We start from the raw sequence: 144179 nt of genomic DNA on the forward strand, positions 1-144179 counted from the left end.
TCTATGACTCTAAGAAAAAGGACAGTGATTAGGAATTTGTTCCTTGTACATCAGAAGCAAATAGGGATTGAACTATTTGCTAGTAGGAATGGAGCCCGAGCTCTAATTTTTAGTTTAAGGGGAAATTGCAGAATTATTTTCTGACAATGTTAATTAATGAAAAGAGATATACCTGAATTGTGGAATGAAATTTTGATCTAGATGCCTCCTAACATCTAACTGGAACTAATTATATCAACCAATGTGCAGATACCTCAATAGGTGTGGGACTTGCTAGATTGGTCTTTAAGACATTTGTTAATTGCTTTAAACATATTGAAAAACAATCAAAAATTACACTGCGATCAAATCCTTTACTCCTCTGATCAGGATCTGATTGCATTTTTTTCCCATCTTCAACTCTGTGCAATTTTCTCATTCATTTTGGAATGAATGGTGAATATTGAAATAGTAACATAATTGAACGGTGCCTCAAACCTGTCTTAGAAAACACTGAACTTTATGATGGAAAATATTAAAGTTATGCTGGATTAGAGAGAAAAAATACAAACTACTGGAGGAATTCAGTGGGTCAAGCAACATCTAGAATCAGAATCAGATTTATTATTACTGACTTATATGTCGTGAAATTTCCACACCCAAAATGCTGGAGGAACTCAGCAAGTCAGATGCTTCCTGACCTGCTGAGTTCCTCCAGCATTTTGTGTGTGTTGCTCCAGAGTCCAGCATCTGCAGAATCTCTTGTTTCTCCATGTCGTGAAATTTGTTGTTTTTGCGGCAGCAGAACAACACCTATTGAAGCAAAGGGACAGTCAATGTTTTGGATCGAAACCCTGCACCAGGACTTCAACAGATTTGGACGTGAACATGTTAAAAAAAAACACAATATGTTTTATTTATAAAGCATCCCACAGGCTGTCAGGCTCCTGAATACCCTGGAGACAGTTTCAGACAAATGCCACGTCAAAAGCCGTGATTTGCACAACGGCGTAAAAGAACTTTGGCTGCTGCTGAACGTGCTTATACATTTAGTGCAACACAACGAGTTCCATATTTTCTTCGTCTAACTCGGTTTTGCACTAACCCTGCACTAATTTTGTATTCTGTATATACCGTTTTTTGCACTATCAGTACTTGCACAATTTTTTTGCCTGCGTTTATTGTATGTCCTCTGTTCTATGTATGTCCTCTGTTGTGTGTGTCTGGGGGAAACTACATTTCTTTCCTCCATATGTTTTTATAGCATATGGATGAATGACAATAAAGTATAACTTGAACGTGAACTTCACATCATTTCCAGGAATGGTTTCACTGACAATGAAGTGCTTCAGAAATGGGGGCTGTAAAAGGCTTTCGGATGTCCTAAGGTGGGGAGAGGCGCCTCAGCAATGCAGGTCTCCCCAAGTCATGAATGGGTTGAGCTCCACCATGGGAATGCAGCTACAGCTCCTCCCTCTGGCCACTGCTCACATTGCGCCTGACGTACGCCACGTCGCCGTGCGTGGGGCGAGCACAGCGTGCCGCATCACGTGATGCCCGGCTGCGACGAAGCGGTGGCGGCTGCTCGGACGGAGCGGGTGGTTCGACTGCAGTCTTCCTGGCAACGACGCCAGCGGGGTCTGCGCTGAGGCGAGCAGTGCCTGCTGCATGATGCCGTAGCTCGCCCTCTGCACTCAGAGCCACCCTCACCGCCTTCGTCGACCCAGGCTCGGCACCGTTGGCAGCCCACAGGTAGGGTCAGGCTGTGAGGGTGTTGAGGGGCCCAGTGAGGGAGCACAGAGCGCATGCGCAGGACCGGGCCCGTCTGCAGGTGGGGTCATTCTGCGCAGGTGCGGACTGGGGCTACCTGCAGGGCTCTTGTCTGGTGATGCTGAGATTTTATCAGTAGGTTCCTTTGTTTATTTAAAGATGATGTCAAGTGCAAACCATTGCTTTAATGTTTGTGGCATGATCATGGTTATTAGGAAGTATAAGACAAAAAAAACCCAAAAAATGCTGGAAATACTCCCAAATCACAGCTCACCCTTCAACTTCCTTTCATGTGAAACACAAAATGTTGGAGTGACTCACTTGGTCAGATAGCATTTGTGGAGAGAGGAACAGATTTAAGATCTCAGGTCAAGAACCTTCCACGAGAACTGGAAAAAAAAGTGAGAAAAGCATGCTTGTTTTTATCACTTTTTTCCAGTTCTAATGAAATTGAATGTTATTGAAAACAAATGTAGATCCCCTGCAGGCAGAAACAGGAGAAATTATATTTGGGAACAAATAAATGGCAGAAAATTAAACTCACTTTGGTTCTGTCCTCACAAATAATTTTCCAGATGTGCGAGAGGGAGTAACTGAAGGAAATGTATTAGTAAAGAAATAGTGCTAGGGAAATAAATGGAGATAAAGACTGACAAATCCCCAATGTTTGATCTACTTCCAGAGGACTGAAGGAATTTAATTTGATAAATGATTTGAATGAAGGACCTAAATGAAACATCTTGTTTTCACACAACACAAAACTGCAGGAGTAAGGGGCTTTGAGGAGGATGCAAAAAACCTCCAGTAGACAAGTTGGGTGAATGGGCAAATGTGATTTTAATGTGGATAAATATGAATTTATCCATTTTGGTTTCGAAAACAGAAATACAGCTTGTTATCTGAATGGTAATAGATTCGGAAAAGGGAAGGTGCAGTGAGACCTGGGTGTTCCTGTACATGAGTTGCTGAAAGGTGCAGCAAGTAATAGGAAGGCAAATGGTATGTTGGTTTTTATTGCAAGAGGATTTGAGTACAAGAACAAGGATGTCTTGCTGCAATGTGCACGGCCTTGGTGAGACCATATCAGGAGTTTTGGATGCAGTTTTGATCTCCTTATCTGAGGGAAGATGTTCTGGTCTTGAGGGTGCGGAGCAAGATAGGAGATAAGTGATTCCTGGGAAGACAGGATTGATGTATGAGGAGAGACTGGGTCGGTTAGGTCTGTATTCACTGGAGTGTTGGAGAATGAGGGGAGCTCATAACAATCTCTAAAATTCTATCAGGGTTAGACAGACTTGATACGGAGAGTATGTTCCCAATGTCTGTACAGTCTAGAACTGGGATCACAGTGAAACTGGTGAACCTATGGAATTCTCCACCACAGATGCAAGTGGAGGCAAAGTCATTAAATATGTTCAAGAGGAAGGTGGATACATTTCTTAATGCCAAAGAGTCAAAGGATATGAGGAGAAGGCTGGAACAGTGGAACAGGACACTGAATTGGACGATCAGTCATGATCGTGTGGAAGGTCCAGTCGGCTCCTATTTCCTGTTTTTTTTCCATAGATACCATCTGATGTATATATTTTTTGTCAGCTTTTATTTTGTCATCTTAGTTAAGTTTGACTGAGATGTTGATTTGAGGTTGGTCTGGATTCCTGCACTTCAGCTTCTTCTGACAATATGCCTGACACTCATGGGCAGAGCAGTCTGATCTTGCCTGTCCCAGGATTTTGGGTGCAGTGGATAAAAGATGGAAGGAGTTGGACTTGGCAGGTTAATGGATGCTTTATCTGTGCGATCTTACGTTGGTTTTTAAAACAGATGTATTCCACCAGAAGAGAAACAGTTATTTCAGTGTGCCTTTTAATATTACTGTGAAAGGATATGGAATAGGTGTAGGCTACTTGGACCCTTGAGCCTGCTCTGCCATTTAATAAGATCATGCGTGCTCTGGCTGTCACTGCAATTCTGCATTCTTGCCTAACTTCAGTAACCTTTCAAAACCAGCTTTTCATATCTATCCACCTCTGCCTTAAAAAACCCTTTTTTTGCCTCTCTTAGAGTGTTCGAATGAGCCTGAGAGAAAAAAAATTCACCTGATCTGTCTGAAATGAGCAACCAGTTATTTTGAAATGGTGACCTCTTGTTGTAGGTTTCCTCACAAGAGGAAAATATCCTCTTCACATCCATCCTATCAAGACCCCTCGGGATTCTTAAATGTTTCAGTGAAGTCCCTTCTCACTGCTAAACTCCACCTTATACAGGGCTAACCCATTCAACCTTTCTGCATAAGATAACCTTCCCATTCCAGGTATTAGTTCAGCAAACTTACTCTGAGCTACCAAATCATTAATATTCCTAAATTAGGAGACCAACACTGTCCACCGTATTCCAGATGAGGAGTCAGCAATACCCAATGTAACTAAAACATAATCTGCTTGCTTTTGTAGTCAATTCCTCTCACAATAAACAGCAACATTCTTTTGGTTGTTCTAATTACTTCCTCTCCCTGTATGTGAGCCTAGCGCCAGTGTCCAATAATCTGGTGGGAAAGATCATCTTCTTTTAAAAATATATTGTAAGTTTTGGATTGAAAGCAGTTATTTTTGGAAAATTGCTGATACTAGTTTTGTTCTTACTTACCTCATATTGTGCTGATAATTTACATAAGATATTAATAAGTTCACACCTGTGTGAATGTGATAAGCCAACTGTTTCAAGACATTTTACATTGGATGCTTGTTTACACAGGATAAAGATATGTTTATTAAGTGATTTTCATCACACAAGCAAATTCTAAGGAAATTGTCAGACGTGACTGGAAGAATTTTAAGCCATAAGAGCAGAACTCATGTGATTTCAGTGACTTGAGTGATTGGTGCGTTGATGACAGGGTGGGACTTTGCATTTAAGTCATTTTGTGTAGACATCTCCCACTGGAGCTCCCATTCCAGTGATAAGGAAGTGCTGCACTGTCAGAGGTGCCATTTCTGCCTGTCCTGTCCAGTGACACTATTTGAGGAATACAGGAGATTTTTCATGCCTAATTCTTGTCTAGTAACCAACTTTAGCAGCATATTTTGTCTGATTATTTATGGCAATACTTGATGGAACTTTGCCATGTACAAATTAGCTACTGTGTTTTCCTGCATTACAGCAATGACAATAATTCAGAATTATTGGAATGCTTAGAATATGCTAAGAACATGGAAAGTGCTAATAAGAGATAAAGCAAGTTGTTGTTGTCCCTGCATCTGGAAATTAAAATGGAAGGAAATACAGATATGTCCTATAAAAGCAAAGGAAGTCTATAAATAACTGGACATGTAGTATTTGCAGAATTAAGCAACAGCTGATGGTGTGTGATGTGAGGCTTGGTTTGCAATTGGATATCAAGTCTGCATTCTAATTCTGTGTTTTGCAGGGCAGAAAACATTATTCACATCAATGCAGCCAGTTTTAGCAGCAGTTATTTTAGATAAGCTGATCAGCTGTGGCATTTTTCACTGACCATCACAGTCATAGGATATGATGTTAAGCTAATAATGTTGAGATCAACTTTAATCTGAGCCTTGACTTTCAATCTGCTGCTTATACTCCCTTATGCAGGACGTGATGCAATCTGTGAAATGCAGGTAACTTGAAGTGCAGGTAACTTGAAGTAAAATGAGAGAGGTTAGGAAAGGGAAGAAAAGAAGAGGCATGGTTGGGGGGTGTTGTGGGGAAGGGGGAATGGGGATTACTTAAAGTGAGAGAATTCAAATTTCATGCCATTAGGCTACAAGGTTCCAAGATGGAAAATGAGGTGCTGTTCCTCCAGTTTGCGTTTGGAATTCTCCCTGCAGTGGAGGAGGCCAAGGACTGACATATCAGTGATAGCATGGGCGGGGAGTTGAAGTGACTGGCAACGGGGAGATGCAGAGTGCTTGTGCATAATTTGGGAGCGCAGAAATGTAGTTTCTGGCTGCAGACTTGAATATTCTGTCATTTTTCATTTGGTTTTATAGCATCATTTATAGAACCTGAGATAGATGCAAGACTTTGTATGAACATGCCCAGTTTTTTTTACTTTGGAGATTTCTTTTAATTGACCTTTGCATGAATTCAGTATTTCCTCAATTCCAACAGAATTGCCAAGCATTTGCAGTACAGACTAATAAAGACAATTTACAGTGCAGACAATTTAGCCCATGCTGGTATTAATGCTCCACATTAGTATCCTCACATCCCTCTTTATCTACCCCTGTCAGCATACCCTTCTTTCCCTTTCTCTTTCATGCACTATAGTGTGCCTTCAAGCTACGGAAAGGTTACATTCCTAGAAAACCATCCATATCGTGATTTTCTCTATCACAAACGCTTGATAAAAATTGACAAAGACATGTTCATTAAAAGTTGGGTTCATCACAGTGAAATTATACTATACATTCAGTGACTAAAAGTCAGCTGAATATTTGAACCTGCTTACAAAACAATTTTGTGGCGTCATGGTCCACAGATCCACTTTAGCAGAAATATTTTGTGTATTGCATTACATAATAATTTGTGTCCATTATTACACATTTATGATATCAAACATTGTTGAGCATCTTTCAGCCCTTAATCCTGATCTGCTCATTGGCCGTAAAGAATTTAGATATTTGATCGCCTAGCTCTTTGGAACTACCTGAATTATATAAATCCAGCTGCTGCCCCTAATTAGAATAGATACTAATTGCCATTTTTGGCACAGATTTACAGAATCTTAGGGATCCATTTGGCCCATTGTGTGTGTGATGGCCAAAAAAGAGTTGTTCTATCTGTTCCCACACCCACCTCATGGTTTGTGGGTGGTTGGTGGTCAGCATGGACCTTGTGGGCTGAAGGGCCTCTTTCTGTGCTTCATGACTATATGACTGCAGCCTTTTTCATTTTTTCATTAGAGGAGAATTTCTGTTGCGACTGTGCTTTTGGGCAATGAGATCCAGATCTCACCACGAGCAAGGTTTTAAAAAAAACTTCTAAGCTCCCTTTTCATCTTTCAACCATTTACTTGAAGTCTGAGTGCCCTGGTTATTTATTACATCTTCCTTCAGCCGAATCTATACCAGGGAAAAGCAATCCCATCCTAATGAATAGTTGTAATTCTCCAAACCTGACAACATCCTCTGCACCTTGTCCAGTGTGATCCTATCTTTCATTTAATGGGATGACTTTCACGCACAACTGATCAGTGCTTTTGATATCCTCTTGCAGTCTGCAGCTTTCTCCTCTCTGTCAATTGACATCCATTTTTTATGTCATCTGCAAACTTCTTAATCATGATCTCGACTCTAAGCCTAAATCATTCATATAAACCACAAAAATGAGCTCCTGTCTTAGCCTTGTGAAACCCAATGCAAACAACTCTTCATTCACTTAAATGCTTGTTGACCATTGCTCTTCATGCCACTGATCCATTTTGCATTTGGTGTCACTTTCAATTGGACTCCAGTGGCTACTCGAATCATTTTGTTCTGGTTCTGTTTTATTCTGTTCTATTTAATTATTATTTTGTTTGATTTGCAGCCACATTAAAGTAGAACCATGTGGAAATGGTATTCTACAGATGAACCGCCCCCTGCATTGCCAGGGGTAAGTAATTTTGTCATTTTCTGTAGCAACATCTGTATTAACAAAAGGATAATTCATGATGTATTTTGAAATTTTGTTTTTCCTTGTACAAAATTGATCCGTGGACTATAATTGTATGCTTATGATTTCAACTTTGGAAAATATTTAAATGAAAATGGTTTCCATTTGTTTAACTTAAACATGTCTGTTATTTTTTTTCTCTGGTAAGTTTCAACCATTTCAAATTAAATTTCTCATGTTTTGTTATTTGTAATTGACTACTAATTTATAGCTAAACTAAACTGGAAAAGTTGTGCATGCAAGGGCCTAACAGTGTTTATTGTGCAATATGATCTTATCTCTTCTTAAAAATGCATTCTTAGAGAAAAAAACTGGGACCTTATGATATTGATTGCAAATTCCATGATGTGCTTTCTGTCCTGTGCAGTGATGATCAATGGTGGGCCACTAATGCAAAAGCAGTCCTGGAAAGGATGTGAGACCTGTTTGTCCAAGATGAAAGGGATCAGGACCCAGCCCTTGGTGCTGGGAACAAGCTGCTACTAGATCCTCATCAGCATAAAACCTTACCCTGTGGACCAATTATAAACTCCCGTACTCCACCTCACCCACAAACAACAGGTCACCATTGACCCTCCATGATGCCCTGATTGAGTCTTTGATTTATCTCCCTCTCCTCTCCCAGTATAACTAGCAAATCGGACCCACGTACTATTTTTTACCCCCTCTGTATGCTCCATAGTGGCGGAGCACACAAGGAAAGGCATTTAAGTATTTTACAATACTTGAGGCCAATTACATTGGGTTTCTTGAATGACTGAATTTTGTTGCAGTTGGCTCTTAATAAAGAAAATTACATTGGCTCCCACACATTCCATTTTAATACACTTTCCCAGTCACTGAATGTTTCCTATACTGATATCTCTAATGCAGGATTCAAACGCTAATCATTACTATGCAGCTATTAATAGTGGCCAATTATTCTGCAGGCACTAAGCTCCCCTAAGAATGCAGGTGATCATTCAGTGGCAGATTTAACTGAGCAGCTGGCCCAGAATGAACAACTCGTATTGCAGCTTAAAGACCTAATTCGGGAGAAAGATAACCAGCTTCATGTGAAAGATCAACAGTTTAAGGTAATGTTCTGAGAATACAAGTTGAATATGTTTTTAGCCTCACTAAGTGAAATATTACGGTGCTCTACATACTTCATGCATGCACTTCTGTTTGGCTTTCATTTTAAAGATGGCAAACTCGATCCAAAATTTATTACTTATGTAACAGTTTAATTTTAAGTGTTAACAATTAACAATGCTTTTTATTCATTTGCTAAAACAAAGATTACTGCTAGTCTGCTTAACATTGTCAGGTCTTTTAAATGAAATTCAAAGGATGTAGGTTCAAAATGTGCTGCAGAAATGTTATTGGATTGAATTTTCACTAATTATTTGAGCAGATAATTGAGGCTGACATTTCAGTGCTAACCACACAACAAGAACTAATTGGTTGTAAACAAATTTGACACATCCTGAGGATGTCATTCTCTTCTGTTTATATCCAGAAATGAAGCCTAAACAGCCCAGGACCCCTACCTCTAGGGAGTTTGCTTTGCTGCTGAATCATTTTAGATCTCAATTCCAGATTTAGACTGCAAGATTTGCTAAATTTGCAAAACAAGTGCACCCTTGTTTAATGACTGCATTTATCTTATGAAGTTGGCATCTTTGAAAGTCCAGGTCCGGATGTAATGTTTGCCAGTGAGTTAAAAGTAGCAAGGAAATTGCAGAGGCTCTGACTAAAACGTCTCAGTCTTAGTTTGCCAAAGGAATGGTGCCAGATGATTATAGGATACTTAACAAAATGGGAATTGTTGAAAATACTTCACATGTCAGACAACATCTCTGGAGGGATGTGTTTTCAGCAGAATATTGATCTGAAACATTTTCTGTCTCTACTGATGCCGCCTGACCTGCTGAATATTTCCATCATTTTTTGCTTTTATTTCTGGTTTCTAGCATCTGCAGTTTTGTTTTTGATTTTCAATGATGGACACAAATGTTGCACCATTGCCTTAAAAAGTGGAGGAAAGGATAAACCAGGTAATCACAGGTTAGTTAGTTTAACTTTGGAGGTGGACAAATTATTGGAATCAATTCTGAAGAGATAAAAAGGCATAGATTAATCAAGGACAGTTGGCATGGATTTATAAAGGGACAGTTGTACGTGACTAACCTGAGTTAATTTTTTCAAGGGGTATCAAGGTTTTGATGTAGTCAGCATGGATTTTAGCAAGGCTATCGATGAGGCTTCATGTGGGAGGCTCGTCATAAAATATAACAGCTCATGAGATCCAAGGGTGGGTGGCAAATTGGATGAAAATTGGCTAAGCAGCAGAATGCAAAGAGTAATTGTTGACGTGTGTTTTTGTGACTAAATGGCTCTTGCAGTGGTTTACACAAGGCTCAGTACTTGGTTTCTTGCTTTTTGTAATGTAAACAATTTAGTCCCAACATGCCCTCCACATTTAAAGAAGTTTGGAGTTGATAGAAAAAATAAAGACATACAGGTAGGTTAACATGGGTTTAAGTGGGTGGCACGGACTCATTGGGCCGGAAGGGCCTGTTACCATGCTGTATACATAAAATTAAAAAAAAATGTGGTTGGCCATGAGGTGGGCTTTAAACTGTGAGAGGATGATTCTGATCTGGTTAGTTGGGCAGAAAAGTGGCATATAGAATTCAGTCTGGGGGAGTGTGCGAGAAAGCAACAAGTTAAAGGAATACTGAACGAATGGGAGGATATTCGGTGATGTGGAGGAACAAAGGGACCTTAACGTGTGGGTCCTTAGATCCTTAAATGTAGTAGGACAGATTAATAAAGTGTTCAAAAGGGCATTTGGGATGTTTTGCTTTACTGTATGTTACTGTGAATACAAGAACAGGGAGGTTATGCTAGAATTTATGGAAGATTAGCTAGATTCTCAGTTGAGTACTGATGCTGTTCTGGTTATACACAATAGCAAAGATGCAGTTGCACTGGAGAAGATGCAGATGTGATTTACAAGGATGTTGCCAGGACGGGAAAACTGTCACTTTGAGGAAATGTTGGATAAACTAGGGTTGTTTCCTTTGGATCATGAAAGGTTGAGAGGAAACAATTGAGGCATATAAAATTGAGGGCTCTTGAGAAAACAAATATCAAGGACCTATCAGAGCTTTGAAAAATGAGAGGCCATAGATTTAGAGTAATTGGTAGAAGGATAAGGGGGAAGATGAATCTAAACTTTTTCATGCAACATATGATAGTGGACTGGACCTCATGGCCTGAAAGGATGATATAGACACAATCATTTAACCCCTCAAATCTGTTCTGACAGACATGGTAGTGTAACGGTTAGCGTAACGCTTTACAGCGCCAGCGAACGGGGTTCAATTCTGGCCACTGTCTGTAAGGAGTTTGTACGTTCTCCCCATGTCTGTGTGAGTTTCTTCTGGGTGCTCCAGCTTCCTCCCACATTCCAAAGACGTACGGGTTAGGAAGTTGTGGGCATGCTATGTTGGCGCCGGAAGCGTGGCGACACTTGCACGCTGCCCCCAGAACACGCTACGCAAAAGATGTATTTCACTGTGTGTTTCGATGTATTTGTGGCTAATAAAGATATCTTATTTTATTTGTCTAATTAGCATCTTAATTTCATTCATAGTTCCTTTCTCAGTTCTGTGACTTAATAATCTCACTTGTCAGACATCAACCACAATCCTGAGAAAGCATTCATCCAAATTGTTTCTCAGTAACATTGGACTTCGAAACAAAATGGAAAGTTTGTGTATTCACATTGCAACACAATTATTTTACTGCAGGAGAACAAAGAAGCCTTTGAAGCAAAGATTTCCAAAATGAAGCTGCAGACGAAGGCAAAGATTACATCACTTTCAGCTCAGCTAGAAGATGTGAAGAAACAGCTTGGTCCTTCAGGTTCAAAGGAGCAGACTGCTGGAAAACACAAGGTGTGACATTTTCCTAATGCTACCTGTATCTGATTTCAAGCGGTATATTTAGGAAAAACACAATAGGCAACTGGCCTAGCAAAACTCTGTGTTGAATGTTATTGCTTGAAACTTAGCAACATGTTCTCTAAGTTTTGCCTGAGTTACACTGTACATAGAAGTTGTATATTGACATTTTTGGTATGTGGCCAATGTAAATGGCAAGTTTTCAAGGGTATGATAACAAAAGGTGGTATGAGAATTTGTTTTCTTGTGTGTTGGTCTGAAAGACTAGTAGGATCAGATTGAATCGTAACAGGGAAATCAAAATGTGTTTGAAAAGGAAATATTTGTGGAGCTATGAGGAAAGAACAGAATTGGACTTCTCTAAAAGACTTGCCAGTAAAGTGCTGAATGGTCACCTGGTGTGCTATAAGAATTTAAGATTCCATGAAATTCCACCGAGAGCTTGTGTTATCAGTTTTGGGGGACATGGCCCTAGAATTGAAGTTCTCCGTAAACAAGCATTTGATAGAGAAACTCTTTCCACAGCAGAGGGGACACAGAATTAAAATGGCTGACGAATAAATTGGAAATGCAAGGAATTTCTCTTTAATACAATGCATTGCTAGATTTGAGAATGCACTGAATCAAAAGACGCTGGAAGCAGATCCAGCTGAAGCTTTCAAAAGGTATTTAGATAAATGCTCAAAGAAAACATATGGGGCTTTGGGGGAAGAGCAATTGTGTAGGGCCAGTGGAATAACTCTTAATAAAAGAGCAGTGCAGTGTGACTGGTGTTGTGACAATGAGTTGTATGGGTGTTTCTACTTCACTTTATGATTCTTGATTTACTTCTTGTGTGAAATAATATAAAATACATTTTGTGCTTTAGTATTTCATAGAAATTCACAGTAAATTATCAAGAATAAATATGGTTATTTTATTGAGAACTGATTGCTTGACCATTTGTATGACTTAAATGCAGCAATCCACTGATGGCGAACAGGAAAATGCAGCTGCTAGTCGAGGTAAAGTATTGATGTTGAGGAAGAAGATTGAGGAGTTGGAGTCGCAGCTTGCCAAAAAAGATTCGGAGTTAAAGAATAAGGTAAGATTTTCATTTAACTTATTTTGGTTGGCTTGTGTTGGATATGTTCAAATCACAAAGCATGATACTTCAGAAAGCCATTGATCATTTCCCACATAAGCAGTTAGTGCACACAACTGAAGCACATACGATTTGAAATCAAAGCATTGAAACACTCCCTTCAGCCCAGCTAGTGCCCATCCAAGCGACCCATTTGCATGTGCTTGGCCCATATCTTTCTAAACCTTTGCTATCCATGTACCTGTACAACTGTCTTTTAAAAGTTGTTGTTGTTGTACCTACCTCAACTGCTTCTTCTAGCAGCTCATTCCATATACTTAAAAAAACGTATATGGAACACATATCCCTCTGTGTATTTTTAAAAAAAGGAGTTACCCCTTAAGTTCCTATTAAATCTCTCCCCTCTCACCATAAACCTATGACCTCGAGTTCTTGATTCCCTAACCGTGGGAAGAAGACTGAGTGCATTTACCCTATCTATGCCCCTTATGATTTTATATACCTCTATAAGATCACCTCTCAGTCTCCTATGCTCCAAAGAAAAAAGTCCCAGCTTGTCCAACCTCTCCCTATAACTCCATCCCTTGAGTCCTGGCAACATCCTTGTAAATCTTTTCTGCACTCTTTCCAGTTTAATAACATCCTTCCTATAGCAGTGATTTGGGGTAATATACTGGCATGGATTGAAAATTGATTATCAGACAGGAAACAGTAGAAATGAATGAATAATTTTTGGGGTAGCAGGCAGTGACAGTGAGTTGTGGGGTACCACAGGGCCCCATCTATTTATCATGTATATCAACGATTTGGTTGAGGGAGTCCGATGCGATATTTCTAAGTTTCTCAACAGCATGAGACCGACTGGGATAAGTGAGTTGTGAGGAAGATGCAAACAGGCTTCAAAGCAATTTAAGCAACTTGAGTGAATGGGCAAATGCAGTATAACATGGGTAAATGTGAAGTTTTCCATTTTGGTAGGCAAAACAGCAAGGCAGGATATTATTTAAATGGTGTGTGGTATTATCGATGCACAAAGGGATCTGGTTGTCCTTGTACGTCAGTCGCTGAAAGCAATCATGCAGGTGCAGCAAGCAGTTAAGAAGGCAAGTAGTATGTTAGCCTTCATTGCAAGAGATTTTGAATACAGGAGCAAGGATGATTTACTGCAATTACGCAGGGCTTTCATGAGACCACATCTGGAGTACTGTGTGCAGGTTTGGTCTCTTTGCCTATGAAAATATATACTTGCCATTGAGAGAGTGCAGTGAAGACTCACCAGACTGATTCCTGAGATGGCAACGCTGTTGTATGAGGAGAGATTGGATTGACTGGGCCTTTAATCACTCCAGTTTAGAAGCATGAGAGGAAATGAAGCATATAAATTCTGACAGGCCTTACCAAGCTTGATGCAGGGAGGATGTTTCCCCTGACTGGGAGGACAAAAATCAGGAGTCACTGTCTCAGGATATGGGGTAAGGCATTTCGAACTGAGGTGACAAAAAATTTCTTCACTTCGAGAGTGGGGAACTTTAATTCATCTTCATCATATAAAGGGTCCATTCAAGAGTCTTACAACAGCAGGACAGAAGCTGTCCTTGAGTGTGGTGGTATGTGTTTTCAAGCTTCTGTATCTTCTGACTCCAGTGAAAGCCAAGTTGCTAAGATATATAGATTTCTGTACACAAAGGACATCAGTGGTTTTGGAATCACAGAATTATATTGGGAATAAGGCTTTAAGATAGGCGTCAGCCATGACCAATTTGAATTGCACAGCAGGCTCAGATCTGAATGGCCTACTCCTGCTATTTTTCTATATTTATGTCTCCATAATTTTTGATGTGTAGCTTGCAGAGCTGGAAGCCCAATTGAAGCGCGGTGCTGAAATGGACATGATGCTTGCTGAGAAGGATACAAAACTGGCAGAGAAAGAAGCTTACATTGTTGAACTGCAGTTAGCTGCTGTTTCAGGTCATGCATCTCAACAAATAATTCAGCCTGGTGAAGAAGCAAAGGTGAGCCAACAGAAATTTGCTATGGCGGTTATATTTAAATATGACTTTTTTAGGTGGCATTCAAGTAAATTTGCTTTCTGTTTGTAACCAGCCTAATAGCTAAGTGTCTGCAATTAACACATTATTAACAGGCTTTGTAGTATTTAGGATTTCGGTTTATTTTTTGTACACACTTGAGTAAAATTCAGTTCTGTATTCGAAGACGGTCAATATAGATTCACGCCACGTGCACAATAACCTTGACAGAAAATGTCCAATCTATATTAAAGATTTTCAGTATGTTAAAGATTAAAGAAAAAGTATGTGCATGAGTTTTCAAGATTTTGCCAAATGCTAAAAATAATGTGGGACTAAGGGAAAATAAATTAGCACTTTTATGTGGAATAATGAATTTGAGGGGAAAAGGAAACAAAGAATAAGAGAGAATGGGGTTGAGGAAAGATAAAAGGAAATGAATGGTCCTATTTAATATGCCTTATAGTGAAGGCACATTGTCCTTTTGTAGTATCAATCCAAGGGAAACTTGTGAACCATGTTAAAGTATGCAATCAACCTCTATTGTCAGATTAGCTTGTGAAATATGTAATTCTTGACCTGGAATATTGAGAGGTTTACATTTTTTTGCATGTCAGCTACTTTGTCTATAATTATCTGTAACTACATTTGTACAAACCCTTCCTTTCAAACTTGCCTTTCCTTCTATTATGATTTGAGGAGTCTGCTATCATTGAATCTGGCATGCACAGGCATTAACAGTGATGTATTTTAGAGCAAATGTGATTGTTACTGTAGATATAACCAGATTTAATCTATGTGATCTGTATTGTAAACACTACTTAGATGCAACAGGATCAGGTTGCAACACAGGAAACCTCTGTCAGTGACTTGCAGTCAATGGTTCACAGTTTGACCAGAAAGGTGGAAGAGAGTGAAGAAAAGTTCAGCCTTCTCCAAGAACAAGCAACCAATCTGAAGGACCAGCTGAACAAAGAGAGAATTCAGTATGAAGAAAAGGAAGCAATGTACATGAAAAATGTGAGTGCAAATAACCATTAATCAAAATATTCATTGTGATCTTCTGATATTGCAGCACATGGATATCTCTGTCATTTACTTGTTTTTGCAGCCTGAATGATGCATTTGAAATCTGTCTCTGTTTTTGAGGGTGCTATTTAAATTTAACACTAGACCATTTTATGAAGTTACAATGACAGAGAAGCCAACAGTGTTTGATCATGAAATTGGCAACAACTTAGATATTTTCCACATAACCTTCCCCCACAGATTTTGATGTTTTGAAACCACCTTTACTGGAATTCGGGGAAATTGATTGAATGGATGAAAATTTAAGGTATTAGCAAACCAGTCTTGCTATAAAAATCCTGAACAAGTTATAAAATAGCTTTTTTAAATGATGTACAAAGTCACAATTTCTATTCAGCAACATCTCTTTTAAAAAAAAACATTTTATCTCCCCAAATTATAATTCCCACACAAATATTTGAAAATATAGCAGGTTTTTAAAATAATTTGGCATTTCAGCTTTGGCCTTAATCTTATGTGTATGTTCCACTCTGTATTTAGCATTGTATGATATTTTTAAAAAGTTAATTAAGTTTTTTTTTCCCCTGGTTTGTGTGAGAATTCTTCAGTATAATTGGCTGCTCAGCAAGCTGGGGTTCTGTTGAATTGATGCCCAACAGCAACTGACATAAGAAAAGAGGAGGTCTGGAAAATCTTTATGGAGTAACATACAAAACCCTGGAGGAACTCAGCAGGTCAGGCAGCATCTATGGAGGGAAATGGACAGTGGATGTTTTGGGTTGAGGCCCTTCAGGACTGTCCATTTCCCTCCATAGATGCTGCCTGACCTGCTGAGTCCCTCCAGCTTTATTATGGGCAGTTTTCTTTGAGATTTTGTTTCTTGAAGAGCTTTTGCTTCACTATTGACTGAGTATAATAATTATATAGCAATGTGGATATATCAAGGTTTTATGGGTGACTGATGAAGTTTGTTTTAATTGGAAATAATGATGCATGACTGTTGAAAGTAGCAGTCAAGAGCTTGTCAAGTTCCTTTAAATGTTTGTACTTGGTCTCTAATACTTTTAAAATGAATATGCATCTTCAGCTAAGGCACTTGGGACCTGAGGGAACAAGGCCTGCACTGGTTGGCTTAACCAGTGAAATTTAAGGATCAAGGAAGTAGAATCAATGGAAGGATTCAGAAGACAATCAAATTAGAGGAGGTGAATTCCATGTCAGATTGATGGCAAAGAGAGAAATAGAGGGGAGAAAACAAGTAGGTTAAGAGGGAAAGAAAAGTAAAGTAAGGGGGGAGGGGAAATTAATACTCCAATTTTAAAAGAAACAAGATGTGAAAGTTTGCAATGGGAATGAATGTGATTCCATGTTACTTTTTGGTCATGGCTGATTGGATGTCATTCACACTTTGCACTTAATTAACAAGGTTTGCTTACACTTATAATTAATAGCCCTAAATATCTGCACTGAGTTTACTTAATACCTGGTGCACAAGTAAAAGATTGAGTCGACAGTGTTGAGAGTAAGAGAAAGGTTCTGCTTTTGCACAGTCAGTGCTGAGTTGCTTAACACAAACAGCTCACTTGACCATGTATACTGGTCATTGTACTATTTACATATAAACAGAGCTCTGTTATCTTTGGTTTTGCTTTTAACAGCAGCATTTATCTGATTTACTGTTCCTTATAATGGAATTTTTTTGCTTCAGATTTGTGTGTTTCAGGAAATGATTCAAGCAAAGGAGAATCAGCTTGCTGAGCAGATACAGAAGCACGAACAGGAGCTCTTCCTTGTGGCTGCCAAATCAGATGCCAGTGCTGATTTTGACCAGGTAAATAAGCTTTCAGAATTGAAAAGGAAACAGGTCAATGCATTAAATGACTTGATTAAAAAATATAAGCTTCAGAGGGATCTTGGCAGGTTGGAATAGGAGAAGACGTTTCTTCCTGTGGGAGAATGTGGAACTGGGGCCACTTTTTAAAAATAAGGGGTCACTCATTTAAGATAGTGATGAGACAAATGTATTTTCTCTCACAAGATCTGTGAGTCTTTGGAACTATGTTCCTCAAAGGGTAGAAAAAGCAGTCTTTGAATATTTTCAAGGCAGAAGGAGATAGATTCTTATTAATCGAGGGGATGAAAGTTTACATGAGGTAGGTAGGGAGACATTGAGGTCTGTGAAAATCTTAATGGCAAGGCAGGCTCGATGCTTTGAATATTTATTCCTGCACCTAATTTGTATGTTTGTAAAGATTTTGAAGATGAAGCCATTTGTATCAGTATTCACACTTGGAGGTATAAAGCAAATTCTATAAGAAAGATTTGGTTTTAAACTTCGACTGAAGCAAATTATTTCTGTGATTCTGAATTGTGATGAGAGCAATAGACAAGTGATTGGCAGGAATTGTACTTGCAGAAATGACATGTTAGTTGAAAGATCTGAATGTTATATATGAAGTGATTGGTAAGGACACTATCAATGCACACAAGGGAAGTGAGCATTTGGAGGTTATTTGAAATTACCCAAAGATGCTTCCCAATGACATGATTTCCATGCAATTGAAAAATTGTCATTAATGTATTTTGTAGTAACAGAGGCACAGAATGGTTATAGTGCAGAGGGGAGATTTCAATTTTATTTTGCATCTAATTCTCTGAAATTAATTTAATGTAAGTACTCGGTGCTTAAAATGAGGAGATAACAGAATTGGCTGATGTTGGCATTATTAACTGTAATTTTTTTAACATATTAAAAATATTGAAAGGAACAAGGAATATTTCAGGTTTGGAAAACTCATTTCCCCAATAATAGTTGAGGGGGGTGGGGTTGAGAATTCTTTTCTTTGGTCGGCTAAAGTTTAAACTAGCTCCCTGGTTGTGTGTAAAATCGCTATTATTTTCTTCCTATATTCGATGCTTTGTTTTACTGATAACCCCATCTGTACCCACCTGCCTCACTGAAACCCTTTCCTGTCCACGTTTCCTCCCTCACTGATGGACTCCCTCCCTTCCCCCATGCCTCAGTCACTTTATATTTACCAAAGAACTGTTGAATGGGGAAGTTGACCGCCTGTTTTTGCCAGTTTGATTCAAGTGACTGTTCTGGGTTGCTGTTTTTATTTGGTTAGGCAGTTAATTAACTAGAAAGAAAACAACTTCCAGCATCACAGCATAGTTGCTTGTGAAACTTGAACTGTGTCAGACTGGAGTAATAAAAATGCCTTCATTTAATCAGTACATTAATACCTGGTCCCTTCCTTATTTTTTGCTCTAATCTGTTTTCATTGCCTTACCACATAGGAGAGATTAATTTCAAGTTTTGCAGATACAAAGCTGATACGTACAAACAATTCTCTTGAGAAGTAGTGAGCTAAACCACATATCTGTTGCTAAGAAGAGTAACCCAGAATACATACTGTGTCTAATTTTACTTTTGTTATTGCGTATTATGGAGTTGTATCAACATCTTCTTTCTGCAAGCAGTGTGTTCTGCATGTGGGTTTTACTGTGGTGTATGAATTAATTACAGTTACAGTTTTTCTAAGTTATTTTGTAATTTTAACAGATTGGTCAATTTCATCACGTTTCTGACCATGTCAACGTGTCTTTTTGTGGGAAAAAAAATACTGGCAAAGCAGAAGCCAACTTGTATGAAATCTCTCTCTTTTTTAAATCCAGGTTGTAATTTCTTTCTTTGGCTGATCAGCTTGTGTACCTGTTGATATATTATGTACTTGGCAAAACTACCAAATCAGCTCCCTTATTCATCTAGATTGCAATGAGTTGTTCAATTCAGTGCTCGGGCATTTAAACCATAGTTCCAGTTACATCTTCTTTGGATGTGTCTTAAGAGTTACTGCTATGTTAATCCCCAAATATGCAACGGCCTTTGCCCTTCTCTAACCTTTCTTCCTAATCGCTTTATCCTGTGTCTGTTACTATCATTCAAATCTGTTACAAATTGTTATCTCTGGTTTTAGTTCCCTCTTCCACTTAATCACCTTCTCCCTTCTTTCCTGATTGATACTGCTCCCTGGTAGAGTCACACATTTGAGAGCATTAGTAATCTTAGGGAATATCCCTGAACTACAACATTTTTTTCAGTGTACTCTTACACATGGATTTTAACAGCTGCAGTTCATACATTTTTGGTTGTTGAACATTAAAAGCACCTTTATGCCAGAGATTACCATTGATGAAACAAATGGTCAAACTCTGTCCTTTTTTGACATTTCAATATATGCAATTTTATCAAGACAGAGCAGTTTCAAGTAAATAGGTGAGTAAAGACTGAGGAATGTAAGCTAAAGATTTTATCCCCTGACTTGATTAATTATTTTTAATGCCTTTAATACCAAGGTGGGAAGAAAGACACAATTGTTGGCACATTAGAATTATAAATGTTGCTTGTGTGAGATTCCCTTTCTGTGTTGCAGTTTTTGTTACTATTAGGAGTTATTGATCACTTCATTAACTTTTTCAGTTGTTGAAAGCCCTCAAACAAAAGCTACATGAAAAGGAAGAGGTACTGTTGGGAAGGACACAAGTTGTAGATGTGCTGCAGAAAGAGCTTGATGGGAGGGATCAGCAGATAAAGGTAAGGAAATCGTAGTTTGCAGTGGTGTGAATCAATATTAAAGGGAAAGATCTCTGCACTTCACCCGCTAAGGGATTCTATTGCAACCTGCAGTGAAATGGTTTAAAGTAGCAAGGAGGCTCTGGGAACAAATCTATAATTAGAAAATGATAAAAATCTTTCCTTTGTATAAATCACCCCATCAACTCTCTAATGATTATGTAAATAATGAAAGTGACATTTCAATCAGTTATATATAGAATCTCAGTCTGAGCCTTGTGGCACTGTAATTTCTGGTTATGGCAGCTAGCTGGCACTATAGATCTGTACCACCAAATTATTTCAGTTGTAACCACGATCAGGAGAGATTTGCTCTCAGATGTCAACAAAATATGAACTCTTGATTATAGTACAGCAGCATCAGTACCAATCATATTGTTCTTCAGTTTCCCACCAACTGTCTTGGTCTTGAAAGATATTTACTATTTTCATTTTGACAGGTTCAACTTTTCTTGCTTATCTACTTGACATTCATTTCATACATTTTATGTTACTTTGGAAAACCTGCATTATTTTAAACTTAAGATTCATAAAATTCCTTTGAGTTTAACTTTGCTATTCTGAATTTTTCAGGAGATGATTGAAAAGATGAAGCTGCTTCAGTTGGAAAAGGACAATCTTGAGGCTAAACTTGATGCTGAAAAGCATGTTATGAAAGCCCAGGTCAGAGATCTGATGGAACGACATGAGGCAGAGTTGAAAAATATCAAAGGAAAACATAGCACTGAGTTGCATGATATCAGGGAGAAACATGAAGAAGAAATATCTCAGAAGGAACAATGTCATTTCCAACCACAGAAACAGTTGGGAAATTTACACAATTGTGGTGAGGTTCCTCTAACACTTGAGGCAACTGGTACTATAGATGATGCCATTAAACGGAAGATTGAAGAATTGGAAGGTAATTACTCAAAGTTAACATGTTGATGTTTTTGGTAGGCCATAGATGTTCCACGTTGTCCAATTTTTCTTCATGTGGCAGTAAGTAGGTTTGCCTTAAAATATTCTAGCATTAGAACAATGTAGTGGATTTTATGACAGAACTTATTACTTAGATTTTTTTTTGCCTAGTAATTATCTGGTCACTTAGTAATTATCTGGTCACTATCACTTTGTGGGATGCTGCTGTATGCAAATTGACTGCTGTTATTCCCATGTTGTATCAATGAACATGCTTGAAAATTACTTCATTGGCCAGTAAGTAATTTGGTATACTCGGGTATCAGGGAAAGTCGCATGTAAGCGCAAGTCTTTCTTTTGTTCAGATGTCCTGGTCAGATTCCTTGATAATAAGGTATAAATGTACCAAAAAGACAACCTGACCTACATTCTTACTTGGGTCAGGTTGTCCTATTGGTGCATCCTTACCTCATGAGGAGGTGCCATTGTTCTTCAAAATACAACATGAAATCTGGAATTGATTGCAGTGGAGAAAACTGCCAGCTGGAGGTGTGGACGTTCTTTATTTGGCCACAAAATTCAGATTGTTTTGTTTATGTTCATTCTCTTCTTAAAGAACAAGTGAAGCTTAAAACAGAAGAGGCTGCTAAATCAGAGGCCAAATTCTTGAAAATGAAAGCTTGGTCCAAATCGAAAATCAGGCAGGCTGAAGAGGATCTGAAAAATGCACAGGTAATGCAAATAAAAAAAACCCTAGTACCCGATGACTGTGAACTGAGATCAATCTTTTTGCAGTTTGCCTAGACTGAAATGATTGCCTGAACCAAATTTTATAACAAAAGAAAGGTAGCTTGATGGTAGTTTATTCCATGAATGGTTGAAGCATTGTGAGGACAGCCATATTTTTCTACTTTTAAGTTCTGTACATAGTGGATTTTTTTTAATCTGGGCTCAACAGTATGAAGGAATACTTTCCTGAAATCTAAATTCATTGTACTGCTCATCACTCTCAATGTAGAATGTCAACACAGCAACTGTCCATTTAGTTGAACTGAAGTGTTCAGTTGTTTATGCTTTAACATGAAGTTCCCTTCACTCCCTTTCATCTGATTCTGTTGGCATACCTACTATTCTGTTCTCCCTCAGTTTCAAATAATTTCCTCTTAAATGTATCAGATCTTCCACTTCTTTGGTCTAACAGAGTTGTGGCGACTGCCTGGCTTGTAACTATTTTCTAACGGGTAAGTGACATGGGATTGATATGAGCAAGCAGGAAAAGTGAATTACAAAATAGTTATGGTAGCATGGGGCAGACAGTGGTCCAAATATTAAGCATGTTAAAATGATTTGCAAAATATTTAATCTCTTTTAATCTGAATTGTGGCTATCATATTGACCAACGGAAATTCCTTTGCTTTGATTGAAACTATCTTTATTTCTCCCCAGACTGGAGCTTCTCATCAAGAGCAATTGGCCCTCAAAAACCGAGTGGCTGAATTGGAAGAGGAGAAGGGAGAACTACAACAGGAAGTGAATTGTCTGCAACATTTCAAGGCACAAAATGGTACGTTGGCTGATAATGACTTTTATTGTGTTCCTTTGTTCTCGATATTTATATGGTAATATGTTTTATTTTCTTATAGAGGAGCTTCTAGCAAAACTGGAACTGTATGAAGAGCAACAACAGAAAATGCAAGCAGATCTAGAACAAGTTACCAAGCGAGCAACTTCCCAGGTTGGCAGATTTCTTTATGTTGCATTTAATTTATCCATTTTCAGTCGTTTATTCCAAGTGTGCGCATTCTGCATAGATTCAGCAGCTTCAAACTGCCAATAATTTATTTTAAACTGATATATTTATTGCTTATTCTGAAGTTTTAAAAATAGGTCATTTAAGTAAGTTTTCCTTTTACCCTTTTTTGTTATTATCTTCACTTTTTGGCTTGATGCCTACATCTGAGGGGTAGGTTAGTTTCTGCTCAAGATGCTTTCTTATATGCATTACCATACATCTTGGACCTAAAAAAGCCAACTGAATTAACTCATGTGGTAAGCTGCAGATCATTTCCAGACTTTTTCATCTAGTTTGGATATTTTGAAGAGTTTTTTGACTATTATTTGCAAAATAAACATAATATTATGAAGAACTCTGAAGATTTCTTTGACCTAATACTAATGACCTAAAACAACATATTTTGAAGTTGTATATAAAAAGAACAAATACGTGTACTGCAGGAGGCTTTTCCCCAGGGCTGAAATGGTGGCCGCAAGAGGACATAGGTTTAAGGTGCTGGGGAGTAGGTATAGAGGAGATGTCAGGGGTAAGTTTTTTATTCAGAGAGTGGTGAGTGTGTGGAATGGGCTGCCAGCAACGGTGGTGGAGGCGGATACGATAGGGTCTTTTATGAGACTGTTGGATTGGTACATGGAGATGAGAAAAATAGAGGGCTATGGGTAAGCCTAGTAATTTCTAGGGTGGGGACATGTTCGGCACAGCTTTGTGGGCCGAAGGGCCTGAATTGTGCTGTAGACTTTTCTATGTTTCTATGTTCTATATTTCTGTTTGTTGGCAAGACTGATTTCTGAGGTGAGGGGATGGTACTTTGTATGAACCCATATTCTCTGGGGCTTGGAAGACTGAGAGGTGATTTCATTGAAAGCTAAAAGTGGGTGAAGGGGGAGGGTTGCTTGATTGCATGGAGGTTGTGAGGAGAGTCCTGAACTAGAGAGCATAGTCTCAGAATAAGGATTGTCTTCAAGACTTGGATGAGGAGGGACTTCTTTGAGGATTGAGAATCTTGTGAATTCTTTACCCTGCAGAGCTGTGTATGCTGAATCTTCAAGGGTAGGGTAGCTAGAATTTTGCACTGTAGGAGAATTGAGTGTTAAGGGGATTGGGTAAACATTGAGACCAAAGATTAGATCGGCCATGATCTTGTGGAACAGCACATAAGCCTCAAGGGCTTATGTGGCCTATTCCTGCTCCAGTTTATGCTTTGTTATGTTAGCAAATAGTGTAGCTGACATTAATCAACCCAATCTGCCATGAAATACTTAAAAATTTGGAGATGAATCCTGATCCTGATGATTTTGATTTTCTGGTCCTGTTTTGGATGACAGGTCAACTTTAAATTGTGAGAACTTGACATGAAAAAGTTCTGCAGAACAACAATATTATGAATAATAAATTTCCAGCTATCCAATACCATAATTAACAATACTAATGACCTAAAACAACACATTTTGAATTTGTATATAAAAAGAACAAATAAGTGTATTGCAATATCCATAGGTTTATTCATTTTAAAAACAAGTGGAACATCTTTAGTCATATCTAAAAATCAAATTATCACATCATTTCCAGTAGGAAACGATAAAGGGAAACTTTTCTTAATTATATTTTTCGAATTTATTCTTATATGTGACAAAACAGAAGGAAACAGCTCATCACACCACTGGATGTGTTGCTCTAAACCTCGACTCAACTTGTGATATTATTAATCAAATTTGTCCTTGAGGCAAACATACAGAATCATTACTATTTTATCTAATGGCCATGTGCTTCTGTTTCTAACTGCATCAACGAGGATCTAATTATCCAATTAGATGAGTGGATGATAGTGCATTGTGCGTAATGTCTCTGTAGACAAGTGAATCCGGAAGTGCAGAGGAACTGCAGAGCCGCCTGATTGAGTGGCAAGAAATGGTTTCTGAGTCAGCACGGAGCCATGCCAAAGATGAGAGGGCTGTCATGGAATTAAGGATGACTCAAATTGAGGAAGAAAGAGAAGGTAAATTATGGAGTTCTTTGGTTCTCCTTTTGAACAAGTCGCATGATTTACTTTTTCTGATTTCAAATATTTTAACAGATGAATGACTTGATTTAAAAATCTAATGCACTTCTATTTGGTGATTTATTATGCATATTCCACTTGTGAGACAGGCTGCTTGGTAGGATTTTGAGCTAGAATTTAAACTGATCTTTGCACTTTCAGTATCAAAATCCATGCTGACCACCATTAGCCTCTCCCCCTACATCATTTGTGAACTGTTCCAAGGCAAAATGTTGAGAATCCTTTACTCCCAGTTTGGTTGGTAACTGTGTCAACATTTATGCCCACCTGTAGTCACCCTATTTCTGCCATTGGTCTCCCAACATGTCAATCCTCTTGGAGTAATGACTTTACCACCAGTTGGAAAGAAGACAGGCTCTACTTTTCCAAACTGATGATTCTTTTTGATCAGTCAGACTTTTTTTTTCCATTTTGAATTATGGATGAATGTTCACACAATTTCTTTTCTGATGTGCTTAAATTCATCTTTATTTGGAATCACTAGGGGCAATCCTGGACTAATGGCAACTCTATTCCAGCAGCAGATTCTCAGTACTTGTTGATAATGCATTCCCATTAAAATTAAAAAAAAATAAACAGTGTTAATTGGTTATAAGAAAATCTCTTCAATCAGTGGTTGGATGTCCTTTTGAAGGTGTTGACCACACTTTCTGACCATACATCATCCCTATGGATGTGTAGAACTGAGCCCATTTCTTTTTTTGTACAGGGCATCCCTGGCTTCTGAATGCCCGACTTATGGACACCCTCTACGTACAAATGAGCTCCCATAATATTAGATTCAAAAGTCCAACATAAATACATCTGTTTGTTCCTTTGAACGGCAGATCTAGTTTCCTCTCCATTAAAAGTCATTATTCTTATCAGTCTTGTGTGCTTTAGATGCCATACATTACAATACTGTGGAAGTATGGTTACCATTTTGCATGAGTTTTGTGTATTTTCCAACTTAGAGTCAAAATAGACTTATAGACATTTGCAAAACAGAACCGGTCCATTACCTGGGGACAGCCTGTGTTGTTTGCCCTTTGCTAAAGACTACAGGTGTGCCCCATCATGTTATGCTCTACCTTTCTGAAAAAAAGAAATCAGCTGACTAAACAAAATATAATAATGATAAACCTCTTGAAAATGTGTATTTGGAGATGATCATAAATTGTTAGTAACAGAATGAAACCCCATGGCAACAAAAGTTTTGAAATTCTGTGTGATTTATGTTCTACCATTAGCCATTTTCAGAGAATGGCATTCTGCCAATCATACAATTGTGGCTGCATTTACATCAGTTGGTGTTGAGGCATGAATACAGATTCCACAGCATGGATGAACTCTGCAGCTGAGGGAGCCTCACTTTCTTCAGATTTGATGTAACTGTGTTTGATTTCAGTTTTTTTTGGCAAGTTAGGTTTGCATTACAACTGATTAGTTGGGCCCTGTGAATCATATTTAGACATTTTAATTCAAAAGATGTGTTTATCTAAATAAACTTCCTTATTCATCATTTGCAGTTTGTATTTTAAATCCTAATTCAGAATCAGAATTAGATTTAATATCACTGATATATGACGTGAAATTTATTGTTTTGCGGTGGCAGTGCAGTACAAACAAGTTTATTTTGTGGCAAGCAGTACAGTATTTGCTAGTCCATCTCTTTGAAAACTATGTCCCTCATGATTGCGGATGGCTAACATCATATGAGATGGGGTGCTTGGTGTAGTGACAAAGCAGTGCTGTAATGTCTTGGCTGCAAAATAATTATGCTGAGAATGCATTTGACCCAGTATTTTAGTGATATATTTTTAATCATAAAATCACAATCTATTTCTAAAATTATTGTCTGTGCAATGGCTTCCAGTTGTAAATTTTGAAAAGTATCTGTACATAATGAGTTTTTAGTTACATAATTTAGAAAGACTCATTACATTTTAATGTCAGTACAACTGTAAAACAGTTACTTTTGCTATCTCTTCATATATGCCCAGCTAGTAATTGGTTGGGAAGGTTCCATTGTGTTAAATAAGAAAATTGCAATCAGTAAACCCCATCTAAAGGCTGTGTCTTGTTGAGGGCATGTGGATGAAGTTTGTTATTTATTTTGGTATTAGCTATACTTTGAGATCTTTTCAATCTTGTATACTATTCATGCATTGAGATGTACTTTACAATAGTGAGTTCATCTTTAGCCCTTGGGGTTGGACAATTGGGTTGATAATGGATGCCATATTTTTTAAAGCCATAGAAAAGATACCATGAGAGTCACCCATTTATCGTTAATGCTGATGATTAGAAAGTCAAGTTGGTGCAGTATTAAAGCTGTGAAGATTATGTAGATGTACAATCTTTGAATTTGCTCAAGAACTTGAATCGAAGCAAAGTTATCATTTACAATTTGCTTACTGCTTTTGACTGAAAAATTATAGACAATTTGCTGGAAAGTTAGCTTGTTTGCTTTGCTAGTTACCTTTAATTTCTGATTTTCTTTCTTGTTTGTGATTGAATTGCATATGTTATTTCAAATATTGTGACTTTAGCAGCATTTCTGAAAAAGAAATGAATGAATTTTTGTTGCAAGATGTGGAGATCTAATGTGTAGTTCCCTTTTAAGTTGAGCATGACTTTATTAATATTTCTTTTCCTCTACCATATCCTTGATGAGCACTCAACGATTCCATCCACTTCCCCCTCCACTGCTTTTGCAACTGTGATTTGGCCAGCCATTAGGAGCACAGTTTCCCATCAGTTTTGTGCATGCAGGTTTCTGTCACCATATTCTATGCAGTGCACTGCAGGTTATTTCTAGGCTTTGGAATTAGTGCCTGGAAATAATCAGCAGTGCACTTCATTAGCTAAATTGTGCTGTGACATAATTGTCTTTAACTGAACATGTGCCGATAAGCATTTCCCATGGAAGACGGTTTGCCATTGATCCTGCCTACCTTCCGATACAGCCTTTACCTTCACACAGTAATGAATGTTTGGCCTAATTTGCATGAGGCCATCTTAAGTTAAATTATTGTCTTCAAGTGTTCTTTGTTGCTTTGCATGTTGAGATAAGTTTGTTTCATCTGAATAGAACATCTTTTGCAGTGCTCACTCCAAATCACAAAACAGATGGGAAAATTATTTTTGCCAGAATCATTTCATTTTTAATATTTGCTAATGAGTTAGTTGGCAAATACATTAGCATATAGTTTACATCCCACCCTCACCATGACTGATATTAAGTTTATTCTTACTTTTTAAGTATTCCTGTCCATCCTGAAGTCAGAAATCCTTTTGTTATTGACAAGCTAATGATTACTGTGTGTCTTGCCTGTTATGTCTATATACCAGTGACATTTATTCTAAATGGGCTCCCCAATGTAGAACTATTATATTGTTGAAATAGAAAACTTATGATGGTAGTTGTACCATTATTAACATCTTAGATGATTAAATGTCTGTGGTCATTATGTTATGAAACTAAGAACAACTTTGCATTGTGTAGTTTACTTTGGAAATCACAAAATTGTCTCATGTGAATGAACACAAACTGTGCTGCTTTTGCAGCCTCCTCCACAGCAATCCAGGGAAATCAGTTGAACTGGATGGAATTTCTAGTATTTGCAAACTAGATGCATCTGCTATCCATAATCTGATGGCTCTTTTTAAAAACAAAATTACGAAGTTCTCTCCATAAGTATTTCAGAATATAATCCACTTTCAAATTATTTTGATTTAAACACTTCTACATTTCATTGGACACTTCAATCTTGATTGGACCAATCCTTATTTAGTTCTGAAAATATTTAAAATGTTGGCTAAGAATTTGCACGTTGATGGGCTAATTCCTAGGATGAGACGGTTATCCTACTATGAGCAGCAAAGAAGTTCAAGATGTATTCTTTGGAGTTTAGATGAATGAGAGGCGACCTTATTCAAACTTTTAAAGATCCTGAGGAAGTAGGATAGGATAGATGTTGTGATGTTCCCATGTGGGAGAGTTTTAAACAAGAGAACATAGTTATAAGATAAGGCTGCACTGTGTGTAGGAATTACTTGTTGCAGAGGGTGGTAAATCTCTGGAATTCTCCACCTCGAAAGATTGTGGAGGCTAGATCATTGGAGGCATTTAAAAAGAAGTTAGATACATTTTGAAAGTTTAGGGAATTGAGGGATACGGGGATCTGGAACAGAGAAGGAGTTGAGGTGTGGGGTGGATGAGCCACGAGTCAGGGAAAGGTTTGAGGGACTAGGTGGTCTATTCCTGCTATTTACCTGTGTTCTCCTTTGTCCCTGGTTGCTGTCTTTTTTGTGACGAGTGTGAGTTATTTAATATGATTGGCTGGTCACATTTGATGGGCACCTAACATGCTATTAAACTGGTACCTGACAGCAGTCCATTTCTGAAAAGGGAAAGTCCTCACCAAAGGGATTGGTAGATCATTTTGGGCAGTTTTCATTCAGGTCAGTGGCATCATGTTGGTCCACTTAATGACGGAAGTCGGGAATATAATTGGAAAAATGGCCAGAGGAAGGCAACAATTTTTTATTGAGCAATTCCACTCAACTAGATGAAGTCTGAGAAAGCAATTGTTCTGAACAAATGGGTGGGATGTGTTAGCTGCTGCATGATTTCTTTCAGTCATGAATCATTTACTCCTTGGTTGAAGGTGCCTTAGATTCTTTTACACCATTAAGCCTTCCATGACTGGTTTTAATCACTGAAGGTGATCCTGAATTGGTTTAAGATGACAGTATATGGTTCAAAGTATTTCATGTTGTATAGTGGTCCAGTTAGAGTCATAAGAGTTGTACCGCACAGAAATGTATCCTTTGGCCCACCATGTCCACGATGACCACCTTTGCCCATCTACACTAATCCCATTTGCCTGCAGTAGGACTGTATCCTTCTGTACCTTGCTGTAAGTGTCTGTCTAAATGCTCTTCAACAAGGTAATTGTATCTGATTCCAACACCTTCTCTGGCAGTGTGATTCAGATATCAACTACTCTCTGTGTAAAAAAAAAACTTTCCCTCAGATCCCCTTTAAAGCTTCTTCCTCTATCTTTAAACCAATGCCGCCCTGTTTTTTATACCCTACTGTGGGAAAAAGATTTTTCTACCCTACCTATGCCTTTCATAATTTTATATACTTCCATTGGGCCACTCCTCGGCCCCCTTTGCTCCAGGGAAAACCAGCCCAGCCTGTCCAATTTCTTCCCATAACCAAAGTTCTCCGATCCAAGCAACATCCTGGTGAATCACTCTGTACTCTCTCCAGCACAATCACATTCTTCCTATGGTGTGGTGACTGGATCTTCACACAATACTCCAAATGCAGTCGAACCACTGTTTTGTAAAGTTGCAACATAACATCCCAGCTTTTATATTTTATGTCCTGACCTATGAAGGCAAGCATGCCATATGCCTTCTTCACCAGCCTATCAACCTGTCTTGCCACTTTCATGGAACTATGGGCTTGGACCCCTAGGTCTCTCTGTTCAACATTCCTTGGTGTCCTACCATTTACTCTCTATGTTCTATCCCTGTTTGACTTCCTAAAATGCATCACCTTGCAGTTGTCAGAATTCAATTCCATCTGCCAATGCTCTGCCCAACTCTACATTTGATCTATATCCGTTTAAAAAAAAATATATATATCACTGAACAGCAAAGGTCCTAGCATTGATCCCTGTGGCACGCCATTCATCACAGATTTCCAACCAGAAAAACAGACATCTATCACTACCCTGTGTCTCCTATCATAAGGCCAATTTTGGATCCAATTAGCCCACTCGCCTTTGATCCCATGTGCCTTAACCTTCTGCACTAGACTACTGTGCGGGACCTTATGAAATGCCTTGATAAGGTACCAAAAATAATTAGTGGAATCCATTTTAAGCTGCTGCTAAGTTTAAATAATTTCAAAATGATTTAAAAATTAGATGAAGAACACTATGATGCTGGAGGAGCTCAGAGGCCAGGCGGTATCCTTGGAGAAAAGCAGGTGGTCATGTTTTGGGTCAGGATCCTGCAAAATATTCCAAAAGTGATATAAGCTTCATAACTAAAATGTGCTTTCATTGAATTCTTTATTTTGCTATTCTTAACTAAAGACTTTAATAATTTTTTTAACATGTGGCTCTGCATTAAACATTCAGTTAAGCTTCCAGTTCCATTTTTAAGTGTTTTTGTTAATACAGAAGTTTTATTCAGAAGTTTGGAGATTTAACTAATGCAGGCAAGTGGAATTAGTATAGGTAGGCATGATGGTCGGCATAGACATAGTGGGCCTATTTTTATTATTTACAACTCCATGACTCTGTCTGCCTGTGAAATGTAAAGCTGTTTTAATCCATAGGTTTATTCCATCCATTGCCTGATACAAATTAAATGAGCCATTTAATTCACCAAAGTCTGTTCCAACTTTTCAATAGGAAGGGAAGTAATGATGTTTTTTTTTCCTTTATTTGCATTGGTAGAACACTGTCTTTTGTTCCTGCTTCACTCAATCTTGTGTAGGTTTGCAGGTTAAATTAACAAATCTAACTCTGCTGCTACAAAATTGAAAATAGTATCAAAACTTAAATCCAATTATAGTATTAGTTGTCTTTGAAACATCGGCGATGTAAATTTAGCTTTGTTATTACTAAAGACTTGTGAAATTAAAATATCAGCCAGCTGTGTAGCATTTAAGCAGCACCCAATAAAAAGCAAATGCCTTTGGGGAAGTCACAAAGTAGTGAAAGTCACTGGGGTCCAATTGTTCTCGACTGTGTTTGTGTCTGTGTTCATGCTGTCTTTCTGAATGACGTGTCTTCCTGTGGCACAAAACTGATTGAGGATGACTGGTTCTTTCCTGGCTGCTCTGATCCAGCTTTGGTCTCAGGACAGCAGGAGCTGGAGGAGGAACTGGGGGAACTTCGAAGACTAGGACAGCATCAAGAAAGGAGGAAACAGACCACCGATGGCCAAAAGCTCGAGGTATTAATGATTTAAACTTTAATCATTAATGGAGATGTTGGAGATTTAAAGTTTGACTTTATACATCTGTATGCTTGAGTTAGCTTGACATTTTATGGCGTTATTAATTTTAAGCTTTGCAAAAATTGAATGAAGAATTTTTGTTATGAAGCCTTTGGTAATTTTGAGATAGTAATTGCAAACTGAGACTTGCCAAAATGAAAAAGCCTTTAATTTTAAGTGCCATTATAAGTTAACCTAAGATGTCTGGCATTGTATTAAGCATGTTCAATTTTAAATATAAACTGTAAAATAAGAAAACACAAGTATACTCTTAGAAATCACTGTCACATCTGGAAAGTACATCAATGTTTGGTGGTAGTAATTTTGCTAAACTTGCCCCTTTATATTATAAATATTTGAATAACACTACCAAAGAACCATTATGAACATGATGGGCCAAATGACAGCCCTCTGGGGCTGTGACAATCTCATCAATTTTCACTCATAGTTATCCTGTTTGGTGTGAATAGTCATTGGATTCCTTCCAGTGTGCACCGTATTTGTGTCTCTGTAAATACTGATGATGTGCAGATAAATTCAAGAGTAGTAGTTAAAATGGATCGAACAAAATTGGTACATCTGCAGAGAAGTAAATGTGTTTTTTTTTATTATTGTGTAGGATGATTACGAATATGAAGAGAAGCAGCATATTGAAGAGTCCAACATTAATGTGGATCGCAATGGTGCAAATGAAGGGGAGAATTTGGGAGGTTTGTGGCCAGAGTACAGTTCCCATCATACAGGTGTGATACCCACTAGACGGTTATTGAAAGCATGCACAACGTGAATTTTGTGATGCTTTTTTAAAAATCTTTGCATTTGTTTAAATAACCCACTTTGTTTATTGGCACATTCTAACCTAAGTCAGCATTGTTTGGATTTTTATTTCCTCCCCCTCTCTAAATTGTCCTATTGAATAATTTGCAATTATCACATAAGCATGTGCGTGCTGGAAGAACTGGCTGGTTATTATTCCAAGGTATCATCTGCGCCTTTGTTTATTTTTCATATTAGGGCCCAAACTGGCTTTGAAACTACAAGGCAGGGGAGTTGAGAATGAATCCAAAACTGACTATTCCTTTTATGCTCAGTTGGTACAAAATTAGAAGTTGAAAATAGATTGGTGAATAAATGGTTTGTGTCGCTGTTGTAAAAAGATATGCTAGAGAAAGTTTATGGATGTATAGCCAGATGGTTAAGTTGTAGGCTAAACATTATTAGGAGTAACCTGCTCCTGAGGTGTTATCACCTCATTATAAAGCAGTTGTTTGAATATATGTCTTAATGTCGCCAAAGTATAGATAAATGTGCAAATTCTGTCACAGGCATTGTGTAAATCTGCACACATCAGTGGAATTTGGTGAGGCATCACATGTTTTCCCTGATTTTTCTCTTTCCATTAAAGTTATGGACATAGAAAATTGACAAGCAAATTATCAAATGTACTTTTTAAGGAGGGGATTTCTTATTCTCTCTGATTGGATATCCACATGCCTCTGGCTGTTTATCTATTTTCCTCTGCGTCTCAGTATCGTACTCTACATTTCTGAGCCCATCATATTTGCCGTTTGTCTTTTCTCTATATATGAATGATCCATGTCTCAGACCCCTATCTCCGTATTACACTGGATGGATTTACCTGCTCCCTTGCTTTTCCCTTTAATGTCCTTGTTCCTTTCAAGCTCCTTGCTGTCCCCCTTGCCTACAGGTGCCACCACCACCTCCTTAATTATAATTTGTTTCCAAGAGAGCTGCAGATTGGAGTGCACTTATTATTCACCTCAGTCATAGTCATAGAGTTGTACAGTACAGAAACAGGCCCTGTGGCCCACTACGTCCATGCCAAACTTGTTGCCCATCTACATAATCATTTGTCTGCATTGGGACCATATCCTTCAAATGTCTTGCCTATTTAAGTATCTGTCTAAATGCCCCTTAAACATAGTAATTGTATCTGATTCCACCACCTCTGGCAGCATATTCCAAATATCAACCACTCTCCATGTAGGAAATAACTAGTACTTAAATCACCTTTAAAACTCTTCCCTCTAACCTTAAGTTTATACCCACTTGTTTTTAATACTTCTACATGGAATAATACATGGGTTATCCCATGTGAAGTAATACAACACATTCCCCCCGATCCAGATTATCCCACTATAATGTGAAGGTAAAGCACAATCCAAGGCTCCACTTTTCAGTGGGGAAACCATTTCTGCTTCCTGGTTCCAATACTCTCTATCTTCACACAAGATAAACGTTGGAAGCAGTTCAGAGAAAGGTTGTTAGACAAACACCTGGAATGGGTGGTTTGTCTTTTAAGGAATGGTTGGACAGGGTAGGCTTGTATCTGCTGGAGTTAGAAAGAGTGAGAGGCAACTTGATTTAAACATTCAAGATCCTGAGGGGTGGACGTGGAGACGATATTTCATCCCATGGGAGAATCTAGAATTTGGGGTCATTGTTTTAAAATGAAGGATCTCCCATTTAAGATGTAGATGAGATCAATTATTTTCTCGTGTTTGTGAATCTTTAGAACTCTTTTCCTCAAAGGGAAGTTGATGCAGTCTTTGAACATTTTTAAGTTGGGTAGGGTGATTCTGGATAAGCAAGGGGGTGAAAGGTTAATGGGTGTAGGTAGGAATGCCGAGTTGAGGTCGAAATTAGATCAGCCATGATCTAGATGAATGGCTAAGCAGGCATGAGAACCCAAGTGGCCTACTCTTCCTGACTGTATGTTTGATCTCAAAAGATCTAAATTAAATGCTTGGCTGCCTCGAGCACCTTCGTTGTCTGTAAGTCCTGAGTAATCGTTGTCTCAGGTACTCTGTACCTCTTTCCACCATTTCTTAGCCCCTCTAGCTCTTCTCAACAGAAAACTACCACTCCTTTGCCCAATGTCTTCAAAGCCAATTCATGTCTGTTCATCTCTCCCTTCCCTTTCCCATCAAATAATGCCATCATCACTCGTGTCAGTAAAAAAAACCTTATTTCAGTCCTCCCATGTACCATCTTCCACTTTCTTTCTTCTCCTTGAATGGGTTATTGATATCCAAATCCATGCCCTCCCAGAGGGAGAAATGGTGTGACAGTTTGTAAGGATCGATGATCTTTTATCAGAACTGGAACTTTCCCAATAACAGGTTAATGACCTGAAACATTAACTTTTGTTTTATTCTTTCTCCATATATACTATACTGATCTCGTGAGTTTTATAACATTTCTGTTTTTACTTCAGAGTTCTGGCATCTCAAGTATTTTGATTTTATTTCATGCCCTCTTTTCCCCATCACTCTTGTCTCCACCACCAATTTCTGTCCCTTTAGCTGCTTATTGTTGGTACTGATTTTTGTTTCTATTAACTTGCTACTTTCCTGCACCGGATTCTTTTCTGGTTTCTTTGTTTCACTCTGTACCCTTCTCGCTTCCATTCAACTTTTTCCTCTCACTCAACTTCAAGTGGGAAGAGAAGGCTCTGTCTGGAACCTAGAATTTGGAAAGAATCTACGCCAGGTGCTCAGCATGAAGCATCACTTAACACACAGTCACGTAGGCACTAGGCTTATAAAAACTGCATTAAAATTTGCAATTATTTTAGGCTTGCTTGTCTGTGTTCAAGCCATGTGCAAAGCTAAGTTTAGGGTTTTAAAAATCTAACCTAAAATCACTTAGCTCGTGGACTTGCTTAAGAGCAGATTTTGCTTTCAGCATTGAACAAATGGTGCCAGTCATTCATTATGCTTAAAATTACCCTCAAGCTTTCTTTGGGGATTTGCATTGGAATTTGCTGAAGTTTGGAACCAAAACTCTGCCCTCTGCAGATGTCTCTGGGATTTCCATGATTTGGCAAAGTAGCTGTTGAATACAACCAATCCGACTGAAGAATTCTAAATATTGAGTCTTTAAATTATCAAATATGGTACAAAAATTGAAATTAAGGGGGGAAAAAAAGGGATTCAGAAAGAAATATAACAAGGAGAAAAAGTAAGAAGGCCTTTTTTAAAAATCTAACTTCCAATCTCTACCAAAAATCTAAAGGAATGAGATCGATACTAATTTGAATTTGATCTTTGTTAATTTTTTTGTTCACTGGAATGGGAAACTCCCAGCTCTATCTGTTGAGTTTAGATTTTTTATCTTCCATGTATATATTGTAATTTTGCACCTCTATACATTTGAATACAGGGCATGTAGGGAGTCACTGATCAAGTAAACCTGAAGTAGCAGAGCAGCTCGGGTGACAGCTTCCTGATTTCTTTGTTTAAGTCTGTGATTCAGTTTATATCTGAATACAATAAATACTAATAGTGTCCACCATTAATTCTGCAGCAAAATCTGGAGCAAGGACTTTGAATAAATACAGTAAAATTAGCGTATTGTAGTTAATAGCCTTCAAGAGTTTTACTAACTGAAAGCACACTAAGATTGCATTCAATTTAGTTTTCATTTCAACAGCATTGCAATAATACATTTATAATTATGCAGGACTGAGGGCAGTTGTTGAAGAGTTAGAAGTGGAGCGGAACAGGCTACAAGAGCAAATACTAGTCTTGGAAGAACGCTGTGAAGACTTGGAGGACAGAGCACAGCTCCGTGCCAGAGTAGAATTCCACCAGGTAAGCGTGAACATTCAGAGTGGTTTAGTGTAAGAATTATTATGACATTAACAGTTGTGTTTACAGTAGAAAAAAATTGAATTGGAAATAGTTTAATAGCAACTGATCTACTGATATGTTTAAAATAATGGTTCATTGTGTTTGACAGGCAAATGGGTAGTAATTTCAGATTATTCATTATAATGAAACCACGTGTTTTCATTTAAATTGCAAGTTCTGCCACTTATTTAAATTGCTAACTAAAATTGGCTAAACAGATATTTACTCAATTCTTAAAAATTCTTTCTGTTATTGAGAAATTTGGGTCCCATGACTTGTCGGACAGTTGACTAATCTGTCATTTATCCATGGTAAAGATAAGGATGTAAGAAAAGGGAGCCAGGAGGATGCCAAACTAGCTCCTCCACTTATCAGGATCATGTCTGATCTTCTACCTGAATGCCATTTTCCTGTACTATCCTCATATCCTTTGATTCACAATATCCAAAAATCCATCATTCTCTGAATTGAATCAGCTCGGTGAATGACCCTTTCCAGCCCTCGAGGTGGAGAAATTCCAATGATTCACCACCCTCTGTGTGAAGAAATTCTCCTCATCATAATTATAAATTGTAAATTTTAAGTCTGATGCTTCCATTTTATGTGGTCTTCTAAAAGTTGCTCATTGCAATATAGTTCTCAGATCAAAACTTTTAGGTTAATCCACCAAGTTTGAATTTTTGAATTATGTTAAAACTTTTGAATGCAAAATAAAACTAAAATTCAAGGATCTTGTAACAAAGCCTTTTAATACAGGTGGCCTTTGGTGTCTATGAAGAAGGGCAGCTACTGAGGCTTCCCCAGGTGTGTGTTTGCCCATATTCACTTTTGAGGTGAAAAGCAACTGCTGCAATGTGTTGTTAGTTGTGTATTGTTGGGTTTGATTTCCATCTGTTTGTGTGTGTAGATATTTTTATCCTAAGATTTGCTTTAGTGTAACTGGGTTGTCTTAAGCATTAGCCAAGAAAAATAACACTTGGGAATTACAGCTTTCAGTGGTGGGAAATACAGAAGGTAGTAAAGATGACATAATGCACACCTGAGACTACAAATACATTTACAGCAAGAATCTCAGTAAAATTTTCACGATTTTGAGTGCACTCCTACACGAATCAAAAGTGACCTATTTTCAAAACTGATTTCTGTTCTTTCTTAGCAAACAAGTCAACGTAGTTAGTTATATGTATCAGCCAGGAATAAAACGAATTTTTGAATATTGGTCGGCTTATAATGTTCCTAGAAACATCATTAAGTTTTTGTAAAGCACTTAGAATAAACGTCTGATAATTTCATTGTTCTTACAAAGTCACCTTTAAGGAATCTAGTAAAGATTTTCTTCCTAAAAGTGTTGAATTTATATATGCATATGTATTATAGAAGAATTGTTTGATTTATACTGATTGGATCAGTGTGAGGCATGAGACTTTTTTGGCTGAGTGTGTTTTTTCTGACTGAAACAAATGTAGCTTGAGACAATAGTAAATAGTGCTCTGCACTACTGTGCAATACCCTGCCTCTTTTGCGGTCAGGTACGCATGATGTAGACCTGATAGAATGCATCAGGAAGGGGATAGATCACCTAACATCCTGCAAGCGCAATAGTCCTGATTCTTTATTTGTTTTCACGGAAGTAACCATTAATTTCTCATCCAGTTGTATGAATGTAACGTCAAGGTGCTTCCTCTTGTACTGTACACTGTGTTCCTAGAGCCCCTTAAAAAATCGAGATGCTCAAAGCTGCTCATTACTGAACCTGCTTCCACAAAAAGTCTGTGCAATGCATTTAACAAAAAGGTTAATCAAGCAAGTAGGTCTTGGTGTGTGCCTGAAAGGAGGAAAGAATGATGGAGTGGAGAGACAGAGGGTTGGGGGGGCTGGGGGAAATACTGAAGCCTAGAGCTTTGACAGTTGGTGACGTGGCCACCAGTTGAGCAATTCAATTCAAAATGAACAAAAGGCCAAAATTGGACAAGTGGAGAACTTTAGGGTTAGGGAGAACTGTGACATGGAAGTGTTTGAAAACTAGGAGCGTGGTTTAACCAGAAAGTAATGTCGATCAGCAAGTACAAAGGGGGATGAGTGTTTGTTCAGAGCATGAAATGAGTAGTCTAAGTTAAAGAGAAGGGCTGGTTAGATCCAACTATGCTTTTATGTGTTTTCAAGGGAGGTACATGAGAATTGTATGTTGGGGTTGGGCAGAAAGAGGGGAAATGTTCGAATTTCGATGAACACCAGAGTGAGCATGGAGAAGTAGCATTGTTGGCATTCTGGCTACAACTTGATAAGAATGAGGCCTGGTGAGCGACATTATGTATGACCATGAGGGAGTATTGGAGAGATTAGTTTTTGTATCAGGTTTCAAAAATTACTGGCTGGACAAGGAAGGATAAAATTGCTCTGCCCTAATCACAAATGATGCCATTAGGGATGTTGTTGAGATCTAGTTATTGCTGTGCTTGGGGTAGAAATCTGATTGGAGGGATTTGTACAAGAAGAGTGGTTGGAAATGGCTTGATTGTTTGCAAAAATGTGGGGAGGGTGTGGAGTGCATTGTTCTGGTCTTAGACCCTGAGCCAGGCTATACAAAAAATAGCAGAATGATAAGAAGAAAGGCAAGGAGTCTGGACATGAATAATAGTTTGTATTTAGTTCATTCTTTAAATGTTTAACTTTTGGGCAAGTGGTTTTTGAGATTGATCTCTTCGTGAGTATGCTCAGAGTAAGCTCAATGCACAGTCCATAATTTATCAACCATTAGATGAAGTAAATCATTCATGTGTTTGTGACCACAAGGTAAATCCCATGTTTAAGCATTTGGTAAATTAAACTCCAGATATTACAGCATTCTTTTTTTTTGTGACTGGGGTGTGCCAGTGGAATCCAGGAGAGGAGGTATTATGAAGCTGCAATTATTTAAGGTTGTGTCAGGCCCTGCCATTCTGTTAGTTAAATTTCTATCACTTTTATTTATCTGTTTGCAGCTGTGTGAGAGGAGGAAAATAAAACTGGACATGACCAAACCTATTTTTCATGGTAGTAAATTTGTAGCCTGATGCTGAATGATTACCTTAATGTAAACTGTACTGCTGAAGAGAACCATTCAGGTGTTCGTCTTTCCAGTAACAGACATGTTGATGCTGTTTAACATCATTAAACAGATGTTGACCCTCTGGCAGAGAGTAAACCTCTTTGCTATAGCAAGTTCTGCTCATGAAAGTCAAAATCTTTTCTCTGTTGGCAATGCATGTGATGACATTTCTTAAAGTTTGGATCATATTGTATGCCCTCTGCTTTCGAAGGATAAAATGTTCTATGTTCATTTATCCTGTGCATTAACCCTTTGAGGAAACACCTGTTGAAGAGAGACCAGAATATATAGTCAGTAGGGCTTGAAGGGAACACATTTGGAATGTACTTTTTACTCGTATTTATTTACAACTTAGAAGTAGGCCATGCAGCCCATTGACTCTGAGCTGGCTCTCAAGTGATTAATTCCATTTCTCTCTAACCTATTCTATAGTACATGCTATTCCTGCTATCCACCTAGATGAAGGTGGATTATTGTAGCAAACTGACCTACCAACCAGCACGCTTTTGGGATGTGGGAGGAAACCAGAGCAGCTGGGGAAAACCCACGTGGTCACAGGGAGAAGGTGCAAGAACTCCACATACACGGCACCAGAGCTCAGGATCGAATCTCGGTCACTGGAGCTATGAGGCAACGGCACTGCCTCCTGTGACACTGCCACCTGAATAGACATCAATGAATGAAAGGTCAAGGCATTGTCCAGGTGATTTCCAAAGTTATGCTGCTTTTGAGTGCTGGGATTTTAGGTCATTCTCAAAATGCAGAGTATTGAGGAAAGCAACTGTCTGGTGAGTCAGGTGCCAAAAGATTTGTCCTTTGTCCTCGATCAATCTATTTCTTTTAATCACCCAGTTGATGTACAGGAATACATAGGAAAAAGAATAAATATTACCTCCCATCATCATATATCTAAACTAGGCATGTGACCACCAGAGGCAGGAGTGGATTTTATGAAAACTGAAGAGACTGTCTTTGTTTGTCATTGTCCTTGTTTTGGCTTTTGAGATGCTTCTTAAAAATGATTTTTGTATTGTTCGAAAAAGATGCTGTTCATCCTGAGTAATGCTGAGTAATTTCATATGAGCTGATACTATACAAATTCATGAAAAGATGAAGTTCCAACCGATTTGATGGATTCTGTATTGTAGCTTTGATACCTTTCCTCATTTTCAGAATAGGTGATAGATTTAAATTTTGAACTTGTTGCTGTGCCTCAAAAATGACACGAGAAACCAGAATATTTTCTGCAAATTTGCTTAAAGTTTTAACTTTCCTGATGCAGAGTGAAGCTGAACGGTTGCAGAATCAGCTGTCCCTTTTGCGAAGCCAGCAAAGCCGTGATTCTGAACAACATCAACAACTTGTTTCCATTCTGAATGAACGGTTAAAAGGGTAGGAGCATTAACCTCTGCATCGTATTGACACGGAGCAGTAATAAAGCTTGATTTCCGTAATTTGAATGTCATCTTTTCTCTGCTCATGGAATCAGTCACCCATAACTTTGGCACTTTGATTGACATCTCAGTCATCCTAAGGAAACCATACGTCAAGCATTTGTCAAAAACTGTGGTTCCCATCCTCTTGTATCCTTTGGTGGCAAGCACAACAGCATATCTTTATTTTCCTATGACATAGGAGGCCAGTTACCCCACTATGCTGGCTCTTGCAGCAATTCCCTCAGTCCTATTTCCTCACTTATATTCCTTTTACCTATTCCCTCTCGCATGTCCATCAACTCTGCCCATCTACACTAGGGGTAATTTAAAGTAGTCAATTGATCCACCAACTAGTACCTATATTAGACATCCCAAACAGTAGTAAAATACCGCCCACAGTGACTCTGCAAAATCCACCAAATTCATTCACAGGATGGGTGTCAGTATCCTCACTCGGTCCAATCCCCACCATGGAGACTTGGGTGAAGCTCAATCAGGTTACTTTGTGGTGATGTTGGGAGAGGAAGGGGTGCTGTGCATGTCTCTGCACACATGACTTCAGGCTTGCAAAACAAGCACTCTACTTCAATCTCTATCCTAGCACAAGGTTTCCCGGAAGATAGAGGAAATGCTTGAAGAATATCCTCAAAGCCTCCTTGAAAAATATAATGTCCTTACCAACTCGTGGAAATCCCTGGCCTTTTGACTGTTCAAAATGGGAGGGAAGCACTCAGGAAGGCACTAAGTACTTGAATTTTTCAGATGAGAACATGTGGAAGCCAAGTGCAAAGAGCAGATGAATCACATATACCAAACTACTCACCTGGTCAAGCACCAACTGCCTCACCTGTGGCAGAGTCTCTTGTAGGACTCTGCAGTCATCTCAGACTTGCAGTCATCTTTCACCCCAAGGGACTCCCTTTGAGAAAGGGAAAACTTACCAGAGAGCTTTCTGCAGCATCACTATATATGTGTTGGTGTGCTGATCCACAGAAGATCACATAGGACAGGTCATTTTATTCTCTCCAGCTCGGAGTCATTGTTCATCACATCAGACATGCCCTCGGCCAAATTTGGTACAAGTTGTCAGTCATTTTGAAGTGTGACATTTGACGGAATTGAGAATGTTACATTTTACAACATGGTGAATTTGAATTATTGCTCTTTACTTCATCCAGTTTTGTTGCTGATTATCATAAAATCATCTTGTCTGGTCACTGATCAACTTATTTTACACCCTGCCCTGATACCACAATGACTAGTCAGAATCAGATTTATTATGACAGGGACTATGACCTGGTAGGTATGTCTGATCGTGACCATGTCTGAGATGTTCAAAGGTCATCGTGACAAGTACCATTTTCCACAAAAAACTTCAGTGCAAATGCAAAATAAAGTGCATCCACAATTACTCGTTTCCCCAGCAGCAGTAATTTCCCTTGAATGCTCTCAACAAAGCCTTAATAGCAAGTGGATTTTTTATGCAACTGAGACGAGGAAGAAGTTACTATGATTAGGAATGTGCAGCCCCAAAGTGTAGCAGCAGTAGAGTTAATTTTTGAAAGGGGGTTGAATATATAAAGCAGGGAAAGAGCTGAGGGAATGTGATTAATTTGATAATTCTATCAAAGAGCAGGCATAGGCATGATGTACATAATAATGAGCACCTGTGCTACCTGATTCTCTTCAAAAGTTTCTTCAAATTTGTTCTGTGAAAGTTCTTACAGAATTTTGTGGACTTCTGCTAAATCTCTCACTTAACCTTGTCTCATCTTCAGCTTCTCATTTTCCACTGTCCTCTGAATGTTACATATAAAGTAATAAAACATGTACTCGAAACTGAATGACATTGACGTTAATCTCTAGAGTCAGCGACCAGAAGGACTATTTGGAAGTTTCACTCACAGAGAAGGAACGTGCGTTGACAGAAACTTTAGCAAAGCTGACGCAACTGGATAAATGCAAGGAATCCTTGAAAGCCCAAGAAATAACCAGCCAAGACCTTACTGAAAAGCTATTGCATACTGAAGAAAATGTAAGCATTCCAACACATCCATACAGCTATCCATTGCACTGAAATCAAGTTTCATGAATTGACCATTTTATTTGTCGTTTATAAATTTGTATTTTCATTTGGGCAAGCTGTTGATAATTGTAAATAGACAAGATCTCTTGCATCCTTGAATTTATCTGTGCCTTCTGCTCTTGCTATCCTGAGTTAGCATCCAACTCACCTGCAACATCATCTTATGTGAGAGATGCTGTATTGTAAAATTATTGTTCTGCAATTCTTTCTATTGCCTACAAAACCAGCCCTTCTGTAATTTTATAACTTCATGATATTTTTGTAACCTTATTTAAGACTCCACTGCAGAAAATAGGGATTGATTTGTGAACTTCAGTATCCACTCCATTAAGTAATACCATTCTGTATTTAGAATTGCTGAATCTGAGATTCAAATCAATTCAAAGATCAGAAGAATCCCTTTATCTTAGTCACCTGTACTACAATTTCTTTTTTTTAAGATCCTGATTTTCCTTCAACATTAGGGTTTTCACTGGTTTTTGTCTACAGTCACATAAATCCCAAATCATTTTATTTGCATATTATGGCTATTGCTGACATTTTCCATACCACTTATGAAAATGATTGTTGTTATTATGTCCATATGACGTGTAAAAGTGAATTATGTTCAGGAATGCATTGTTTTCTTTTTATTAGCTGGGATGCATAACAAAGAAATGCAGTGCTTTTGAACTAGAGTGTGCTGAGCTGAAAAATACAGTCCTAGACCTTTCAGAGAAATTATCTTCAAACAAAGAAAAGGTATGACATTTTCAAAAATATAGCCATCAAAAGTTATACTAAATGGAATATCAGAGCTATGGATAAAGAGAGAGGAACAAAGTTGGCAGTCATAGAAACACCACAAACTGTGGGCCTAACAGCATGCTATGCTGTTAAGTGTTATGAAGCTATTTTCTGGTTTGTCTTAGTGGATGACTGCATAGTTTCTAGTTATTTATAGTAAAACTTAGTTTATCCTGCACTGTCAGAACTTTGGTGCCAGATTAGCAGATTTTCTGGTTTATTGGCTGTTACTCTGTGAACACAGTCCAAAACATTTTTAACTCACTTTTTCTTTAAATGTTACACAGTAGAATAATAATTTTCCAGCAAACCCAGTAAGTTCAAAGGGAGTGTGGGGAAACGGGGCTCAAGTAAGTTTAAAGAGAGGGCAGTCAACAAACCCAGTGGGTAGGAGGGGAACGTAGGAACTGGGGTCCCGGCAAGTGGGAAGGGAACATGGCAAACGTCACCTGGTAAGCCAGTTGCAGAGCTATCAGGATTTCCAAATAGTTGGCAAGTGGATTATCAGAGTTTTATTGCTTTGAAAGATGACTATAGCAGGTGACCCCTGTGTTAAATTCCTAGGAAACCATATTGTGATATTTCTTGATGCAAAGCCGCATCATCTGTGCATATGCCAACAAATGCAAATCGAAAAAAACTTAAAATTTATTTACATTTTTTCCCACAAATTCTGTGAGAGCGAATTTTATTTTGTATCTCAAATTTTTGGATAGTGATTTGTGAATTATTTAAGGGCAGATTTCCATTACCAAAGCAGCCATAACATGGGGTTACCTACCTTGTGCTTTCACTACAGTTTGTTACCAATTAAAGACGTAGTTTCTGTAACATGAAGCAATCTTTACAAATTTTTTGCTTAGCCAAGGGCCCACTGTAACACTCTGGCTGTCCCTGAACTTTAACTACACTGGATCTGGGAAGCCAATCTTGCCAACCCAGATAGTTTTGGAGTGTCTCAGGCCTTCAGTCTTTAATAACTTTTTCAAAAACCTCCTATCTTTGCTCCCACCACAGCTTCTCTGACTCAGAAACAAAGATTGTTGTGCATTAAATAGAACATTTTTTTAAAAGGTGTTTTATTTAATGCACAACAAGTGAATTCGAATGGGTCAGATTACCTTTCCTTGTTTTTAACATTTTAATCTTAATTTTTGATAAGTAGGCAATCTTTGGTTGATATTTAGTTTCCCCTTTGGTTTAATTGTTCGGAGAATGAGAATCACTAATCTTTGAAGATTCTAATCAATGGACCATTTCAGATCACTGTAAAAAGCACAGGCTACCAACCCTGCATCCATTCGCTATATAATAAACCTCAACTGAATATAAACATCTTCCTTTGTGATATTCAGGTACAGAAACAGGAAGCTGCGATGGAGGCTCTGCACCTGGATCTGGAGCAGACGAATGAGGAGCTAGAACGACTTAATTCAAGCCACTTGGAGGAGAGAGCCCGCCTCATTGCTGACTTGCAAAGCTGTGAAAGGGAGATTGACACTCTTAAGGAGGTCATTGTGGAGAAGGAGCATGAAAAAACTGCTCTCTCTAAAAGAATGATGGAGTATTCAGAGGAGAATAAAACATTAAAGGAGCAAAATAGATATAAAGAGCAGGAGATTGGAGAACTGCAAGCAGCCTTAGTTAAGGTTGAAAGGGAAATTATGTTGCTGAAGGAGACTCAGTCTGCTGATGAGCAGACCATGAATAACAACCTTTCCTCATTAGTAGATCAGCTTTCCAGTATGGAGTCTGAGTTGCATAATGCCAAGAGTGAAGCTGAGGCCAAGGAGAAAGAGATTGTGGTTTTAATGAAGCAGATTGGAGAAAATAATGACACAATTCATAACGTACATTCAGAGTTACAGAAACAGAACATGTTAAATCAAGTTCATCTGGCAGAATGTGGACCTCGGATATTGTCACTTGAAAATAAGGTTACCGTAACCACTGAGAAACTTCAGGAAACGACTGCTGCAAACCAGAAAGAAATTGAAAAACTGAAGGCTCAGTTGGCCGAAAGCAGTTCGGCAAAAGAAAAACTTGACAGTTCACTCCAAGAGAAAGAGGAAAAAGAGCAATGTTTAGAGGACGAATTGAAAGCTTTGAAAAACCATTGTAATAACCTAATAGCTGAGAATATTAGAAAAGAAGAGGAGCTTGGGAAGCTATCCAAACAACTTGCTGAATACAAAGAAGAAACTGAAGGGAAATTGCAGGAGAGGCTGGCTATTGTTTCCTCTTTAGAGCAGAGGCTTCAAGTGGTTGATGAAACAAATTCTCAATTGATGCTTGAAGTACAGACTAAAGAAGCTGAAAGGGAAGACTTAAAGAGGCGGATGGATGAGATGAGCAAATTGGTTACTGACTTACAAAACCAAACAAAAGCACTAGATGCAACAAATGTACAGTTGCGGGCAACAGTAGACGATCAAGTTCGGAACCTTACAGAGCAAGCTAACCTTGTAACAGAGTTAAAAGATAATGCTGCTAATACTTTAAGGATTAACTCCAGCTTGGAATGTAGTATGAAAGACCTGTCCATTGAAAATGAAAACCTCAAGGCGCTCCTAAGTGATAAGGAAAATGAACTATCAAAGAGAAATGATGTTGTGCAGCAGTTGGAGAGCAAAATAGTCTCTGAAGTAGAGCAGATTTCGCAAAACTCAAGCACAATCTCCCGGTTACAAGAAGAAAAAGAAGCATTAACTGCAAAATTAGAGCTTTTAAAGATTTTGGAGGAAAAGAAATTAGCAGTGGAACAGCAGTTACATGAAAAGATGAATGAATGTGACATTCTGAAAGATAAAATTTTAGAGCATCAACAAACTACTGAGCAAATCCAAGGGCAAGTACGGTTTGCAACAGTGCAGCTTGAACAACTTCAGCTTTCAAACAGTGAAAAGGAGATTGCATTGAGTAATAAAAATGCTGAATGCACCTCACTCCAAAAACTGTTACACAAGGGCCAAGAGGAAATGATGGAGTTACAAAATCAGGTTCAAGCACTCAGTGCTGAGCTCGGGGACAAGGATGTGGCTTTGAAAGAAAAGTTATCTGAATTGGATGACTTGCATGAGGTTTTAAGTCAGCACCAGCTTACTACTAAAAACTTGGAAAGTCAAGTACAAGAATTGACAGAAGAAGGTGACAAACTCAGGCGGTGGTTGAATGAGAAAGAGTCACTCCTAAATATTAAGTCTTCTGAAGGCTGTGACTTGCAGGGACAACTTGACCAGAAAATTGATATGGTTGTGTTGTTGCAGAGACTAATGGACGCACTAAGTATTGACAGAGAACATCTTCAGAATGAGAATAAAGAACTTCAAATGTCTTTAAGTACGTGGACTGCTGAGTGCAGTCAGCTGCAGGAAAAGGTGAATGAGTACGAACTTGCAACATCTCTTGTGCAGGATCAGACACAGGCACTTAGCACTGAAAATTGTAGGCTTCAAGTGGAGCTTAAAGAGATGAAGTCTGCAGTTCAGAGTAAAGTCGGTGAGATTGTAAGCCTTCAGGATGTGTTGTCACTAAAAGAAGGGATGATCACCTCATTGAACAAAGAAGTTGATGATTTAAATGCTTCCACTGCAAAGCTTACCTTGGAACTTGAAGAGAAACAGGCGTCATTGAATCAGCAAGCAATATTACTGCAAGAGGTCCAAGCCAAAACTTTACAAAATGAAGAGCAGTTGGGCCAATATTTGCAGATAATTTCAGGGTTGCAGCATCAGGAGCAAGTTCTGATGTCTGAAGCAGGTCAGCTCAAGCTGACTCTGCTAGAGAAAGAGAAAGCCCTGCAACAACAGATGGATGAGCTCCAGATAAAAGCTTCAGAGCACCATGCACTGGAAATGCAATCCATGGAGAACATGGAAACCATTTCTAAACTTCAAAACCAAATCCAAGACTTGACCTTCAGATCTCATGAACTGAAGCGCACTATTGAGGAAAGAGACTTGCTGCTGGCCTGTAAGGTTGAAGATTGTGTCAAACTCAAGACAGTGCATTCTGAACTGGATGATACCGTTTCACAACTTAGAGCACAGCTGGCAGCTGCCAGCTCTGAAGCTGATGCGCTGAAGAATGTCATTAAGGAAAAGGAGTTGTCTCTCTCTCAGATCATGGAGAGTGCTGCAGCTTGCAAAGAAGAATTAATGTTAAAGATGGAGGGAAAGGAAACTCAAAATGAAGCACTTTGTAAAAGGTTGATTAATCTTGAGCATTCATTCTCACAATTAAATAATCAAGTAAATGAACAGAATTCTGAAATCAATCAATTGAGAGAAACTATTGCACAAAAGGAGGCTTCAATTTTGGAGCAGAGTAAACTTGTCAAGAGACTGGAAGACAAAGCAAGTGAGAACGATTTGTTGAAATCACAGTTCAACGAAAGCACAAAGCTGGTGTCTGAACTCCAGAGTCAAGTACAGTGTGTACTTGCTGATTCAAAGCGACATGAGCAGTTACTGCAGGAGAAAGACATTGCTTTTAGCCACCTGCAGGAAAGGTATGCTGTGCAGTCTGAGCAGTTCAAGGACCTTCGTAGAGAGCTTAGTAGGAAGGATGAGGAAATAGCGGGACTTCAGACAGTACTTAGTGAAAAGGATGTCATTATTCAAACCACAGAATATAACAGCAATACTTTGATGGCTGAAATTGAGTCACTAAAAGAGGAACTGCAGAAGAGTCGTGTATCATTAAATGACTGTGGGAATATCTTGAAGCGCAAAGAGGAAATGTTGACTATTAATCAAAACAACATGGATAACCAGATTGCAGCTCTAAATGCACAAAATCTCCAATATAAGGAAGTTATACAACAACTTGAGATGGTTAATCAGGATTTGAAGCAAAATGATGTGATTCTTCAGAATAAGTATTTAGATCAGGCACAGCAAATCGAGAGCCTTGAGTTGCAACTAAAGACTTTGAATGATAAGTCAGCACAAGAGCATCAAGAAAAATTGATGCAAATTGAAAGTCTTCATCAGCAGTGTGATCAACTCAGGAAAGAAAATTCAGCACTGGATCAAGATTTGAACACAGTGAAAGCTGAGAAGGAAGAAATGAATGCCTCCAACCAGAAGCAGTTACAACAAAAATCAGAAGAACTGCAGGTGCTCGAAGAGAAACTTGTAAGAATGTGCGAAGTTAGAGAGAAGCGTGATGTTATGCAACATCTGAAGAACGAAAATGAATGTCTTCAGAAACAGGTCAGTCTTAAATCAGAGGAAATTTTAAAACTGAAATTAGAAATTCAAAAATTAGAGCAAAGTCTGATGGAATCAGAAAGGAAGTGGTTGGCAGAATTGGATAAAGAAACTGAGCAAAATAGTCTGCTGACTGAAAAATTAAACTTTTCAGGAAATCAAATAGAGTTGAAAGATGCTAAAATTGACGACTTACAAAAAGCTTTAGCTAATTTGCAAGAAAAGTTTTCTGAACAGTATTCACAATTACAAACCAGTGCAAATCAGCTAAAAGAACAAGAATCGCTGGTGTCTAGCTTCAGTCAGAAACTTGCTGAAAAACAATCTAGACTGGATGAATTGTCAGCTTTGGTTTTAAGTCATGAAAATGCCATGAGTGAGTTAAAGCTTACTCTATCTGAGAAAGAAAAAGAAATCGAGAATTTGCAAAGTAACATTACTGCAAGTGAGAGTAATATTTTGGAAAGTGCTAAAAGCATGGCTGATAAATTAATGTCTTTTGAAGAAGAGAAGCTTTTGCTCCACAACGAGCTCAGTCATTCTAAATTAAGTCATCATTTGGAGCTACAAGATTTACAAAGACAAATAGCCGATCTTCAGGAGAAACTGGAGCGATCACAAGGTGAGCTAAGAGAAAGACAAAATATTTTAGATGACAGTTTCCAACAAAATCGTTCAATACAAGAGCAATTCAGTGCTCTGGAGCTGAAACTGGAAAAGAAATCTCAGCAGCTGGAAGATGCAGTGAAGGAAGTAGCAAAGCATTTTGATACCCTGCAAAAGAAAGAACATGAGACACAAATTCTAACTATGCAAATAACCCAGCAGCAAGAACTGGTGGCTTCTCTCAGTCAACAGCTGAGGGAGAAGGATGTTTCTGCAATGCAGCTTTCAGAATCCATTTCAAAGGAAATGGTTAAAGCAGCAGACGTAGAAAAACAACTGACTGATGAAATGCAAGAGCTTAAGTTGCAGAATTGTGCTTCTGATGAGAAGACTGCCCGCTTTACACGTGAACTTGAGGAGCTAAAGAAGCAGCTGGAAAGCAAAGATATTCTTCTAAGTGCAAAGGAGGACCAGTACCAAGGCATTGTGACTGAAAACAAACAGCTGCATTCACAAACCCAAGCACTAATAAAGGAGAGGGACCTACTCAAGAAGAAATTTCAAGCTGCACTGTTAACCAGAAGGGATCTGATGAAGAAGGTTGAAGAGTTGCAACAAAGTGCTACTGCTGATGTAGACAAAAGCAAGCAAATTGAAGAACTGCAGGGTAATTGCAGAATGCTTGAAAGCCAAGTGACGAGTGGTCAGAAGGAGTTTAGAGAGCTTGAAATGCACCTTGAAGTTCTTAAACAACAGCTGCTGGAGAAGGATGGTGATATAAATATTCTCAGTGAGACTCTTTCAATGAAAGAAACCTTCATAGAACAATTACAGAAGAATGTCAGTCAATGTGAAGCAGAGAAAGAATCTCTGTCTGTGGAATTGTTCAAAATTGTTCAGGAAAAAGACTCCTCGATTGCACAACTCAAATCTGTTTTAACTGAAAAGGAGAAGGCATTTGAAGATGAGCGATATCAATTTAATTCAAACCTCAAAACTCTCAAAACTGCATTATCTAAAGTACCAGAATATTCAGACACAGAATTACCTGACACAAGTGAAGCCCTTGGTGACAGTAATGGTGGTGTTACTGAAGTTGTGGATAAGCTAAACGCACTCAAGCAAGAAAAGGAACATCTACAAAAGAAGTTGCAGGCAGCACTTTTAGCTCGGAAGGAAACTATCAAAAAGGCTCAAGAGAAGGACAGACTTCACAAAGAGCAGCTATCACAACAAAAGGAGGAGTACAACCACATTTCAGAAAAATATTCCACACAAAGCAAAGAGTTAGAGGATGTTAAAGAGGAACTGGCTGCAGTCCAAGGTGCACATCAAACAAAGCTAACAGAGATTGAACATAAAAGAGAATTAATAGGGACTTTGGAAAAACAGCTAGATTCAGTCAATATTTTGCTTCATGACAAAGAAAGGATGGTGGAGCAGCTTAAAGTTCAGCTTGAAGAAAAAGAGAGCAAGATGCTTACATTTGAAGGTCAGCAAGAAGAAGTTCAAGCCCTTGAGAAGAAATTAGCTAGCATGGTTTCCACCTTATCTGTAAAAGAAGCTGGTATGAAAAGCCTGGAAGAAGCTAACAACCACCTACAGCAAGAAAAAGTAGAGTTAATGTCAGAGTTGGGACATTCACAAGTGAGGATTGTTGAAAAATCAGAAGAGGCAGAAATGCTGAAGCAATCCATAATTAGTATAGAGCAACAGCAGCAAGAAGAAAAGGAGAGCCAAGCAGCAGAGATTCGCTGGCTTCAAAATCAGTGGCAGTCAAGCCAAGCTGAGGCCCAAACCCTCAAAGTTGCTCTGGAGGAAGCATTGAAAGACAAAGAGAATTATCGGCGTTCTTTAGCAAATGAAGCTGGAGATGTTAATTGTCTTAAAACACAACTGTTAGATTTAACCAGTGAAAAAGAAAATACCCAGGCACAACTGGCTGTCTTTCAGGTGGAGAATGCAGAACTCAAAGCAACACTGAAACAGTCTTGGCAGTCTCAAGAGGCAGAGGAGGAGAGGGTGTGCGCAACTCAGTTATTGGCTGTGCAGACAGAGCTAACAAAAGTGCATGAGAATTTACAAGAGCGAGAGAGTACCATAAAGTTACTAGAATGCACGTTGTCTGAGAAGGAAAAACTTGTTGAGGAGCTGGAAATGCAAGTACAGAAACTATCAATATTTTACGAAGCACAAAGTAAAAGAACAAAAGCTTGCACCAGTGAAGTTCAGCGGAGGTCGGCAGATAGTTCTGAGGAAGAGAAGTCCAAAGAGCTGATGCAGAGAAAACTACAAGCAGCACTAATATCTCGGAAAGAGGCTCTGAAAGAAAACAAAACTCTGAAGCACGAAATTAATGTTTTAACATCTGAAAAGGAAGAAATTCTTTCTAAGATTTCTACCCTTGAAAGAAGCTTGGCAGAAATGAAGAAACAACTTGAGCCCTTGCAGCAAGCAGAATTAGCACACCAGGAAGAGAAGAAGCGGCTTCTTTCTGAAGTTGATGGTGCGTTCGCAGAGAAACAGAACCTAAGTGCAGCCTGTGAAAGTCTAAAGCATACACTGGAAATTCTAACTCGGGAGAAGCAACAATATTCTCATCAGCTGGATTCATTGAAAAGTTCCCAGATGGCGGAGTTGTCAGAGTGGAAGACAAAACATGATGAGTTAAAGAACGAATATGAATCCCTTTTGCAATCCTATGAAAATATCAGCAATGAAATGGATAAGATGAGGCAGATAGTTGAGACAGCAAGAAAAGAGAAACAAGAGGTGTTTTTTAAGCTCCGTGATGTTGAAGCTGAGCGACAAAACGTTGAGAGGCAGCTTGAGGAGGCTGGTGATGAAAATGAAAAAATAAAGGAAAAGATGCGAAAGTTTGCAAAATCTAAACAGCAGAGAGTTCAGGAGCTTGAGGAAGAGATTGAAAGAATGAATAATGAGTTGCAAACTATTTCTGCTGCAAAGCAGAGCCACACAAGCGAATTGTCTACACAATACAGTCAGCTCCAGGAAGAAAACAAGTTACTAAAACAAACTTATGATGATCTCAAAGCAGAGTTTGACAAAACCCAAAAAGAAAGGGAGCATCTGCTGAATGAATTTAATTCATCCATATCTATCATAGAGGAGTTGCAGAGTGAGGATGCATTTTATCAGTCTGGTTTACAGTCCCAACTTGATTATAAATCCCAAGTAAATGAACCACCGTCGTCAGAAATGCAATCCCCAGAGAACAAGCTTACAGTTGAGGAAGGAGAGGTTCACATTTTGGGGCAAGTAAGACTATTGTTGTCTGAGAAGCTTCGACAGTTAGAGTTTCGTCTCAGAGCGGAGACTCGTGAAAAAAATGGAATAATTTCACAGCTTGAACAAGAAATAAAAGCATGCCATCAAGAGACTATAAACTTAAATGAAAAAGTCAAAATTTTAGAGGATGACAAATCTCTTCTCCAGGAAGAACTTGAAAATGTCCAAGAAATATCAGACAAGGTCAAAAATGAGAGAGAGTATCTGGAGGCAGAATTACTTAAAAATGTCGACAAGATCGATCAGTTAACTGAAGCACTGAAGACATTTCACATACAGAATAATTCACTAGTCAATGAATTAGATGGCTTCAGAGAAGAGAAACGTCATTTAATCAAAGAAAAAGAAGCCCAGGAATTAAAACTGGTGAAAGAATTTGAAGAGCGGCTCCGGTCTGCTCGGAGAGGTAAGACCACATCCAAGGGTGAAACCAAGGAGCTGCAAGAACTGTTAAAAGAGAAGCAACAGGAAATAATTCAGTTGCAGAAGGACTGCATCAAGTACCAAGAGCTCATTATAGACTTGGAGCGAGGAGTCAAAACATCAGAATCTACCTGTGAAGAAATGAGCAAGAAACTAGAGTCTACGACTGCAAAGGCTTCCGATTCTGAAAGACAAGTCAAACTTGTTCAAGAAGAACTTGCCTCTTACAAAGTCTTGCTCCGTGACGCCAGAACCGAAACCGAAAATGCTCGTATGCAGTGCTTGGGGTTAACAGAAGATCTACGGAAGAATGAAGAGAAGACAAAAGCTCAAATTACTGAAAAAGAGAAAGAACTCCTCGAGATTTTGGATGAACAGAAAAAAATTCATCAAAAAGAAATGTTGAGTTATCAGGACAAACTGGACTTGCTGGAAAGGGACAAAGATAGAGTGGTTGCAGAAATCTTGGAGTTGCAAGCTGAAATAAATGGCCGGGATCTTACGATAAAGAAGCTGCGGGATGAGTTGAATAACAATTTGGCTAAACTGGCAGCATTCACAAAGTCTATGTCCTCTCTTCAGGATGACAGAGACAGGATTATTGAAGAGACCAAAAAATGGGAAGCTAGATTCCAAGACACTATCCAAAGTAAGGAAAATCAAGTGCAAGTGAAAGAAGAAATGTTACAAAAGCTACATGAGGAGATAAAGGTAAAATCATTCAACCTTCAAGAACTCCAATTCAGAACTTCAAAGTTGGAGCAGACCATAAATGAACTTAATGTGGGTAGTAAGGATGCTGAAGTCAAGCATCAAAATGAAATGATTAACATGAAAGAAGTTATTTGCAAACAGTCAGAAAAAATTGAAGAGATGGAGAGGTCATTAAAAGACAAGGAGGCAGCCTTATCCAAATTGTCACAGGAAAATAATTATTTAAGCACACAGCTATCTGACATGAGCCAGTCTGTGACTGAGTTGAAAGTAGCAGAGCAAACCCTGATAAAAGATCTTGCAGAAAAACAGTCTGAGGGTCATCAACTTCAGGTTGATAATGAAAAGTTACGAGGTGATCTTCAGAAGCAGAGTGCCATTTCCCAGCAGCTGAAGCTAATGCTGAGCAGTAAAGATGCTGAGATCTCAAAACTTGTCTCATCGAAGGACAGTGAAATTTCTGAGTATGTAGTGGAAATCCAGCAGCAACACAGAAAGCAAATAGATGACTATGAAAATAAGTTGAAAAATCTCCATCAGGATAACCAGAAAGGAGCCAGTGATTTGAACGAGTTGGAGGACCAGCTTGAGAAGATTAGGGAAGAAAGGGACAAAGCTGTTAGCAAAATGGATGCTTTCACAAAGTCAATGGCTTCCCTGCAAGATGACCGAGACCGCATCTTATCAGAATACACACAACTAGAACAACGACATCTTGACATGCTTGGGCAGAAGGATTGCATTATTCAGGAGAGTGCAACTGAAAACAATGAACTGAAGCAAGAAATCAGAAATTTACTGAACCAGATGGATGACCTTAATTCTGAAAACGCAATGCTAAAAGCACAGTTGGTGAAGTACAGGGAGGAGCTTAACCAGATCTTGTCATTGAAGGATAATCAGCTAAAGGAGCTGTTGCAAAAACAATTGCAGCAAATTAAGAATCTTGAGAATGAAAAATCGAACTTTGAAGAACAGTGGAAAGTTGCACAAAGTTCACTTGAAAAAAGTAATGAAAGCCTAAAGTCCTTACAAGAGGAGAACGCACGAATTTTGGAACAATTTACACAGCTCAGGGCTGTTGGCTTACAAACCCAAGGGGATAAATCTGAAGCAAATGAGAGGCAGTTAATTCTAAAGCTTCAACAAAAACTTCAAGCTAAAACTCTGGAATGTGAAGAGCTCAAAAAAGAAACAAGTATTGGAGGAGCCAACTTAAAAGAACTTGAAAACAAATTTACTGAAGTTGAAAGTCTGGCTAAATTACAGGCAGGAGTTAAAATGTCAGAAAGTGCTGATGGAAAAGTGCAGGAGCAAACTGAAGAAAAGTTGGTGGGATTGTCATATTCAGTGATGGAGCAAAGACTTTTGGATGTCATAAATGAGAACAAGGAGCTAGCTTCTCAGACAGCATCTCTTGAGAAAATGTTGATGGTTCTACAGAGTGAGAGAGACAGACTTCTAGAGGATATTGAGCAACTCAAAACCAGACAAACAGATGATCTTAAGGTAGAAATCATTGATTTTTTTTCTGCTTCAATCATATTCTTAGAATTGACCTTTTAAAAGAACATTTTTATTAACCCATGACATGCAAGGAAACAAGCCCTTGCATCAATGAGCATGGAGCCATCTTAAGGTACTAGATTTGAAACCATGAGAATGCTCATTGATAGGACCTGTCCCTCAGGATGTATGTGCCGAGTAAAGATTTGTTTTAGATTTATTTTTAAAGATTTAGGATGGACGTGGTAACGAAATGTTGTAACCTTGCATTGCATTTATGTTTGTGTAAAAAAAATAAATTGAATGCTATTTTCACTTTTCAGGTAAATGGGGCTATTCTTAAAGACCAGAAATTAAAGAACAACAATGATTCTTCTGAGATTACATGGTTCAGAAACAAAGTAGAAGAACTGGAGAAGCTTCTTCAGCAAGCAAAGCAGCAAGAACGCACAGAGCAAGATCTGTCTTCCTGCCAGAATGAATTGGCTGAGCTAAGGTTTGGTTGTACTTCCCTAGGGCTTTCAGTTCAAATGAAGTATTTGCATTTTTATTGTGCCATTTTACCTAATCAGGATGTCCCTTTATTCCTGGGCCAGTGAATTACTTTTGAAGTGTTAGTGGTGTTAGCAAATACAGCTGTCAATTTCCATGGGGTGATGTTACGTAGCAACAAATGAACTGCTAGAGAAAGGAATATCGACTGATATCTGCCGGGTTTGCCTGGATGGAGACTCAGTACTGATCCTGCATTGTGCCATTGATCTCCTCAGCACCGTGAGGTGGTACAGACTTCCTTAGATTTTACTTCACTTCGGCTGCAGGGTGAATGGAAAAAACGTTAATTTCCATTAAATTTGACTTAACTGAATTGATTTAAATGTTTTAATTGTATTCTAGTGGTTAAATAAGGTGTTAATTTTTTTAAAGTTATTTTCCTTTTAATGGCATTTTTACCTCTTAATAGTTTGGTTTAACATTTGTGAATGCTGTTAAATGCCAAAGACATTTCACAAACACTAAATGATTGCTTTGACAGTGGGTAAACCTGGGGGCCTTACAGGGGGTGGGGTGGGGTGGGGTGTGTCATTTGTGCCTTGAGAGGCTGTGCACTGTACCAGGGCTTGCCAGTCAGCAAGTAGTTGATGTCCCAGCAGAAAACATTGCCTAGGCCTTGTTCAGAGAATGAATGGGCTGCAAGGCAGGTGATCAGGAAGTGATTCACTGGTCACCCCACCCCCATCCCCAAGCAAAATGGCTCTCCCTCTGCATGCACTGAAATGTCAGCCTAAAATCCAGAACCTTGTACTCTAGAAGAAAGTTTACTTTAAACATGCTTAACATCTGCTGTTATAAGTTTAGTGTGAGCAAGGTGGAATTCATTATATATTGCTGGTCAGTTAGAAATAACCTTGAATTACTGATCACCATAAATCTGTTTTTATGGGGGCATATTTTAATACTTGGTTTAGTTTGGGGATCTAACGTACCAGTTGTGTCTTCTTTTATAGAAACCAGCAGTATTTCAAAGGTACAGTTTTCTAAACACAGCTACTTAATCCTCTGTGATCTTGTTGTCCAGGAACAATTTTCTGAAACATAATATAAATGTCCTAAGCATGGTACAGATAGCAGCAAATATGTCTGTGTAGCAGCTTAGAAAACCTTGATTGACCTTTTACAGAATTCAATTTTGAGATTCAGGCCATCCTGGTAAGGCAGATTATTATTGCCCGCTACTCAGTGATTTTGAGGTGGTGGTGGAAAACCTTGTTGAACTGCTGCAGTCTGTAAAGGAAGTATTCCCACTGCTGTTGGATACCATCCATTTCGAAAGAAACTTGGAGGTGGTGGTGTCCCAAGGGTCTACTGCACTTGTCCTCCTAGGTGGGAGAGGACATGGGTTTGAGAGACGCTGCCACTGAAGGCTTGGAGAATTGCTGCCAATGTTAAACGTTGCAATCTTTGCACTCTTGTGATGGAGGGACAAGGTGCTCAGGTCTGAATATATTCTGGATGGTGCCAGGTTCTTAGAGTTGTACTCATTCAGGCAAGTGAGGACATTGTGACACTCTTGCCTTGTGCTTTATAGGTGGTGGGTGCCTATTTACTCAGCTTTCAATCTGCTCTGGGAACCACTGTATTTAAGAAACTCTTTCAGATATGTTTCCAATTTAGTGGTGAACCATAGAATGTTGATAGTGGAGTACTTGTTTGTGGTAATAATGTGAATGTCAAGCTCTTAATTAGCTGTTGTTCCTTGGGTTGACCATAAGTATAAGATGACTGCTCATCAATCAATTGGAGCATTCAATACTTGGCTCAGAGAATGGTGAGAATGTGGAATTCAGTGGGGTTAAATGATAAATTTGGTAAGTGCTTAGAAAATAATTTGCAGGGCTCTTGGGAAAGGGCATGGGAATGGTCTAGTTGTATAGCTCTGCACTGATGAGTAAATTGAGTTCTTTGCTGATCATTCTATGGTTCAATGTTATTTTTATTTGATAGTTGCAACTCTGCTTTAATAGTAAACCTTATTTAATATCTGCCCTTAATTCTTAATGTTCTTAATTAAAATGTGAAATTAGTTGACCATTGCACAAGTTTTGCCATGTGATTTAAAAGATTAAAGACAACATTTGTTGTGTTGTTTTAGGTCAGAGAAGAATTTGCTGCTTTCAGAGTCCAGAGCCATTAAAGAGCAATATCTTGCAACGGTGGCAGACAGAGACAGACAAATTGCAGAATTGAGGAAATTGAACCAAGAAGTGTGGAGCGGTGAACTGGGAAAAGTTAGTGGTAGGCACCAGATAAAGGTAAACGTACTAAAAATCCTTTTGCAAGTGAGACCCACTGGAGTGGTGGCATCACCTGCACAGTAGTGGCTCTTCCTTCCCCTCGTGGTATTCTAGCTTCACAACTGTTATACCTATTCCTCGGGTCAGAGTATGAGTCACCAGCAGAATCCCCATTTTCTTCATTACAGATGTTAATACAATCCCAATTTTAAATTGTGCTATAAATATATATTTGAGCATCATTCCGTGCTGGGTGTAGGAGTTGGAACAATCTGAACTTGTTCATCTCAGGAGATCTGGCAAAATGTGCTGGACCTTTTATCCAATCCCAGATTTAAAATCCTTCACTATGTACTGAGTATGTGATGTCTGTTCTTTTTTTGTAGGTCATGATATTGAGGAAAGGAATTGCCATAAGTTAACATCATCCTCTGTCTTTACCAATATTATCTGACAATTTCTTTTACTCCTTTCAGTTGCTGTCTAGAAATGTCGCCTGCCATGTTGTTAAAGACATCCAAAACCTGGCAAAGTCTGAATGGGCTTTCGGGTTTTTACGATAAGAGTGCCCACAATCTGTTTTAAACTCTCTTTATAAAATTGGGTTTGCGTGCAGCTTGGGCTTTATACTATCTGAATGTGGAGGGAGGAGTGCTCCACTTCCGAACCATACACTTGTCATTCGTACATTGCTCCTCGCTTCTGTTTCCTCTCTCCCCTGGGCTCTGCGCCCCAGCTTTCCCACTTTCACCTGCACACTTCTCTTATGTGGTTCCCCACCCCACCCCATCCATCAGTTTTCCAGTTACCTTCCACTCCATTCAGTCTTCCCCTATACTCCCCCTCTTCGTTGTTGACTTTCTACCCCACTTTGAGTTCATTGTCCTGGGCATACATACCCAGGGTGTAAATGCCTTAAAATTAGCTTTTTGCAGCACAGCACATTACAGACATGACAAACATAAATTGCATGAGTTTATATTAGCATAAATTTATACATAACTTACACCTACGTACATGTACATGTCATTCCATTCCGTCTCCCACCCCCTCAACCTCACTCCTGGTGTCGTTGTGGAGCAAGTTTCCCTTTACCTTGGAAATTGGCATTTATTTGAATGAATTTGTATTGTATCAAACTGGCAAGTGGCAGGCCACACTTAATTCAACATTGCAACTGCTCAGTTGAAAGCAATTTACTCCAATGAATTTCCTAAAATGCAGAATTATTTATGTATAATTAAAGTTGTGCAGGTAATAATTCCCTTGTGTCATGTTGTCTTCGCTTGAATGGAACTCCAATTATAAATAACAAACTGTTATGTTTGTTGCATTGATGCTGCTTTAATTATCGAACCCATTTCAATAAAATTAGGGTTCTGCCTTTTGTGTTTGCGTAAGAAGTTTGGTCTTTCAGGATTTGAGTTCAAGATGATTATGTTATCCACTGATAAAATGGCTGGGAAATTATTTCTACTCCACAGTTTATTTAAGTATTTGCCCAGGATGGAAAATACTTAGCAAGCTAATACAGGTCCTCCTCAGATTATGAGCACCTGACTTGTGTACAGCCTGTACATTCGAATGAGTGTTTGGGAGACTGGCAGGATGGATTTGCCGACTGCTGCAAGGCTGCAGGCATCTTCTGCCAGGTGGGAATTCGGTTCACAGCCACATTTCTGACTTCCAAACGGTTCACAGGGACGGAGCCCTGCCGTAACACTGGAAGGACCTGTAGTGTGTTTTTGAGAAGTGCTAGTGTGTGCATATGCAATAAAAGTTTTTAAATATTTTGTTTTAGCCATTAGAAACTGTATCTTTACTGGGCATTGAGAATGTCGCTGAACAAGTCAGGACTCTGTTAGTAGAAAAGAAACAACTTCAGACTGAAGCTCAGGGTTACCTACAAGAAATTCATCAGAAAGAACTGCGATTCCAGCAGCTGAACAGCAAGGTAATGTGGATGAGAACATCATGCTACTACTAACATAGAACCATAGAACAATACAGCACAATACAGGCCCTTCGGCCCACCATGTTGTGCCGCCTGTGTCTCCAACATGATTGCAAATTCCTCACATCTCTGCCCAAAGTGCAGAATTTCACAAAGTAATCAGCTCTTACAGTTCTTTACTCATTGGTTGGCACAGGTTATGCAGTGCATTGAAGATAGATCAGCATTAACAAGTCAGCTGAAAACAGTGTCTCAGAATCTGCGTGATACACAGTCGCGTTATGGGGATCTGCAGGATCGCTACTACAATCTAGAGAGACAATACCAAGCACTGCGCTCATCTTTCCAGCATGAAGAGCAAGTGAGTATGGTCAGCCGTCAGGTCAGGTTACTTTTTCTTCTTACTTTCTCTTGAATATTAAAAAAAAATGAAGTAAAGGTAAGTAAATTAACAACTCAGAAAAAATAGGATTGAGTCATAGAGTTATGCAGCATAGAAAGGGACTAGCTGGAGAAGGCACCTTGGCCCAACTTGTCCATGCCGACCAAGGTGTCTTCTCTAGCTAGTCCCATTTGCCTGCATTTGGCTCGTATCCCTCTAAATCTTTCCTGTCCGTGAACCTGTCCAAATGTCTTTTAAATGTTGTAATTGTACCTGCCTCTACTACTTCCTCTGGCAGCTCGTTCCATATACCCACCACCATCCTCTGTGCGAAAAAGTTGCCCCTCAGGTAAATCTTTCCCCTCTCACCTTAAATCTATGCCCTCTAGTTTTAGACTTCCTCTACCCTGGGGAAAAAATACTGTGACCATCCACCTTTATCCATGATTTAAAAACCTCTAAAAGGTCACCGCTGGAGGAAAAATAGTCCCAGACTATCCAGCCTCTCCTCACAACTCAAGCCCTCTAGTTTAGGCAGCATCCTTGTGAACCTTTTCTGCACCCTCTCTATCATAATCACATCCTTCCTACTGTATCGAGACCAGAGCTGCATACGATAGAGAGTTCAGGAAAGAACTGGTCGCATTGGGAGAATGTTTTGCTGTGGTATGAATGTAAATTCTTTTGAATGTAAAACTATGCTTTGTATGCTCTCTTGAGATTTGCACTATCTGTTGGCTTTTGTGCTTGAGACTGCTGCCATGAATGTCCCTTATTTGACCTTCCAACTGACTTTTAATTCCTCCTCAGCCCGAAGTCCATGCTTGCTGTTGAAGTGTGCCACGTACAATTCCCACCTAATTGGTGCCTTTTGCTTCCCTGTAACTTCTGCACACCGAACGTTAACTCATTACTCCTAATCCATTTTCCTGTCTATTTGTCATTCCTTCATGGATGGAATTTAAATATATTTTAAATATATTGTAACTGAGACATCACAATGTTCAACCAGAAGGTCAGAAATGCTGGATTCTGCTACCTGGCTTGTAGCTGACTGATATAAGCATTAACTGTTCCTAATCAGCCTGAGGTTGAATGGTGACTGTGACTTTACAGATGACCCAAGGATTAAAGTTTGAATCTCATCTTTCCTGTGTTGCAGCATGAGACTAGTGAAGATGTTCCACCTGGAGCTCCACAGGAGCGTGCCAGTATCATAGTGGAAATTGACAATTTAGAGCTGAATGAGCTACGGAGCAGGTGAGTGCTGCACTTGATTTGTTTAACAAGAAGGAATGTCACAAACGTTAAATTTTCATCAATTCGGAAACGTAACTGGTTTTAAGTGATTGACTTCAGAGGGGAATTAAACTCATTTATGGCAAATGTAGATCGGAAGGGTTCAGAGGGATAACGGGCCAAACGTGGGCAGATGGGACTAGCTTAGGTGGGTACCTTGATCGGCATGGATGAGTTGGGCTGAGGGGCTGGTTTCCATGCTGTATTACTCTGACTCCAAATAATTGTAGTAAGAGAACATTTTTAGTGGCTAAAGTGAAAAGGAAAAGATTCCAGAGAAACCGGTTTAGATCATGAATCGGTGAATGATTCAAAAATTGTAATGATGAATGTCATGAACCTCAGTTTTCACTTGAGGGCATGAAAGAAAAGGGAATTGGAGAAACCTTGTGTAGTGCCAAGAGCTGATCAGTGAAATGGAGCTAGACCACAATAGCTGAGGCCTGTGATGGTGGCGAGAGGCAGATTGTTGAACTCACTTTGGCTACCCAATACTTGAAAATGGAACGTGAACAATTTATGACCTTGAGGTCAACTCTCAAGCTTTGCATTGTGCCTGTCAATGGGAAGATCTATGACTTTGGTGGATGGACACATAAAGAGGCAGCTGAGAGTTTGGAAGTTGTCAAACCAAAGGTCACAATTTTAAGTTGCATAACATCAGATATCAGTTGTTATAGGTTGAGGAGGAGTTCTTTTCCGGAGAATATTGGACCTCTGGAACAGAATGCCAGCTCTGGCAGAGGACTCTTAACTTGTTAATTTGCTTCAAGTGAGAATTGCACCTGATTTTGGCCTGAGAAGAGGTCACCTCGTACCAAAATTTGAAATTGACTGCCAGGTTGACCTTCTAGGTTAGTTTTTTTTTATTCCTTAAAGGGGAGTGGAACTTCTCAGAGTTTTGGTGGGAGAATGCCTTGTGCACCAGTCCTGATGCAGGGTTTTGATCCGAAACATTGGCAATTCCTTTCCCCCTCACAGATGCTGCTTGACCCACTGAGTTCCTCCAGCAGATTGTTTGTTATTCTTGGACTTCCTCATGTTTTAGCTTAGTTTTTAATTCTTGCCCTTCTGGTGTGGTCAGATGATTTGAGTAGAGTAGAGCTGTGTGCATAGTGGTGTGGTAAGGTGTTCCATATATGTTAGACTGAATGGAATATAGGATCCACTGTCCATTTTTAGTAGATCTCATTGAATGAGAAAATTACTGGAATCATCAGGGGAGAAGGATTTGACTGAAGAAACTATTACGCTATTTGAAAAAAAGAGGTAGCCAAAATAAGTGATCTGAGCTCTGATTTCTGAAATCAGCCGACTTTGTTGGACCTTTTCCCTTTGATGGCAGCTTTGATAATTAGAGTGGGATCTATGATTCCTCAACTTGCACTTTCTGGGATACCCATCCATAGAATCAATCCTACAAAGGAAACACCAGCGATTAAGCACATAACAGAGTTGACTTTGCAAATGAAAATACAGAATGACAACATGACTTTGTGCAGGAGAAATCCTGCCTCACTAATTTGATTGAGTTTTTTTTTGAGGAAGTAACTCATTAGATTGATTGATGAAGCCACGGTGGTAGTCATTGAATAAGTTGACTTTCCTGAGGGATTTGACAAGGTCCTGCAGATTCAGAATGTTAAGGCACATGGCAAGCTGGCTAATTGGACCCAACATTGGCTAGGTAATAGGAAGCAGAGGATAGTGGTAGAAGGATGCTTTTCTGATTGGACATCTAGAACAAAGACCACTATAGCACAGTACAGGCCCTTCAGCCCACAATGTTGTGCCGACATTTTATCCTGCTCTAAGATCTATCTAACCCTTCCCTCCCACATAGCCCCCTATTTTTCTACCATTCGTGTGTCTGTCTAAGAGTCTCTTAAATGTCTCTAATGTATCTGCCCCCACAACCTCCGCTGGCAGTACATTCCACACACCCACCACTCTGCATAAAAAAAAAACAAAAAAAAAACAACTTACCCCTGATATCCCCCTTATACCTTCCCCTCGTGTTAGCCATTGTCACCCTGGGAAAAAGTCTCTGACTGTCCACTCAGTCTAAGCCTCTTATCATCTTGTACACCTCTATCAAGTCACCTTCATCCTCCTCCTCTCCAAGAGAAAAGCTCTAGCTCGTTCAACTTATCTTCATAAGACATGCTCTCCAATCCAGGCAACATCCTGGTAAATCTCCTCTGCACCCTCTCTGTGACCAGTGGTGTACTGCAGGAATGGGTTCAGAATCAGGTTCATTATCACTGACATATGTTGTGAAATTTTTGCGGTAGGAAAATTCCAGGACCCTTGTTGTTTGTGATATATATATATACATTAATGACTTGAATGTGAATGTCGGCAGTGTGATTAGTAAGTTTGCTGATGATGTGAAAGTTGGGGGTATTATGGATAGCAAGGAAGGTTGCCTAAGGCTACAGTAGGATGGACATCAGGTGGAAAGTTAGATGGAGTGTTGGCAGATGGAATTCAATCTCAACGCTTGTGAGGTGATGCATTTTGAGAAGTCAAATAGGAGTAGGACATGTACAGTAAATGATAGAGGGACCTTGGGGTTTCAAGTCCATCGTTCCCTGAAAGTGGCAGATAGATAGGGTGGGGAAGAAGAAAGGCACGTGACAGGGCATGGAATATAACAGTTGGGCATTATGTTGCATCTTTACAAAACACTGGTTGGACCGCTCTTGCAACATTGTTTGCAGTTCTGGTCACCAAACTAGAAGGATGTACTGTGCTGGAGAAAGTGCAGAGGAAATTCACCAGGATGTTGGCTGGACTGGAGGACATTAGTTATGAGGCAAGATTGGATAAGCTGGTTTTTGTTTTCCCTGCAGCGAAGCAGGCTGAGGGGTGACCCGATGGAAGTATATAAAATTTGAGAAATAGGGTAGTCAGAATCTTTTTCCCCATGATAGGAGTATCAACAAAAGAGCATAGGTTTAAGGTGAGAGGAAGTAGTTTTAAAGGGGATTTGAGGGGAAAGTTCTTTACTCAGAGTAGTTGATATCTGGAATTCGCTGTCAGAGGAGGTGGTGGAGTCAGACACCATCGTTATGTTTAAGAGACGTTCAGAAGGCACTTAAGTGGGCAAGGTATCGAAGGTACAGACCTAGTGCGGGCAATTGGGATTTGTGTGGGTGAGTAAAATGATCAGTGTGGACCTGGTGGGTTGAAGGGCCCTGTGCTGTACTACTCTGAGACTCCAACTTGATGTTAATGCCATCCCCACAATTATTGAGCAGTTCCAATGCTTATCTGTATGGAGACTATTCTGTAGTTCCTTGTAACTGACAATTTGTGAAATATTCAGTGCTGTGCCTGACATTAAAGTTTTGGATTTGCAGCTTTTAGCAGAATATGTGGAGTGATTTGAAATACGCCCACCTGGCATATTGGCAGAAATTCCAAGACTATTAGTGACCCTCAGACAAGCTGCTATCTAGTTGCAAAGGTCCAATTCTCAGTGAATTAAACCCGTTACACAATTTTCAGAGCTTTAACAGCAAATTGCTTTGCGCAAATATTCCTTTGTGGTTCAACTGAGTTGAAGTCATGAGTTGCAACCACATATAGTTTCATTAAATTCTCATGAATCATCTGGTAGCAGTCTTCTGTCTCTGTCAAATGTTCTTGGATTCCAAAACATTCCAGGCCTTTGGCACATAATATGGTCTGACGTTAGTGTACTGAGGGAGTGTTTCACTGTTCAAAGTGCTGGCCTTTAAAATGGGCATTAAAATGAATCTCCATCCGTTGACTCAGAAGAACAAAATATCCCTAGAAGATAATTGCAGTGGGCAGGTACTGGCAATACTCAACGTTTATGAAACATTGCCTTAAAAATAAGTATTAATTGGACTCCTGTTGTTTGCCAATGGAATACCTATCTTTCATAAAATACTGCTTTGGTTGCTAAGCATGATAGGATAAGCTGGAGATTTTAAGGGGCAGTTGCAACAAGTCACTTTTTGATATTGTTAATGTAGGCTTGCGGAATCAGAGCAACGTAATGCGTCTGCCCATCAGGAGCTGACCCAGTTAGCAGAAATGCTCACGGATGAAGAACTAAGGAGATGTGCTGCAGAGGAAGCATTGCTCGCGGCAGAAGAAAGGCTCAAGGGGTTAGTGCTTAAACTGCATTACACTGGAGCATCATGCAAGGATATTGTTGTTCTGCCACAAGGGTATCAGCCGTATTTGTTTATTTTACATAGTTGTTCTTTGTCCATTTGACAGTCTTGTGCAGCCACTGAATTGAAAAAGGAGCAGGATGTTTAAATAATAAAAAATCCATTTACTGTTAAATAATAGATGCAACAATAGCATCTCTCCCAGGGTAATGCCTCGAGGGAAAATGCAGTGAGCGGAGAATAATTATCGTGTATAAAATCGATCTCAGTTCCTCAACAGTGAGTTTAATTAAAGGTATATCACCCAATCATCTCCACTGTGGCTGGGAATAATGTTATCACTTTTAGCAGCCTTGGAAGAATGGGATGTCATTATTCTATGGACACGATAAATATAATGATCTCCCAAAAGACCTGTGGTAGGTACCTCGCAGAATCTGAAGAGCCACGTGTGTGTGACTGGGGTAGAATTACAGAATTGTGCTGCCTGTACCAGCTCCGAAAGGCTTATCTAATTGGTGGGCCTTCAAACTCTTTTTAAAATATTATTATTATTGAGTCTTTTCCCATCACATTCCAGATCACAAATTGCTGAGAAAGAAAGCATTTTTCATCTTCCCCTGGCTTATTTTGCTAGTTGCTATGAATCTGCATCTTCTGGTTCAGGAATCACCTTTCCTATTTTGTTCCATCAAACCTCTCAGAGAGCTCCACCGTCTGCGGAAAGCAGCTGATTCTAAATGTGTGGAGAGGATTCCTTGAAAGCCTTGTGTTCTCCCCAGTCCTTCATATTGAGGTGGGGTTACTTCTGTAATTTATGCTGTGGTTTCTTTCCAGCCTTGATCCACTTCCAGTCAGACTACCACCCAGAGAGTACACCATTCAACTGGAATCGGACGAGGAGCGTGAGGCTTTGATTATAGATCCCAGTGAACAGGTGGTTGTGCGGAAGGTGTGTAATGCCATTTATTTCTTCATGTTCTACTTTTGATCTAATTTTCTGAACTTTTATACAGTACCTTGCCCTGCCCCTCCTCGTAAACTGGGAAACTCATTGGTAACTTTGCTTCTGCAAGCATAAAAACATATAATAGAATACAGTTCCATGGATATTTTTCAGTCTCCAGTATGTTGTTCTTGGGTTGTGATACCCGACAAAAGACAGAAAACTTTACCTTATTTCCTGGCCCAGCATCGAGGTGTGCACATACACGTGGTCCTTTCACTCCTGCGAGGCTTGAGGTGTCTGAGTTAGCCTCATGGGTCATGTTGTATTCATGCAGATTGGCTTCCAGTACAGGTCTCCAATATTTCTGTTACCCTGAAAAAGGAGCACGATGGATACAAGGGGCATACTGTACCAAGACAGAGTTGTAAGCTACATTTTAAAATAAATTTAGTAATCTCATAAAAAGCAAAAGATCTAAAATGGGCAGAAACCTTTTGGGGAATACAAAGAGCAATGCGAAATTGCTAGTGAAGGTTCATCTTTCTTCACCACCTTCTACCCATCTATAAGGAATCAAAGGTTAACCATTGTTGGATTCGACTGTTTTAATGAGTTTTTTTAACATATATAGTGCTTAATACACCTCAAGTGGCTGCACAAGGAATGGCGGCTTCCTAGCTTATTGGTTCGTCCATCAGGTGAATATGTGTGTTCTCATTGGTTGGTTTTGCCACAGGTATCTAATAGGTTTCCTGATTGGACTATTGTTAGCTAAGGAGTACCTCTTATTTCAGGTATAAAAGGTGTTGTTTTTGTTAGTCTCTCTCGCTCTCTCTCACTCTCTCTCTCGCTTATCTTGCCCTATCTGCCTCTTGCTCTCTTTCTCTCCCCCCCCCCCCCCCCCACCCCCCGGCCCTAGATCATTTTTAGTTCCTTTTGTCTCGGCTCATTTCCCAGTAGGAAAGCTAGTGCCATGTGCTCTGTGACTGTTTCTTTGTTTTAAACTTTTCCAATAAAACTTTGTGAAGCACCAAGTTGTTTTCAACTCATTCTTGGACTCCTGAAAGAACATGCGGATTCGAAAATAACCGGATCCGACACCATGGAAGCCATTGGTCATTTTCTGATCGCCTGGAACCTACACCTTTCTGTTCAATAGCTCACTAAATTATGCTCATACAGTCACTGAGTAGGAACCTAGATGTTGCTTTGCTCACAGAATGGTACATCCATTTGGCCCATCATGTCTGTGGCAGTTCTTTGAAAGAGCTAGCCAATTGCTCCCTTTCCTCAATGGTCCTGCAGATTTCCAATTACTGCTTGAAAATTATTATTGAAGGTGCTGTCACCCATTCATACAGTGCAATCCAGACTTGTGCTACTTGATACATCTTTTAAAAAAAACTTCACATCTCTGCCCAGGTATTTTGCCAGTTATTTTAATTCTGAATGAACATGAATTAGCAAAGGTAATGTTGGTTGTCAATGACTCTGTTTGTGTCTCGCAGGTAAAGAGAGGAGCACTTTCCTTCAAGCGCTGGCTGCGGGGCCGCGGTTTGTACTGCTCAAAGCTAATGAGTTCACGGACCAGATCACGCTACTTGGTCTTGGCGTACTTTGTGACACTACATGTTCTTGTTTTCATGTGCCTGGCAGGACGTTTATAGATGCACTATAGTGACTGTGGGAGAAGGAATGCATGGGGTTGAGGGTTGTAGGGGGAGGAGGTGAATTCCAGCCTGATATGCCACGTTAGGAAACCGATGTGAAATGATACCACACTAGGTCTCCACTCAGTCTAATTTTACTCATCATTTGTCAGTGAATCGGTGTTCCACCTGATCCTCTCACTTTCATGTCAAAGGTAGGGTGCAGATGGGAGTCATGCCTGTATGTTTGTCAAAGCTGCTAATAAGTCAAGCACTGATCACAGTTGTATAAATTCATCTTGTATTAAAGTGTGTTGTCTAGATTGTTTATGACTGTTCAGTGAGATGGTAAACTGGGTTCAAAATTGTGATTTTTTTTCTCTCTGCTATAAAAATCCAAAGATATTCTGCTTTCAACGGTTATATAAAATATCTATTATGTAAAATTATGTATATTTTCCGATGTGTAAAGCAATATTATTTAACTCCACGACTTAAAAGGTAGGATGTTAAGCAAGGGTTGAAAGATTATATTTCTGCTTGGAATGCATTTGTAAATTTGAAGTGGTGCTGGGATTTCAATAAAGCACTGAGAGCATTAGAATGTAATTTATATATTACTTTCATCTTGGTTATGACAAGATGTAACCAGGGTGCAATTTAGAAATGCACTTTTTGAAAATGATCATATCTTGTTTGGGAAAAGTTTTTATTAAAAATTAAAATGGATGACGTACCTCTTGACTGTTTTATCACCTGTATTTATCTCGGGGAACAAAAGATGGCAGGAATTCTGTTCCCTGTTTACTGCCAGAATGTCTCTACTATAATTGCTACCAGAGGGTGTTCAACCATACTTTAGCCTGCTGCACTTCCTTCGTTTTGGCTGCTGTTCTGACCCGATACCATCAATTCTACTTCTGTTTTACCCATTTTCCTCCTTTGTTTTGTCCCTCAGACCCCTCTCTCCTCTCCTGTTGTCATGCCTCCATTCAATTCCCACCTCTGTTACCCTGCCCTAACAAATCTCTCCCCTGACCCATCAGCACTCCATGGTCTACTGTCTACCATCTTGCTTTCCTCCCTCTGGTTCTGCACACAGTGGCTTCTCATCCTCCTTAACCAGCCTTCATCTCAATCCATCATTCTCTGCTCTGAGTTAATTGCTCTCCTGTTCAGTCTCCAGCTCTCCATTCACCAACTTAGGTAACCACTGATCTGCTAACCCATATCATCACTTCCACCTTTTACATAGAACATTACAGCACAGTACAGGCCCTTCAGCCCATATGTTGTGCCAACATTTTATCCTGCTCCAAGATCCATCTAAGCATTCCCTCCCACACAGAAAAATGGAGGGCTATCATTCATGTGCCTATCCAAGAGTCTTAAATGTCCATAATGTATCTGCCTCCACCACCTCTGCCAGCAGTGTGTTCCACCAACCCACCACCCTGTTTTAAAAAAAACTTGCCTCTGGCATGCCCCCCAATACATTCCTCCAATCACCTTAAAGTTATGCCCCCTTGTCAGCCATTTTCACCCTGGGGAAAAAGTCTTTGACTGTCCACTCGATCTCTCCCTCTTATCTTGTACACCTCTATCGTCACCTCTCATCATCCTCCTCCAAAGAGAAAAGCACAAGCTCACTCAACCCATCCTCAAAAGACACATGCTCTCCAATCCAGGCAGTATACTGGTAAATCTCCTCTACACCCTCTCTAAAGCTTCCACATCCTTCCTATAATGAGGTGACCAGAACTGAACACAATAATCCAAGTGTGGTCTTACCAAAGTTTTATAGAGCTGCAACATTACCTCGTGGCTCTTGAACTCAATACCCGGACTATTGAAGGCCAACACACCATATGCCTTCTTAACAACCCTATCAACCTGTGCAGCAACCTTGAGGGATCTGTGGACATGGACCCCAAGATCCCGCTGTTCCTCCACACTGCCAAGAGTCCTGCCATTAACCTTGTATTCTGCCTTCAAATTGGATCTTCCAAAGTGTATCACTTCACACTTTTCCGTGTTGAACTCCATCTGCCACTTCTCAGCCCAGCTCTACATCCTATCAATGTTCTGTTGTTACCTACAGCAACCTTCTACATTATCCACAACACCGCCAATATCATCTGCAAACCTACTAACCCACCCTTCCACATCCTCATCCAAGTCATTTATAAAAATCATAAAGAGCAGGGGTCCCAGATCAGACCCCTGCAGAACACCACTGGTCACTGACCTCCATCCATCAACCACCCTGTCTTCCATGGGCGAGCCAATTCTGAATCCACACAGACAAGTTTCCCTGGATCCCATGCTTCCTGATTTTCTGAATGAGCGTTCCATGAAGAACCTTATAAAACACCATACTAAAATCCATGTACACCACATCCACTGCTCTACCTTCATCAATGTGCTTTGTCACATCCTCAAAGAATTCAATCAGGCTCGTGAGGCACAACCTCCCCCTCACAAAGCCATGCTGACTGTCCCTAATCGGCTTATGCTTCTCCAAATGCCCATAAATCCTGTCTCCAAGAATCTTCTCCAGTAATTTGCCCACCACTGAAGTAAGACTCACTGGTCTGTAATTCACAGGGCTTTCCCTACTCCCATTCTTAAACAAAGGAACAACATTTGCCATCCTCCAATCATCTGGCACTACTGTGGCCAGTGAGGACGCAAAGATCGTCACCAAAGGTGCAGCAATCTCTTCCCTAACTTCCCGTAATAACCTTGGATGTATCCTGTCCGACCCTGGTGACTTATCTATCCTAATGTTTTTCAAAAGTTCCAGCACATCCTCTTTCCTCACGCCAACATGCCCTGGCATATCAGCCTGCTGTACGCCATCCTCAAATGTCAAGGTCTCTCTCACTGGTTAATACAGAAGCAAAGTATTCATTAACAATCTCCCCTACCTCTTCCAACTTAAGGCACACGTTTCCTCTTTTATCCCAGATCAGTCCTACCCTCACTCTAGTCATCCTCGTAGTCTTCACATACCTGTAGAACACCTTGGGTTTTTCCTTAATCCTACTCGCCAAGGACTTCAAGTCCCCTTCTAGCTCTCCCAAGTCCATTCTTAAGCTCTCTCCTGGCTACCTTGTAACTTTCCAGAGCCCTGTCTGATTTTTGCTTTCTAAACCTCAGGGAAGCTTCTTTCTTCCTCTTGACAAGATGTTCTATGTCTCTTGTCAACACTCTACCATTCTTACCCTGCCTCAATGGGAAAAATCTATCCAGAACCCCATGCAAGTATTTCTCAAACAACCTCCACATTTCTGCTGTGCACTTCCCCAAGAACATCTGTTCCCAATTTGCACTCCCAAGTTCCTGCCTAAATAACATCAAAATTCCCCCTCCCCCAGTTAAATACTTTCCCATATTGTCTGCTCCTATCTCTCTCCAAGGCTATGGTAAAGGTCAAGGAGTTATGGTCACTGTCTCCAAAATGCTCTCCCTCCGAGAGATCTGAAACCTGATCAGGCTATTGTCTAGTACCAGGTCCACTATGGCCTCTCTAGTCAGCCTGTCCGCATATTGTGTCAGGAATCCTTCCTGCACACACCTAACAAACTCTGCCCCATCTATCCCCTTTACACTAAGGAGATGCCAATCAATATTAGGGAAGTTGAAATCATCCATGACAACAACCCTGATATTTTTGCATCTTTCCAAAATCTGCTTCCCAATCTGCTCCTCAGTGTCTCTGCTGCTATTAGAGGGTCTGTAGAATACTCCCAATAAGAGTGATTGCTCCCTTCCTGTTTCTGACCCACCCCCACTGACTCAGTAGACGATCCCACAAGGACATCCTTCCTTTCTACAGCTGTTATGCTGTCCCTGATCAGCACTTCTTACCTGTGACCCTGTCCATTTTGAAACATATAAACCCCAGAATATCCAGCAGCCATTCCTGCCCTGTGACAACCAAGTCTCTGTAATGGCTACAACGTCATAGTTACTCGTGCTCTAAGTCCATATACTTACTCAGGCTCTAAGTTCATCGCCCTTGTTCCTGATTCTTGCATTAACGTAGACACACTTCAGCCATCCAAATGACTGCAATTTTGCTTTTTCAACTGCTTATCCTTCCTCACAGTCTTTCTGCATGCTGCATCTACTTGTATGCTAAATGTACCAACTTCTGACCTATCACTTGGGTTCCCAGCCCCCTGCCAATCTAGTTTAAACCCTCCCCAACAGTTCTAGCAAACCTGCTTGCAAGAATATTGGCTTCCCCTCCAGGTCAGGTGAAACCCGTCCCTTTTGTACAGGTCGTACCTTACCCAGAAGAGATCCTAATGATCAACAAATCTGAAACCCTGCTGCCCCCTGCACCAATTTCTCAGCCACGCATTCATCTGCCAATCAACCTATTCTTACCCTCACTGGTGCATGGCACAGGCAGCAATCCAGAGATTACTACCCTTGCTTTTCAGCTTTGTACCTAGCTCCCTATATCCCCTCTTCAGGACCTCATCTCTCTTCCTACCTATGTCATTGGTACCAATATGTACCACGACCTCTGGCTGTTCACCCTCCCCCTTAAGAATGCTGTGGACCCAATCGGAGACGTCCCTGACCCAGGCACCAGGGAGGCAACATATCATTCGGGAGTCTTGCGTCCACAGAATTTCCTGTCTGCCCCCTTACTATTGAATCCCCTATCACTACTGCTCTCCTCTTCTCCCCTCTTCCCTTCTGCGCCAAATAACCAGGCTCAGTACCAGGCCCACTGTGGCTTTCCCCTGATAGGTCGTTTCTCCCGCGCGCCCCCCCCCCAACCCCAACGGTATCCAAAGCGTTATTGAGGGTAATGGCCACAGGGGTACTTTGCACTACCTGCCTATTCTCAGTCCTTCTGACAGTCACCCAGCTACCTGCCTCCTTCAGCTTAGGAGTGACTGCCTCCCTGTAGCTCTTATCTATGAACTCCTCATTATCCCATAGGAGCTGAAGGTCATCCAGCTGCATCTCCAGTTCCCTAACACAGTCTGTAAGGAGCTGCAGCTGGATGCACCTCGTGCAGATGTAGCGATCAGGGAGACTGAAGGTGTCCCAGAACTCCCACGTCTCATAAGATGAACACACCACCGACCCTGGAGCCATTTTAACTACTGTAGCCTGACACTAGAGGAAAAATCAGAAAGAAAGAAATCTGCCTCAAGTGCTCCACTCTAACACTTATACCTACCTTCCTTTTACTCGCTGCTGTTAATTAGCTAATCAACTACTAACAATTTGCAAATGTGCCTCTTTTTGACTCTTGCAAGGTGAAACTCACAAGTCCACGCACAGAGACTCACCTCTTTTCAAAGCTCCTGCTCCAACTCCTGACTCTGCAAGGTGAAACTCACCCTCTTTTATGCTCTAGTCCCCATATTACCCTCACTCACTCTGGCTGCTTCCCCATGCATCCTCTATCTCCGTTCCCTTAAGTCTACTGAGCACAGATTTGAATGAATATAGTTGCCCACTGCTTGAGCCATTCCCTTTTTGTTCCTGCTGTCAATTGCCAAAATGGCTCACTATTCCAGAGTCTCTGTGAAATGCATAGCACTACTGGTTTCTTCACTACAAGCCATCTTAAACTCCATTCCTCATCCCCACCCTCTAATAACAAGTAAAAAAAAGAGATCAAAGAGTTATAAAAACAGGAAAATGTTGGAAACTCTCAGCAGGTCGGGCAGCATCTGCGGAAGCAGAAACAGCTCGTATCAGAACTGGGAAAGAGTGAAGCAAGTTAGGATCATGTTGCAGAGAAGATGGGGGGATGGATAGGACAAAAGGGATATCTGTGATAGGGTGAGGCCAGGGTTGCCCCGAGGATAAAAGCAACATCTGAGATACAAAATGCAGGACATCAGAACGTACCCAGCAGATCAAGCTGTGTGCTAAGAGAGTGATATCAGCTCAGTTTTTCTCCCTCCATTCTTGAGCACATCTGGACTTCCCTCTACCTCTGTTTTCCTTTATAGTGATTGTTAAAATCTACCTCTGACCAAGTCCTTGGTCATCACTTCCAAAAACCTTTTTCTATTTTGAAACATTTGGGTGAGTTTTTGCTATGTTAAATGTGTGAAAGAAATGAAAGTTGCATGTATGAAATGTGATAAACTTCAGAGAAGTTGGGATGAAGGAATGGAATAAAGTTGCTGTATTTCTGTTTGTTCTGTCTAAAGCCCAGTGTTGATGGATTTTTAATAAGTAGAAATAATTTTTAACATTGAAGCACTTGCCCTTTCAAAAGTATTTACTTGTCTGTGAAACATTTTGTGAAATTCTGATTGAATCACATGAAATTCATGTTCATTTTGTTCCCATTTTCATCAGGAGAATAGATTTACTGTTTTTGTTCATGGAATTAAAGCATGCTGGAGATAACACCCATTTTTGGGTGGGCTGCCAATTAAAAAGACTCTCCCTGAAATCTGATGATAGTTGGTGCTCACTATAACACTGGTGGTTTGATCTTCTGATTTTCTCAAGATTGGCTGGTGGAAATGGGAAGGAATAGTAAGTAGCAGAGATGTGGTCAAAACTGAATGCTGGGTGAGTCTTTGGGAAGGACACTACATGTGCTTTGTATATAAGCATCTTGGATGTTTCCACAACTTTTTCCTCCTTGCCCTGGTTTCAACCCTTCTGCCTCTGATAGAGACATTTCCCATCCATCCTCAATTCCCCTATGTCTCGACATATCTATCATCTGTAAATATTGACAGGGATAAAAATATCGTCAGCTATGTTGTGTCTGATGTTGTCCCACTTGTTAGTCCCAGAGTCTTACAGCACAGAAACAGGCCCTTCGGCCCACCGTGTCTCTGTCGGCAACCAAGTACCTATCTATACTAACCCCATTTTCCAGTACTCTGCCTGTAGTCTTCTATGGCGTGGCATTTCAAGTGCCCATCCCAATACTTACTTGTGCGATCTTAAACAACAGATCCAGAATAGGCACAATCTCGATACACATTGGTTTCTAACTAGCTACCTTGTTGCCACACACTTTCAACCTTTCAGTTATACTCCTGGTGAGTTACTAAATATATCATACTTTTGTTTAGGTGGCAAGGCCGTGATTCCTTCTGCAGATGATCCCCAACACAAGGACATGTTGCTGTTCAATCAGAAATCACATTATTAGTGTACAAATCCTTGCAGATGTATCATGATGCTTGTATTGCTATATTCACTGAAGACACAAAAAACCTTGCAATACTGGAGAATATAGGGTCCAGTGAAAATGAGGAAATAAGAGATTAGTATTCATAATAAATGATATTAGAGAGGTTAATGGGCCTGAAAACTAATAAATCCCAAACATCTGATGATTATATCCCAGAATTTGAAAGATGTGCAAGAGATCATTGTGATCTGGTAGACCATGAGTTTTGTACCATGTCTAAGGTCTGGATCTTAACACCATTCTCCTCAACTGACCAAAGAGAGTATTGGTACATTGAAGACAATGGTGAATTTCGTCAACAATGTCTACCCTTCTGAGATGTTGCTGCTATGATACAAGAAGTGGTCCACATTTTCCAGAGTCTAGCTGTGAACCTTTATTGTGAGGGGGCATGTTGTACGGAGTGGCAGGTTGGGAGAAGATCTTTGTCTTACAGATGTTAAGTATAAGATCCATCTGCTTGTATGTTTCAATGAAAGAGTCAACTTTGGAGCTTACTCTGTACAAGTGCAAGCATCATCTGTGTACTGCAGCTGGACTACCGGAATTCTAGTGACATTGGTTCTGGAATCTCTGTCAGCTAAATCTCTTTGCAAAAAGTTAGCAGGCAGGCGTAGCAAGTGGTTAAGATAAGATATCTTTATTAGTCATATGTACATCGAAACACACAGTGAAATACATCTTTTTGCGTAGTGTTCTGGGAGGCAGCCTGCAAGTGTCGCCACACTTCTGGTGCCAACATAGCATGCCCACCACTTCCTAACCCGTACGTCTTTGGAATGTGGGAGGAAACCGGAGAACCCAGAGGAAACCCACACAGACACGGGGAGAACGTATAAACTCCTTACAGACAGCGGCTGGATTTGAACCCGGATCGCTGGTGCTGTAAAGCGTTATGCTCACCGCTACACTACGGCAAATGGTATATGGGCCTTTGTTGCAAGAGGGCTGGAGTTTGGAAGAGTGAGGGTGATCTAATGGAAACCTATAAGATCCCAAGGGGGTGTGATAGTAGATGCCAAGCTGTTCCCACTAACAGGTGAATCTCTGGGATGAGGAGATGTTTCAAGATCAGGGTGAGCGGGTGTTACAAGATCAAGGTGCAGTTATTTAAGACTGAGGTCTGCAAGGCTTATCGCAGAGGCTGGAATTCTCTATCCTGCAGGGTGTGAAGACTAGATCATCAGAGGGCATAGGTTTTAAGGGTAAGAGATTTGAGGAAGAATTCTTTCACCCAGAGGATGGTTGAAATTTGGAACCTGCTGCTTGAGGGGGTAGTGGAGACAGGAACTTTGGATGAGCACTTGAAAGACCAGTGCCCTGCTAAAACTGATTCATGGATGAGTATCGGCCTAGTTATTGGACAAAATTACCGCTTTTCTTTAAAAATGTGGTGTGAAGTCTTTCTACCTAAACAAGCAGACAGGACATCAGTCTGATCAGCGTAATGCAATATTCTTGTCACCGCACTACAATACTGAGACCATGAACACTTCCTAATCAAAGGCAAGAACGCTACAACTGGGCTAGGCGGATATTTAATAAAGGTCACTTGTCTCGCAGAGTGTTTGCAGTGAAAGCAAAGTTCACCTTGGACTATTGAAGGAATGATGTAACACTCTTAAAATGGCAAGAATTTTGTGATTATAAAATAAAAAATTTCACTGTTAATGAAAAGATTGCATTGTACCATTAAGAGATAAGTGTAGCCATTTTAAGTTTTATAGAAAGAATCCAAATAATTGTTTAATTGGGACCATGTTTCCAGGGGTTTAATTAAAGGTTAATTGGTTTCATTTGCAGCTGCCAGTGGGTACACAGTGAGTTGTAAATTCCCTTTACATTCTATGAGAAGGTTTAGCTTTCAGTAGTTAAAGTGAGAAATCTTTATCTTTCATAATTTGTTTTGCAAGGTTGGAATTCTGTTGGAATTTTAAAATTAGTGCGATCAGGGGTTTTCTCCCTGATATCCTGCTTGAATATCAGAAGAGATTACCTGGTCTTCCTCACTGCCATTTCTGGGTGTTTTCTGCAGAAGAATTAGCTGCTGTGGTTCCTGTAAGTAAAAGTGGTAATATTTCAAAAGTCCTTCATTAGCTCTAACCCACGTCTGTGAAAGGGAAGGTGCTTTATAAATACAAATCTTTTATTTTAGTAATTTAGATATTGTAATATCCTAAAACCATGAGCAGCACAGTGGCAGAGCTACTGTTCCAGCAAGCAGGGTTCAATCCTGGCATCTGGTGCTGTTTGTGTGGAGTTTGCAAAGGGTCTCCTCTGGGTGCACCAATTTTCTCCCACATCCTGAAGATGTGGCTTGATAGGTTAATTGGTTGGTAGGTGAATGGGAGGATCTGGTGGAGTTGGTGGGACTGCAGAGAGAATGAAATAAATGGAATTAGTTTGAGTGGTTGATGGTCAGTACAGCTGCTCTTCAGTGGCCTAGTTCCTTGCTGTATCTCTCTGATTAGTTCCTACTGGGAGTAGCTTTCAGAGAAAAGGCTACTACTTTGGGTGGTACTGTACTCTCTTCGAGGCTTGGATTTAACATGAGACAGTAGTTTTTTTTTAAACTCATTTTGCAGATACAAGAAGTAGTGAACATCTTGATCATGTGATTTGCCTTCAAAAATAAACCAAGGTAAATAGTTAATTAGGTAAAGAGGTTCAGGTTGCTCTGATCGAACCTCTGGTGAAACTGAATGACTTGTACCAATGAAAACACTTTGGAGAATGTGCTGGGTTATTTTTATTTGTTATTTTGCACTTGCTATGATGATTTAAGAAAAGTTTTCATCTTCCAAATTTTATCTGCAGTTAGTTACCTTTGCAAAATTTACTTAAGGCAGGATCTGTGAGTGGCATTGTTGACCGATTCAGCAGGAGATTTTACTTTAGAGAGAAAAAGGTCATGTTAGGGGTCATTAAATTAGATAAGAAATTAACTTGACCTAGAAAACAACTAAGACATTTTTCCAGAGGTCATGGTCACAGCTTGTTTAACATTTGTTGATAGATTAAGTGAATGGGTAAAACTCTGGATGTATGGTGTAAGGTATGAAGATTTCTGAGATCCTTTGAACCTGTTTATCCAAATGTTGGGAACTAGGGAAGTTTAAAAGAGAAATGTGTCTAATGACAAAGCAATAAAACCTAATGGATAGTTACAGAGAATAATTCAAAATGTTAATGGAATATTGTCCTTTTATCTCAAAGGAGCTGGAATAAAGAGAAAATTTACCATTAATGAGGCCTGGTTTGCCATCATTTAGTGTACTGTTCAGTATGAGCACAGCAGTGTGTAAAGACTTGAATTGCTTTTAGAGGGAGTGTTCCAGATTCACCAGAATGATTAAAATTTAAATTATAATCATATGGAGACAACTTGTATCCCTTAAGAAGTAGAAGGATACTGGTGATAAAATGGAGCTGTTCATGATCATTGATGAATTGGTAGGGTCCATAGAAAGAAACTTATTTCCTCTGGTTTCCAGAACAAGGTGACGCATTGGAGCGAGGCAGATTGATTGGCCGTCAGAAACCACCCTTCTGGAACTCTGTGTAATAAGTGTTGTGGCTGGGGTTAATTGAAAGGCAAACAAGATTGATTAAATTTTTGTTCGGGAAGGACTGTTGGAGAATGAAAATGGGTGGATGGAGGTAAGAAACTTGAGGCTGAATGTCATAGGCCTGAGTTTCCATTTATTCTGCATCTTTGGTGTGAAGCTGTTTGGTCTTTGGGTGAACTGGGGCAACCAAATGTGTCAAGCCCACAGCTCAACACGTTGTGTTTGAGTTACCACGCTGAAAGTGACCCCCATTGGAAAGGCTACTTGAGACCAACCTTCACTGCCGGTAGCTTGGTGCTATTCATTTTCGTCTTTTGTTGCTGTGGCGATGTACAAGTAACAGCGCACATTATTGTGGACTATCCCCCCCTCAATGAATTTGAGGTCTGACAACCTATGTTGGCAACTGAGGAAGCCATCATTCTGTTCAGTAAATGAGGATTTGCCAGATAAAAACTCCCAAAAGCAGAGTGGGGTGTGATTTTCCTCCTTCAGCAAGACTTGCCCCACACCATCTCAGGCCTTGACTGCAGATTCACACTGAAGTATCACTTGTGAACCTAATCTAATTTCAGACACAATAGTTGTATGCAACATGTACCCAAATTTACCTTGAAGGAGCTATTGTATGGAATAGATACTAGTGAATATTTCAATGGGAGAATTGTGTGATGGTCTTGTATTGATAACTGCCTATTCCAATGCTTGTAATCTTCATTGACTGGAAAGTGCTATGGGAGATATTATAGAAATGCAAAGTTTTTTTTTATATACATATGATCAAACTCACTCAATACAATGGGCGGCAGAGTGGTGTAGCTAACAGAGCCACTGCCTTGCAGCTCCAGTGACCTGGGTTCAATCCTGGCCTCAGGTGCTGTATTTGTGGAGTTTGCACATTCTCCCAGATGTACTGATGTTGGAGAGGGTTCAGAAAAGATTTGCAAGGATGATTCCTGGAATGAAAGAGCTAACATACGATGAGCGTTTGTCGGCTCTTGGACTGTACTCACTGTAGAACAGAAGAATGTGAGGGGACCTCATAGAAACATTTTGAATGTTGAAAGGACTGGACAGAGTAGATGTGGCTAAGCTGTTTCCCTTGGTAGGTGAGTCCAGGACTAGAGAGCACAGTCTTAGAATTAGAGGGTACCCATTTAGAACAGAGATGTGGAGAAATTTCTTTAACTAGAGGGTTGTGGATTTATGGAATTTGTTGCCACATACAGCTGTGGAGACACGATCATTGGGGGTGTTTAAGGAGGAGATTGATAGGTATCTAATTAGTCAAGGTATCGAGGAATACGGGATAAAGGCTGGAAATTGGGGCTAGATGGGAATAGTTTAATTAGTTTAATGGTCATTGGTAAGGTCATGGAGCAGACTCAATGGGCCAAATGGCCTACTTCTGCTCCTTTGTCTTGTGACTGTGTGGGTTTCCTCCAGATGCCCCGGTTTCCTCCCACATCTGAAAGACCATGCAGGTTGGTAGGTTGATTGGCCGCTGTAAAGTGCCACTAGCGTGTGGATGAGTGATAGAATCTGGTGTGGGGGAGTTTATGGGAATGTAAGGAGAAAAACATGGGATTAGTGTAAATGAGTGTTTGATATTCAGCACAGACTTGATGGGCCAAAGGGCCTGCTCCTGTGCTCAGTGAAGCCATTCAGCCCACTTAGCCTGTGTTGATGTCAACGTTGCATGGCAGCTTTACGTCTCTCTTCATTAAACTTCAACTGGTTTCTCACTCGTGCACTTGCCAGTCATCTCCTAACTGACTGACTCTCTAAACACCTTCCAGTCAGGCAGTGGTGCACTCAGCAGCCATTCCTCCAGAATCAGAAAGTGATAAACATCTACATGCTGGAAATCTGAAAGAAGGAAGCTGGAAATACTCAGCAGGTCAGGCAGCCTCTCTGGAGAGAGGAAACTGGTAACATTTTGGGTCGATGACCATTTGGTGAACAGCAGAGGAACAGGCCCTTCTGCCCACGATGCCAGTTTAAACTACACATCTGCCTGCACACGGTCTAAATCCCTCAATTCTCTGCCTGTGTGTGTCCATCTAAATGCCTCATTATCTGCTTCGAGCACCTCCCTAGCAGTGCGTTCCAGGCTTCTACCACCATCTGTGTTTTTAAAAAAAACATGTCTCGTAAATCTCCTTTAAACTTTACCCCTCTCACCTTAAAGCTATGTGAAAGGCTCGAGTCTAAGAGAGACAGAATAACACAAGTGATGATTAAATCTGTTTAACCCCAGCTGATCTGTCTGGGATGAGATTCGAGTCGAGGAAGGTGAGTTAACAGAAGAGAGAAGAAGGAAAATAGTTGCTGAAACTGAGACAGAAAACAGCAACTGCTAGAAATCTGAAATAAGAGAATGTGCACTCTGCATCTGTGGAGAGAGGAAAATGTAATTAACCTTGCAAGTTGACCTTCCATCAGAACTGGTCAGTTTTAATTCAAAGGCTGGTTATCTGAAAGTTGAGTCCTCGGGACTGTTACGTACCTGGTCGGAAGATGAAATGCAAGGAGTCATTCATCTGGTTCACCGTGGAACTCTGGTTCCTGGGTGAAATCAGTTCTGTGAAAGCTACAGAATGCACAGTTCGAAATGATGGCTGCATCCTGGAAGGTTACAGAGGAGAGAAATGAATACATTTCCTGCTGCATCGGGTAAATGAGAAGTTTTCTTACCATTGCTTAACCCCCTCTTCTCCACCTGCTGCCTGACCAGACCATAATCGTCTACAGTTGAGGGAATCAGCTGTGGGCCTTTAATGCATGGCACCTTGTATTTTTAAGAACAAAGTTCTGTGATTCCACTCACTTCCATATCTAGAGTCGTACAGCATAGAAACAGGCCCTTCAGCCCAACCAGTCCATTCCAACCAAGATGCCCATCTAAGCTAGTCCCTTTTGGCAGTGTTTGACCCATAACCTTCCAAAGCTTTCCTATCCATGTACCTGTCCAAATGCCTTTAATGTTAATATGCCTACCTCAACCACTTCCTCTGGCAGCTCCTTCCATACACTGGCCATCGTCTGGGTGAAAACATTACCCCTCAGTTTCCTGTTAAGTCTCTCCCCTCTCACCTTAAGCCTATGCCATTTCATTCTTGATTCCCCAAGCCTGGGGGAAAAAAGTGCATGCATTCACCCTATCTGTGCCCTTCATGATGTTACACACCTCCATAAGGTCAACCTGTATTCAACTACACACCGATGAATAGTCCTAGCCTGCCCAACCTCTCTCCATAACTTAGTCCCTCGAGTCCTGGCAACATCCTCAAATCTTTTCTGCATTCTTTTACAGCTGTCGACATTGAATAGGAAGAATAAGCATTTTTAATCCATTAATTCTTGAAATAAGATCTTTGTGATTGATTGGTGTAAAGTCAAAAATTAGCAGATTCGATTATGTGTAACCAGTTGAATTTGGTGTCTTTCTACTTGTGGTTACTTCACTAAATGAATGATTACACAGTGATTGCCATGCGATAGGAAGGATGTGATTGCACTGGAGATGGTGCAGACAACATTCACCAGGATGTTGCCTGAATTGGAACATTTGAGTTGGAAGCAGAGACTGGATAGGTTGGATTTGTTTTCCCTGGATTAGGGGAGGCTGAGGGGTGACCTGATAGCATTGTACAAAATTATGAGGGGGATAGAACAGTGCAGCACAGAACAGGCCCTTCGGCCCACAATGTTGTGCCGACATAGCTATTCCATCCTACTGACAGAATGCCCGTATCCCTCTATTTTCCTCTCATTCATGTACCCATCCAAGCCCCTCTTAAAATCCCCCAATGAGTTTGCCTCCAGCACCCTATCAGGCAACGCATTCCAGGCATCCACCACTCTCAGTAAAAAAACATACCCCTCACGTCTGTTCTGAACCTACCCACTCTCACCTTAAATGCATGCCCTCTGGTATTGGATCGCTTAGTAATGAGAAAAAGATATTGCTTGTCCACCCTATCTATGCCCCTCATAATTTTATACACCTCCAACAGATCACCCCTCAGCCTCTGCCGCTCCAGAGAAAAGAGCCCAAGTTTGTCCAGCCTCTCCTGATAGCACATGCCCTCTAATCCAGGCAGCATCCTAGTAAACCTCCTCTGCACCCTCTCTAAAGCCTCGACATCCTTCCAAGAGTGAGGTGACCACGTAATACTCTAAATGCTGCCTAACCAGAGTTCTATAGAGATGCATCATAACTTCTTGACTCCTGTACTCAGTACCGCAATTAATAAATGCAAGCATTCCATAAGCCTTCTTAACCACCATCTACCTGTACAGCCACTTTCAATAAGTCATGGACTTGCACCCCAAGGTGTGTCTGCTCTTCAACTCTGTTGAGGGTCTTGCACTTAAGAGTCTACTGCCTCTTGACATTAGCCCGACCAAGGTGCAACACCTCACAGTTATCCGGGTTAAACCCAATATGCCATTCCTCTGCTTTTTTTCCCCCATGGTGGGGTTGTCTAAAACAAGAGAACCTAGGCATAAGGTGATGGGTAGGGGGTTTGGAGGGGACCTGAGGGGGAATGTTTTTCCACAGGGAGAGTGATTGAAGCCTGGAACATGATGCCTGAGGTGGTAGTGGGAGCAGGTACGCTTCACAACACTTCAGAAGCATCGAGGTAAGCAGTCAATTTGCCAAGGCATAGAAGGTTACAGACCAAATGTGGGTAAATGGGATTCGTATAGATAACTGCAATGGTCAGCATGGATGTGATGGGACAAAGAGGTTTTTATTTGATTGAGTTCAAGAGCCGCGAGGTAATGTTGCAGCTCTATAGAACTCTGGTTAGACCACACTTGGAATATTATGTTCAGTTTTAGTCACCTCATTATAGGATGTGGAAGCTTTAGAGAGGGTGCCGAGGAGATTTACCAGGATGCTGCCTGGATTGGAGAGCATGTCTTATGAGGATAGGTTGAGTGAGCTGGGGCTGTTCTCTTTGGAGAGAAGGAGGATGAGAGGTGACTTGATAGAGGTGCACAAGATGATAAGAGGCATAGATTGAGTGGACAGTCAGAGACTTTTCCCAGTGTGACAATGGCTAACACGAGGGGACATAATTTTAAGGTGATTGGAGGAAGGTATAAGGGGGATGTCAGGGGTAAGTTTTTTTTTACAGAGAGAGTGGTGGGTGCGTGGAACACACTGCTGGCAGAGGTTGTGGGGGCAGTTACATTATAGACATTTAAGAGACTCTTAGATAGCCACATGAATGATAGAGAAATGGAGGGCTATGTGGGAGGGAAGGGTTAGATAGGTGTTAGAGCAGGATAAAATGTCGGCACAACGTCGTGGACTGAAGGGCCTGTTCTGTGCTGTAGTGTTCTATTCCTGCTGTACAATGGCCCACTAGGTGTCTGGTACTGTATATGGAAACTTGCGCCAACACTTGATTTCCTGTGATGAAGTAACAAAGGCATCCTGCACTAACAGAGGTACCAGTAGCTTTGTAATTATGTTTCTGGAGTGGTAATCTAGAGGCCTGCACAAATTATTTGGAAACATGAGTTCAAATCCCACTCTGGACAGTTCATTAAAAAATCTGAAATTGAAAAACTGTTTTCAGTAATGGTTACCATAAAACTACTGGATTACTGTTAAGAACCCACCTGGTGAACCTGTGTCTTTAGGAATGAACTCTTTCTGTACTTACCTGTAACTCTAGATCCACAGCAATATGATTGCCTTTCTAATAAGCAATTAATAATTAACAACCCATTCAGTTCAGGAGCAATCAGTGACAGGTGATTGAACTGGCTTTGTCTGTGATGTCCACTAAGTCACAAACTTGCTTTTAAATTGAGTTTTTTTTCCCACTGGGCCAAATTTTGTGACAAGTATTTTACAGGTATCTTTTCACAGCCGGAAGTGGTTGAAGTATTTCTGCGATTTTATTTTTTGAGTGAAGATTCCTTTTCGTAAAATGAATATTACATGAAACACAATTTATTCACTATTTAAGTCCCTCATTGCCTGAGGGTATAGCCGTAATTAAATCTGCTCTTGTTTAGATTTAACAGCAGCGGTACAATGCACAACAAAACCCTATTAGCTTACAATGATCTGTGCATGAGACTATATTGCTTTGATTTCATTGTCCCTTTGTCCTTCATCTTTATATCAAGTTATAATGAGCCTTGTATTTAAGAATGAAGAATAATTAACACTTAAGAATTTGAGTTGAAGGAAATTCTCTTGTATTGTGCTCAAGCAATTTTCTGAAGATTTTATCTATTTGAATTTGTGACAGCATGACACCTTAACTTTTGAGGTTTTGGTCAGTATTAAATGACTAGAATAATTTACTAATATGACATCCAGCTATATTCTAAGTTTGTAATGGATAAGTTGGGGGATTCGAGAGGGAGCTCTGATGTTACAATGTGCTGGAGAGCTGCAGCTGGGAAACTTACCTCACTTGATAGCATCCTGACCCATGTGAAAAAGTCGGTTTGAATCCCATTACAGAACCTGAGCAGACAATGGAAATAGAGGCAGATTTGCATTAATATCATGGCTCCAGAGATTCCCAAATACATTTGGTCCATGAAATTTTTTTTTGAATTGTAGTTCTTTTGCATTAATGTGGGCAAGATTAGGCAGCCAATTTGCAAGCACTCTCAAATATTTGTATGATGTCGACCAGATCACTTGTATTATAGTTCACTGAGGAGTAAATACTGACCAGGCTACAGGGACTAACTCCGTACGCTGCCACTTTGGTACAGTACTGAGGAGAGTGTTGTCTTTTTGGGTGAGGAATCAAACCAAGGTCCACGTACTTGTTCAAATGCTTGTAAAAGGTCCCTGGATACTAGCTGAAGATGAGCCATTCTATCTGCTATCATGGCCAATGTAGACCAGGGTTTAAAGGGAGTGGGGAAATATATAAGCATTCTGGACTTCGGGAACCGTGCTTGACAAATCTACTACATACTACATAGAACCTAGCATAGAGTGGGCCCTCAAGGCCCACAATGTTGTGCCAACTTGTGTAATCCTACTCTGTGATCAATCTAATTCTTCCCTCCTACACAACCCATAACCTTCCATTTTTCGAACATGCATGTGCCTATCCAAGAGTCTTTTAAATGTCCCTATTGTATCAGCCTCTACCACCACCCACCACCCCCCACCCCCCCGGCAGTGCATTCCAGGCACCCACCACTCTATGTGTAAATAAAAACCTACCTCTGACATCTCCACCAAACTTTACTCCACTCACCTTAAACAGATGTCCTCTGGATTTGGCCTTTGCCGCCCTGGGGGAAAAGGTGCCTGCTGTCCACTCTATCTATGCCTCTCATAATCTTATACACCTCTATCAAGTCACCAATGAAAAACACAATGATGCTGGAGGAACTCAGCAGGCCAGGCAGCATCCGTGGAGAAAAGCAGGCAATCAGGACCCTTCTTCAGGACTGAAGATAGGAAATGGGGAAGCCCAATGTATAGGAGGGAAAAGCAGAGCAGTGATAGGTGGACTAAAGAGGGGAGGTGGGGTGGACACAAGGTGGTGATAGGTAGATGCAGGTAAGAGATAGTGATAGGCAGGTGCGGGGAAGGAGGGGAGAGCTGATCCACTGGGGGATGGGTCAAAGGTAAGGAGAGAGGGGGATTAAAAAAAAGTAGAAAAAAAAATTCCAGCATCTGAAGTCTGTTTCTGTATCAAGTTGCCTCTCATCCTCTGTTGCTCCAAAGAGAAAAGCCCCAGCTCATTCAACCTTTCCTCATAAGACATGTTCTCTAATCCAGGCAGCATCCTGGTAAGTCTCCTCTGCACCCTCTCTAAAGCTTCCACATCCTCCCTACAATGAGGTGACCAGAACTGAACACAGTACTGGAACATTTAGAAGGATAGATGAGGGAGAACTGGTGGATGTGTGGCATTTGGGCCTTGCAGAAAACTTTTGATGTCCCACATAAGAGGTTAGTGTGCAAAATCAAAGCACGTGGGATTGGGAGTAATCCACTGGCGTGGATGGAGAACTAGTTGGCAGACGGAAAACAGTAGGACTAAATGGATCTATCCCAGTGACAGGAAGTGACAAATGGAGTACTAGAGGGATGAGATTTAGCACCCCAGCTATTCACATTGTACAGTAATGTAGATTTGCAGATGGCATAAAGCTGATTGGGGTGTGAGAAGGATGCAGAGAACTTCAAGTGTGATTTGGACAGTTTGAGGAGAGCACAAATGTGTAGCAGATGCTGTGTAATGTGGATATATGTGAGGTTGTCCATTTCATTCACAAATACATTATTACTTTATTGACTGAATGGAGACGGATTGGGAAAGGTGGAGGTGCAACGAGCCCTGGATGTCCCAGTGCACCAGCTGCTGAAGTAAATGTGTAGGTGCAGCAGGCAATTAAGAAGGCAAATACTATGTTGGCCATCATAGTGGGAGGAATTGAGTATAGGAGTAGGGTTGTCTAACTGCAGTTGGTAAGACCACATTGTTGTATGGTTTTGATCTCCTTGTCTGAGGAAGGATTCAGAAACAGCTTCTTCCCCTCCGACGTCAGATTTCTAAATGGTCCCTGAACAGTATCTCATTCCTTTTTCTGCATTTTTTTTATTTTGCATTATAGTAATTTTTATGCCTTTGCACTGTACTGCTGCCACAAAACAACAAATTTCACATCACACAAATCAGTGATTATAATTCTGATTCAGCGAAGGTTCACTGGAAGTCATTTCCTGGGATGGTGGACTGATAGACAAGGAGATTGTGTCAATTTGGGCTTGTATTCACTAGAGTTTAGAAGAATGAGAAGGGATTTCATGGAAGACTGCAAAATTCCAACAGGACTGGACAGACTAGATGCAGGGACAATGTTCCTGATAGCAGGGAGTCCAAAACCAGGGGCTGCCGTCTGAGGATAAGGGGTGAACCATTTAGGACTGAGAAATATCTTCACCCAGAAAACGGTGAACCTGTGGAATTCTCTTCTACAAAATGCAGTTGAAGCCAAATCGTTAAATAAATTCAAGAGGAGTTGGATGTTGTTCTTTGGGCTCGGGGATATAGAGACAGAGGATAAAAAAGGAACAAGGTGCTGACTTTGGATGATTAGTGATGATCACCTTGAATTCTTGCTCCTAACTTCTATACTGTATTTCTGTGAATGTTCTGCTGTAACCGTTCTCTTTCCCTGATCTCACAGGCAGGGTCCAGAATATGTTGGAGATGTTACAACGATAAAGGAAACAGAAACATACTTCGGGTTAAAGCACATTCGGTGTATGGAACATTTTGGATATTCTGTCAGCTTTCTCTATCCCTGCCTTCACCTTACCTGAGTGTATCCAGCCCCTATGTTCATGCATTGATTAAAATGCATTCTCCCTTTGAGACATGTTTTATCTTTCAGGACATCATCCTTGTATGTTCTCACAGATAAATATTTCCATAATTTTATAGTGGATGATTCTATATCTGTGTTTATCCACTTGCAATCAAAGCTTTAAGCTCCAGGACATAAAGCCCAGGTAATTTATTTCTTTCTTCATTATTCAGTCCTCTTCATGCTTCCAATATCATCAGACTTCCAGCAGGGAGCAGGATTGCCACCAATCTGCACCCTGTATGATGGTATATGGGCTGCATATCTCCTCTCTTTCTCTCCCTCTCTAGGTTGTCCTTTGCCACACCTCGTGGAACGCTGTCTTCTACACTTCCATCCTGGTGTCCAATATAGATCTGTCCAAGCAATGCATCTGGAGGCATTCATTAACTGCCTTCAAGCCATCTCCATCTCCTCCTTTGCACTGTTGGACAACAGGTTTTGTGTTTGTCCTCTGCAACTCTCTGCAGAAAAGATTTACCAGGATGTTGCCTGGACTTAGGGGCCTGAGTTACAAGGAGAGGCTGCATAGACCAGGACTTCATTCCCTGGAATGTATGAGATTGAGGAGAGACCTGATAGAAGGATATAAGACCATGAGGGGCATAGACAGAATGAAAGCACATAATCTTTTCCCCAGGGAGGGGTTGCTAAGAACAAGAGGGATAAAAACAAAAAACTGAGGGATTTAAAAGGGACATCAGGGGCAGCTTCGACACACAAAGGATGGTGCATATTTGGAACGAGCTGCCAGAAATAGTGGTTGAGATGGGCACATTAGCAACATTTAAAAGCCATCTAGATAAGTACATGCATAGGAGAGGTTTTGAGGGCTATGGGCCAAATGTGGGCAGATGGGACCATCTTGCTGGGTAAGGATGAGTTGGGCCAAAGGGTTGTTTCCATGCTGTATTTGAGGTTCTTCTTTGCCAGAAAATTCCAATGATCTCCTGGGGGAATTGAGTTAATATTTTAGTTGGAAGAACCTTTGTCAGAACACATTCTGCCAAAAGGTCTTTAACCTGAAGTATTAATTTCTGTTTCCAGAGATGCAGCCTGACCTGCATTTTCTGGTTTTATTTCAAATTTCTGCAGTTCTTTTTTTCATTTTCATTTACTGTTGATTTCCCCAAGCCACTTATATTTGAAGGTGTACAGCTTTAATTGTTGTGAGCTCTCAGTGCTTCGAACCATGTAATAATAAGAGGATGTTGCCATTGAAAAGCCTTGGCTTTGTGATGATTCCCACTTTGATGTCTAGATGCTCCTCAGTGCAATAGATCGCATTGACTTTGCTGGTTCTCCTGATGATTTCTGGTATTGGTTTATTATGGTCATGGGCTCTGGGATACAGTGAAATATTTTACTTGTGTGTCATCCAGGCAGATCATACAATACATAAGTACATTGTCGTAGTAAACAGAATGCAGAATATAGTGTTGCAGATGCAGGGAAAATACAGTGTAGGTAAACAAAGTGCAAGGGCTATGACAAGGTAGATTGAGAGATCAAGAATTCTTCTGTATGAGAGGTCTTTTCAAGAGTCTGATAATAGTGGAATAGAAGCTGTCCTTGAGCCTGGTGGTACATGCTTTCAAGCTTTTGTATCTTCTGCCTGACAGGAGAGAGAATGACCGGGGTGCGAGGTGTCCTTGATTATGTTGGTTGTTTTCCCGAGGCAGCAGGAAGTGCAGACTGAGTCAATGGAGGGGAGGCTGCTTTGCGTGATGGACTGGGCAGTGTTCACAACTCTTACCATTTCTCTCTTTGTACCTTTTCTGTTTTCACACTAATTTTCCATCAGATGGACTCATGCACTCTACTTTTAATCCATTGCTGCTGGTGGTTATGGGGCTTGTTTTTGTCTTCTGATGAATTTGCAAACCTCATTGCAGAAATATATTTATGATCGCATCTTTAAATCTCACCAGAGAGTTTCCCTACTGATTGAGTTTTGACTTCATCTGTGGGTGTGGAAAAACACACCGATTTTAACTTCAATATTTTTAGAGAAGCAAAAAGAATCTAATAAAGAAAGCATAACCACTAATTTGCATTATCTTATTAACTGGGGACACTCATGAAATCTTCATTTCTTTGCTTGGTCTTAGTGAGCTGCATTTCACTGCTTCACCAGCAGATGTCAAATATGTACCAAACTATGAATTTTTTAGCATCGACCAAAATCCCAATGCAACTTTAATCTGAGGTTGCCTTTGACACCTGGATGTAGCACAAAACCTATTGCAACTGCCTGGTGTGTCATCAGGGAATAGCTATTACAATGTCTTTAGTTTCTTAATTAAAAATTGATTATGGAACAGTTTGCTTTATGCAGTGAAAGTAGTTCTATGAGTCATCAAATACATTTCCAGTGGGAATACTCGGCGTGTTGTACATCCAGCAGAACATATCACAAGGAGGTTCAAGGCCAGTTGCAACTTCCTCGATCTTGAATGGAAATGTTAACACATCTAACTGCAGTCTGTTTCTGTGCCCATTTGCTTCTGCTGAGCAGGTTAACAGCCACCGGCTCCAAGTGATCAGTCGGATCACCCAGGAGACAGAGACTGCAAATAGTGGAATCAGGAGCAACACACAAAAGGCTGGAGGGACTCAGCAGGTCAAGCAGTATCTGTGGAGAGAAATGGACGGTCGATGTTTTGGGTCAAGTCCATTGATCTGGAGTGAAGGTTAGAGGGGAGATGGCCAGTATAATAAGCTGGAAGGGAAGGGTGGAGCAAGAGCTGGCAGGTGAGATGTGGATCTCGGTGAGGGGGCGGCGATGGATAGAAAGGAGAGTGCACAGCGCCAAAAGCTGGGAGGTGATGGGTGGAAACGACAAAGGGCTGAAGATGGAATCTGATGGGAGAGGAAGGTGGAGCATGGAATCGGAGGAGGTAGGGAGGAAAGGGAAGATGGGAATCGTGGGGGGAGGGGAACAGTGGGAGGAGTGTGAGTGAGGGGCAGTTGGAGTGGATGGAGGACAAGAAAGAAATCGGGTGACAGGGTGTGTGTAGGAAGAACTGGGTAGGTCATCTGACGGGAGAGGAAGATGGAGCATGGAATCAAGGGAAGGAGCTGGGGAGGGCAGATGGGAACAGTGTTTGGGATGGGAGGGGTGGGGGGAGGTGAAGAGATCACCCAGCCTGAAGGTGGGGGCACTGGTCGAGTCACATCGCACACATTCAACTGTTTCCTTACTCATCCAAGGATTCCATCACAAGTTCCAATGAAAGGCTTCTTCCTTGCTGAATTAATGAGGTGCATTTGCTTGACTTGGAAGAGCAAAGGGCTCTGTGTGAGCTGTAGGTCCCGAGACATGGTTGTGGGCTTGTAAATTTTAGCCATTCATGGAGCGTGGGCATTGCAGGCAAGGCAAAAATTTACTCCCCGTTCCTATCTTCCCTTGAGAAGGTGATGGTGAGCCACCGGCACGGTAGTGTATGGGCAGGCACAGTAGCGTGGTGGTTAGCGTAACGCTATCACAGCGCCAGCGACCCGGGTTCAATTCCAGCCACTGTCTGTAAGGAGTTTGTACGTTCTCCCCGTGTCTGCGTGGGTTTCCTCCGGGTGCTCCGGTTTCCTCCCACATTCCAAAGAAGTACGGGTTAGGAAGTTGTGGGCATGCTATGTTGGCGCTGGAAACGTGGCGACACCTGCGGGCTGCCCCCGGAACATTCTATGCAAAAGATGTATTTCACTGTGTGTTTCGACGTACATGGGACTAATAAAGAAATCTTATCTTAATTGCTCCATAGAGGACTTGCAGCATAGACTCCATTACTATGAAGGAGCAAGAATCTCTCATGGGGAGCATGAGGTGGTGATGTTCCCATCTGCCTGCTGTTCTTGCCCTTCTAGATTGTGGCTGATCTGCCCCAGCCTCATCTCTTCTTTCGTGCCAGTTCCCAATTTGCTAATCTTTCAAAAATCTTCCTCATTAACTATCCCCAATGATCTAATCTTCACACCCCTCTAGATGAGAGGGTTGGGGGTCCACTGTTTCCTTCTCCCTTTATTTACTTTGCTAGCTACAATCTCAAAATCAATTTCTCCCTTCATGAGGCTGTTTGTAACTGTACTGCGAATTTCCTAGTGAGCTCTAAGTATGTCCCTAGCAATAGATTGTATTGTATTTTCTCTCTATTGTATAACTCTCATTATTTCCTTCTTCCTCCTTGAATACTGGGGTGACATCTACTGTTTCCCATTGGGCGCAGGCCATTTCAATTCTCAGATATTCTGCAATGTCAAAACCAATGTATCCATATGTCGCTAGCTGTCACTTTTTAAAATCCTGAGATATAGGTCACCAAGTCTTGGGGAATGTACCAGTTTTAATTCCATCAGTTTCTCCAACATCACTTTGCAACTAATAAGTTTCTCCTCCTCCATTGACCCATGGTTTGCCACCATTTTGGGAAGGTACTTGTACCTGTATCCATGAAGACGGATATGTAATATTTGTTTAATGTTTTGTGCTGTTTTCTTCTTCCCTTTTTATTAATGTATCTTTCTGTCTGTTGGAGAGCCTAGTTTCCTGTTGCTTATATTGCCCTTTAAATGGGTTTATTTATGGAATGTGGAGATCAGTCCAAGGCCAAAAACATTCCATGGGTTAGTCTTCCTTTCCAGCTCTCTGTCCGTAACCATGCGGTTAAGGTCCATAAAGAGCTTGTCTAGTTCCTCCTGAAATGTTTGATATGCAGACTATTACTGGGCACATTAACAACTCCAAGGAGTTGCTGAAATTGGCACAAGCATTTTCGAGAGATGGTTTTTACAGGAGGGTATTGTGATTTTTTAAAAAAAATATGTAATTACTTACACCTCTCAGAATCTATTTTGAAAAATTTGCCTTCATGGGTTTTGATCCACACCCCACTCCCCTCCAGCCTTTAGTGAATCTGCTCTTGATTGGGATCAGCTGTTTGATGTATTCCAATTAAAACCAAACCTGACAACCTTCAGCATGGGTCTATGTATCTACAATGTGACTTGAGATTGTCAGATCTTAATGAGTAGTCACAGACTTGATTTCCTTTTAATTTCAGGTGTGACACAAACATTAAAGCTAGGATTCTGCCACTCCCAATTGTACAAAGCTAGCTGAGTTTGCTAGATTGCTTCTTGATTAATGAAAACCTCCTTTGCATATGCTTTTGCTTATTGTCACAGAGAAAAGCACTTATAGCTGTACTCAAAAACTGAACTAAGTTGCTCATTTCAACTTTTTTAAGAAAACAAGTCAATGATATCCTTTAGCTGTTTTAAACACTTTGGTCCCTGTTTGCCAACAAATCTCATTTTTGCCAATGTACAAGAACAGAAGTTTTAGATGGAAATCTGCTCTAATGAATTGTTGGAGCAATACTTGCATCCTGATTATTTTCCCTCATATAGCTCTCAGACTTGGAACACATGCACAGTGGAGCTGTGTACCTTCCTCATGGCTGCGTGCTTCATTTTGGTGTTGGCTGCTCTGTCTTGTCGGCATGAACCAGTTGCATCCATTTTTCTGGCGAGGAAAATATTGCACAAGGTTGGGTGCAGGAAGTGGGCTGTGTTGAGGTTGGATGCATCAAGAGTTCTGAGTAAAGAGTCCAGTTACTTGCACCCTGGTTAATCAGCTAAGATATCTTTACTAGTCACATGCACATCGAAACACACAGTGAAATGCATCGTTTTGCGTAGAGTGTTCTGGGGGCAGCCTGCAAGTGTCGCCACGCTTCCGGTGACAACATAGCAATGCCTACGAAGGAAGCCGCACTTCCAACCCGTCTCCATTAAAAAAAGGATACAGGCACCCCAAGGGTTGGATTTCACTCCTTAACTCTTCTCCCTCATCCCTTCACCCCATAACTCTTGAATCAAGGAAACAATTGCAGATCTCTGTGTATAGAATGGGAAGAGCAGCAGCTATATAAAGCTTAGGTTAGGTTGCACTAGGAATATTGTGTGCAATTGTGGTCACCCCGTTACAGGAAGGATGTGGAGGCTTTGGAGAGGGTTCAGGAGAGGTTTACCAGGATGCTGCCTGGATTAGAGGGTATTAACTACAAGGAGAGGTTGGACACACGTGGATTGTTTTCTCTAGCGCATCGGAGGCTGAGAGGAGACCTGATAGCAGTTTATAAAAAAAAAAATATGAGAGGTATAGATAGAGTAGGCAGTCATAATCTTTCTCTCAGCGTGGAACTATCAAATACTAAAGGACATGCATTTAAGATGCACTGCTGGAGGCAGTGGTGGAGGTAGATGTTTGTGGCACTTGGGGCCGTTAAATAGACCCATGAATATACAAGGAATGGAGGGATGTGGATCGTGTGCAGGCAGAAGAGATTTAGTTTAATTCAGCATCATGTTCAGCACAGACATTGTGGGCCGAAGGGCCTGTTCCTGTACTGTCCTGTTCTATGCTCTCTCAAAGAACTGGTCAATTGTTAATTGTGTGCTGAGGGTTTAAGGGTGGGAGTGTTTAGGCAGTTGATCAGAAATGGATAGGGTTTGGTGGTAAGCGATAATCTATTTTGTTCATTGAAGTTCTTCAGAGAAGGAACAGTGTTACTCTTGCGTCATCTGGCCTACATCTCTCTGCAGTGCTCTTTTAAACAGCCTTTCAAAACCCCCAGCTCAAGTGGGAAATAAAATGGACAAAAATGCTGACCTTATTGGTTTCATGATTTAATTAAAAACAAACTTAACTTCTTAATTAATAACCATAGTTTCCCTCTGTGTGGTATTTCTATATGGTCTCTTGATCAGTGTAGAATTTAACATTGACCTTCTCGGTTAAGGGATAATTGGTTTCAAAGTCAAGGCAGTCTGAGCTTTCTTAAAATTTAGCATTTTTTTTTAGTAGGTTGAATCTTGTATAGTTTAAAAATTCTGATGATTTTATGGAGGTGTGGATAAACATGTTAATTTCTAGATAATTATTGTTTACTGATATTGAATGCTCTTTTCTGTGGGTAAATTCAGTGGTGAAGGAAATACTATTTTCCTGTCTTTGATCTGTGCTATTTCTTGGCTTCCCATTCAATCATTACTCATTAGTCCCTAATGTCCCAACCCACCGCTCCCTCTTTCATGCAGGATGACATTCAGATTTCCTCAAGGAATCTAATTTTACTCTTTTGCCGAGCCTTCCATTTATAGAGCAGAATGTTTCACTGGGCATTGTGAGAACATTTTTCTTTTCGTCCGATGCGGCATATTTCAAGGGTATGGGAGAAAGTGAAGCCCTACAGCTGCTGCTGACCCACTTTCCACATTGAATTAAGACAGATGAAGGTGAGAACATCGGGGAGGAGCTGTTTCCATGATTAATTGAAGCATTTTTCCTGTCCCAATATGGAGGAGAAAATGGGGGCAGCATGCTATATAAATCTGGAACTGTTGCAGGCAGCTGATACAAGTGTATGAGAAAGCAGGACTTGATTAAAAACCACAGTGCTGTCTGGTTGACAGGGCAAGTGAACAAGATGCATTGAACAATGGCTGGACCATTGCTTGCTATCAGTGCAAGTGATTCTCCAAGGGCTTCAGAGAGCTTGCATTTGAATAATTTTAGCTTTTAATAGTTTATCTTCAAGCCGTTTTTTTTATATAGAATTGCTAATCACAGCTCAATAATTAGTAACTATCCTGAGACTAGCATCAAGGAAGTGGGTCATGGGGGCAGAAAGAATGGCCAATGGCACATTGCAAACCAAAGATAGCAGAAGATCTATTAAAAGGGGCAAACCTTGTGCTGTGATTTTGCAGGGACATTTCTGAAGAAAAGTTTGCTCTTCAGGAAGAGAGAAGGAAGAACAAATGGAAGAACTGTGCGGTGACAAAGTCTGCAGCCACATTCACCATCTTAAGTCTAGAATTTACCCATCGTGGCAGAGTCTTTGGTTCAATTTTCCATGTTGGTGCAGACATGCCTTGTGTCACTTCAGCTTCATCCATCTCTGCACACTCATCTTTCTGTTCTCCTTGGTTCACCTATGATAAGCGAGGCACACACCGAGCCTCGCCCCAAACGCACAAGATTTAATGTGTTACTCTGGTGAGAGGTTGTTGGAGGGCCATTTTCTCTTAAACTTACAATAGTTCAATTAAATCTATGGAAATCCACAGATGGAGATAAATCTAAATCCTGACTTCATCAGCACAGAAGGGCCATGTCAAGCATTTGTTGGTGGTCTGTAACATAGATCCTTACATTTCATGTATACAGAATTATTAGGATGGAAACTGTCTACTTGATCTTCTGATCTATGCCACACCAGCTCCTCACTCATCTTCACCTTGCTCTAACAGTATAACCTTCTATTTCTTTCTCTGCTTATCCAGCTTTTCCCTGGATCTTCTGTGCCATTCATCTCAACCACCAATAGTCATAGAGCACTACAGCACAGAAACAGGCCCTTCGGCCCAAACAGTCCATGCCAACCTGATCTGCCGAGTCCCATCTCCCTGCACCCAGACCATATCCCTCCAAACCCCTCCCATCCATGCACCCAACCAAACTTCAGATGTTACAATTGAACCTGCATCTACCACTTCTGCTGGCAGCTCGTTCCACACCCGCACCACCCTCTTAGTGAAGAAGGTCCCCCTCAGATTCCCCTTAAATATCTCTCCTTTTACCCTAAACCTATGACCTCTAGTTCTAGTCTCACCAAACCTGAGGGGAAAAAGCCTGCATGCATTCACCCTATCTATACCCCTCATAATTTTGTATACCTCTATAAGATCTCCCTTCATTCTTCTGTGGTCCAGGGAGTAAAGTCCTAACCTATTCAATCTTTCCTCATTACTCTGGTCTCCCAACAACATCATTGTAAATTTTCATGTAAATACACAGATTTTAGTAAGGTGTTTGTTAAGGTTCCACATGGTAGGCTTCTTCAGAAGGTCAGAGGCCAAGGGATCCAGGGAGGCTTGGCCGTGTGGATTCAGAATTGGCTTGCCAGTAGAAAGCAGAGGGTTGTGGTGGAGGGAGTGCAATCGGATTGGAGGGCTGTGACTAGTGGTGTCCCACAGGGATCGGTTCTGGGACCTCTACTGTTTGTGATATTTATTAATGACTTAGATGAGGGGGTGGAAGGGTGGGTTAGCAAGTTTGCAGATGACACAAAGATCGGTGGTGCTGTGGATAGTGTGGAGGGCTGTCGAAGCTTACAGAGGGATATTGATAGGATGCAGAGCTGGGCTGACAAGTGGCAGATGGAGTTCAATCCGGAGAAGTGTGAGGTAGTACACTTTGGAAGGACAAACTCCAAGGCGGAGTACAAGGTAAGTGGCAGGATTCTGGGCAGTGTGGAGGAGCAGAGGGATCTGGGGGTTCATATCCACAGATCACTGGAAGTTGCCTCACAGGTGGATAGGGTAGTTAAGAAAGCTTATGGGATGTTAGCTTTCATAAGTCGTGGGATCGAGTTTAAGAGCCGCGAAGTAATGATGCAGCTTTACAAAACTCTGGTTAGACCACACTTGGAGTACTGTGTCCAGTTCTGGTCACATTATAGGAAGGATGTGGAGGCGTTGGAAAGGGTGCAGAGATTTACCAGGATGCTGCCTGGATTAGAGAGTATGGATTATGAGGAGAGACTAAAGGAGCTAGGGCTTTACTCATTGGAGAGAAGGAGGATGAGGGGAGACATGATAGAGGTGTACAAAATATTAAGAGGAACAGATAGAGTGGACAGCCAGCGCCTCTTTCCCAGGGCACCAATGCTCAAATATAAGAGGACATAGCTTTAAAGTAATGAGTGGAAAGTTCAAGGGAAGATGTCAGAGGGAGGTTTTTCACCCAGACAGTGGTTGGTGCATGGAATGCACTGCCTGGGGTGGTGGTGGTGGAGGCTGATACGTTGGTCAAGTTCAAGAAATTGTTAGATAAGCATATGGAGGAATTTAAGACAGAGGGATATGTGGGAGGAAGGGGTTAGAAAGTCTCAGGTGTGGTTTGAAGGTCGGCACAACATGGTGGGCCGAAGGGCCTGTATTTTGCTGTATTGTTCTATGGTTCTATGGAATTGGCACTAATTTTGGAATAAGCTGTCAGGATGGAGGAAAAAATATTGCATACATTTCTTTGTACATACGTGGATTAAATTTGCCCATGAGCTGGGTTTGATGCAGCTCAAAGATGTGTTTCTAGAGCACATCCTTTCAAGATTTCCCTTATGTACTTTACATCCAAGTAGAACCGTTGATTTATAGCCACTGTTGGAGTGTAGAACATCTGGTAGCTAAGTTGTACACAAACGACACTGTGAAAATATCCAGCTAATCACTTATTTTTAGTGATGTTAAATGAAGAATAAATATTGACCAGGACCCTGAAGATATACCCCACTCACCTGCTCTTTAAAACAGTACCAAGGGATCATTTAAAAGAGCAGAGAAGTCTTCAGTTCAATGTGAGTTCCCAAAGATGGCACCTTCGGCTGTATTGCACTGGGGAGCACCATTTCTGTGCTTAAATTTCTAGGCTGGGATTTGAATTTGGAACCCTCAGGCTCGGAGACTAGTGCACTACCAACAGTGTCTCATGCAATGTGCAAAGCTGCAGTGTTTTAAGATTGGTTAAATAGGATAGGGTCCACCCTGACCAAATGGAGACACAAGAGACTGCAGGAATCTGGAGCAACAAGAAGATGCTGGAGGAACTCAGTGGGTCAGGCAGCATCTGTGGGGGGGGGGGGGGGGGAATGGACAGTCAATGTTTCAGGTTGAAACCCTTCATCTGGACTGAAAGATAGAGGGTCGATGGCCAGTGTAAAATGGTGAAGGGAAGAGTGGAGCAAGAGCTGGCAAGGATGGGTCGATCCAGGTGAGGAGGGGTGTCAGGCAGATGGAGGAGGGGAGAGGGGCAATAGTGACAGAGGCTGGGAGGTGGTAGGTGGAGGCAACACAGGGCTGCAGGGGATGGAATCAGATAGGAGAGGAAGGTGGAGCTTGGAACCAAATAAAGGAGGTGGGGAGGGCGGATGGGAACAGTGGGGCGGAGGATAACCCGTGGAAGGAGTGTGTGGGTGATGGGCAGAAAGAATGGGTGGAGGAGGGGGAAGGTGATAGGTGAATGTGAGAAGAACTGGGTAGATCAGGAGGAGAGAGAAAAGGGACAGAGGGGGTGTAGTTTACCTGAAATCAGAGAAATCAATGTTCATGCTGTCGGGTTGTAGACGACCCAGGCGGAATGTGAGGTGTTGTTCCTCTAGTTTGCATTGAGCCTCGCCCTGGCAGTGGAGGAGGCCGAGGACAGATAGATCGGTGTGGGAATGGGGAGGGGAACTAAAATGGCCGGCAACCAGGAGCTACGGAAGGCCACAGTGGACAGAGTGGAGGCGCTCAGTAAAGCGGACAGCCAGTTTGCCCCTGGTGTCACCGACGTAGAGGAGGCCACATCGAGAGCACCAGATGCAATAAGTAAGGTTGGAGGAGATGCATGTGAATGCCTGCGTCACCTGGAAGGGCTGTTCAGGGCCCTGGATGGTGGTGAGAGAGAAGATGTGGGGACAGATGTTTCACTTCCTCCGGTTATGGGGGAAAGTGCCTGGGGAGCAGAGGGATGAGCGAACCAGCGAGCCATGGAAGGGTGATCCCTGCGGAAAACAGAAAGGGGTGGGGTGGGGAAGTCGTGGCTGGTGGTAGGATCCCATTGCAGCTGGCAAACACCAGTCCCTACACCAGATGACAATATATACTGTATCAGGAGTTGAAGTAAGCACAGATGGGAGCTGGGTGTTACAGAGGAATGTGAATGGATTCTGAAGAGGCAGTCTTTGAATTGAATATGGTGAAGTGCGAGGTCCCTTGCTTGGACTCCAAGAATTACAAACTGGAATATTTTGGTGAATATTATCATACATAACTGTGGAGAAACAAGGGGGTTTTGTTTCTATGCACACAAGTCATTTGCAGCTTGTGGACAAGAACAAAATGTGTTCAAAACTGTAAATGAATGTGTGTTGCAGGCTGGAATGGAAAGGGGAGGATGTTGTGTGTGTGGGCTGTGCAGAACCGTGGCCTGATCCCATCTGAGGGACTGCATTGAGTTCCAGGCGCACTATTTCAGGATAGAAGCATTGACACGACATGTTGCAATATAGATTTAACAGGGCTGAAAGGTTAAAGCAATAGGTTGTATTCATTTGGTTTGTTTTTCTTCAGGTTACTTCAAAAAAAACTCAATCAAATTTGTGAGACATGATCTTCTGGTTAGAAGTTTGAGGGATGATTTTATTAAAATGTAATGATAATGGATGGTTGATGGTTGTCATGGACTCAGTGGGCTGAAGGGCCTCTTTCCGTGCTAGGACATTCTGGCCTAATGTTGTCCCTTTATTTAAGAAGGGCTGCAAAGAAAAGGCTGGGAACTATAGACCAATAGGCCTAGCATCTGTGTTAAGTAAATTACTAGAGGGGATTCTGAGGGATAAGATATACAGGTATTGGAAAGACAGGGCTTGATAAGGGATCGTCAGCATGGCTTTGTGCATGGGAGATCATGTCTCTCAAATTTGATTGAGGTTTTTGAAGAAGTAACCATGAAGGTCGATGAGGTCATGGCAGTAGATGTGGTCTATATGGACTTCAGCAAGGCCTTTGATAGGGTTCTGCATGGTGGGCTGCTATGGATTGTTAGATTGCGTGGGATCCAGGGAGAGCTGGCTAGTTGGATACAGAATTGGCTTGACAGTAGGAAGGAGAGAGTGATGGTGGAAGGGTATTTTTCGGACTGGAGGCCCGTGACTAATGATAAGATATCTTTTTGTCGCATGTACATTGAAATACACAGTGAAATGCATCATTGTCTAAGATATTCTGGGGGCAAGTGTCGCCACACTTCCGGCGCCAACATAGCATACCCACAACTTCCTAACCTGTACGTCTTTGGAATGTGGGAGGAAACCGGAGCACCCGGAGGAAATCCATGCAGACACAGGGAGAATGTACAAACTCCTTACAGACAGCAGCCGGAATTGAACCCAGTCGCCAGCATTGTAATGGTGTTACGCTAACCACTACACTACTTGCCTGGTGTTCCTCACTGCTGGGCCCTTTGCTATTTGTCATCTATATTAATGATTTGGATGAGGATGTACAAGGCATGGTTAGTAAGTTTGAAGGTGACACTAAATTAGGTGGTGTTGTTGACAGTGAAGGTGGTTATCAGGATTTGGAGGCATCTTGATCAGCTGGGTAAGTGGGCCCAGGAATAGCAAATGGAGTTTAATTCAGATAAGTGTGAGGTGTTGCATTTTCAGTAGACAAATGAGGGTAGTAGCTTGAACAGTAGGGCCCTGGGGAGTTTTGTAGAATAGTGGGATCTTGGAGTACAAATATATGGTTCCCTGAAAGTGTCGTCACAGGTAGACAGGGTGGTGAAGGAAGCGTTTGGCATGCTGGCCTTCATCAGTCGGGGCACTGAGTGCAGAAGTTAGGATGTTGCATTGCAGTTGTACAAGATATTGGTGAGGCCGCATTTGGAATATTGTGTTCAGTTTTGGTCACCCTGCTATAGGAAAGATGCCATTAAGCTGGAGAGAGTGCAGAGGAGATTCACAAGGACGTTGCCAGGACTTGAGGGACCAAGTTATGGAGAGAGGTTGAGCAAGTTGGGACTTCATTCTTTGGAGTGTAGTAGAATGAGGGGTGATTGTATCGAGGTGTATAAAATTATGAGGGGCATAGATAGGGTGATTGCGCACAGTCTTTTTCCCAGGGTTGGGAAATCAAGAACTAGAGGACATAGGTTTAGAGTGAGAGAGGAGAGATTTAAGGGAACCTGAGGGGCAAGGTTTTCACCCAGATGGTGGTGCACATATGGAATGAGCTGCCAGAGGAAGTGGTTGAGGCAGGTATATTAATATTGAAGGCATTTGGACAGATACATGGACAGGAAAGGTTCTGAGGGATATGGGCCAAACACTGACAAATAGGATGAGCCGATCTGGGTATTTTGGTTGGTATGGACCAGATGGGCCGAAGGGCCTGTTTCCATGCTGTATGACTCTATGACAAAGTTAATTGCGATTCATTTGTGTTTGCAAGTGCTAGAAATATGAGTTATTTTGCTTTAAAACACACACACACACACACACACACACACACTCTGTCCAAAGTATGTTTGAAGACCTGGTTTAATCATCAGAATGATGTGTGACGAACAAACAGACTGCAGACACAGGAGCGGGAACTGCCATTGGCACTCAGGGCTGTTTGCTCTTGGGATGTTTGAAGATATGAGCACTTCTTTTCATGACCCACTTCTAAGTCCCAAGGCAACATGATGTACCACATCTTATCATGAATAATAAATCTAGTGCATTTTTTTTTACCTCTTCAGAGCTTTCTCCATCAATATCTGTGCTGGTTGATGAGTAGTTTAGGAATTCCTCCATTTAAAGAGATAGATATCCTTTGCTGATTTAGGAAGTTAACACTGAAAGCATGAATTCAGAAAAATTGTCAGGTCCAGCTGAGATGATTACCATTGGGACAGGTATGGCTTCAATGTCAGCTCTCTTGTGTTGCTGTGTACATAAGCAAACAAACACATTCCGAGGTATCAACGGGCATCCTTCATTGAAGGTGGTCTTCCTCTTTGTAGGCAGTCTCTCAGGACTGAACATGTCCACTCTGGTCTTGTGGAATCTGAGGTGGCTGATGAGACCAATGTGGGGACTGCAGACTCTGTCCTCCACAGACGGTGGCTGATAGGGCAGATGGGTGGTTTACAAGATGATGCACTCTTTCCACTGCTTCAGTAGGGGTTCTGTTTGCTTCAGACGCAGACCCTCTCATTCTCAATGCCATTCTGAATGCTCCTTCTCCATTTTGAGTCGTCACATGTCAAAAGTTCCCAAGAATCAACGAGGATGTTGGATTTCTTCAAGGAGGCTCTGAGCATATCCTTGAATTTTTTCCTCTGTCTGATAATCTCCTTTCTCAACAGAGCTTGGAATAGAATTCCTGTTTGGTGTCAGGCATACGAGCGATGTGGCCTGCCCAACACTGCCAACTGAGAGTGCTTCGTGAAGGCAGTAATTCTTAATGGAAGTGCCTGGCCTAACTATGTATCAAAAGGCATGCCACATGGCACATTCACCTTCTGAAGGTAAACTTATACTTCCAAAAAAAACACTCAAAAATCAACTGCTTACATACCTGACATTATGAGGGGTATATATAGGGTGGACAAGCAATATCTTTTTCCCATTATTGAGTGATCCAGTACCAGAAGGCATGCATTTAAGGTGAGAGGGGGAAGGTTCAGAACAGACATGAGGGGTACATTTTTTTACTGAGAGAGTGCCTGGAAGGCGTTGCCTTATAGGATGGTGGAGGCAAATTCACTGGGGGCTTTTAAGAGGGGCTTGGATGGGCACATGAATGAGAGGAAAATAGAAGGATATGGGCATTCTGTAGGTAGGAGGGATTAGCTATGTCGGCACAACATTATGGGCCGAAGGGCCTGTTCTGTGCTGTACTGTTCTATTATACAAGGAACACTATGCCACCTGAGCACAGTGGCACACCTGGTAGAACTGCTGCCTCACAGCTCCAGCAACCCAATGCTGTTCGTTGAAGTTTGCACATTCTCCCTGCGACTGTGTGGGTTTCCTCCGGGTGCTCCAGTTTGCTCCCACATCCCAAAAATGTGCCGGTGGAGAGGTTAATTGGCCACAGTCAATTTCACCTTGTGTGTATGTGGGTCAGTGGTTGAATCTGGGAGGGAAGGTCGGAGGGGAGAATTAATGGGAATGTGGGCTGATCTTCCCTTTCTGATTGTCTCTAAGGCTTTCAACTAGTCATAGAGCATGGAAACAGGCCTTTCGGCCCATCAAGTCCATGCTGAGCATCAAGCACCCACTTATACTAATCCTACACTAACCCCATTTTATTCACCCCCCCATTTCCCTTCAACTTCTCCCAGATTTTATGACTCACCTACACACTAGAGGCAATGTACAATGCCCAATTAACCAACCAAGCTTAACGCTCTTGGGATGTGGGAGGAAACCAGAGAATCCGGAGGAAACCCAAGCAGGGACAGGGAAACCTTGCAAAGGCCAGCTCTGGAGGTCGGAATTGAATTCTGATCACCGGAGCTGTGAGGCACCATTTCTACTGGCTGCACCACTCCTGCCACAACTGTGTTCATTTTGTCTTCCACACCCAGACGACATTGTATGGGGCTAGCATTAGTGAATCCACACCTGCTATGACATTCCACATCAGATCTTCAGAGATTATGAACAGCCTCCACGTTGCAATGCAGTGCTCTCTGAAAATATTCAACTCAGTCTGAGCTTGATTTAGGCCATTCAGTTGTCCTGTAAACAGCTGGAATCCTTGATATCAGAGCTGTGTAAAACTTTGGTATTGGTTTACTATTGTCACTTATACCGATGTGGAGTGGAAAAACTTGTCTTGCATACCATTCGTACAGATCAATTCATTACACAGTGCATTGAGGTAGTACAGGGTAAAAAAAAATAACAGAATACAGAGTAAAGTGTCACAGCTACAGGGAAGTGCATTGCAGGTGGACAATAAGGTGCAAGGTCATAACAAGGTAGATTGTGAGGTCAAGAGTCCATCACATCGTATAAGGGAACCGTTCAATAGTCTTATCACAGTGGGATAGAAGCTGTCCTTGAGCCTGGTGGTACGTGCCCTCAGGCTCCTATATCTTCTGCCCGATGGGAGAGGAGAGAAGAGAGAATGACCCGGGTGGGTGGGGTCTTTGATTATGCTGGCTGCTTCACCAAGGCAGCAAGAGGTATAGACAGAGTCCATGGAGGGGAGGCTGGTTTCCGTGACATGTTGGGCTGTGTCCACAACTCTCTGCAGCCTCTTGCGGTCCTGGGCAGAGCAGTTGCCGTACCAAGCCGTGATGCATCCAGATAGGATGCTTTCTATGATGCATCAATAAAGGTTGGTGAGTGTCAAAGGGGACATGCCAAATTTCTTTAGCCTCCTGAGGAAGTAGAGGCACTGGTGAGCTTTCTTGGCTGTGGCGTCTATGTGGTTGGACCAGGACACGTTATTGGAGATGTTCATTCGCAGGAACTTGAGGCTCTCAACCCTCTCTACATCAGCACTGTTAATGTAGACAGGTGCATGTACACTGCCCCCTTTCCTGAAGTCAATGACCAGTTCTTTGTTTTGCTGACACTGAGGGAAAGGTTATTGTCATGACACCATGTCACTAAGCTCTCTATCTCCTTCCTGTACTCCGACTCATTGTTATTTGAGATACGGCCTACTAGGGTGGTATCATCTGCAAACTTGCAGATGGAGTTCATGAGTATATAGGGAGTAGAGTAGAGGGCTGAGGATGCAACCTTGTGGGGCACCAGTGTTGAGAATGATTTGGAGTATTGTGTCCAGTTTTGGTCACCCCATTACAGGAAGGATGTGGAGTTTTGGAGAGGGTGTAGAAGAGGTTCACCAGAATGCTGCCTGGATTAGATAGAATTAGCTTTAAGGAGAGTTTGGACAAACTTGGATAGTTTTCTCTGGAGCGTGAGAGGCAAAGGAGCAAACCTTCAGAAGTATGTTATGAAATGCATAGACGGAGTAGATAGTGCCTTTTTCCCAGGGTGGAAACACCAAATATTAGAGGCAATAGATTTAAGGTGGGAGCAGGAAAGTTTAGACATAGACAAAGAACACGACAGCACAGTACTGGCCCTTCAGCCCACAATGTTGTGCCGACATTTTATCCTGCTCTAAGATCTATCTAACCCTTCCCTCCTACATAGCCCTCCATTTCTCTATCATTCATGTGTCTATCTAAGAGTCTCTTAAATGTCTCTAATGTATCTGCTCCCACCACCTCTGCCGGCAGTGTGTTCCACACACCCACCACTCTGTGTTTTTAAAAAAAACTTACTCCTGACATCGTCCTTATACCTTCCTCCAATCACCTTAAAATTATGCACCCTCATGTTAGCCATTGTCACCCTGGGAAAAAGTTTAAAAGCGATTTACAAGCAAGTTTTTTTAAAACTCAGTGTCTGGAATGTGCTGCCTGTGGAGGTGGTGGAAGCAGACCATGATGGCAATAGTTAAGAGGCATTTAGTCAGGAACGTGAACAGGCAGGGAATTGAGGAACATAGCCCATGTGTAGACAGATGTGCAATTTAAACTGGCATTACAGTCAGCACAGACATCGTGGGCCAAAGGGCCTATGTCCTGTGCTGTACTGTTCTATGAACTCTGCAGACACCGAGGTCTTCCCCAGGACCCATTCAGTAATTTTCTCTGGTGCCGGATTCAATCAGTGTTATCTTTTTGCTGCACCACCTGTACTGAACCTTTTCATCTCTTCCCATGTTTGTGATCTCTCATGAGGGTGCAGACATTGTCTGGAAACTCCTGTGAACTGGTTGTTCAGATTACTCCCTTTTTCTCTGTCATTTAACATTGAAGGTTTATGAATAATCGCATTGTTCTGAGGTGCCTAAAATCATTGTTGAAGTGGGTCTGAGTCCTCACAATGGATTATCCCCCACTGACTTTCAGCTCAGATTGTCTCTCCCTTTGGTCCACCTCAGTCTGGTCCAGTTCCCTGACAAAGGGTTCTCTCTTTGTAAGTCTGTTTCTCCGCCTCATGGCTCATCTTAATCAGAACCTTCTGCCCTATTACTTCACTGCATCAAGATGTAATACTTGCTTCACCCTGGGAAATAGACGATGCCCTGAGTGAAACCGCTTCACCTTTCTCAGTGTCACCTCCCTGCTGCTGGGTATTCTTTATGTGTACTTCAACGTTGTCACCGTATTAAATGATTTCTCCTGAATTCTCTCCTGGCCCCACATTACAGGTGCACCATAGAAAGCATCCTATCCGGACACATCACTGCTTGCTATGGCAACTGCTCTGCCCAAGACTGCAAGAAACTGCAGAGAGTTGTGGACACAGCCCAGTCCATCACACAAACCAGCCTCCCCTCCATTGACTCTGTCCACACTTCCCACTGGCTCAGGAAAACATACAACATAATCAAGGACCCCTCCCATTCTCTCTTTTTCCCACTCCCATCAGGCAGAAGATACAAAAGCTTGGCTCAAGGACAGCTTCTATCCCGCTGTTAGACTCTAAACAGATGTCTCGTATGCTAGAGGATGAAGTCTTGAACTCTTGATCTCCCGATCTACCTCGTCATGGCCCTTGAACTTCATTTGTCCAACCGCGCTGCACTTTCTCTGTAACTGCAACACCATGTTCTGCATTCTATTTTCTTTTTACTACCTCAGTGTAGCTGTGTATGGCATGATCTGACTGTCTGGCATACAAAACAAAAACTTTTCACTGTATCTCAGTACATATGACAACAATAAACCAATACCACCTTGAGATGTCAGGAAATAGTACTACTTTCTCAGTGCCTTTAGCCTGGTGTTGACCAACCATTTCCAGTAGCTTGGGCTGTGCATGCCTAAATTGCAGCTCTCACACATCTCTGAGTGTTGGATTAAAATAGCCTTTCAAAGACCTTGTGATGTCTTTATAGGAGACAGTGTCTGTAGCTTGTGGCTCTTTCGACTAGTCAATGCCTCAAACACCAACAGCATTATCATCGTTCTCTTCTCACGTAAAGCACCACGTCCTGAGCTCAGCGATATTGTTCACCCTTGATATGGAACAAATGGGAATGTTTCTAAGCACTCCCGTCCCTTATATTAATGGACATCTCTAACAGCTGCAGTACCTGCTGTCCTCACTGGTTCACTTAAGGAACACAGTTATCTATTTCCTTTGCACTGGATCCCAGTCCTGCTAGCTCCTAAAGCAGCAACAACCCATCCTTGATGCCAACATTGTCTCTGCAGTGTCTTTTGTTTAGCTGTTTGCACAAACAAGTTAGGGAGATAGAGGATCAATAGAAATCTCGATGAACAGCTGTTTATGGTACAGCAATGTATACAGAGTCACAGCACATGGTGAACACTCACATATGTATGCTATTAGTGTGTTTTTATATATATCTGCATTTGAAAGGAATTAAAAAGCTTTTACCCCAAAGCTTCTGAAAGCCATGCAAAAATTTCATGAAATGGAAAGCAGGAAATGATGCGCCCTCAGGAGGGCTAAAAAGAGGACATGAGGTTGCTCTGGCAGACAGGGTGAAAGAGAATCCCAAGGGCTTCTATTGCTATATTAAGAGCAAAAAGATAGCAAGGGACAATATTGGTCCTCTTGAAGATCAGTGTGGTCACCTATGTGTCAAGCTGAAAGAGATGGGGGAGATCTTAAATGAATTTTTTGCATCTGTATTTACTTGAGAGACAGACACAGAGTCTATAGAACTGAGGTAAAAGATTAGTGAGGACATGGACCATATCCGGATTGCGGAAGAGGAGGTGCTTGCTGTCTTGAGGTGAATTAAGGTGGATAAATCCCCAGGGCCTGACGAGGTGTCCCCTCGGACCTTGTGGGAGGCTAGTGCAGAAGTTTGCAGGGGCACTGGCAGAGATATTTAGAATGTCCTTAGCCATGGGTGAGGTGCCAGAGGACTGGAGGATAGCTAATGCTGATTTGTTGTTTAAGAAAGGCTCTGATAAGCCAGGAAATTATAGGCCGGTGAGCCTGATATCATTTGTGGGTAAACTATTGGAAGGTATTCTGAGGGACGGGATATATAAGTACTTGGATAGACAGAGTCTGATGAGGGATAGTCAGCATGGCTTTGTGTGTGGCAGGTCGTGTCCAACCAATCTTAGAGTTTTCGAGGAGATTACCAGGAAGGTTGATCTAGGGAAGGCGGTGGATGTTGTCTGCATGGACTTTAGCAAGGCCTTTGACAAAGTCCCGCATGGGAGACTGGGCCAGAAGGTTAAGTTGCTTGGCATTCAGGATGAAGTAGTCAATTGGATTCAATGTTGGCTTAGTGGGAGAAACCAGAGAGTGGAAGTAGATGGTTGTCTCTCTAACTGGAGGTCTGTGACTCATGACTCGCAGGGATCGGTGTTGGGTCTGTTGTTGTTTATTATCTCTATTAATGATTTAGATGATAATGTGGTAAAGTGGATCAGCAAATTTGCAGATGACACCAAGATTGGGGGCGCAGTGGACAGTGTGGAAGGCTAGCAAAGCTTGTAAAGTGATCTGGACCAGCTGAGAAAATGGGCCGAAAAATGGCAGATGGAATTTAATGCAGACGGAATTTAATGCAGACAAGTGTGAGGTGATGCACTTTGGGAGGACAAACCAGGGTAAGACTTACACAGTGAATGGTAGGGCTCTGAGGTGTGTGGTAGAACAAAGGGACCTGGGAATACAGATTCATAATTCCTTGAAAGTGGCGTCACAGGTAGATAGGGTTGTAAAGAGAGCTTTTGGGACATTGGCCTTCATAAATCAGGGTAATGAGTACAGGAGTTGGGATGTTATGTTGAAGTTGTATAAGATGTTGGTGGGGCCAAATTTAGAGTATTGTGTGCAGTTCTGGTCACCTATCTACAGGAAAGATATCAATAAGCTTGAAAGATTACAGAGAAAATTTACACGGATGTTGCCGGGACTTGAGGACCTGAGTTAGAGGGAAAGGTTGAATAGGTTAGGACTTTATTCCCTGGAGCGCAGGAGAATGAGGGGAGATCTTATAGAGGTATACAAAATTATGAGGGGGAAAGATAGGGTGAATGCATGCAGGCTTTTTCCCTTCAGGTTGGATGAGACTGGGTTTAGGATGAAAGGTGAAATATTTAAGGGGAATCTGAGGGGGAAACTACTTCACTCAGAGGGTGGTGCGAGTGTGGAACGAGCTGCTGGCGGAAGTGGTGGATGCCACTTGTAACATCTAAGAGAAGTTTGGATAGGTACATGAATGAGAGAGGTATGGAGGGCCATCGTCTGGGTGCAGGTAGATGGCACTAGGCAGAAAACCAGGCCGGCATGGACTGGATGGGGCAAGGGGCCTGTTTCTGTGTAGCACTCTATGACTCTTGGTGCACAGCACGATTCCACAAAAAGCAACATGATAACGACCAAATAATTCCTGCCATTAATTGGATATGTAATAGTTACAACATTGTATCTGCAATTCCCAGCATCTCTCCCTGCCCCCATTCTGCTCTTCACTGGGCAGTGTGGTTTGTGGTTTTATATGGAATTAATAAAGCCTCAGACCAGATAACCAGCAGCAGCTGCCACAGCTGTTGTATTTACCTGTGTTTCGGTAGGGCTGGGCAGAGATGCTGGCTGATCGCTCACTCGCCAACAGATTAATTGTTCTTCGTGTGGGGCAAGTGCCGGCACCTGAGTGAGCTTGAGAAGGAATGGTGCACTGTGTTCTGTGATCCGCAGGAAGTTGACAAATCTGCAGTCGAATTATCAGTGAGAGCGGGACAGGGTTGGCTGATGAGAAGAGGAAGGTGTTATTGTGTGGAAAAATTGGAGTGTCCATGAGGATGCAGCTAATGAAGAGGAGGATAGCAACACAGGAAGACCATTTCAAGATACAACCAGGAGAGTGGGAACATTGTGACTGATAAGTCTCTGCAGGAACTGCCCTTAATTCAAAAGGTGGACATGGGTCTCTAACTAAGATTCTGGCATTGAACTTTGGCCCAATGACAAACATTCAAAATCTTGTTAAATCAGAAAATGTTTCAGCATGGAAACAAACTGTCTGATCTGCTGACTCCATGCTGATGTGTTACTCTGCAATGACCACCTGGTGTGGATCGCAAACCACTTGCCAGCTCCCAATATTCCTCATTTAAAACCAATTAATTCCTGTATAAAAGAATCTTTGGCTTCTGAAAATGTAGAGTTTCACCTTGGGTGAGGTTGCACCAGCTACCAACTGACTGGCCGGTGCTTGGTGCCTTCCATTGATTTGATCCTGATGGCTGTTGTCGAAGGCAACATTTCACTCCACTGAGTCTTTGGCCAGTAAAGAATTATCACAAATAGCAGTCCAAAGGACTTCTCTACATTTACAAAAGATGGCAACAGTTTTAGAAGTAATGACTTGTTTATTTAGCCTAGAGAAGTTTGCCAGCACTAAGACATTATTAAAGTCATTACTCTCAGCTTAAAATACTTTATACAGAGACAGGAGGTCCGATGAGGAATGGCTCTTTGAGCTGGTTTGGAAGCTATGGGATCTGCCCAAAGCTGCAGCTACCTCTGGCACACGGTCCTCAGAGCATCGGGAAGCTGATAGCTCTGAATCGCCACTGCAGTCCATCAAGCCACAGCGTTGGTCTCGCCATGGCACACTTCGCCAAGAGTCCCAGTCTGATGGCTTATCATCACTACTCTGCTTCTCAAGGAGCTCTGCTGAGTAACCATGGGAACAGCAGTGGGAAGGCAAACGGCATGTTACTCCTGATCTGATGACCTTGTGATTGTGATGAAGTACAATGTTATCTCTGTACCATTGAAGTAAGAGTTCTGGGCTACATTACTGCAGGAATAAAATCTCCAGTCAGATTTAAATTCAGAGATTCAGGACAAATTATGGAATCATTGACTGGATTTGTGCATGGATCAAGTGGACTTTTCTGTACTCTGATAACCAACCTGGCTTTCATTAAAATCCATTAGCACGGCACAATGAAGAGTAAACAATATAAAGTATTATTTATAATATCTATTATGAGATGTAATATGTTATTATTATAATACGATACACAATACAACAAAGAGAATGTGATGTTGCAATAATCATGGGCACCCTACTGATAGCCTGTAAGCTGGAGTTGGAAGTGCGCCTTTAACAAGAAGAAATTTACAGTGTCATAGAATCATACACTGAAAAAGGCCCTTCGGCCCAACTTGTCCATGCTGACCAAGGTGTTTTCCTGAGCTAGTCCTGTTTGCCCATATCTCTCTACACCTTTCCTATCCATGTACTTCCCCAATAGTGTTTTAACCATTGTAATTGTACCCGCCTCTACCACTTCCTCTAGCAGCTCACTCGATATATCCACCACCCTCTGTGTGGAAAAACTTGCCCCTCAGGTCACCTTTAAATCTTTCTCTGCTCACCTTAAACCTATGCCCTCTAGTTTTAGACTTCCTCTACCCTGGGAAAAAGACTGTGCATACAACATGCTCTCAAAGTATTGTGGGGAAAATTGCACAACTAGAATAATAGATTCATACAGCATAGAAACAGGCCATTTGGCCCAACTTGTCCATACCAACCAATGGGCATTCTTCCGTATTAACTCCATCGATATCAAGAGCATGCACATGTCAATGCACTGCATTGTGTGGGTCTCAGGATGTGAGGAGAACAGTGATTCAAAAAGCACTAAATTTTTTTTATTCCAAAATAAACTTTATTCATAATAAAAGACAAACTATATAGAAATTATAAAACAGTGCAAGCCTTTACATTCTTGTACAGATCATTCATTAGTGTTACCTTTTTATATAAAAAACAGCACTGATGCCACACGTGTGGCTCTCTGGAGGCTACCCAGTCCCATATTTACAATACTTAGGGGCTTTCTCGCCTGACCCCGCCCCTCCCTCTCCAGTGGCAGAAGAACCCTAAACTGTAGTCCTTCCTCACTGAACCTTTGTGTTGGCTGCACCCAGCTTCAGTGCGTCCCTCAGCACGTACTCCTGCAGCCTGGAATGCGTCAGTCGGCAGCATTCCCCTATGGACATCTCACAGTGCTGGAAGACCAACAAGTTTTGGGCAGACCAAAGGGCATCTTTCGCTGAGTTGATGACCTTCCAGTAAAGCACTAAATAGTTGGAAGATTGTGCTGCCTGATCTTCCAGCAGCTACAGTGTTATGCAGGCATGATAGTGTATTGGTTAGCATAATGCTTTACAGCGCCACTGACCCGGGTTCGATTCCGGCCACTGTTTGTAAGGAGTTTGTACATTCCCCCCGTATCTACGTGGGTTTCCTCAGGGTGCTCCGGTTTCCTCCCACATTCCAAAGAGATACGGGTTAGGAAGTTGTGGGCATGCTATGTTGACGCCAGGATCGTGGTGACACTTGCGGGCTGCACCCAGAACACTCTACGCAAAAGATGTATTTCACTGTGTGTTTCGACGTACATGTGACTAATAAAGAAACCTTGTCCCGTCCTGTCTCGTCCTGTCCCATCGCATGACCATTTACCAATGGTTTGTAAAGAACAGAAAGAGGTCACTTTGCCTACCAGGTTGATACTGGTGTTTATATTCTACATAATTCTCCTCCAGTGCTGTATCTCCTAAACCCCATCGACATATTCCTTCGAATACTAAAAACGGATGCGTTTTTATTTGAAGCTTGCCAAAACTGTTAACCTAATTCATACTGAAATAAAAACAGAAGATGCTGAGAACACTCAGCATGTCAGGCAGTATCTGTGGAGGGAGAAACAGAGTAAATGTTTAATCTAAGACCATGATCATTTGTTAGAGAAACGTGTTAAAGTTGGAAGCAGAAAATATCCTTCTCCAGTTCTTTTTTAATATTGGTGTTACACCTGCATAATCTCTCAATCAATATTTTTAAAGATTTGATAACAAGATATGGGTGTCACTAGTAAGACCAGCATTTATTGCATATCCCTATTTGCCTCCAAGAAGGTGGTGGTGAGCCAGCTTCTTAAACCTCTGCAATCGTTCTGGTGAAGACACTCCCATTATGTTAAAGGGTAGGATTTAGATACAGTGACAACAAGGGACAAGTGATATATTTCCAAGTCAGGAAGAGTGGGACTTGGAGTGGAGCCTGGTGATGTCACATACTAATTTCTAACCAATCACAGAAAAGATTCACAAGGATGTTGCCTGGACTGGAGGGCTTGAGTTATAAAGAGAGACTGGGACTATTTTCCCTGGAGTGAAGGAGGCTGAGGGGTGACCTTGTAGGGGATTATATAATCATTATAGGGGCATAGATAAGGTGAATAGTCACATCTTTTTTCCCCAGGGTAGGGGAGTCTAAAACTAGAGAGTGTAAGATTAAGGAGAAAGATCTGAAGGCGATCTGAGGGGCGAAGTTCTTCCACACAAAGGGTGGTGGGTGTATGGAACAAGCTGCCAGAAGAGATGGTAGCGGTGGGGACAATTACAACATTTAAAAATCATTTCGATAGGTACATGGGGGATGAAAGGTTTACAGTGATATGGGCCAAATGTAGGCAAATGGGATTAGTTTAGATGGACATTTTGGTTGGCATGAATGAGTTGGGCTGAAGGGCCTGTTTCCATGCTGTATAACTCTATGAATCTACTCAATGGCCAAGTTTAGGGCTGATGTCCCAGGTAACAACCTGTCATGACCTTGCACCTTATTGTCTACCTGCACTGCACTTCCCTGTAGCTGTGACACTGTTGTTTTTACCCTGTACTACCTCAATGCACAGCGTAATTAATTGATCTGCCATACGATCGGTATGCAAGACAGGGTTTTCACTGTTCCTTGGTACAAGTGACAATAATAAACCAATACCAATAATAATATTGGTGCATTTCAGTCCAGTCAGCATCTGAACAGTTAATTCTACCGTATCCTGCAGATGGTCTTTTAGTCAGTCCTTCCAGGGTCTTTTTACAGCTGCAACTTCTGATAAAACAATGTCTATAACTTTATCTGTTATTTTGCATTTTGTACCATCATTTTGTAATCTATCATATTCCTCGTGACCTAATTGCTAATCCGTTCCACAAGTGCTGATATTCCAGGAGCTTCAGGAGAATTAATGCCAATTCTTCTTTTGCAGGAAATTCTCTTGTACCTTCACTTGAGTGTCTTTTTTTTCCAGAAATAATTGACTCACTCCCTTATGTACTTCCCAGCCTTTAAAGCTGACCAGTCTGCAAAAACACATTTACTGATCGTCTCTGATCTTGTCACTCAGCGCACTGAGGGCTTTAAGGTAGGCTTATGCCATTTGCAGGTTCCTGACAATACAGTGTGTCTCTTAATTTGCAGAAGAGTTAATTGAACAGCTGACAAACTGACCACACTCCCTCCCAACTCCCCCGCCCGACTGCTAGAATCTGGAATTCAGCATCAATTAAACTCTTTTGTGACTTCAATTCCTCGCTGCAGGAATCTTTTAAGTTTCTGCATAGAGGCTGTTGTATCACATTTGAGGGAGACCAGAGCGTCTTTTAAAAGTCAAGTGAACAATCACTGGGGAGGATGTTAATTTAACAGCAGTCCACTTGTGACCAACACCTTGTACAGAGTTGCCAATCATACACCAATGCTCTAGTTTCCAGGAATTAAAGATTAATCTCCCAGATACTTCTGCAACGCCTGAGGCATTAGAAGCAATGAAAAGTATGGTTATAAAAAATATTGAATTTCGAGAGCATGAGGCAGAAGGAAGATGGACGTGCTTGATGGCAGGTGGGAGTGTGAAAGGATGCTCTTCAGTTACCTCCTCACAGTGGCCAATCAGCTCCTCCCAGAGTCCATGTGAACTCTGGACCTTAAGGGGTACAGCGGACATGATCTTCGTAAGGCAGCAAGTCCAACAAAAATATAAGGAGCAGTCCCAACCGCTGAAAATTGGTAATTGGTTTATTATTGTCACATATACTGAGGTACACGGGAAAGCTTTGTTTTGCATGCCATCCATACAAATCATTTCAAAACATCAGTATATTTTTGAGGTAGTACAAATGAAAAAGCAATAACAGAATGTGGAATATAGTGTTACAGTCGCAGTTACAGAGAGAGTGCAGTGCAGGTAGACAATAAAAAGCTTTTGGTTCCATCAAGAAGGATCATGGGAATCCTAACCAACAAAGTTAAAAGTCAAAGTCGAGTTTATTGTCATCTGCACAAGTACATGTGTGCACTGGTGCAAAGAAAAACTTACTTGCAGCATCACAGGCACATAGTACCAGATACACAACATTCACAAAAGATACATTAACAATGAAAATTATTAAAATTATACAATAAAAAACACAGAACAAAATAAAAACAAAGTCCATTGTATTGCAAAGTGGTCATAGTGTTGCTACACTGAGGTAGTGATTAGGGTTGTGCAGGTTGGTTCAAGAACCAAATGGTTGAAGGGAAGTAACTATTCTTGCATCTGGTGGTGTGGGATTTCAGGCTTCTGTACCTCCTGCCCGATGGTAGTTGTGAGAAGATGGCATGGCTGGATGGTGGGTATCTTTGATGATGGATGTTGCCTTCTTGAGGCAGCGCCTCATGTAGATACTACCGATGGTGGGGAGGGATGTGCCTATGATGTATTGCTCTGAGTCCACTACTCTCTGCAACTTCTTGCGTTCCTGCGCACTCGAATTGCGGTACTAGACCATGATGCAACCAGTCAGGATCCCAGTGCACGCTAGTGTCAAGCAAGCCTGTGTCATCACACCGATGTTCTTCTCAATCTTCCTCGCTGAAATTCACCTCCAATGAGCTTCTCACTGCTGAGAAACTAACCTACAAGATAAATGAAAATCTGTTCAAACTGCATCATCTCCACTCAAGAACCAAGATCACACAGAGTTCCAAGTCATTTGTGACTCTTTTACTGAGGAATATGAAAGGATGGGCCCCAGATAAAACACCGACAAGGCAAAGGGTCTCTATCAACTTTCTCCTGCCTCACAACTTGACAATCAAGATCTACAGCAGGACCCTAGGAACTATGGATCACTTTCCATATCTCAGGGACCAGCAGTCATTGAAGGTAGGCATTGATGATCATGTTCACTACCACTTCTAGTGTGACAACATTGCCTTAGACTGACTGAGGGAAGACTTTGAGGGCCATGACCAGGCTAAAGTCATGGTCTGCTGGCAGTAGATAAGATACCTTTATTAGTCACATGTACATTGAAACACACAGTGAAATGTATCTTTGTTCTGAGGACAGCCTGCAAGTATCGGCACACTTCCAAAGCCAACATAGCATGCCCACAACTTCCTGACCTGTATGTCTTTGGAATGTGGGAGGAAACCCACGCAATCACAGGGAGAACGTACAAACTCCTTACAGACAGCGGCCGGAATTGAACCTGTGTCGCTGGCGCTGTAATAGCATTACACAACCACTACACTACCGTGCCTGCCCCTGTCCCAGTAATGATCCCTGTCCTCCTGTTTGCTCAGGAATCATTAACAAAATACATCAGGCACCTCAAAGCACTGGAGAAGTACCACCAATGTTGCCATGTAAAATCCTCCAAATCCATTGGTGGGATAGTCAAGCTAGTGTCAGCTTCCTCTCCCAGGCCAATGTCTCCAACATCGAGGTTCTGGCCATAGAGTCACACAGCGCAGAAACAGACCCTTTGGCCTACCAGTCTGTGCTAACCATAAACCACCAATTTACACTAATCCTACAGTAATCCCATTTTTTAATTCTACCTAACAAAGACTAAGCAGTGTGTTTCATGACCATGAAGAACTTTCTTTCTCAATGTGGGAACCATGGCCCAATGGGTCGGTAGGTTGTGGGTTCAAGCCCCAAATACTCAAGCACTAAGATCCAAGCTGGCATACCGGTGCAGTATTGAGGGAGTGCTGCATTGTTGAAGGAGCTGCTTGACAGATGAGGTGATGAACATTGCCTCCCGTCTCCAATGGAGATAAAAGAGGTTGTGCCATGTTTTGAAGACGAGACATTAAGTATATTCAGAGCTGTGATAGATTGAACTTTAAGGCGGTCGAGGGTTATGGTAGTCAGGTCAGGGTTGCAGTTGAAGCGAGACATCGGATCAGATGTTGGAGCTGGCTTGAGGAATGGCCAACTCATAATTACAAACATATGAAGTAGAAGCAGGATTAGGCCACTCGGCCCTTCAAATCTCCTGCAGTACTCGCGGCTGATCTGATTGTAACCTCCACACCCCAATCCTGTCCACACCCAGCAGCTTTTCACCCCTTTGCCTTTCTGCCTTCAAAATATTCAGAGTCTCTGCTTCCATCGTCCTTTGAGGAAGACAGTTTCAAGGACCATTTGACTACATATAAAAAAATTTACCTCACCTCTCTCTTAAATGGACAACCAGTTAGTTTTAGACAATGACCTCTCGTTCGAGATTCTCTCATGAGAGGAAACTTCCGCTTCACATCCACTCTGTTGAGACCCCTCGGGATCATAGAACATAGAACACAACAGCACAGGAGCAGGCCCTTCGGTCCACACAGAAGCCTGAGGGCACGTACCACTAGGCTCAGGGACAGCTTCTATCCTACTGTGATAAGACTATTGAACGGTTCCCTTAAACGATGAGATGGACTCTTGACCTCACGATTTACCTTGTTATGACCTTTGCACCTTATAGTCTACCTACAATGCACTTCCCTGTAGCTGTGACACTTTACTCTGTATTCTGTTATTGTTTTTACCCTGTACTACCTCAATGCACTGTGTAATAAATTGATCTGTACGATTGGTATGCAAGACAAGTTTTTCACTGTACCTCGGTACAAGTGACAATAATAAACCAATACCAATACCAACATGTCTGTGCTGACTGTGATGCCAATCTAACTAAACCATTTTGCCTGCACATGATCCATATCCCTCCATTTCCTGCATGTTCACATGTCTATCTAACAGTGTCCTAGATGCATGACTGATTCAATGTATGATTCAATCATGTCCCCGTTCGCTCTTTTGTTTCTGATGTTCTGATAAGAGCAGGGGAGTTTTTCTTGATGTCATTGTCACGTTGCCATCAGTAGGTCTCGCTGTATGCAAATTGATTGCATGTTTGATTGAACAAACTTATGACTTCATTTCAGAAGCCCTTCATTGGCTGTAAAATGCTTTGGAATGTCCTTAGAGGGATGTGAATAATGCTACTTTAATGCAAGTCTTTTTTTGTGCTTTCTCAGTGATCAATCTTACAATCATTGAATATTAAAGGAGGCCATTCAGCTCTCTATGGTTTTGCTGGTTAATGAAGAGCTGCTTCGCCTAATACCTCTCTCCAATGCTGGGTCTGTAAACCTTACAGGTCACTGCTCTTCAAGTAAACGTCAAAGCACTTTTTAAATGTGATGATCGTTTCTGCATCGACCATGCTTTCAGGCAGTGAGTTCTGGACCATAGTGACCCCCTGAGTGAAAAATACTCTCCTCAGATCTCCTCTAATTTTTCCACCCTTTGCTTTGCAAAAGAAATTTGGCATGACCCCTTTGACCCTCACCAGTTTTTATCGATGCACCATAGAAAGCATCACAGCTTGGTACGGCAACTGCTCTGTCCATGACTATAAGAAACTGCAGAGAGTTGTGGACACAGCTCAGCACATCATGGAAACCAGCCTCCCCTCCATGGACTCTGTCTACACTTCTTGCTGCCTTGGTAAAGCAGCCAACATAATCAAAGACCCCACCCACCCCAGACATTCTCTCTTCTCCCCCCTCCCACTGGGCAGAAGATTCAAAGCCTGAAAGCAAGTACCACCAGGCTCAAGGAAAGCTTCTATCCCACTGTTATAAGACAATTGAACGGTCCCCCTAGCACAATAAGATGGACTCTTGACCTCATAATCTACCTTGTCATGGCCTTGCACCTTATTGTCTGCCTGCACTGCACTTTCTCCCTAATTGTAACCCTTTATTCTGCATTTTGTTGTTATTTTCCCTTTTACCACCTCAAAGTACTTATGTGATGAAATGATCTGTGTGGATGGCATGCAAAACAAAGTTTTTCACTGTACCTCAGTACATGCAAAAATAATTGACTAATTTCCAATTAAAATCTCTTGCCCCTGGTTTTTGACTTCTCCACTAAGCACCTCAGAATTGTATTCACCTCAGTTAAGTCTCCCTTCAACATCCTCTGTTCCAAAGAAAATCTTTAATATATAGTATATGAAACAAATATAACAAAGAAAACAAAGCTGATCCATTTTTTTCCTCAATTTTGATTTCCTGGCAACAGCCTTGTAAACCTCCATCTCTCCCGTATGAGGTGACCAGAAGTGTACACAGTTCAGATCACCTTCAATGATGAGGTAAAACTGGTGACGCATGGGCTTCAGGGGTTACTCTAAAGGCTCACGATATAAAGGGTTATGAGACTGATGATAACATAAAAGGATTATTCATCACAGAGTCCTGGCCAGTGATGAGCAAAGTTCGAACATTAATAGTCTAGTGTGGGAAGTATTAGGGCTCCCTGCACTGGACTTAGCAACTGAGTGGTCATAAAACATCAGACAGAGTTCCATTCATTAGAGAGAGGATCCATAAAAGGAAATGGTATTAAAGAGATGCCCTTTTTGTTAGCTAGGAGAAAGACAGAGTACTTTTGCTACCTTGGAAACCTGGTACACAGTGCAACTCATTAAACCCACAGTTGAGTCTTGGGTGGGGGTGGGACCAATATGCACAATCCTGTATTGCAGTTTAGGATGCTTAAGATTATTGTTCTGTCAGTAATGAATTAAGTGAATTGCCAGACATATTACTGTCTCCAGAGTGTCAAGAATAAATAGTGTTGCTGTAATGCCAGACCTGGAAACTTTGTGTGGTTTTCACGGCCTAGGGAATGGAAGATGTTCCAGGCCTTTGAATGAAGTCAGCAACAATGGTTTAAAAATAATAAATTAAGCAAGCCCTTCCTTGGCAGCCCTGTGGCACCAACACTATTTCTAACTTGTGTAAGGACAATTGAATCCCAGACAGCTTGCAGCTCAAGTTAGGTGTCACTTAAAGTCTGTCTCCAGTATACAAATCTTCATAATGGAAAAATGATTTATGTACGACACTTTTGAATACCAGGCAGTGAACCAGCTAATGGTATTGTGCAAATAACGGTCTATGTTCTAAAGTGGGTTCGGTGGAACACTTATGGCATTTTAGTTGCAGGATGTTCTTTGTTTTAGACATTGTCTCGGGGTGGAGGATAATACCTGTTGTTGTGTTAGAACAGAACATTACAGCACAGTACAGGCTCTTCAGCCGACAATGTTGTGCCGACATTTTATCCTGCTCTAATATCTATCTAACCCTTCCCTCCCACATAGCCCTCCATTTCTCTATCATTCATGTGGCTATCTAAGAGTCTCTTAAATGTCCCTAATGTATCTGCCCCCACAACCTCTGCCGGCAGTGCGTTCCACGCACCCACCACCCTCTGTGTAAAAAAAAACTTACCTCTGACATCCCCCTTATACCTTCCTCCAATCACCTTAAAATTATGCCCCCTTGTGTTAGCCATTGTTGCCCTGGGAAAAAGTCTCTGACTGTCCACTCGATCTATGCCTCTTATCATCTTGTACACCTCCATCAAGTCACCTCTCATCCTCTTCCTCTCCAAAGAGAAAAGCCCTAGCTCACTCACCCTGTCCTCATAAGACATGCTCTCCAATCCAGGCAGCATCCTGGTAAATCTCCTTTGTACCCTCTCTAAAGCTTGCACATCCTTCCTATAATGAGGCAACCAGAAATGAACACAAAACTCCAAGTGTGGTCTAACCAAAGTCCTACAGAGCTGCAACATTACCTTGTGGCTCTTGAACTCAGTACCCCGACTAATGAAGGCCAACACACCATACGCCTTCTTAACAACCCTACTGACCTGTGTGGCAATCTTGAGGGATCAAGGGACTGAAGAGACCTACAAGAGATGTGCAGAATCAGCCACACCTGAAACAGGAGATGCTTGATGTGGTGGGCTGGTGACTGGTTTGGGAAGCTCTGCATTCCTTCCCTTGTGTTTCCCTCAGCCTCTGCATGCTCTGGTCGAAGAGACTCGAAGTTGCCAGATGTTCCATCTCCATTTTGAGCAGTCAGAAGAAAATAGGAGCAGGAGTCAAGCCATCAGGCCCTTCAAGCCTGCCCCACCATTTAATATGATCATGGCTGATCTATACTGGCCTCAACTCCTTTTCTGTGCCATTTCTCCATATCCCTCTCTTCCTCGATCTATTAAATATTTATCCACCTCCACTATTAATACTTCTCATGATCCAGCTTCCACCACACACCAGGGCAGAGAATTCCAGAGATTTGCCTCCCTCTGTGAGAAGAAACTTCTACGAACCTCACTTTTAAATGTCCGGCCTCTTATCTTGCGCTGTGACCTCTTGTTCGAGATTCTCCCATGAGTGAAAACATCTCAACACCCTGTCAAGTCCCCTTGGGGTCTTATATAATTGAATGAGGTCACCCCTCACTCTTCTAAACTCCAAAGAATACAGACACAAATTATTTAGTCACTCTTGGTGGAACAACGATCTGATCCCGGGGATTAGCTTGGTGAATCTCCTTTGCACTGCCTCCAATGTAATATCTTTTTTTAGGGAAGGGGACCAAAACTGCACAATATTCCAGGTGAGGCCTCACCAACACCCTGTAGAATTGCAATAAAACATCCCCATTTTTAACCCCATTGCAATGAAAGCCAAAATGCTATTTGCCTTCTTAACTACCTGTTGGTCCCGCCTGCTAGCTTTTTGTGATTCAAGCACCATTTGTAGTCTCTCTCCCTTTACATAATAACCTGCCTTTTGATTTTTCTCACCGAAGTGCATGACCTCACACTTCCCCGTAGTAAACTCCACTTGTCCTTTGCTCACTCACTCAGTCTATCCCGATCCCATTGTGGAATCTCAGTATCCTTAGCACAACATGCCCTTCCACCTATTTTTGTATCATTGGCAGATTTGGAAACCTTACATATAATTCTTTCCTCCAGGTTATTAATGTAAATAGTGAACAATTGCGGGCCAAAAACTGAGCCCTGCTTTCTCCACCAGTTACCACCTACCAGTCTAAAAAGGACCTATTTATTCCAACTCTCTGTTTTCCAAGAGACAGCCAGTTTTCAATCCATTCTAACACACTTTCTTTGACACCCTGGGCTTTCAATTTATACACCAGCCTCTTATGTAGTACCTTGTCAGATGCCTTTAGGACATCTAAATACGCTACATCTACAGGTTCCCCTCTGTCAATACTCCCGGTAACATTCTCAAAGAATTGGAGCAAATCTGCCAAACATAATTTACCTTTCATAAAATAGTGTTGACTAAGTTTAATTATATTCAGCTTTCTTAAATGATTCAATCCTCAACAGTAACTCCGAGTTTTCATCCCACTCCCAGCTTGACCTTTCACCGCAACATTATTCCACTGAAGCTCAGACTCCGATGGCGGAATAGTACCTTGTCCTCTGACAAGGCGTTAAACAACATTTGATTTCACCTTTGAATTCAACAGCTTCAGATAATACTTCTGTCCATCACATTCACACTTCCTTGAAGTAAAAAAAACACATCTGTAAAATGGCTGTCATGACTTGGAGATGCCTCAATGTCCTTCATAGCCAATGGTGTGCAAATTAGGAACTGTAGGAATAAATGCAAGCATAGCAAGCTCCCACAAACAGGAAAGTAATAATAACCAGAAAATATTTTTGTAGTAATATTCTCTGAGAATATTACCACGAAAGACCTGTGACCAACATTACTCTTGTTCTTTAGAATAATTGTTATTTTATGTCAATCTGAGTTCTATCTGGATGCACTGAAGCAACTCACCAAGACTGCTTATACAGCACCTTCCAAACCCACAGCCTCGACCAGCTGGAAGAACAAGAGCACAAATGCAAGAGAACATCACCACCTGAAAGTTGCCCTCCAGGCCACACACCATCCTGACTTGGAAATGTATCACCATTCCTCCACCGTTGCTGGATCAACGTCCAGGAACTCCCTCCCGAACAGCATTGTGAATACACCCATACGACAAGGACTGCAGCAATTCAAGAAGGCAGCTGCCCACCATCTCAAGGGCAACTAGGGAAGGGCAAGTAAATGCTGGCTCGTTTGTGATACATCACATTTCATTTCAAATTGAGCTCTGCCAACAGTACGGCACTCCCTCAGTGCGGGATTTTGTGCTCAAGTCCCTGCAGTAGAACATGTAGCCACAACTTTCTGACAGAGGCACATGAACAAGACGCACTTTGCCACAGTCCTCATTACAGCAAGGCTATCAGTGCTCACATAGAACCATAGAACACTACAACACAGAAGACAGGCCATTCGGCCCTTCTAGTCTGTGCCGAAACAGTATTCCGCTAGTCCCATTTACCTGCACCCAGTCCATAACCCTCCAGACCTCTCCCGTCCATGTATCTATCCAATTTATTCTTAAAACTTAAGAGTGAGCCCGCATTTACTACATCAGATGGCAGGCCGTTCCACACTCCCACCACTCTTTGAGTGAAGAAGTTCCCCCTAATGTTCCCCCTAAACCTTTCCCCTTTCACCCTAAAGCCATGTCCTCTTGTACTTATCTCTCCTAATCTACGTGGAAAGAGCCTACTCACATTAACTCTGTCTATACCCCTCATAATTTTGTAAACGTCTATCAAATCTCCCCTCATTCTTCGACACTCCAAGGAATAAAGTCCTAACTTGTTCAATCTTTCCCTGTAACTCAACTCCTCAAGACCTGGCAACATTCTAGTAAATCTCCTCCGCACTCTTTCAATCTTACTGATATCCTTCCTATAGTTAGGTGACCAGAACTGCACACAATACTCCAAATTTGGCCTCACCAATGTTTTCTACAACCTCACCATAACATCCCAACTCCTATACTCAATACTTTGATTTATGAATGCCAGGATGCCAAAAGCCTTTTTTACAACCCTGTCCACCTGTGACGCTACTTTCAGGGAATTATGTATCTGAACTCCCAGATCCCTTTGTTCCTCTGCACTCCTCAGTGCCCTACCATTTACTGTGTATGTCCTACCTTGATTTGTCCTTCCAAAATGCAACACCTCACACTTGTCTGCATTACATTCCACTGCCATTTTCTGGCCCATTTTTCCAGTTGGTTCAGATCCCTCTGCAAGCTTTGAAAGCCTTCCTCGCTGTCCACAACGCCTCCAATCTTAGTGTCATCAGCAAACTTGCTGATCCAATTTACCACACTATGATCTAGATCATTGATATAGACAACAAACAACAATGGCCCCAGCACAGATCTCTGAGGCACACCACTAGTCACAGGCCTCCAGTCTGAGAAACAATCATCCACTACCACTCTCTGTCTTCTCCCACACAGCCAATTTCGAAACCAGTTTACAACCAGTGTCTGAACCTTCTGAACTAACCTCCCATGTGGGACCTCATCAAAGGCCTTACTAAAGTCCACGTAGACAATATCCACAGCCTTTCCTTCATCTAGTTTCTTGGTAACCTCCGTGAAAAACTCTACAAGATTCATTAAACACGATCTACCACACACAAAGCCATGCTGACTATCCTTAATCAGCCCTTGGCTGTCCAAATACTTGTATATCCGATCTCACAGAACACCTTCCAATAATTTACCCACTACTGATGTCAGGCTCACTGGCCTGTAATTACCTGGCTTACATGGTAATCTACCATGTATCTACATGGTACATATAGATTTGACATTTTTTTACAAAACGTAAAATATTAAAAATGGAAGAAGATTCTTAATGGCTAGAGCTGTCTTTTATTTGAAGAATACCTAAGATTAAGATTTCTTTATTAGTCACATGTACATCGAAACACACAGTGAAATGCATCTTTTGCGTAGTGTGTTCTGGGGGCAGCCCGCAAGTGTCGCCACGCTTCCGGCGCCAACATAGCAATGCCCACAACTTCCTAACCCGTACATCTTTGGAATGTGGGAGGAAACCGGAGCACCCGGAGGAAACCCACGCAGACACGGGGAGAACGTACAAACTCCTTACAGACAGTGGTGGGAATTGAACCTGGGTCGCTGGCGCTGTAATAGCGTCATGCTAACTGCTACACTACCGTGCCTGCCCCTTATCATCATAATGATCATGGGGAATGTGGCTTTTCATTGATTATAATGATCATCAGCTCTTTGGTATCCATGGTGACTGAAAACATTCCAACAACACATGGTGAAAATCCAAGAAACCTGTAACTGTAGAAACAATGCGGAGAACGTTAACCCCCAACATACAGGTGGGTATGGATTGAGTAGGATGTTAAAAATCCATAAACCAAACTCAACGTCTTCACGCTTGGATTACCAATTTGAACATTCGGATGAGGCTGAGTGCCTTTAACTTCACACTGTGATTCTTAGAGTCTATGACACTATTTCAAACTTGCCGCCAGGCCAAATGAGTTTTCCAGGACTCTGGAAACCCAGCAGCTGAAGCAAGATGAAGACAGCTGGATGAAGAAGGAGAATGCCTTTCCACTTCAGACTGTGTCCTCTGTTTCTGCTCCCTCCACTCCGATCTCCTCTACAAGTTCTCTTCCTTCACCCCTGCTCTGGTGTTGCCTGGCTCCAGACTTTGGTCTTTGTCTCTGGACTCGGATTTTCTCTCTTTCCTGCCTCTGCCAGCTTTGGTATTCTGATCTGCCCCCTTCCTGCCACATCCTTGGCACCCTGACTGCCCTGTGAGCCCACCAGTACAGCCAATGTTAGTGTGTAGATGAGAAATGGAGATTGTTCCATTCAGCAGGACTCACGAAAACACCCATTCTTCCAGAATAAAATCTGAAAAGTCAGAAGGGTCTTCAACCTGAAGTATTAATTCAATTTCTCTTTCCACAGGTACTGCCTGAGCTGCTGAATGTTTCCAACATTTTCTGGTTTAATTTCCTATTTCCAGCATCTGCAATGTTTTGATTTTCACACGTTCTTCTGGCTTTCCAAGTGTCAAACCTCTTGTTAATACCCGACCCAGTACTTCTGAGGAGAGAGTGTGTGGGTGTCACAGGAGCATCCCCTCCATGGACTGCACTTCGCTGCATTGGTAAAGCAGCCAACATAATCAAAGACCCCACCCACCCTGGACATTCTCTCTTCTCCCCTCTCACATCAGGCAGATGACACAAAAGGCTGAAAGCACGTACCACCAGGCTCAAGGGCAGCTTCTATCCCGCTGTTATAACACTATTGAACAGTCTTGACCTCACAATCTTGACCTCGTTATGGCCTTGCACCTTATTGTCTGTCCGCACTGCACTTTCTCTGTAACTGTAACACTTTATTCTGCATTCACGGTAGCATAGCGGTTAGCATAATGCTATTACAGCGCCTGTGACCTGGGTTCAATTCCCACCGCTGCCTGTAAGGAGTTTGTATGTTCTCCCCGTGTCTGCTTGGGTTTCCTCTGGGTACTCCGGTTTCCTCCCACATTCCAAAGATGTACAGGTTAGGAGCTGTGGGCATGCTATGTTGGTGCAGGAAGAGTGGCGACACTTGCAGGCTGCCCCCAGCACATTCTTAGCAACACAAAAAGACGCATTTCACTTTGTGTTTCAGTGTACATGTGACGAATAAATAAATATCTTTTCCCTTGTACTACCTGAATGCACTGTTGCAATGAAATGATCTGTATGAATGGCATGCAAAACAAAGTTTTTCACTGTACTTTGGTATGTGACAATAATAAACCAAGTTACCAATTTACCACTGGGTATGTATGAGGCAGCCCTGTTGATTCTGGGCTGTGGTCCACCATCTATCAATGTTTCTCCTTCAGATGCTTGGAGATCTGTTGCAACGTGACCTAATTCTAACCCTAACTCTAACCCATCCTTTACTCCTGAAAATACTTACTGCAGAAAGGGAATGTTAATTTACTAGACCTTCAATTAGGTTTAGGTGAACTTGTCTTGGATATTTGAGCCTCTGTCTTATTTTCCTGTCACCTCCAATACTTTGCTTTGCAGTTCAGTGAATTAAATACTTTATCCTGATAACTCTTAATTAATATTTTGTGTTAAAATTGGGAAAGAAAACTTGTCAGTAGACTGAGTAAGATAAAGGTAAACTACAGAAAGGAATCAAGGCAATTTGTGGGGGCAGTGGCACACTAATGTCAGGCACTTCAGACTGAGGACGTCACTTAGCTCTCCACAATGTGTGTCGGCAATCCTATTGGAAATATTAGTGCAATCAGTGTGCATTTATCCTAGTTAGTGATGCCTCCCCCTCAGTAGGAGGTACAGAAGAGGCTACTTCACAAAGAACTAATGGGCGGAATATTTTGGCTGAAGCATTCTGTCAGTGTAGCAGCTACCAGACACCAGAATGCTATTTGGTCCATTGTTTCCTCTTAGAACATAGAACAGTACAGCACAGGAACAGGCCCTTCGGCTCACAATGTCTGTGCCGAACGCAATTCCAAATGAAACTAAATCTCTTCTGTCTGCACCTGCTCCTTATCCCTCCAGTCCCTACATTTTAATGTGTCTATTTAAAAGCCTCTTAAATGCCACTCTTAGTGAGAAAAGACGAACACAGAGAAGGAGATATCTTTACTAGTCACATGTACATCGAAACACACAGTGAAATGCATCTTTTTTGTGCAGAGTGTTCTGGGGGCAGCCCGCAAGTGTCGCCACGCTTCCGGCACCAACATAGCATGCCCACAACTTCCTAACCCGTACGTCTTTGGAATGTGAGAGGAAACCGGAGCACCCAGATGAAACCCACTCAGACACAGGGAGAACGTACAAACTCCTTACAGGCAGTGGCCGGAATTGAACCTGGGTCGCTGGTGCTGTAAAGCATTATGCTAACTGCTTGCCTGCCACCGTTTCAGAGATCAATTAACAGAGCAAACCTATTCATCTGCAATGCTCAAACCAGTTTGCAGGATTCTACAAGGAACAAGTCACCCCTTATTACTGTTGGGTTGTTCATAGTCATGGAATTGCCACGGTGCAGGAGACTATCATTTGTGAACAGCACCGTTTTGTGTCAATGTGAGTTGAATGTTACAAGAAGCCAACAGCTCACAGTTTGAACATCCACCACTGTCATTTTCTACATATCTGCATACTAAATGACTGCAGATGTGTTTGAGATCTAATGTAATTATTTTGGTTCAGCTTCCCAGCAGGTACGTTTATCAACTTAGCCTGTCACTCAGAAGCTGATAATCTAACCAAGAGCATCTATTTATTTATGACAATTCAGTCAACATGTGGCTGTGAAATTTTATTAGCAGGAAGTTTATGAGAATGAATGAAACTGTTGGTGTCTGGGACCTGACACTTTGCATTTTATTTTGTACCCTGGAGAATGGAGCCCAATGCATCCTTTGTATGGAGTCCACAAAGCTTTACAAGTGCAACATAAGCCAAGACTCTACTCTGCAGCCATGCAACACATTAGTAAATTGGTTTATTATTGTCACATGTACCAAGGTACAGTGAAAATCTTTTCCTGCATGCCATCCATACAGGTCATTTCATTACAACAGTACATCGAGCTAGTACAAGGGAAAACAATAACAGAATGCAAAATACAGTGTTACAGTTACAGAGAAAGTGCAGTGCAGGCAGACAATAAGGTGCAAGGCCATAACGAGGTAGATTGTGAGGTCAAAAGTCCATTTTATGCTAGGGAACCATTCAATAGTCTTATAACAGCGGGGTAGAAGCTGTCCTTGAGCCTGGTAGTATGTACGTCAAGGCTTTGGTTTCTTCTGCTGGATGGGAGAGGGGAGAAGAGAGAACGTCTGGGGTGGGTGGGGTCTTTGATTATGCCGGCTGCTTTAACGAGGCAGCGAGAAGTATAGACAGAGTCCGTGGAGGGGAGGCTGGTTTCCGTGATGTGGTGAGCTGTGTCCAAAACTCTCTGCAGTTTCTTGTGGACATGGACAGAACAGTTGCCATACCAAGCTGTGATGTGTTGGAGTAGGATGCTTCCTATGGTGCATTGATAAAGATTGGTGAGGCTTGACAGGATCATGCCAAATTTCAATTGCCCGACCAAACGTGCAGAGAACTGAATCCAAGACCATCTGCACTTTGAGTTTGTTTGTCACTTAGAGTTACATCTTTGAAAACTTTTAGGAAATTTTGTTCCATGTGATGGAAATGCCAACATGTCCAACTCGTACACAAAGTGGAAGCTGGAACTCTATCAGATGGTGGCCTTACCCTCAACCTAATCTTGCCATTCTCGAACTGAAAATAGTGATCAACGGGTTCCACTCCTATTGCTTTTAGCTGAGACAATAAACCAACCACTTCCCACAGTCTTCCACCAAGACCCACCTGCCTCACAGCACCCTACCCCAGCCCCACCTCCACTTCCTCAAGCGCAAAGTAAAGTATTTGCCTTTCTGCATCATTTTTCACTGCCTTGTGGCATCTCATATTTCTTTACAGCCAATGAAGTACTTTAGAGCGTAGTCATTATTGTAATGTGTGAAATGTGACTGCCAATTTACTAACACCAGGATCCCATAAACATCATTGTGATAATGAATCGATATTTGTTGGGGGATAAATATGTCCAAGCAACCAGGTTCTTCAAATAATGCAGTGAAATCTTTTTCTCACAAATTTGTAGGAGAGATGAGGCTCCATTTTTACATTTTATACACAAAAAGGCATCTCCAATAGTGAAGCACACCCTCGGTAGAATTTAATATCAGCCTACACTTGTGTTCAAAGTCTCTAGTGGGAGCTTGAAGCCACAACCTTCTGACTCTTGAGGACAGATTGGCATCAACTGGCTGAAATCAAGGATCCCATGTTTGATGGAATTTCCCTGATGCTTTGGCCAATATGCTACCCTTTGACTCACACTACCAGCAAGCTCATCAATCATTTATTCACTTGTTGCATGTGTAATCACAAAACAACAGGGATTGCATTTCAAAACCATTTCATTACTGGTAAGAAAAGTTTGGATTGTTTTAAGGGTGTTAAGTATGATCTAGGTGCTTTCTTTCTCCCAAGCACTTTGATCAATTGAAATTATAATGATTTTATTAATTAAACCCGGATGATAATGTGGAGACACTAACCAATCATACTTGAACTCCAGTAACCAGCTTTTGAGATCATTTTGATTGTCCTTCTAGGGTAAGATAATGGGGCAGTAGTGAATAAATATCTTAAATAATTAAACAGTGTGCAGGTTGAGTATGAAGTGACTGATTACCATTTAACTGGGACTGAAACCATAAAACGATCTGCCCTTGTATCTCCTCATGTGGCTCGATGGTATATTTTTCGCTGAACACCTCTGTGAAGAGTCTTGCAACATTTATCCATGTTAAAGACACATGAGAAATATGAGTTGTTTTGGCAATGGGAAAGAAAGGCCTTGTTGTTCACGAGTGCTACAGGAGAAAATGACTGCAAAATATGTGTGAATTAAAGTGTGTTGCAAATGTATTGACCCAGAATTTGGTGGAGAATTGAACTCCCTCGTTCATCCTTTAGCCTGGGAGGTGCAGCAGTTAGTGCTGCTGCCTCACAGCTTCAGGGATCTGGGTTTGATCCTGAACTCTGGTGCTGTTAACGTGAGTTTGCATGGCACGGTAGTGTAGCGGTTAGCGTAACGCTTTACAGCGCCAGCGACCCGGGTTCAATTCCGGCCACTGTCTGTAAGGAGTTTGTACATTCTCTCCATGTCTGCGTGGGTTTCCTCCGGGTGTTCCGGTTTCCTCCCACGTTCCAAAGACATATGGGTTAAGAAGTTGTGGGCATGCTATGTTGGCACCGGAAGTGTGGCGACACTTGCGGACTGCCCCCAGAACACTTTACGCAAAAGATGCATTTCACTGTGTGTTTCCACATACATGTGACTAATAAAGATACCTTATCTTATGTTCACTGCGTGGGTTTCCCTCAGCTGCTCTGGGTTCCTCCCATATCCCAAAAATATGCTGGTAGATTAATTGGCCACTGTACCTCACTCCTTAGTGGTGGTTAGTGGTAAATGGAATTAGAGGGTGATGGAGAATGAGTTGCAGGGAAAAAAGAAACCAGGAATGAGATTGCTTCACTGTGGGGTAGTGTGCACAGAACGGGCCAAGTGGTCTCCTATGTTGTCATAAGGATTTCATAAACTTCTTTTACCCACTGCAAATAGTTAAAAAAGGGAATTGGCAAAGGATACTTTCAACACTTACTCTTGATTCATCCCAACAGGGGGAATCGATTCTCCGCATATACCCAATCTAGTCCTCTTAACATGTCAAATAATTCCTTCTGATCACGGCTTAATCTTCCACAGTCGACTGCACTAAAGTCAAGTCGAGTTTATTGTCATATGCACAACTACATGTTTGCACTGGTGCCATGAAAAACTTACTTGCAGCAGCATCACAGGCACATAGCATCAGATAAGCAGCATTCACAAGAAAAACATAAATCAAACCTAAATTACACACAATTTTTACAAGAAAGAACACAATTAGAACAAAAAATACAAAGTCCATTTTAGTTCAAGGTGATCATATTGTTGCTAAACTGGAGTGATTAGGGTCGTCCAGCATTATGCATTGTAGACGTGGTCACAGAATGGCTGCAGTCCACATTCGGCAAATTCAGTTCATGTGCATGTACTTACTCAGGCTGTAGCCGACCTTGTCCGGCAGTGGGCTGGGGTGTCCGTTACTTTTTGTCCCCGCCATCGTACAGGGAAAGAGAAAGCAAGGGAGGGAAAGAGAAGGAAAATAAAGTAAAAGTTTCAGCAGAATGAAAATGATGTTAGCATCAGAGGATATCATGTGACCTGTTGTGACTCTGCTGGGTCTTTGAAAGACCTCCCCAATTGTGGAGTAGTAACACTGACTAGCAGCCATTGTTATGGATTATTGATCCAAAGGCATGAGTTCAAATCCCACCAGGCATCCTGGGAATTTAAATTCAAGTAATTAAATAAATGTAAAAAGTAGGTTAACCTCGGTAACCTTTCTTTCGCCTTTGGGATCTGAGTGTCCTTGGCAAGGTCAGAATTTATTGTCCATCAATAATGGCCCTTGAGAGTGTGGTGGTCAGTTGTCTTCTTGAACTATTGCAGCTTTTCTGGGGAAGGTGATCGATGCTGTAAGGGAGGTAGTTCCAGGATTTAGACCCCAGCAATGATGAAGGACTGGTAATGTATTTCCATGTGGATGGGTGTGTGACATGGAAGGAAACCTGCAGGTCGTGGTGTTCCCATGCAACTGCTGCCTTTGTCCTTCTCGGGGGTGAATGTCACTGGCTTGGGAGGTGGGTAAATAACTACCATGTATTTTGGAGACAGTATACACCACAGCCACAGTACTTGTAGTGAAGGGAATGAATGTGTCGGCTGGCTGCCAATCAAGTAGGCTGCTTTGTCCTGATGTTGAGCTTCTTGAGGGATGGCGGCACTGCCCTCATCCTGAGAAGTGAAGAGTACTCCATCACACTCCTGATTTGTGCCTTGTAGATGGCGGAAAACCCTGGGGTGTCAAGAGCTGGGGTCGCTCACCACAGGATCCTCAGCCTTTGACCTTCACGGGTAGCCACAGCATTGATATGGCCAGTCCAGTCATAGAGTCATACAGCACAGAAACAGGCCCTTCGGCCCAAATCGTCCATGCTGACCAAGATGCCCATTTAAGCTTGTCCCATTTGTCTGCATTTGGCCCATAACCCCCTAAACCTTTGCTGTTCATGTAGTTGTCTAAGTACCTTTTAAACGTTGTCAACGATGACCCCCAGGATATTGATGGTAGGGGAGCCCCCCAGGATAGTAATGGTGGACTTAATCGACAGGATTGTCATTAAAAAAAAAATTTGGTTCACAAATGTCCTTCAGGGAAAATGTCCTTACCTGGTCACGTCTGTTTGTGACTCCAGACCCATTAACGGGGTTGACTCCTCACAGTCTCTGAATTTTAGGGCAACTAAGGATGGTCAGTAAATGCTGGCATTGCTGGTGAAGCCCACACACCATGAGTGGATAAGTGAACAAGCACCCACACTTTCCCCATTGTCCATTAAAGTGTTCCCTTTTCAAGTGTTTGCTCAATTCCCTGGCCAAAGTTGCTGTTGAATCTGCTTCCACTGCCCATGAAGACAGTGGTTTATTTGCAAAAAATAAAGTTTGACCATATAGTCAGACATTTAAGCAGGCAAAACTGAAAGCCTTTGAAAGATTGGTGAGGTCCTCGCCAAACATGGGCAGAGATAGGGTGAATGCACACAGTCTTTTTCCCAGGGAAAGGGAACCAAAAACTAGAGGGCACAGGTTTAAGGTGAGAGGGGAAAGATTTAAAGGGGACCTGAGGGCAACTTCTTCATGCAGAGGTTGGTGCATGTATGGAACAAGCTAACAAAGAAAGTTGTTGAGGCAGGTACAATAACAACATTTAAAAAATTTGGATAAGTACACGGACAGGAAAGATTTAGCCAAATGCAGGCAAATAGGACTAGCTTATGTGGGCATCTTGGTTGGCATGGACAAGTTGGGCCGAAGGGCCTGTTTCTGTGCTGTATGACTTCTGTCAGGTGTCTAAAGGGATAAATGGCAATTATTTTGCACACAGATTGTACAACTGTAATTTGGGCTATAGAACATAGAACACTACAGCACAGTACAGGCCCTTTGGCCCACAATGTTGTGTCGACATTTCATCCTGCTCTAAGATCTATCTAACCCTTCCCTCCCACAGAGCCCCCTATTTTTTGATCATTCATGTGTCTATCTAAGAGTCTCTTAAATGCCCCTAATGTATCTGCCCCCACAACCTCTGCAGGCAGTGTGTTGCATGCACCCACCACTCTCTGTGTAAAATACTTACCCCCTGACATCCCCCTTATACCTTCCTCCAATCACCTTAAAATTATGTCCCCTCGTGTTAGCCATTGTCGCCCTGGGAAAAAGTCTCTGACTGTCCACTCGATCTATGCCTCTTATCATCTCTTGTACACCTCTATCAAGTCACCTCTCATCCTCCTTCTCTCCAAAGAGAAAAGCCCCGAGCTCGCTCAACCTATCCTCATAAATTTTAATGACGCAACTTTACCTTATCCTGACCTGATCATTATCCCATTGCTGTTATTAAAATCCCTGCATATTTGCCATTACTCTTCATTGTGATGTCCCTGGAGTATTTAACATGCCACTTCCAGCCTTTCCCTCCCATGCTTAATAATCTGACTTGTGGTGCTTAACTTCTAAGATGGACTTCTTTTTAGTTTTTGCATGAATCAGGCAATCTGGTGGAACATCAGGGTCTCTCCACTGACATTAACCTTCTCTACATTTACAGCTTTACTTCAATTCCATTTTCTTCTCAAGAATATATGGTGGGCAGGGAATTGTGGTGTGACAGGGAAATAAGCAGTGTCATTTGTGGGTGGGATGCCATTTGTTGAGGAAACGTGGCTTCTAGTTTCTTCCCTGAGTTTTTCTGCTTTTGGCTTCCCAATTCAAATCCACAGCCTCACACACCCCATCCAAATACCAACCGCTGTTTCTATCCTGGTCCTGATGCAGGTTTTTGATCCGAAATTCGACAACTCCTTTCTCCCAAGATGTTGCTCGACCCGCTGAGTTCCTCCAGCAGATTGTTTGTTGCTCCAGATTCCAGCATCTGAAGTCTCTTGTGTCTCCGGTTTACCACTCCACTACCAAATTATGCTGACTTGAAGAAGTTTTCTTCCTCTCTCCGATGAGACACCCTCTATCGTTGCTCCCCCTCTTGAGGTTTCTACTGCTCTCTAGCTCTTCACGTGTGTTCTTACCAAGACTTGCTACTATAGCAAAAAGTGTCCTGATGCAGGGATTCGACTCGAAACATCGACAATTCCTCTGCTCCCACAGATGCTGCTCGACCCGCTGAGTTCTTCCAGCAGATTGGCTGTTGCTCCAGATTCCAGCATCTGCAATCTCTTGTGTATCTCTTTCCTGTCCCTTCCTTGCTACCACCACTAGCGATTTATCATGCTCTTCCAACCCCTTCATGAACTCTTCCCCTTGGCTCATGTTGACCTTAGCTATAGGATACCATCCACCCTACTCAGCTCCTACTGGGTTTCAAGAACTGGTGTGAAAGAAGCCAGATGCCGCTTACCTTCATCCTGTTTACTTCCTTTCCTTTACAATTTTTCCTTTCTATTAAATTCCCTCAAAATGTTTGTCTGTTTTCAAAGTTAAACTTATTTTTTGAAACATGTCAAATTACAATGAGGAGAGATAAGATTTCTTTATTAGTCACATGTACATCGAAACACACAGTGAAATGTATCTTTTGCGTAGAGTGTTCTGGGGACAGCCCGCAAGTGTCGCCACACTTCCAGCGCCAACATAGCATGCCCACAACTGCCAAACCCATATGTCTTTGGAATGTGGCAAGAAATCAGAGATCCCGAAGGAAACCCATGCAGACGCAGGGAGAATGTACAAACTCCTTACAGACAGTGACCGGAATTGAACTCGGGTTGCTGGCGCTGTAATAGCGTTATGCTAACCGCTACACTACCGTGCCTGTTACTGATATTGATATCCACTGATACTCCATTTGTCTCTGGAGACACAAGAGATTGCAGATGCTGGAATCTGGAGAAACAAACAAGCTTCTGGGGGAACTCAGCAGACGGTCCAGATGAAGGGTCTCGACCCGAAACGTCGACTGTCCATTTCCCTCCGCAGATGCTGTCTGACCCACTGAGTTCCTCCAGCATCCTGTTTGTTGCTCTAACTGCCTTTTTCTGGTTCAGGTATAAAATCAATTAGAATCTCTTTCACAGGCTAAGACATTTGAATGTTTTTATACCTGAACGAGAGAGAGTTCAGAACCAGATGGAGTCCTGAACGTTCCCAATTACAGACCATTGGGTGATTTCAAAATGCTCATGTGCATTTACCCAATCTATGCCAAATTTTTAAGGCAGAGGTAGATGGATTCTTAATAAGCAAGGGGGTGGTGATGTTACTCAGGTAGACAGGAATGCAGAGTTGAGGTTGCAATCAGATCAGCCATGAATATATTGAATGGTTCAGCAGGCTTGAGGGGCCAAATGGCCTCCTCCTGCTCCTAAGTTGTGTATGTTCATTGTGTGCATCGTGTGGAGGAGGCCAGAGCTGGAGGGGAATGAAGAATAGCAAACGCACTCTTTCAGTTCAGGGTATTTTCTCATATATATTTCTTCATATTTCTTTATAGCACAGAAGGAGGCCACTCAGCCCATCAGATCTATTCTGCTTTCAGAGCATACCCATCAGTGGCACCCCTCTACTTATTTCCTTGGGTATTTTTGGAGACTGTTAACACAAAGCAAAAGCCACAGGAGGTGGGTGTCAGTCCATCTCCATTTTTATTTAATTTTCTTTCTTCCACTCACACATGTACTCTGTTTAAATTTCTAAAAAAAATGTTTGAATTAAACTTTCTCTGAATGGAGTATTGTGATTTTTTTTCCATCTTTTCTTTCACTAATTTCTAAAATCTATCCAGCGGATGATCCAGAGAGAAATATTCCAGTGGTGCAGATGACTCAACATTGTTGGTGGATCCATTAGAGAGGCACACTGCACATGGTCAACTTGTACAATCCAAGCTCATACAAATGAGTTTCTATTTAATGGTAACACCCAGGATGTTGATGGTAGGAGACTTGAGGATGTTTGAATTGAATGCCGAGGATAGGTGGTCAGATTCTATCTTGTTGGAGATAGTCATTGACTGGCAAGCTGGTGGTGTGAGTGTTACACACACAGTACTTATCAGTCCATGCCTTAATATTTTGTACATCTTGCTGCATGCAAGCATGGACTGTTACACAATAAAAGAGTCAGAATTTATTTTATATTACTTGGATGCTATATTGAAAATCATGCTTTTAAAATCTATTCAGCAAAGGATCCAGAGAGAAATATTCCAGTAGTACGGATGACTCAACATTGTTGATGAATCTATTAAGTGAAGCACATTGCACATGCTCAGACTGTACAATCCAAGCTCGTTATGTGGTATCCATGTCCACATTTCTGGGAGAGTTTGGACCTTCAAGCAAAATCTTCAATTATACAGAAATAACTTAAAGGATATTTTTGTAAATGTTTTGTAAATTATGAAATGTTTGATGTGATTTTAATTTTATTTAAAGCCTTGTTTTGGACATTAGAAATTTCAGTTACTGAAAAAATGTCCACTGGAAGTATTTTGAATACAATTCACAGCACAGAAAAGGGTCATTGACTCACTGCTGGTGCTTATATTCCACATGGGTGTCCTTCATCCCTATCAGCACAACCTTCTATTCTCTGTCTCATTCTCTCTCACACATTTTTATTTAGCTTTCCCTTAAATGGAAGCATACTGTTTGCCTTAACTACTTCCGGTGGTAGCAAACTCCACATGTTAGCTCATCTTGGGATAAAACATTTCCTATTGGTAATTATATTGTGTTTATTTCCATTAATTCTGGAGTCCACACAATTTGGAACATGTTCTCAACATCATATCATATTGAAGCTCTTCATAATTTTAACAAGGTTAGGAAGGATTTCAGCTAATGTGTTGGAAATCTTGATTCAGAATGATAACTAGCCACACATTGGCCATGATCTTTCTTAGCCTAATATTGGTCTTTACGTAAGTGTAGACACAGGAATTTTCCTGACGCAGAATGGACTGAGAAAATAAGTGTAGTGAAATTATGATGGGTGGAATAGCCTCAACCTTTTACCTGATAAAGGAGTTCTGAAGGCCGAAGAACTGGGGTATTAGAACGTCTTTATCAGATAAAAGGTTGAGGCTACATTGGTATACTGTAATGGCGTAAGAAGAAGTGAGACTTAGCAAACAACAATCTGGAATTCATGCTCAGCTTTGCAGGGAAGACTGGAGGAGCACATGGCTTCTGAAACACATGACCTCCAAATATGTTTGGAGGCACAAGGGGTGTTGGCAGGTTAGTAAAGTTGTCTGCACAGGTGCTGTATTGACTGATTGTTAGGTGTTAAGCTGAGATAAATGTTAATGTTTGCCAACCTGACCTTCCACAAAACCAAGAATTTCTGAGGTATGCATTTTGAATTCTGGTCATTTCTGGTCTACGCTTGTCAATTCCAATAAGAAGAAACCACACTGCTTTGTATATTTTCTCAGTTTCATTTCATTTACTGAGGTTCCTTTCCTGCTGTTTGGTATTAATTTAGTTGTTCTTTTCCCTTCCATTTTGATTTTCCTATTTTGACTTCTTTTCAGTTTTGCAAGTTCCTTTCACTTTTCTTTTTATATTCTCCCTATTTAAGGAATGAAGTGTTTGAGGGACAGGGGCAGCAATCAGGTTCTAGTCACTTCGCATTGACATCATAGTTAGGTTACTTGGATAACAACTCAGAGCCCTAGCTTACTGATCTACTGACACACATTCAAATCCGCAGCAGCTAGAGATTTTAAATTCGGTTGATTAAGTAATTTGGAATTAAAAGTTAGTACCAGTAATGATGAAAATGAAGCTGGAGACACAAGAGATTGCAGATGTTGGAATCTGGAGCAAAAAAAAAACTGCTGGAGGAACTCAGCAGGTCAGGCAGCATCTATGGAAGGAAATGGACAGCCGATGTTTTGGGTTGATACCCTTCATCTAGACTCAAAATGAAGAGATCAAATTAGTGTGAAAATCCATCTGGCTGACAGATCCATTTGGAATTGGGAATAATTGCTGATTTTCCAAACTATCTGAAAATGAATTAAACAAAAAGTTGTGCATTTCCTCTATCCAATCCTTTAATCCATCTTAAACATTAAGTAGAGGGACCCCTCCTAACATCCTGGCCAATGTGTACCTCTAAAGCAACACCATTTAACCAAACACCTATCTCCCATCCATTTGTGGACCCTTGCTCCATACAAAGGCAGTTAGGTTTGTCCATAGTTTATAACTCCATAGCTGTAAATTGTTGGGTTTCCAACATCAAAATAGTGGCTACTCTCCAAGGGCAACTCATTTGTGCCATTTTTAAGAATGCACTGATGTTGTGAAAAGTGCAAAAGTCAGTAAAACTCCAATAATTCTGCCTCATTCAGGAATTTAGTGGTGCCGGACTGACAGATTTTTCTGGACTATTGGATGTTATTCCTATTCATACCTCAATGCTCTTTTAATTCACTTTTTTTAGGTGTTTCACAATATGCTAATAAATTACCTAGTGAACCAGGTAAGTTGAAAGGGAGCCTGGGAAACAGGGCCCCGTTGAATGGAGACTGGGGGAACCAGGGCCCCATTGAATGGAGACTGGGGAAACCAGGGCCCCTGGTGAGTGGAGAATGGGGGAACCAGGGCCCTGTTGAGTGGAGAATGGGGGAACCAGGGCCCTGTTGAGTGGAGACTGGGGGAACCAGGGCCCTGTTGAGTGGAGAATGGGGGAACCAGGGCCCTGTTGAGTGGAGACTGGGGGAACCAGGGCCCTGTTGAGTGGAGAATGGGGGAACCAGGGCCCTGTTGAGTGGAGACTGGGGGAACCAGGGCCCTGTTGAGTGGAGAATGGGGGAACCAGGGCCCTGTTGAGTGGAGACTGGGGAAACCAGGGCCCCTGGTGAGTGGAGACTGGGGAAACCAGGGCCCCGTTGAGTGGAGAATGGGGGAACCAGGGCCCCGTTGAGCGGAGACTGGGGAAACCAGGGCCCCTGTTGAGTGGAGACTGGGGAAACCAGGGCCCCTGGTGAGTGGAGACTGGGGAAGCCAGGGCCCCAGTGAGTGGAAAGGGTGTATGACAAACATTACCATGTTGCCAGATGCCAGACCATCAGGATTTCCAAATATCGGATAGCGGATTATTGGAATTTGACTGTAAATGACAATTCCTTGCTTCCTATCTCTATAAATGCAATTTTTTTTTACTAGTTTTCTTATAGGGAAACTGCAAAATCAGATCTGAGAGTGCATTTAACTTCATTTGCATGGATCCACTAACTTGAATGCCCTTCAAACCTCGTGTCAGGGATATCATTCCAGTTTTAAATCCAGCATCTCCAAGCTAATATTTCATCAGTTTTACCGAATATCTGAGTCTAATAAAGTGAAACTGATCTAAAAATGCAGGCTCAAGCATATTGATCCCATTTACTGTGAGAAATCTGGATAGTGTGGTGAAATGTCTCTGGCCTTGCAATAGATTCATGGTACTTGACTATTTAACAGAATGAAAAATAGCCAATTGTAGCGGTTGCTACCGCGGAATAAAACAAGACTCTACTCGGAGGATTGCCAAACAGAACTGGTTTATTTTCCCGCCTTGCACGGGCCCTTTAAGGGAGAATGTTCCCGCCCAAAACAACCGGTAATGACGTAAGTCCTACGTCATCAGGACTTTCCCGCGCGTGGGTTCTCCCCGTCGCTCGGAAAGACGAGGCCCGCCGCCATCTTGGGCCTCATGGCTCCGACGCCGCGCGACCCGACTGCCAAGCTGGTTCGCCCGACTAGACGGTGAGTCACCACACAACCCCCCCCAGAACCGGCGATACAGTCCCCAAGGTCTGTGGGCTGTGCCAGCTGCCGCTTAGGGGGGCAGCCTCTGCGTCGCGGCGTGGCAACCTCGACAGGCTGTTGCAGATCCAAATGGGCCGGTTTGAGGCGGTCCGCCGTGAAAACCTGTTCCCTGCCTCCAATGTCCAAAATAAAAGTGGATCCGTTATTCCGTATGACTCGGAACGGTCCCTCGTATGGTCGCTGCAATGGCGCCCGAGGTGTGCCCCTGCGAACGAAAACAAACTTACAGTCCCGTAGTTCCTTGGGCTGGCAGGATGGGGCTTGACCGTGCCGTGAGGTGGGAATCGGGGCCAAGTCGCTAAGCTTCTCGCGCAGTCTTTGTAGGACTGCTGGGGGTTGTTCCCCTTGGTCCCGAAGGGCAGGTATGAAATCCCCGGGGACAACTAGTGGCGCCCCGTATACAAGCTCAGCTGACGAAGTGCGGAGGTCTTCTTTGGGGGCAGTGCGTATGCCGAGCAGGACCCAAGGCAGCTCGTCAACCCAGTTAGGACCCTTCAGGCGGGCCATCAAGGCCGATTTCAGATGGCGGTGAAAACGTTCCACCAACCCGTTTGATTGAGGATGGTAGGCCGTGGTGGTGTGCAGCTGCGTCCCTAGCAGGTTCGCTAATGCAGCCCAGAGACTGGAAGTGAATTGGGTGCCTCTGTCTGAAGTGATGTGGGCCGGAATGCCAAAACGTGAGACCCAAGTTGTGAGCAGCGCCCGGGCGCAGGAATCAGTGGTGATGTCAGTCAGGGGGGTTGCCTCAGGCCACCTCATGAACCGGTCCACGATGGTAAGGAGGTACCGGGCTCCTCTTGAAACCAGCAGAGGGCCCACGAGGTCGACGTGTATGTGGTCAAACCTCCTACGGGTAGGCTCGAACTGCTGTGGTGGGACCTTGGTGTGTCGCTGGATTTTTGACGTTTGGCAGTGCGGACAAGTCCTGGCCCACTCACTGACCTGTTTGCGCAGGCCATGCCAGACAAACTTGCTGGTGACCAGTTGGACAGTAGATCTGATGGACGGGTGCGCCAACCCATGTACTGAGTCAAAAACGCGTCTCCGCCAGGCTGCAGGGACTATAGGGCGGGGCTGACCAGTCGCAACATCGCAAAGTTGGGTCCGCTGACCTGGACCAACCAAGAAATCTCGGAGCTGCAGACCCGAGACTGCAGTTCTGTAGCTGGGCAGTTCGTCGTCAGCTTGCTGTGCGTCAGCTAGGGCTGTGTAGTCGACACCCAAGGATAGGTTGTGGATGGTTGGTCTGGAAAGTGCATCAGCAACGGCATTATCCTTTCCGGAGACATGTTGGATGTCAGTTGTGAACTCAGAAATGTAGGATAAATGTCTCTGCTGACGAGCTGACCAGGGATCGGAGACTTTGGAGAAGGCAAAGGACAGAGGCTTATGATCGGTGAAAGCGGTGAAAGGCCTGCCTTCTAGAAAGTATCGGAAATGCCGGACCGCCAGATACAGCGCTAGTAGTTCCCGATCAAAAGCGGTGTACTTCAGTTCGGGCGGTCTAAGGTGCTTGCTGAAAAATGCCAAGGGTTGCCAGCGGCCTTCGAGTAGCTGTTCCAGTACCCCACCCACCGCGATGTTGGACGTGTCTACCGTGAGGGCAGTCGGGACGTCAGTCCTGGGGTGTACCAGCATCGTGGCGTCTGCCAGGGCATCTTTGGCCTTAACGAAAGCAGCCACAGCCTCGTCAGTCCAGGTGATGTCCTTGCCCTTACCAGCCAGCAGCGAGAACAGAGGGCGCATGATACGGGCTGCTGCAGGGATGAAACGATGGTAAAAGTTGACCATCCCAAGGAATTCCTGTAGGCCTTTGACTGTGTCGGGGCGGGCAAAATGGCGGATAGCATCCACCTTGGCGGGTAGGGGTGTTGCCCCGTCACTGGTGATTTTGTGGCCAAGGAAATCGATAGAGTCAAGTC

The 144179-nt window shown here is 41.7% G+C and overlaps 1 protein-coding gene across 2 annotated transcripts; it reads left to right on the forward strand.

The window, feature by feature from the left end:
* The first annotated feature begins 1550 nt into the window (after nucleotides 1-1550).
* Nucleotides 1551-69640, forward strand: LOC127577600 (golgin subfamily B member 1-like). Of its 2 annotated transcripts, none has more exons than XM_052028862.1 (29): nucleotides 1551-1731; nucleotides 7300-7365; nucleotides 8355-8501; nucleotides 11226-11372; nucleotides 12340-12462; nucleotides 14307-14474; nucleotides 15315-15509; nucleotides 17227-17349; nucleotides 20002-20115; nucleotides 20728-21055; nucleotides 21671-21786; nucleotides 22501-22618; nucleotides 22698-22789; nucleotides 24701-24845; nucleotides 31768-31874; nucleotides 32536-32659; nucleotides 36402-36532; nucleotides 40942-41051; nucleotides 42962-43130; nucleotides 43818-43922; nucleotides 45323-55741; nucleotides 56062-56234; nucleotides 58392-58551; nucleotides 60335-60487; nucleotides 60684-60848; nucleotides 62032-62129; nucleotides 66176-66310; nucleotides 67157-67271; nucleotides 68777-69640. In XM_052028862.1, exons 2-29 carry the CDS (start codon nucleotides 7318-7320, stop codon nucleotides 68933-68935), a joined length of 14187 nt encoding a protein of 4728 aa, XP_051884822.1. In that variant the 5' UTR covers nucleotides 1551-1731; nucleotides 7300-7317; the 3' UTR covers nucleotides 68936-69640. The 2 variants fall into 2 exon arrangements, with proteins under 2 accessions (XP_051884822.1, XP_051884823.1); XM_052028863.1 differs by having other exon boundaries at nucleotides 32536-32626.
* Nucleotides 69641-144179: the final 74539 nt, after the last annotated feature.

Source organism: Pristis pectinata, chromosome 14 (genome assembly GCF_009764475.1).
Source record: "Pristis pectinata isolate sPriPec2 chromosome 14, sPriPec2.1.pri, whole genome shotgun sequence".
NCBI classification, from domain to species: domain Eukaryota; kingdom Metazoa; phylum Chordata; class Chondrichthyes; order Rhinopristiformes; family Pristidae; genus Pristis; species Pristis pectinata.

What these genes read in the sequence shown, in the direction of transcription:
- LOC127577600 (XM_052028862.1), top strand. Translation starts at nt 7,318, where the DNA reads ATGTGGAAATGGTATTCTACAGATGAACCGCCCCCTGCATTGCCAGGG. An exon ending in CGCCCCCTGCATTGCCAGGG is followed by an intron (nt 7,366 to 8,354) that starts GTAAGTAATTTT and finishes ATTATTCTGCAG; the next exon opens with GCACTAAGCTCCCCTAAGAA. An exon ending in GGAGGGATCAGCAGATAAAG is followed by an intron (nt 20,116 to 20,727) that starts GTAAGGAAATCG and finishes TGAATTTTTCAG; the next exon opens with GAGATGATTGAAAAGATGAA.